This window comes from Tachyglossus aculeatus, chromosome 2 (genome assembly GCF_015852505.1).
Source record: "Tachyglossus aculeatus isolate mTacAcu1 chromosome 2, mTacAcu1.pri, whole genome shotgun sequence".
NCBI classification, from domain to species: Eukaryota; Metazoa; Chordata; class Mammalia; order Monotremata; family Tachyglossidae; genus Tachyglossus; species Tachyglossus aculeatus.
In genome coordinates, this window is record NC_052067.1 from 22461846 (window position 1) to 22606024 (window position 144179).

Here is a 144179-nt window from a genome sequence, read left to right on the forward strand (position 1 = left end):
CAGTAAATGGGTTGGGAAAGCATGGAAAGGCAACCACTGCCATAGTACCCAGTTCATTATTATGTAATTATTACTACTACTACTAATAATAATCATAACTGTGGTATTTGTTAAGCACTTACTATGTGCCAAGCACTGTACTAAGCGCTGGAATAGATGCAAGATAATCAGGTCCTAAATGGGACTCACATTCTAAGTAAGAAGCATTGAATTCCATTTTGCCGTTGAGGGAACTGAGGCACGAAGAAGTTAATCGACTTGCCCAAGGTCTCAGAGCAGACGAGTGGAGGTGCCGGAATGGGAACGCCTCACCCAGGAGCAGATTTGAAGGGAGAGGCCAAGATGAGGAGGCCAGGAATTCTCATTCACTGCATCAGTGGCAACCCCTGAGTTTGTTTGAAGCTTTTCATGACCTTCCCTTCTGGATTAGCTCCAAGCTGTCAGTGTAGACCAAACTACTTTTTGCCATCCTGGAGCACCAGCTGTGTTTCCAGGAAAGGCTGGGCTCCCAACAGTGTATTCTCTCCCAGGGCTTAGTACAGTGCTCTGCAGCCATGAAGCACTTAAATACGATTACTACTATTACTATTCCTCGGGGCTCTTGAGTTTTGCACGGAGGAAGATAAGGCCAGATTTAGGAAACTTTGGGATTGCCTCCCACCTGAATAAATTATACCTTTATCCCATTTAAGATTGGTGATTCAGCTTGCTCTCAAACGCAGCCAGTCCCTGCCTGCCGGGATTTAACCATCCCCATCTCAAGCTCTCATTTCATCATTCACCAGGCTTTTCCCTTTTCTGGGAGCAAATCACCAAAGGATCTTTGCCAGGACTTGTGGCCACTGAGGACAGAAGGAAGGAGCCTATAGGAGGAGAAATCCAGGTTTAGGGTCACTGCCTTAAACATTTTTGGGTAGGACTAAAGCAGCCAGCAGTGGCAGAAGCAGCAGTCTCAGCAGGGGTAGGGAGAGTATGGTAGCAGGGGTTGGGAATGGGAGGAAGAAGCCTCACATCCACCCAGTGTCCTGGATTCCAGTGACATGCCCAAGCAGCTCATTTGTGTAAAGACACTGGCCGTCTCCAAGGGAAATTTATTACAGGAGAAAATTGCTTGAGACTTTGCTTTATTGATAGAATTCTACCCTTTGGGCTCACGGGGGAAACTAGAAATCGACACAAGTTAATATCTAGAAGCATCCTGAGAATCTCTTTGCTGCAGTTACCCGGCAACAGTATATTGTCCCAGTCCCTTGGAGAGTGCTTATCATTTTGACTTTATGTAATGTTCAGGATGCTGCATTTCCAGATGGGCTGGCCCTGAACGTAGCTTCAGATGATAATTTCAAGAAATCTTAGTTTTCCTTACTTTTCTGGATTCTGATGTACAAATATGAAATGAATCAAATTTACCCAGTGGATGCCACCCTTGGTTTCCCTTCTCTCCTTCCAGCTGATCTACACGTCCTTAAGCTGTCCTGTCACCGACCTACAGTTGCCACAGCCTTGATGATTGGAGACAGAGAATGGTAACAATATTTCTTTCCTCTTCTCCCTGATGGCCTTTGGTGGCACCAGCTGGGTGGGATATGAATGCTTCATCACTGTATTTTACTCTCCCAGGTGCTTATTACAGTGAATAATAGTAAAAACTGTGGTATTTGTTAAGCACTAACTTTGTTCCAGGCACTGTACTAAGCTCCGGGGTGGATACAAGCAAATTGGGTTGGACACAGTCCCTGTCCCACATGGGGCTCACAGTCTTAGTCCGTATTTTACAGATGATGGAACTGAGGCACAGAGAAGTGAAGTGAATTGCCTATGGTCACACAGAGACAAATGGCAGAGCCAGGATTGGAACCCAGGTCCTTCTTACTCCCAGGCCTGTGCTCTATCCACTAGACCACGCTACTTCCCACGCTGCTATGGCTGGGGTGGGTGAGAGGGACTACAATCCATGAAAGAGGGAAGGATGGAGTGATATCAACTTAAAAAATGAATACTGTGCTGTACAAAAACTATGGTGGGTCGAAGGGAGACCAGGGAGGAGATGGATGGAAAAGTTCCGGGTCTAGGGATGGAGGGATAGGAAAGCCACTGGGAAGAGGAAGGGTAGGATGAAGAAAAGCACGAGTATGAAAGGAGCAGGGAGGGATTTGCAGTGCAATCTCCATTTACCAATAGTGCTTGGTTGTTGCTTTGGGGTTATCTCTCAAACAGCTACTAATTTATAACATGTAAATATAGGGGAAATGTACCTGGCAATATAATCATTTTTTCAAGGAACTCAAACTATTGCATTATGGACTTGCCCATCCAAGTTTTTCTTTCAAACACTAGACTCTAAAGAGATCAAATTCACCCTTCCTAGGCACAGAGGGCAGGTACTTCCCTAGAACAGATCATTGTCATTGCCCTAACCACAAAACTTCCCTAACCTGGTTAAAAAACAGAACAAGAAAACTGTCCAAGGGGAAGAAGGTACTTGGTGATTTCTGCTCTACTTAGAATTACCGGTGGCACATGGTTCATCATCATCATCATCAATCGTATTTATTGAGCGCTTACTGTGTGCAGAGCACTGTACTAAGCGCTTACATGGTTCTTGGGCACATCCATTCTGTGGCAGAATGGAGGTATTCTCTTCAACAAGCTCTGTCCTCTCCCTCAAAACAGAACCCAGGCAGAGGTTTCAGACACCTCTGCAGAGAAACAAGAGAAAATACCCAGGATCTCTAGGTGTGAAGTAGACTGACTGAGGCAAGAGAGACTTCTCTTAGGAAATAGACAGTCCTAAGACTGTGATAGTTTTTTTCAACCTCCTACTAGGGCCGGGCTTTCTAGCTTTTCATGGGCCTTGAGACAGAAAGAAAGGGGCCAGGCTTGAGTTTGGGAGGCTCCCACTTATGGCCTTGCAATCTCTGCATGTGTATCAATTGATTAATCAATTATTGAGATCTTACTGTGTACTAAGAGCTTGGGAGAGTATTATACAATAGAATTGGGAGGCATGATTCCTGCCCACAAAGGAGCTTGCAGTCTAAACAGAGGACCTTGCAGTGCAGAGGGCCCACGTGCATTCTACAAGAATAATTACACAAGCATTTCCTAAGTGATTTGGCCATGTCTAGGACTAGACCCACTCCAGTTCTGTGAGCAGCACTGTTGTCCTCCCTATTGTACTTTCCCAAGCACTTGGATCTGTGCTCTGCACACAATGAGCACCCAATAAATGCCATTGATTGATTGATCCTTGACACCACATTGTCTTTCAACTCTCACATTGTGAGAAGTAGCATGGCCTAGTGAATAGAGCACGGACTTAGAAGTTAGAAGGACCTGGGCTCTAATCCCGACTCAACCACTTGCCTGCTGTGTGACCTTGGGCAAGCCATTTAACTTCTCTGGGCCTCAGTTACCTCATCTGTAAAATGGGGATTAAGACTGTGAGCCCCGCGTGGGACAACATGATTACCTTGTATCTAGTCCAGCGTTTAGAATAGTGCTTGGCACATAGTAAGCGCACAACAAATATAAGAATTATTATTAAATGAATAGTGTTATTAGTTCTCCCCTCAACCTTCCATTCTCCAGGCTAAATAAACACTTTTTTCACTTATTTTAGATTTTCTTCTCAGATCTCATTTCTCGAACCTTTCATCACTTTTTATAACCATTTATTATATTTTAGTTCAACTACATATGTATTGAAATCCTAATTAACTATGACGCACAAAACCAATTCTCTTTCTTTGGCGTGTATTTAGGATCTGTTTGCCTACAGACCTCAAACCCTTTTACAGACATTTCACTCCAGATATTAATTAAGATCTATGTATTTTTATCACTAATATAAAACGCTATTTCAGTCTCTGTCTTTTTATCTATTTTGCTCAAATCCCAGTTTCTCAGTCTTTGTGATATCACTCATTCTCTTGGTAGCAGAAATTGAATGACGGGGTCCTGGTATGCTGAATTGGGTGGCTAGTGTTTTTTACATTTTGAATTATCAATTTCAACTACAACATAGTCTTTTAACTATATTTCCTACCAATTTATGTTTCCTTTTCTTCCTCAATGAACTGAACACTCCTTGGGAGTAGCAGATTGCAACTTACATTTACATTTACATGGTGATCTGGAGACATCTTGAGACCCTGAACAACAATTTACATTGAAGGTACTATTTAACGTTAGCTGTTTTAGATGCAATATTTGAAATAATGTTTAAAGATGGTGAGACACCACAAAAACAAGACAGCCCTCAAACAATTGGAAAATATGAAGTATAAGATTAAATGGATAGCCAAACAAAAGAGAGCTGCCAAGTAAATTTTGAAGATTTTTGAAGAAGCGCCTTTTAGCATGCATTTATTTCAAACAAAACGTAAACTAATAAAAATTTGAATAAATCACTGCAATTCACAACAGACAGGCATTTAAGATAGGAAATTTAAAATGAGGCAACTGAGTCAATTAACAAAGAGACTAGATAGTTGGTCCAAAAAAAATCATAAATCTGTGTCAGAGCCACTCATTTCTTTTTAGATGATTAAATTACACTGCTTCTTCCACTCATTTGGTAAGAGTAGTAGTCACGCATTTTCAATTTTTATTTTGATTACAAAGAAAAGCAATTGACAAACACCTTATCCAAAAGAGCTAATACATGAGAACTCTCTGAATCAAAAAGGTCATCTGGTGTGAATCTCTGTGAGTAGGGGCTGAGTTTTCTATTTTTATAGTCTGTTCTCAAGCATTCTATATAGTGCTCTGCTCATAGCAGGTGCTCAATAATTACTGATGATGATGAAAAGAATGTTAGGTGATGATCATTAACTGTCTAGTCTGTCCTCCCATTTCCTCCTCCTTACTCTCCCCCTCAAAATCCGCTCAAAAACCTGCCACATTGTGGTCCCTTAAAATTGGTTTCAAATTGAACTGACAGCTTCTGTGTCACTTGATTATCAGTGGAACGAAAACTAGAAATGGCAACAGGATAAATATTACTCCAGCAGGATCGTGTTCTCAGAGCAGCAGCGTGGTCTAGTGCAAAGAGCATAGGCCTGGGAATCAAAGGACTCAGCTCTAATCCAGATCCACCATTTACCAGCTGTGTGATGTTGGGCAAGTGATAACTTCTCTGTGCCTCAGTTTCCTCATCTCCTGATCCTCCTTGACTGCCTTTGCTGCCGAGAAGCAGCGTGGCTCAGTGGAAAGAGCCCGGGCTTTGGAGTCAGAGGTCACGGGTTCGAATCCCAGCTCTACCACGTGTCTGCTGTGTGGCCTTGGGCAAGTCACTTAACTTCTCGGAGCCTCAGTGACCTCATCTGTAAAATGGGGATGATGACTGTGAGCCCCACGTGGGACAACCTGATCGCCTTGTATCCCCCCCAGCGCTTAGAACAGTGCTTTGCACATAGTAAGCACTTAACAAATGCCATCATCATTATTATTATTATTATTTGACACTGTGGACCATGTCTTCTTCTCGAAACATTATCTAAGTTTGGCTTCAATCAATCAATCAATCATATTTATTGAGTCTGTTACTTCATCTGTAAAATGGGGATTAAGACAGTGAGCCCTGTTTGGGATTGGGACTGTGTCCAACCTGACTAACTTGTATCTATCCCAGCACTTAGTGCAGTGCCTGGCACATAGTAAGTGCTTAACAAATACCATGGAAAAAAATTGAGCACTTACTGTGTGTAGAGCACTGTACTGAGCACTTAGGAGAGTTCAATATAACAAAGTTGGTCAACATCTTCCCTGCCCCCAAGGAATTTGCAGTCTAGGGGGTGAGACAGACGTTAAAATAAATTATGGATATCGATAACTCCTTTGCCAGGAGTCCTGTGCTCGTTTTCCAGTGTATGTACCATCATGTCATTTGCCTGGACTGTTTCCACTTGTACTGCGTGACAGGACTGAATGATCGCCAGTTTCTCCATGACCCTGTGCTCGGCTATTCTCTTCCCTGCGTGGGTAAGTCCCCTGACCAATTTGAATTATTCTCTCAGGAACTTGAGGCAAAGAAGCACTGATTTAGAATCAAGGCTGTGTGGTCACATGCTCATTGGGAGGAAGGCTGAGGAAGACAAAATTGTTATCCACAAGTTCTCAGATAAATAGCAATGTTGCGACTGAAGGAAAATTACTCGCCTGACTCTTCTTACATAATCACTCTGAAGCCTGTATATATGTTTGTACATATTTATTATTCTATTTATTTATCTATCTATCTATTTATTTATTTATTTATTTTACTTGTACATATCTATTCTATTTATTTTATTTTGTTAGTATGTTTGGTTTTGTTCTCTGTCTCCCCCTTTTAGACTGTGAGCCCACTGTTGGGTAGGGACTGTCTCTATATGTTGCCAATTGGTACTTCCCAAGCGCTTAGTACAGTGCTCTGCACATAGTAAGCGCTCAATAAGTACGATTGATGATGATGATGATGATAAGTGCTGTGAGGCTGAGGGGGAGGGGTGAATACCAAGTGTTTAAAGAGGACAAATCCAAGTGCAAGAGTGATGTAGAAGGGAAACGGAGTAGAGGAATGGAGTCTTAGTTGGGGAAGGCCTCTTGGGTTGTGCTTTTGATAAGGCTTCAGAAGGTGGAGTGAGTGGTGAGAGCCCGTCTCCAGACTGTGAGCCCATTGTTGGGTAGGGACCGTCTCCATATGTTGCAGACTTGTACTTCCCAAGCGCTTAGTACAGAGCTCTGCACACAGTAAGCGCTCAATAAATACGATTGAATGAATGAATGAATCTGTTGGATTATAAAGGGGGAGGGAGCTCCAGGCCAGGGGCAGGATGAGGGCAAAGGGTCGGTAGTGAGATAGATGAGATTGAGGTACAATGAGTAGGCTGACATTAGAGGAACAAAGGGAGCATGCTGACACTGTCAATGATTCTATTTATTTTATTTTGTTAGTATGTTTGGTTTTGTTCTCTGTCTCCCCCTTTTAGACTGTGAGCCCACTGTTGGGTAGGGACTGTCTCTATCTGTTGCCAATTTGTACTTCCCAAGCACTTAGTACAGTGCTCTGCACATAGTAAGCGCTCAGTAAATACAATTGATGATGATGATGATGATGACAATGTCCTCTCCTCATTCTCCTATCTCTCTGGCCGCTTCTTCTCAGTCTCTTTCACTGGTTCCTCTGCCTCCCACTCTCTGTGAGGCTCCTTCAAGGCTCAGTTCTCGGTCCCCTTCTATTCTCCATCTACACCCACTCCCTTGGAAAACTCCTTCGCTGCTATGGCTTCAACTACCATCTCTACAGAGATGATTCCCAAATCTACCTCTCCAACCCAGACCTCTCTCCTTCTCCTAGTCTCCCGTTTCCTCCTGCCTTCAGGATATTTCTGCTTCGTTGTTCTGCTGACACCTGAAGCTTAACATGTCCAAAACAGAACTCATCTTCCCACGCAAACCCTGTCCTCCCTTTGACTTTCCTGTCACAGAAGACACCACCATCCTCCCTGTCTCACAAGTCCATAACCTCAGCATTATCCTCGACATATCTGCCTCATTCAACTCACACATTCAGTCCGTCATGAAATTTTGTCATTTCTACCTTCACAATATCTCTAGAATCTGCCCTTTACTCTCCAAACTGCTACCATGCCGATCCAAACATGCATCATTTTCCACCTTGATTACAGCATCAACCTCCTTGCTTGACCTCCAAGCCTCCTGTCTCTCCCCTCTTACAGTCAGTATTTCACTCTGCTGCCCGATCATTTTTCTAAAGGAACATTTAGGGTCACAACTCGTACCTCCCAAGCGCTTAGCACAGTGCTCCGCAATCCCATCTCGACCCGCAACTCGGTTTCTTGCTGTGGCTGGGATTTGAGACGGTGGGCCTTTGAGAAAAGCAGCGTGGCTCAGTGGAAACTGTGAGCCCACTGTTGGGTAGGGACCGTCTCTATATGTTGCCAACTTGTACTTCCCAAGCGCTTAGTACAGTGCTCTGCACACAGTAAGCGCTCAATAAATATGATTGATTGATTGGTTGGAAAGAGCCCGGGTCTCCCCCTTCTAGGCTGTGAGCCCGCTGTTGGGTAGGGACTGTCTCCATATGTTGCCAACTTGGACTTTCCAAGCGCTCAGTACAGTGCTCTGCACACAGTAAGCGCTCAATAAATACGATTGATTGATTGATTGATTGATTGATTGGAAAGAGCCCGGGCCTCCCCCTTTTAGACTGTGAGCCCACTGTTGGGTAGGGACTGTCTCTATATGTTTCCAACTTGGACTTCCCAAGCGCTTAGTACAGTGCTCTGTACACAGTCAGCGCTCAATAAATACGATTGATTGATTGACTGGAAAGAGCCTGGGTCTCCCCCTTTTAGACTGTGAGCCCATTGTTGGGCAGGGACTGTCTCTCTATGTTGCCAACTTGGACTTCCCAAGCCCTTAGTACAGTGCTCTGCTCACAGTAAGCGCTCAATAAATACGATCGATTGATTGATTGATTGATATCTCCCCGCTCCTGAAAAATTTTCGATGATCACCAATCCACCTCTGCATCAAACAGAAACTACTCGCCATTGGCTTTAAGGCAGTTCATCAGCTCTCTCCCTCCCTCCTACCTTACCTTGCTGATCTCCTACTACGACCCAACCCTCACATCTCTATACGTGGCACAGTGCTTTGCACACAGTAAGCACTCAATAAATACAATTGAATGAATGAATGAATGAATTCCAGTCTTCTAATGCCAAGCTACTCTGTGTATGTCAATCTTGTCTGTCTCCCTACTGATCTCTTGTCCAGATCCTGCCTCTGTCCTGGAACTCTGTCTGTCTGAGCACCACTCAGTGTGGCTCACGAAGCAGCGTGTCTCAGTGGAAAGAGCCCGGGCTTTGGAGTCAGAGGTCATGGGTTTGAATCCCGACTCCGCCTCATGTCTGCTGTGTGACCTTGGGCAAGTCACTTCACTTCTCTGAGCCTCAGTTACCTCTTCTGTAAAATGGGGATTAATACTGTGAGCCCCACCTGGGACAACTTGATCACCTTGTATTCCCCCCCAGCGCTTAGAACAGTGCTCTGCATGTAGTAAGCGCTTAACAAGTGCCATTATTATTATTATTATTATTCCTTCAAAGCCATCCTAAAATCATATCTTCTCCAAAAGGCTTTCCTCTACCGACCACCCACTCTGCATCACCTATGTACTAGGATCTGAAACCTTTCAGCCGCACAGGAGTTTTGTACTATCGTTTCTACTCTCCCATTTCTCCTATCTATAATTTATCTTAATGTCTACTCTCCTTCTAACTACAAGCTCCTTTTGGGTAGAGATCATGTCTGCCAACTCTATTGCATTGTACACTCCTAAGCACTTAGTACTGTGCTCTGCAAACAGTAAGCACTAGGTAAATACCACTGATTAAGATGGAGATTTAATACTTTGTCTCCCTCCTACTTAGACTACAAGCCTCATGTGGGACAGGGACTATGTCTGACCTGATTATAATAAAAATAATAATAATAATAATGGTGCTATTTGTTGAGGGCTCACTACATGCCAACACTGTGCTAAGCACTAGGGTAGATACAAGCTAATCAGGACATATAAAGTCCCTATCCCACATAGGGTTCAAAGTCTAGGTATGAAGCAGGACAGGTATTTTATCCCCATTTTACAGATGAGAAAATTCAAGCACAGACAAGTTAAATGACTTGCTCAAGATCACACAGCAGGCAAGTGGTGGAGCCGTAATTAGAACCTCTGACTCCCTTGTATCTTGTATCTACCTCAGCGCTTAGTACAGTGCCTGGCACATAGTAAGGAATAAGCTAATATCACAATTATTATTATTCAAGTACTAAGCAACTGGTTTAGCCCGCAGTAGCTTCTGTCGAATCATCCAGAAAAGTTTGAGGACATGTGGGTGGGTGTTCCTTCACCAGTCAAAACAGGCAGAAACATAAAATAAAATACAAAGTAGATCCAGTCTTCGGTGTTTCAGTAGAGGCAGTGTGCGATTATTTTTAAAATACTCGAAAGTTTAAACAAGCGTTAATCTTCAGAGTATTTATGGGTATACCCAAGTTTAATTTGTAAGGCCTAGGGAAGCTGAAGCAATAGCATATCAATCAATATTGAAAGCCTTTTATGCGAATGAAAAAAACCAAAAAACTCCACTCAAAAAAAAAATCTGGAAATATTCTTTCCTTTCATATTCTTTGTTTTCCTTGATCAGTGGTTAGTCAGAAGGGTCCAGTCCCAGGGACAATAGATAGAGAATTCTATGAAAGGCAATTAGCATCTGAGTGTGACATGAGAAGGAGGCTGTCACTCCACTCGTCCAAAACATTACCTCATTCAGCCTTAGGGTAGCCAAAAATTCCATGTGAATGAGCTGAGAAAACCATCTGAACAAGTACTCACACTCACTAATGACACATATAAGCCGTGGACCTGTACTAACAGCATCTACTCACTTTGAACAACCAAAAGAGGTGGGGACAGCTGGTAATTGCTAAGATCTTTGTTTGTCGTAAATTCCTTTTTAAAAAATTGCTGAGGTGGAGAGAGGCCGGGGACGAAATATGGGCGTTGCTTGCTTGTCAGCAACGACATGCATTAGCAGAGCCGGGGAAAAAGGCACACGGCATTTTCCCGGATTTGGCTGTCTCTAGCCAGTGCAGCCAATAATATTAATCCTTCATTTTTCCTCACTATCAAATCCAGGCTATGATTTCAATAGTGATAATACTGCTTTTCGAAAGGATTTAGTTCCTGACTTCAATCAATCAATCAATTGTATTTATTAAGCGCTTACTTCAGGGTTTCAAACCTTGCTTTCGGGCAATTTGCCTCTTCATTAAAAAGAAAAAAATATAATTAATAATAATAATAATAATAATGGTATTTGTTAAGCACTTACTATGTGCCAAGCACTGTTCTGAGCGCTGAGGTAATAATAATAATGATGGCATTTGTTGAGCGCTTACTATGTGCCAAGCACTGTTCTAAGCTCTAGGGTAATAATAATAATAATGGTATTTGTTATACTATGTGCCAAGCACTGTTCTAAGCGGTGGGGTAATAATAATGATGGCATTTGTTAAGTGCTTACTATGTGTCAAACACTGTTCTAAGCGCTGGGGTAATAATAATAATGATGGCATTTGTTGAGCGCTTACTATGTGCCAAGCACTGTTCTAAGCTCTAGGGTAATAATAATAATAATAATAATAATAATAATAATGGCATTTGTTATACTATGTGCCAAGCACTGTTCTAAGCGCTGAATCAGTCACCTTCATTTTAATTGTTAGAGTTGAAATCTAGTCAGATGTATATGCATTATATATCTATATTCATTCATTCATTCAATCGTATTTATTGAGCGCTTACTGTGTGCAGAGCACTGTACTAAGCGCTTGGAAAGTGCAAGTTGGCAACATATAGAGACGGTCCCTACCCAACAGTGGGCTCGCAGTCTAGAAGGGGGAGACAGAAAACAAAACAAAACATATTAACAAAATAAAATAAATAGAACAAATACGTACAAATAAAATGTATATAAAATACAAATGCCTAGTCACTAAAAGGAAAGAAGTGTTGGTTGAAGCAGTTGAAGAAAGGAATTTTTTAAAATTCTGCATTAAAAAAGCTTTGAAGTGATTGATGTACTATTTTGCTTTAGGGAAATACCTACTGGTTTACAAAGGACAATAATATCGAATAATAAATAATATCAACATTAAATGCTTCCAGTGTACCAAAGCATTCTGCTAAACACTGGAGAAGCATAGTGGCCTTGGGGAAAGAGCATGGGCCTGGGACTCACAGGAGACGGTTTCTGCCAGCTCTGTCACTTGTCTGCTGTTTGACCTTGGGGAAGTCACTTAACTTGTTTGGGCCTCAGTTCCCTCATCTGCAGAATGGGGGTTCAGTGCCTGTTCTTTCTCCTAAAAACTCACTTTTTTTAATGGCATTTATTAAGCGCTTACTGTGTGCAAAGCACTGTTCTAAGCGCTGGGGAGATTACAAGGTGAACAGGTTGTCCCACGTGGGGCTCACAGTCTTAATCCCCATTTTACAGGTGAGGTAACTGAGGCACAGAGAAGTGAAGTGACTTGCCCAAAGTCATACAGCTGACAAGTGGCGGAGCCGGGATTTGAACCCATGACCTCTGACTCCAAAGCCCGGGCTCTTTCCACTGAGCCACGCTGCTTCTCACACTTACCTTCTTTGTGCCTCAGTTACCTCATCTGTAAAATGGGAATTAAGACTGTGAGCCCCATGTGGGACAGGGACTGTGTCCAACCTGATTAGGTTTTATCTACCCCATTGTTTAGAATAGTGCTTGATACATAGTGAGTAACAATTTCATTCATTCAGTCAGTCATATTTATTGAGCATTTACTCGGTGCAGAGCACTGTAATTAAGCACTTGGAAAGTACAATTCAGCAATAAATAGAGACAATCCCTACCCAACAACGGGCTCACAGTCTAGAAAGGGGAGACAGACATCAAAACAACTAAACAGGCATCAATAGCCCCAATATAAGTCAATCAATCAATCAATCAATCATATTTATTGAGCGCTTACTGTGTGCAGAGCACTGTACTAAGCACTTGGGAAGTACAAGTTGGCAACGTATAGAGACAGTTCCTACCCAACGGTGGGCTCACAGTCTAGGAGGGGGAGACAGAGAACAAAACAAAACATATTAACAAAATAAAATAAGGGGAAGAGATGTAGATTTGGGTGTCATCAGCGTAGAGATGATAGTTGAAGCCGTGGGAGCGAATGTGTTCACCAAGGGAGTGAGTGTAGATGCAGTAATCCAGTCAGGATATGATGGGAGACTCTATTAACAAGGTAGCGGTTTGGATGGAGAGGAAAGGATGGATCAAATACTATCATCATCATCATCCTACTTAGATTGTGAACCCCATGTTGGATCTGATTATCTTATTTCTACCCCCATGCTTAGTACAGTGCGTGGCACATAGTAAGTGCTTAAAATACCACAATTCTTATTAGTATTGATAGTAAAAATAATTAAAAAGCACTGGGGTAAGTACAAAATAATCAGATTGGACACAATCTGCCCTTTAGTCTAAGAAATAGAAACAGATAAACTAATCAGATCAGTAATCAGTAATCAGGACAGTAATCCCTGTCCTACATTGGGCTTTCAATCTGAGAAGTGGGGAGAGTAGGTTTGCTACACCCATTTTATAGATGAGGACACTAGGCTAAATCAATCAATCTGTAGTACTTACTGTGGGTCTACCTTATGTAGAGCACTAGGGAGAGTAAAATAAGTAAATAGAAAAATAAACGTGATTCCTCACTGCTAGGGAGTTTACAGTCTAGGTTGGGGGTGGTGGTGGGGAGAAAATGGCAAGCAGCATGGCCTCGTGGAAGCGTGGATGCGTGACGCTAGGAGTCAGAGGATGTAGTTTTAATCCCGGAGCCACCACATGTCTGCTGTGTGACCTTGGGCAAGTCATGTAACTGTAACTGTGCCTCAGTTACCTCATCTGTAAAATGGGGATTAAGATGGTGAGCCTCATGTGGGACAGGGACTGTGCCTGACCTGATTATCTTGTACCTGATTTTTTTTGGTTTTGCACCTCAGATTATTCGTACAGGCCGGTGGCTATTTCTTTAGAACTAGTTCTGTATCGTTTTGAGTTGCTGCTGGAATTCTCGCTCTTGGTTATCTCTGTGCTTCATTTAAAGCCATTTTTAAAGGGCAGTTCACCTTTTGCTGCTCATCGGTGATCTGAGAAGCTACTGAAACTGAAAATTCCAAATGCTCTCAAATTATTTTTAAGACGTCTGTCCCTATGATTCAGCTAAACTCTTTATCACTGCAGAAGCCATTGAATTAAGGTGGTTTTTATTCTTTTCCAGTTATATGCACGATTGCTTTGGTTACGTGATACTGGCATATATGTTTGGCCCTTCTAAACTGTGAGCCCGTTGTTGGGTAGGGACCGTCTTTGTATGTTGCCGATTTGTACTTCCCAAGCGCTTAGTACAGTGCCCTGCACACAGTAAGCGCTTAATAAATACGATTGAATGAATGAATGAATGAATCTACCCCAGTGCTTAGAACAGTGCCTGGCAAATAGTAAGCGCTTTAGTGAATACCACAATTTTATTATTATTATTATCATTAAAATAATTGACCAATCTAATCAAAATCAAAAGTAATTTTTTTATGGTATTTTGTCAGGTGCTTACCATGTACCAGGTACTGTTAGTACAGTGCTCTGCACATAGTAAGCGCTCGATAAATACGATTGATTGATTGATTGTTCTGAGCTTGGGGGGGATACAATACAACAGAGTTGGTAGATACATCCCTGCCTTCAAGGAGCTTACAGTTTATAGGGGGAGGCAGACGTTAAAATAAATTATGGATATGTAAATAAATGTTGTGGAGCTGAAGAAAGTTACAGAAGAACGCCCGCCCTCCTCAAAACAATAAAGTGATCCCTACTAAATAAAATAGTTTACATCAGACACGGAAAGTTCTACATTTATATTTCTAGAATCCGCCCTTTTCCCCCCAACCAAACTGTTACCACGCCAATCTAAGCACTTTATCACTTTCCATCTTGACTGCTGCCCCAGCCTCCTTGCTGTCCTCCCTGCCACCTGTCTCTTCCCTCTCCAGTCCTACGGCACTCTGTTGCCTGGATCATTTTTCTAAAAAAAAAAAAAATGTAGTCCATCTCTCCCTACTCCTCAAAACCCTCTAATGGTTGCCCATCATCATCATCATCATCAATCCACCTCCGCAGCAAACAGAAACTCCTTACCATTAACTTTGAGGCACTCCATTAGCTCTCTCCCTCCTACCTTACCTCGCTGATCTGCAACTACAACTCAACCAGCCCATTTCACTCCTCTAACGCCAACCTACCCTATGTACTTCGATCTCATCTATCCCGCCACCGACCCCTCGCCCATATAATCCCTCAGGCCTGGAACTCCCTACTCCTTCATATCCAGCAGCTCCACTACTCTCCTCCCAACCTTCAAATCCCCTTAAAATCACATCTTGTCCAAGAGGCCATCCCTGATTAAGCCCTCATTTCCCCGTCCGCCCTATCCTCTATATCACCAAATATTTGGCTTTGTAAAATCCTTGTGGGGAGGGATCACATCATATTTATTACTCTATTTATCTATTTATTTTACTTGTACATTTCTATCCTATTTATTTTATTTTGTTGGTATGTTTGGTTCTGTTCTCTGTCTCCCCTTTTAGACTGTGAGCCCACTGTTGGGTAGGGACTGTCTCTATGTGTTGCCAATTTGTACTTCCCAAGCGCTTAGTACAGTGCTCTGCACATAGTAAGCACTCAATAAATACGATTGATTGATTGATTGATTGATTGTTGTATTGCACTTTCCCGAGGGCTTAACACAGTGCTTAGCGCAGAGTAAGTGCTCAGTTAAAAACGACTGATGGATAACTTTCCTCCAACTTGTACTTCCCAAGCGCTTAGTACAGTGCTCTGCACACAGTAAGTGCTCAATAAATATGATTGATTGATTGATTGAAAGAGCCAGCAACTTAATGAAGGCCACATAAGAGGTTGGAGGCAGAATCATGATCAGAAGCTTTAGCAAAAATCAACATTGTCATTATTTTACTACACGAGAGTCAAGTTGCTTCATTTTGATGCCAGAGACTCTTGCACATGAGGCTTGGTTACTAACATGGCACCCTGATGAGAAGCAGCGTGGCTCAGGGGAACGAGCACGGGCTTTGGAGTCAGAGTTCATGGGTTCAAATCCCGGCTCCGCCAATTGTCAGCTGTGTGACTTTGGGCAAGTCACTTAACTTCTCTGTGCCTCAGTTACCTCATCTCTCATCTGTGAAATCGGGATAAAGACTGTGAGCCCCCCATGGGACAACCTGATCACCTTGTAACCTCCCCAGTGCTTTGCACATAGTAAGCACTTAATAAATGCCATCATTATTAATATTATTAACTAAATTAGTCACTATACACTTTTTAGATCAATCTGCTCGATCCGTCCCCTTGTGCCTGGTTAAAGTGCTACAGGCCACAATCAGAAAGAAAAAAATCCTCATCCCTACTCCTTATTTTTTTTTAATGGTGTTTGTTAAGTGCTTACTATGTGCCAGGCACTGGTGCTGGGGTAATAATAATGATGCTATTTGTGAAGCGCTTACTATGTACCAAGCACTGTTCTAGATACGCAATAATCAGGTTGGCAACAGTCCGTGCCCCACATAAGGTTCACGGTCTTAATCCTCATTTTCTGCATGAGTTTTCTCTAGAAAGCTGGTTAGTGGATTCTTGGGTCCAGTCTTCATTTCATTACTAATAAATTAATTCATTCAATCATATTTATTGAGCGCTTTCTATGTGCAGAGCACTGTACTAAGCGCTTGGGAAGTACAAGTCAGCAACATATAGAGACGGTCCCTACCCAATAGTGGGCTCACAGTCTAGAAGTGGGAGACAGACAACAAAACAAAACATGTAGACAGGTGTCAAAATCGTCAGAACAAAAGAATTATAGCTATATGCACATCATTTACAAAATAAATAGAATAGTATCTACTATTTTATCAAGGAATCCTTGCTCTAGGTCAGACCCAGCGCTTAGAACAGTGCTTTGCACATAGTAAGCGCTTAATAAATGCCATCATTATTATTATTATTATTATTTGGCAGAGGTCAGGGGTTCAAATGCCAGCTCTGCCAATTGTCAGCTGTGTGACTTTGGGCAAGTCACTTAACTTCTCTGTGCCTCAGTTACCTCATCTGTAAAATGGGGATGAAGACTGTGAGCCTCCCGTGGGACAACCTGATCACCTTGTAACCTCCCCAGCTCTTAGAACAGTGCTTTGCACATAGTAAGGCTTAATAAATGTCATTATTATTATTATTATTATTATTATTATTGTTATTTGGCTCCTTCAAGTGCCATTATCTAATAAATACAATTGAATGAATTTTGCTTTCTATAATCAGTGATTTCAATATGCCCTTGTTCTAAAGAATATAAGGAACCAGCAGGTGGAAAGGTGATAATGATTCAGCAGCAATTCTGGGAAGTGTTGTAATAGTAACCTTCGCTTGGATTTTCTTAGGGGTCACATTTAGGTTTTTTTTTTTTTTTTTACCAGCTAGGAGGGCCAATTAATCAATCAAATGGTGGTATTTATTGAACACCTAATGAGTAAAGTATACTAAGACCTTGGGAGAGTGAAACATTAGTAAAATCCATATTCCCTATCTTCATAGATCATACAATCTAATGGGGGAGACAGACAAAGGTAATTTACAAATAGTGGGAACAGGAGGAAGACCCAACATAAAATAGGAAGTACTGCAAATATGTCCAGATATCAGAGTAATTGAATAATTTACATAATTACATTGAATAATATACATTTGAATATATAGACACATAAGCTGAAATGGGTACAAACACATAAGTGCTCAATACATAAATGTCGCAAGAGTAATTCCATGTGATTTTCATGTAATTTGGATATGCCGTATAGATTTCAGCCTCAGGCAATTTTCAAATCAGACATATGAAATACTGAGGGTTACCAATTCACATTTTAATTTATCTATTCCTTCTCCCCCGGTCACTTGATGCCGTGTATTCATTAATGATATTTACCGAGCACTTACTATGTGCAGAGCACTGTACTAAGCACCTGGGAGAGTACAATGCAACACATTTGGTAAACACAAATGAGCTTACAGTCCAGAAGAGGATGCAGAGGCTATTTTCCAAATGACTAACTGGATTTTTTAATTTTGTTTTCTATTTATTTTCCCATTAGCGTCATATTTGCAGGTACTGCCCAAGTCGTCTTCAGCTCTCTGTGGCCAAGGAAATTATTTGATGCGTGAAAGGTTTTCCTGGTGAGATGGGGTACATTACCTGGCTTTTGAGCCCAGAGTAAAAGAAAAATAAAATTAAAATTGAGAATAGTACTTAAACTTGGATTGGTCAGTAAAAGCTTTTTCCTCCAATCACTTTGCATGTTGTACAGTGTACTGTTTTTATATAATGAATATATACTACAGACCAAGAGTGCCCAAGTCACTGGCAACCACACTGGATTTCTTGCCAGAATCCAGAAATACACTTCTGTCCTTTTTTGTTTTCTTCATTTGATCTGTGTGTGGGTTTGGAAGAGGAGGTTCCCATGGCAATAAGAGTAAGACTGGCAGTGCAGATGATGATGAGGATGAGGATGATGATGAAGTCCCCTGACAGGAATGACAAACATGCCTTGGTCCTGAGACTTCAGGACTGAAAATCTGAGGGGAGGCATTGATTAGAGTAATGGTGGCTTGCACAGCACCAATCACACTCTCTCATCCCTACTGCTCATGCTTCTGCTGGGGCCTAGAGTGCAATTAGTGCAGGCTGAGGTGCAGAAAACTGTGAAATGTGCAAGATTTTTTTGCATATGCAGGACCCACTTATGTTTGAAGTGATTATTGAAGAGTTACACTGATCTCCAAGGAATCATCAGACACTCTCAAGTCATTAGCTGGTTCTGTTATAAACTATGAAATAAAAGCAGAGTTGCCCTAATAACACACTCTATCTACAAGATCTATAGTATACCCAAAATATATTATATGTTAACTCAATTTTCTGCACTGTTAGCTTTCAGTTTTCCCTGCATTTTCTTCCTCTGTCTACAAAGAAAGTGTATTTAGGAAAGTGAGGTCAGATCCACAACTCTCCCTAAAGTTTAGAAGAGAAAATAATTTTCCTTCTGGGCAAGTGTACCCTAAAAATAAAATTCACCCTGCTGGGTTGGCTATAAAAATGGAAACTTTGCTCGGTATTATTTATCTGGCCACCTCCATAGCAGCTGTTCTGCAACTTTAAATATCAAAGGAATTATGCAACCAATTCTTGATGGTTCATTCTTTAACAAAGCGAAAGAGTAAGAAACCCGTTTTTCACTCAGATAACCCCATTTTCCAAGGTCAGAAAATCATCTAGTATTTTCTAGCCTCCTAAAAATATAATAGTTACAGAACCTGTTTTGCTGTGACAGTACTTTTTCGATTTCAGTTCAAATCAATTATTCAGTATGTAGCAGAGAATGACAGCCCCAGAAATATTTCTCTGGTAGTCTTTAGGGTAAACAAATTTTTCAAAAGTCTGACTGGGGGAGAGATGCAAGATCCACCTCCAATTTTCCCTAACCTTATCTTCTTGGTATCATCACACAGGGCATCTGCAATCAATTAATGAATCATATTTATTGAGTGTTTACTGTGTGCAGAGCACTTGGGCAAATAGAATATAACAGAGTTGGTACCCATGCTCCCTGCCCACAAGGAGCTAACAGTCCCTGACACCTTGGGAGCTCCATCAAGTGTCTTGGAATCATAGGAATTTGCATTGCAAGGGGCAGGTATTCTATCCTTGAAAAATGTTTTGGTGATTAGATGGTTTTATTATCATAGTTGTCATTACTCAAGTTCCTAAACTTATTATTTGGTAGAAAGCCTCTTGGCTGCTAATGTGACTCACCAAGTACTTGCAAGGAAATACACTGAGCAGTATCCTTAGAGCATGACTCAGGGGCAGGACTTCATGTGCCAGTATTATAACAGGAAGACTGACTACAAATAACCAAAGTTGTGAATGAACATATATTAGTAAAAGCATATTAAGAATCTTTAATCCTGGAGCTAACACATTCAGTACTGTGGGAGCTGCAATTTTGTAGGAGTTGCAAAGTGATGAGTGAAGTGGGTATTTGTCATAGGATCAAAATTGGTTCAGCCCAGATGACCTAGATTGAAAAATGTATAAGATAATTTGCTGGGTAACTGTTCCCCTTTCAGTTTCATCTTAACTGTGTGACTGTGTCTTTAAAGAATATGCTCATTATAGAAACATTGTAGTGTTATTGTTAAATCATTATTAATAATACATTCTTATTACTGTTTACAGACATTAGCTATTGAATCTGTGGAATATGCTGACCAAGAAGAGAAATACTATGTCCAGTTTAGAGGTGGGAGACTGAGATAATGAAAGAGATTATGTGATTGCTAAAGCTGAGTTAGCATGGGGGCAAGCATATTTTTTAAGATAATATATTTGATAATGAGAGCCAGTTTGAGACACCATCTTCATGGGGCAAACAATAACATAAGTCTAACATAAGCGGAATGTGGGTTATGAAAACAAGATCGACTTTTTGGAGTTTTGTGCCTCCAAGCCCTCCCTCGGATCCCTGGTTGACCAGTACCATTTTCAGGCTTTGCCATTTAGTATTGGCATCAAAAACATTCATTAATACTTTCATTCATTCAATCGCATTTATTGAGCGCTTACTGTGTGCACAGCACTGTACTAAGCACTTGGGAAGTACAAGTTGGCAACAATTAATTCTGTGAGTATTAACCATGATTATTTTGTATTAATAATGTGAGCCATGTGAGCACTGAGGTGGTTGATGAGATAGCATAATTTGGAAAGTGGAGGGATTCATGTGGAAGACTTCCTGGAGGACGTGACTTTTCTGATGATGGCGTCTCCCACCAGAGTCGACTGATGATGGTCCTGAGACATCAGGGCCACTTGCACCGTCTCCCTCATCCCTGCCGGTCATGTTCCCACTAGGAGCACAGAATGCAACAAGTGATAGGCGGGCTGGGATGCAGCGCGTTGGAAAGTGCATGTGCAGTTTTGTCATCCATGTAACACTCGACTAAAAGCGGGACTCAAGTTACTTCAGCTCAAGAGGCTCTGAAGGAGTGGAGTGTTATGGTTTGGCCAAACTGAGAAGAGAGAGTCTTACAGGCAGGGGGAAAAGCATGAACAGTGACTCGGAGGTGGGAGAGTCAAGAGTGAGGAGCATGCTTGTCCCTTTCAGCTCTCCAGAGGAGTTTGACCCATACCTGCCTCCTCCATCCCAGTGGAAAGAGCCTGGGCTTTGGAGTCAGAGGTCATGGGTTCAAATCCCAGCTCTGCCAACTGTCAGCTGTGTGACTTTGGGCGAGTCACTTAACTTCTCTGGGCCTCAGTTACCTCGTCTGGAAAATGGGGATTAAAATTATGGGCCCCCTGTGGGACAACCTGATCACCTTGTAACCTCCCCAGCGCTTAGAACAGTGCTTTGCACTTAGTAAGCGCTTAACAAATACCAACATTGTTATTATTATTATCTCCCCAGAGATCCCCCTCTGGCTTTGCGATTTCACAAGTCTTAAAGTCATTCATTTGTGGGCAACAGAACTCCGGAGTGGTGTTAGTGGCCTTAAGATCTGAGCACCCTCAATATTGGACAGGGCCATAAGCAACGCTGAAAGTAGAAAAAAAATTATAACTAGAAGCCCAGAGGCCCTTGCCACTTTCCTGGAGTCCGATGGGCTGGCCAGTGGCGGACTGGGGGGACTGGACTGGAAATCACTGAAGAAGATGCCAGGCACGCAGTCCAAGGCCCGGGCGGAGTAAAATGGGAGAGGTGGGGCTGCTAACAACTAAAGAACAAAAGATACCGGAGTGGGGAGACACATCCACCACCCCAGAACGCCCATTCTGGGACTTTTCTTATACCGGAGCTGTTTTGGTTTACTCCTAGCACTGTATATCTTCTAAATAAAATTAATTTTTTCCTTGCATGAATGGGCCTAAATCAGATGAAGAGGCCCTTCTCTGTCCGTGGAGACTGGGGACATCTTATTGGATGGAGACCCTTTCTAGTTGATTAGGATCAAGCTAAATTCATTCATTCAGTTGTATTTATTGAGCGCTTACTGTGTGCAGAGCACTGTACTAAGCGCTTGGAAAGTACAGTTCGTCAACAGAGACAGTCCCTACCCAACAACGGGCTCACATGGCCTGACTCCTTCAATATTGGAGCAGTGATTTTCATCAGCAGGAAAAAACTCATATATATATTTTCACTTTTCCTTCATCATTTTAGGGTCTGTTCCCCCAACAGACTCCTGGAGGGGAGAGATCATAGCTATTAACTCTACTGTACTCTCCCAAGTGTTTAGTACAGTGCTCTACACATAGTAGATGCTCAATAAGTTACTGATTGATCAAGTGTGAGAGTTTAGGGCTGTCAAGCACTACATTTACCAGGTAGCAATTAGACAAACTAAGGAGGCAGGCATGAGGAGGTTTCTAATTATCTTGTATGTTACTCCAGGGCAGGAGACTATGTACTTTACTTTTATTGCATGTTCTCATGTGCACAATGCTGTGAATCAATAGATCATATTTATTAATAATTATAATCATAATGGTATTTGTTAAGTGTTACTATCCCCATCCCTCCACCTTACCTCCTTCCCCTCCCCACAACACCTGTGTATATGTTTGTACATATTTATTACTCTATTTATTTATCTTACTTGTACATAGTTATTCTTTTTCTTTTATTTTGTTAATATGTTTTGTTGTCTGTCTCCCCCTTCTAGACTGTGAGCCCGCTGTTGAGTGGGGACTGTCTCTACATGTTGCCAACTTGTACTTCCCAAGCGCTTAGTACAGTGCTCTGCACACAGTAAGTGCTCAATAAATATGATCGAATGAATGAATGAATGAATGTGCCACGTACTGTTCTAAGTGCTGGGGTAGATACAGGGTAATCAGATTGTCCCACGTGGTGCTCACAGTTTTAATCCCCATTTTACAGATGAGGTATCTGAGGAATAGAGAAATTAAGTGACTTGCCCAAAGTCACACAGCTGATAAGTGGTGGAGCCAGGATTAGAACCCACGACCTCTGACCCCCAAGCCCCTGCTCTTTCCACTAAGCCATGCTGCTTTTCTATTTATTGAGTGCAATAAGCATGCACTGTACTAAGTGCTTGGGAGAACACAATATAACCGAATCAGTAGACGCATTCCTTGCCCACAAAGAGGTTACAGTCTTGAAGAGGAGATAGATATTAATATAAATAAATTATGGAAATGTACATAAGTGCTTTGAGGTTGAGGGTGGGATGAACAGCCAAGTGTGACACACAAGGGAGTGGGAGAAGAGGAAATGAGGGCTTTGAATTAGTGCTGATAATCATGAAAATTTCTCACAAACTATTTTCACCAACTTAATATTTGAAAAATCTCTATTAAATTGTGACCAAAAAGCCCCGCTGGTGTCAAACCTCCTTAATTTGTTGGGTTTTTTTGATAGCACTTATTAAGCGCTTACTATGTGCAAAGCACTGTTCTAAGCACTGGAGCACTGTTCTAAGTTAGCTGAGTCAGCTATCAATGGCATCTTTAAGACAAGTGGATTTTATAAAGTATTTTCAAATTTCTATTTATTTCGCCTGTGCAGAGAGGATAAGAACTTAAAAAAGTCTGTCTCTTGAATCCAGGCTCTTATCAATAAGCTCTAATCTTACTAGTTAGATACTAGTAACAATATTTTGGATAATTTACTGGGTTTCTTATTAACTATAGATAGGTACATTTTTGCAATCAATAAATGTATTGATTAAAATTAAAATACTCAGTACTGTACAGTATGGTTCCTAATCAGATAATAATAGAATAATTATATCTATATAATATAATAGAATAATAAAGCTTTTGTGAATTATTTCTCGAATGTATTGGTTTTTCATTTTATTCTTGGTTTTGATAAAGAAACTAAAAAACCATATTTCGCTCTAGAAGGTAGAATAAATTGCTGTGAGTGTGACTTCATCCTCAGTGGCAAATAGGAGAATATTTCTAAATAAGTGGGGATGGGGGAGGTGCTTGTGAAAACGATGAGGTCTCAATGATTTTGCACAGTAAATAGTGCTAGTCTTAAGGAAAAATAAAAAATTAATTTATAGGTAAGATTTTTTTTAGCAGATTATGAATATGTAAAAACCTACATCAGTTATCTTTTCCCCAAGTAGCAAGGTGGGATGGCTGAATGTGACAGAAATAGTAATTTGAGAATTTAAGTGGTTGAGTATAATAATCAGTAATGAAATACTTTAGTGAGAACTGGAACTCTCCTGTATTTGGTTACAAGGAAATATGGGCTTGCAAGAGATAAGGAGAAAATAATACCTAATCCACGCTGTTTTTTTCTCCCCTACAATAACAGTTAGCCCAATGCTACCGACTTAATACACTTAGATTCTACAGTAACTCAAAATAATTTCAAAGAAAGTTCTTTCTGGTGTTTTCTGTACATGGCAATTAGATTTTAATAGCAGGGAAAGAAGGTCTTGCATTCCCAGACTTGCCTCGACCTTCTAATCAATCCATCAATGGTATTTATTGAGCACTTACTGATGCTGAAAACTGTAGTAAGCACTTGAGAGAGTCCAATACACACAGTGTTCCCTGTCCACAAGGAGTTTAGAGGAACAATTCAGTGCTATGCTCCATCAATACTTGGTGAAGACGATTGGTAAAAGTGCAACTGATTAAATTCCTGAACAGTAGGATGGATGGACATTTTAAGATGACCAGAAGCCTGATAAATTTCAAAAGTCTACGCAAGCACAAAAAATGGGAGAAATCCTTGAAGGCATACTAACAACATTAAATCCCCGTGCTTGACTAGATCCTTATTGATTACCTGTGAGATCAGCAAAATTATGTTAACTGTAATGATAAATGTAACTCATCCAATGCTTTAGTGTAATGCTACACGCTTTTAACATCCACTGCTTCAAAGTGCTAAATGGTGCTGTAGGGGTGAAAATGTCAGTGTGCCTTTCAAAGGGGGGAGAGAGACAGAGAGAGGGAGAGACTGACAGAGACAGAGGGACCTTGAGGTCAGAGATTGTCTCCCTTTTAGTGTACTCTTTTAAGCACTTACAATGTCTCTGCATATAGGTGTATAATAATAATATACAATAATATACAATATTATTATTATATAATAATAATAATGGCATTTATTAAGCGCTTACTATGTGCAAAGCACTGTTCTAAGCGCTGGGGAGGTTACCAGGTGATCATGTTGCCCCACGGGGGGCTCACAGTCTTAATCCCCATTTTACAGATGAGGTAACTGAGGCACAGAGAAGTTATGTGACTCGCCCAAAGTCACACAGCTGACAATTGGCGGAGTCGGGGTTTGAACCCATGACCTCTGACTCCAAAGCCCGTAGTGACTGATCAGAGTATGTTGTGTCCTTCGGTTACTGGAAACTTTAGGAATCTCCTTCTAAGACATAGCAAAAGGACATATTCTTTAAAAAGTTTTTTTAAATGTTCTTTGCATTGATACCTTTCCTAGCCCATTTCCTGACCTCACTCCTAAAATCTGTCTACACGAGATTGCCCATATCAATTGTTTTTTTTAAAAGTGTGCGACTATTTGCCCTAATAACTTTCACTTTATTTTCCTCAACTAGGCACCTTTTGTGTTCTTTTGACATAAGTGGATGTGTTAACGTGCTCACATCTTTCTGGTGCCGAGTACACCAGGGAAATTCCCCAATCCCCAACTCTCATTTTGCCCCTTTTCCCGTTTGCGAGGTCTATTTTCTATTTTCTTTTGTGAAATGAACCGATGATTCCAGTGAATTCTCCGGAGGGGGGAAGTATCTGCGACAATAAGCCTGTGAATTCGGGGCTATTTTTCTATCAATATTAAATCGACTCCTTCAAACGCCCTCTCAACACGGCAGGGAACGCATCTGTAGTCTTCAAGTGTATTTATGAGGCGCACCCTCGGCGCCTTACATTTCCCTGCCTAGTTTGGGTTAAAATATACCTGCATATATGTATATATGTTTGTACATATTTATTACTCTATTTATTTATTTATTTATTTTACTTGTACATATCTATTCTATTTATTTTATTTTGTTAATATGTTTGGTTTTGTTCTCTCTCTCCCCCTTCTAGACCGTGAGCCCACTGTTGGGTCGGGACTGTCTCTATATGTCGCCAACTTGTACTTCCCAAGCGCTTAGTACAGTGCTCTGCACACACGAAGCGCTCAATAAATACAATTGATTGATTGATAGAATGATGTGTGGGGATACGGTCCTGGAAATCAGGGGTAAGGGAACAAAACAGACGAGAGGGAGTGGCTGGCAGCACCAAGGAGGTACCGCCAGGTCGGAAAAACACCATTTTAGGGGCCCGAACGCGGGAAGTATTTAAGGAGTAGAAGCAGAGGGTGTGGTACATATTTTTTACTCTATTTATTTTACTTGTACATATTTATTCTATTTATTTTGTTAATATGTTTGGTTTTGTTCTCTGTCTCCCCCTTCTAGACTGTGAGCCCACTGTTGGGTAGGGACTATATGTTGCCAACTTGTACTTCCCAAGCGCTTAGTACGGTGCTCTGCACACAGTAAGTGCTCAATAAATACGATTGATTGATTGACTGTACTTCCCAAGCGCTTAGTACAGTGCTCTATACACAGTAAGTGCTCAATACGATTGATTGATTGATTGATTGATAGAATGATGTGCAGGGATACGGTCCTGGAAATCGGGGATAAGGGAACAAAACAGACGAGAGGGAGTGGCCGGCAAGCACCAAGAAGGTGCCGGCGAGTCGGAAAAGCACCATTTTAGGGGCCCGAACGCGGGAAGTATTTAAGGAGTAGAAGCAGAGGGTGTGGTACCTATTTTTTACTCTATTTATTTTATTTTGTTAATACGTTTGGTTTTGTTCTCCATCTCCCCCTTCTAGACTGTGAGCCCACTGTAGGGACTGTATATGTTGCCAACTTGTACTTCGTGGTACATATTTATTCTATTTTGTTAATCTGTCTGGTTTTGTTCTCTGTCTCCCCCTTCTAGACTGTGAGCCCACTGTTGGGTGGAGACTATATGTTGCCAACTTGTACTTCCTAAGCGCTTAGTACGGTGCTCTGCCCACAGTAAGCGCTCAATAAATACAATTGATTGATTGATTGGACTTCCCAAGCGCTTACTACGGTGCTCTGCACAAAGTAAGCGCTCAATAAGTACGACTGATTGATTGATTGATTGATTGATAGAATGATGTGCGGGGATACGGTCCTGGAAATCGGGGAGAAGGGAACAAAACAGGCGAGAGGGAGTGGCCGGCAAGCACCAAGGAGGTGCCGGCGGGTCGGAAAAACACCATTTTAGGGGCCCGAACGCGGGAAGTATTGAAGGAGTAGAAGCAGAGGGTGTGGTACATATTTTTTACTCTATTTATTTTACTTGTACATATTTATTCTATTTTGTTAATATGTTTGGTTTTGTTCTCTGTCTCCCCCTTCTAGACTGTGAGCCCACTGTTGGGTAGGGACTATATGTTGCCAACTTGTACTTCCCAAGCTCTTAGTACGGTGCTCCGCACACAGTAAGCGCTCAATAAATACGATTGGTTGTACTTTCCAAGCGCTTAGTACAGTGCTCTGCACACAGTAAGCGCTCAATAAATACGATTGATTGATTGATAGAATGATGTGCGGGGATACGGTCCTGGAAATCGGGGATAAGGGAACAAAACAGACGAGAGGGAGTGGCTGGCAGCACCAAGGAGGTGCCGGCGGGTCGGAAAAACACCATTTTAGGGGCCCGGACGCGGGAAGTATTTAGGGAGTAGAAGCAGAGGGTGTGGTACATATTTTTTACTCTATTTATTTTACTTGTACATATTTATTCTATTTATTTTATTTTGTTGATATGTTTGGTTTTGTTCTCTGTCTCCCCCTTCTAGACTGTGAGCCTACTGTTGGGTAGGGACTATATGTCGCCAACTTGTACTTCCCAAGCGCTTAGTATGGTGCTCTGCACACAGTAAGCGCTCAATAAATACGATTGGTTGTACTTTCCAAGCGCTTAGTACAGTGCTCTGCACACAGTAAGCGCTCAATAAATACGATTGATTGATTGATAGAATGATGTGCGGGGATACGGTCCTGGAAATCGGGGATAAGGGAACAAAACAGACGAGAGGGAGTGGCTGGCAGCACCAAGGAGGTGCCGGCGGGTCGGAAAAACACCATTTTAGGGGCCCGGACGCGGGAAGTATTTAGGGAGTAGAAGCAGAGGGTGTGGTACATATTTTTTACTCTATTTATTTTACTTGTACATATTTATTCTATTTATTTTATTTTGTTGATATGTTTGGTTTTGTTCTCTGTCTCCCCCTTCTAGACTGTGAGCCTACTGTTGGGTAGGGACTATATGTCGCCAACTTGTACTTCCCAAGCGCTTAGTATGGTGCTCTGCACACAGTAAGCGCTCAATAAATACGATTGATTAATTGATTGATAGAATGATGTGTGGGGATACGGTCCTGGAAATCGGGGATAAGGGAACAAAACAGACGAGAGGGAGTGGCCGGCAAGCACCAAGGAGGTGCCGGCGGGTCGGGAAAACACCATTTTAGAGGCCGAACGCGGGAAGTATTTAAGGAGTAGAAGCAGAGGGTGTGGTACCTATTTTTTACTCTATTTTATTTTGTTAATATGTTCGGTTTGGTTCTCCATCTCCTCCTTCTAGACTGTGAGCCCACTGTAGGGACTGTCTCCATATGTTGCCAACTTGTACTTCGTGGTACATATTTATTCTATTTTGTTAATCTGTCTGGTTTTGTTCTCTGTCTCCCCCTTCTAGACTGTGAGCCCACTGTTGGGTGGAGACTATATGTTGCCAACTTGTACTTCCTAAGCGCTTAGTATGGTGCTCTGCCCACAGTAAGCGCTCAATAAATACAATTGATTGATTGATTGGACTTCCCAAGCGCTTACTACGGTGCTCTGCACAAAGTAAGCGCTCAATAAGTACGACTGATTGATTGATTGATTGATTGATAGAATGATGTGCGGGGATACGGTCCTGGAAATCGGGGAGAAGGGAACAAAACAGGCGAGAGGGAGTGGCTGGCAGCACCAAGGAGGTGCTGGCGGGTCGGAAAAACACCATTTTAGGGGCCCGAACGCGGGAAGTATTTAAGGAGTAGAAGCAGAGGGTGTGGTACATATTTTTTACTCTATTTATTTTACTTGTACATATTTATTCTATTTTGTTAATATGTTTGGTTTTGTTCTCTGTCTCCCCCTTCTAGACTGTGAGCCCACTGTTGGGTAGGGACTATATGTTGCCAACTTGTACTTCCCAAGCTCTTAGTACGGTGCTCCGCACACAGTAAGCGCTCAATAAATACGATTGGTTGTACTTTCCAAGCGCTTAGTACAGTGCTCTGCACACAGTAAGCGCTCAATAAATACGATTGATTGATTGATAGAATGATGTGCGGGGATACGGTCCTGGAAATCGGGGAGAAGGGAACAAAACAGGCGAGAGGGAGTGGCTGGCAGCACCAAGGAGGTGCTGGCGGGTCGGAAAAACACCATTTTAGGGGCCCGAACGCGGGAAGTATTTAAGGAGTAGAAGCAGAGGGTGTGGTACATATTTTTTACTCTATTTATTTTACTTGTACATATTTATTCTATTTTGTTAATATGTTTGGTTTTGTTCTCTGTCTCCCCCTTCTAGACTGTGAGCCCACTGTTGGGTAGGGACTATATGTTGCCAACTTGTACTTCCCAAGCTCTTAGTACGGTGCTCCGCACACAGTAAGCGCTCAATAAATACGATTGGTTGTACTTTCCAAGCGCTTAGTACACTGCTCTGCACACAGTAAGCGCCCAATAAATACGATTGATTGATTGATAGAATGATGTGCGGGGATACGGTCCTGGAAATCGGGGATAAGGGAACAAAACAGACGAGAGGGAGTGGCTGGCAGCACCAAGGAGGTGCCGGCGGGTCGGAAAAACACCATTTTAGGGGCCCGGACGCGGGAAGTATTTAGGGAGTAGAAGCAGAGGGTGTGGTACATATTTTTTACTCTATTTATTTTACTTGTACATATTTATTCTATTTATTTTATTTTGTTGATATGTTTGGTTTTGTTCTCTGTCTCCCCCTTCTAGACTGTGAGCCTACTGTTGGGTAGGGACTATACGTCGCCAACTTGTACTTCCCAAGCGCTTAGTATGGTGCTCTGCACACAGTAAGCGCTCAATAAATACGATTGATTAATTGATTGATAGAATGATGTGTGGGGATACGGTCCTGGAAATCGGGGATAAGGGAACAAAACAGACGAGAGGGAGTGGCCGGCAAGCACCAAGGAGGTGCCGGCGGGTCGGAAAAACACCATTTTAGAGGCCGAACGCGGGAAGTATTTAAGGAGTAGAAGCAGAGGGTGTGGTACCTATTTTTTACTCTATTTTATTTTGTTGATATGTTCGGTTTGGTTCTCCATCTCCTCCTTCTAGACTGTGAGCCCACTGTAGGGACTGTCTCCATATGTTGCCAACTTGTACTTCGTGGTACATATTTATTCTATTTTGTTAATCTGTCTGGTTTTGTTCTCTGTCTCCCCCTTCTAGACTGTGAGCCCACTGTTGGGTAGGGACTATATGTTGCCAACTTGTACTTCCCAAGCTCTTAGTAGGTGCTCCGCACACAGTAAGCGCTCAATAAATACGATTGATTGATTGATTGGACTTCCCAAGCGCTTAGTACGGTGCTCTGCACACAGTAAGCGCTCAATAAGTACGACTGATTGATTGATTGATTGATAGAATGATGTGCGGGGATACGGTCCTGGAAATCGGGGATAAGGGAACAAAACAGACGAGAGGGAGTGGCCGGCAAGCACCAAGGAGGTGCCGGCGGGTCGGAAAAACACCATTTTAGAGGCCGAACGCGGGAAGTATTTAAGGAGTAGAAGCAGAGGGTGTGGTACCTATTTTTTACTCTATTTTATTTTGTTAATATGTTCGGTTTGGTTCTCCATCTCCTCCTTCTAGACTGTGAGCCCACTGTAGGGACTGTCTCCATATGTTGCCAACTTGTACTTCGTGGTACATATTTATTCTATTTTGTTAATCTGTCTGGTTTTGTTCTCTGTCTCCCCCTTCTAGACTGTGAGCCCACTGTTGGGTAGGGACTATAGGTTGCCAACTTGTCCTTCCCAAGCGCTTAGTACGGTGCCCTGCCCACAGTAAGCGCTCAATAAATACGATTGATTGATTGATTGGACTTCCCAAGCGCTTAATACGGTGCTCTGCCCACGGTAAGCGCTCAATAAATCCGACTGACCGGTCCAGCTTTGGACGGGGGAATTACCAAGGGTGGGGGGGAGGGGGGGAGAAAATGTCGGTCAGGGCGGGACTTTAAGAGACCGACAGTGTGGCGGATATCATCCTCATCATCATCAAGCGTATTTACTGAGCGCTTACTATGTGCAGAGCACTGTACTAGGCGCTTGGGAGGTACAAATTGGCAACCCATAGAGACAGTCCCTACCCAACAGTGGGCTCCCAGTCTAGAAGGGGGAGACAGACAACAAAACATATTAACAAAATAAAATAAATGGATATGTACAAGTACAATAGATAGAGTAGTAAATAAGTACAAACATATATACAGGTGCTGTGGGGAGGGGAAGGAGGGGGCTCAGTCTGGGAAGGCCTCCTGGAGGATAGACGTGCTTGGCACATAGTAAGCGCTTAATAAATGCCATTATTATTATTATTATTATTATTGTCTTTCCGTTAGAAAAGAAGAACAAACGAGGCGCTGCGGCGGAGGGCTGAGGGGCCTGAGGGGGCGGGGGCTGGGGGAAGCGCCCTTCAGCGGCCCACGTGACCCCACCCGGCGCATGCGCGGCGGGGGGAACGTTCGAGGAGCCGGGCCCCCCCCCCCCCCGCCCCCTTCCTTCCGCCCGGCCGGCGAACGCCCTACATCCGGGTCCCCGCCGCCACCGCCCCGCTCGCCGAGCCGACGGGAGCAGAGGGAGCCGAACCAAGATGGCGGCGGCGGCGGCGGCGGGGCGAGGCGTCCCCTTCGGCTCCTCTCCGCCCGCACTCACCGCCACCTTCGCGGGCGGAGCCTCCGCCAACGGCTTCTCCAACGGCAACGGCGGCGGGGGCGACGGCAAGGCGGACGAGGAGGACGGGCAGAACCTCTGGTAACCGCCCCACACCCCCCCCCCCCCCCCACACACCCATCCTCCATTACCGGGCCGCTCGAACCGGCCCTCGCCCCCGCTTCCTCACGCACCACCCGCCCGCCCGCCGTCCCTCCCCATCCCCGGGGAGGGAGGCCCGAGCCCCCCGCCCTCCCCAACCCCGTGTGTCGCTCTCCGTTAGGTCCTGCATCCTCAGCGAGGTGTCCACCCGCTCCCGCTCCAAGCTCCCCGCGGGGAAGAGCGTCCTGCTGCTCGGTAAGTGGCCCTTCCCTTCATCATCAGTCGTATGTATTGAGCGCTTACTGTGTGCAGAGCACTGTGCTAAGCGCTCCCCTCCCCTCCGGTTGCCCCCGTGAGGCGGCGTCGGCCCTCCCGGCCGCCGCCTCATCACGTTGGACTGCAATGACTCTGCTCCCATTGCAGCCGCTTTTCATCATCATCATCAATCGTATTTATTGAGCGCTTACTGTGTGCAGAGCACTGTACTAAGCGCTTGGGAAGCACAAATTGGCAACATATAGAGACAGTCCCTACCCAACAGTCTAAAGGGCTTTTCATTGTGTTTTGCTTCCCAACCCCACCCCTCTGCTCTCCCCCTCCCTTTCCTCCTCCTCCTCCTCTTCCCAGACGCCCATCCCTTCCTCGTCCCCCTCTCCATCCCCCCCATCTTACCTCCTTCCCTTCCCCACAGCACCTGTATATATGGATATATGTTTGTACATATTTATTACTCTATTTATTTTACTTGTACGTATCTATTCTATTTATTTTATTTTGCTGTTCATTCATTCAATCGTATTTATTGAGCGCTCCCCGTGTACAGAGCACTGTACTAAGCGCTTGTGGGAAGTACAAGTTGGCAACATATAGAGACAGTCCCTACCCAACAGTGGGCTCGGGGGTTGCCCCCTTCCTCGGTTATAGCCCCTCCGGGGGTTGACGTATGTCTGTACATATTTCTTTCCTTCTTTCTTTCTTTCTTTCTTTCTTTCTTTCTTTCTTTCTGTATGTATGTATTTATTTATTCATTAATTAATTAATTTATTTATTATCTTGTACATATCTATTCTATTTATTTTATTTTGTTAGTATGTTTGGTTTTGTTCTCCATCTCCCCCTTCTAGACTGTGAGCCCGCTGTTGGGTAGGGACCGTTTCTATATGTTGCCGACTTGTCCTTCCCAAGCGCTTAGTACAGTGCTCTGCACACAGTAAGCGCTCAGTAAATACGATTGAATGAATGAATGGCCGCAGGCGAGCTTCCCCAGTCAATCAATCGTATTGAGCGCACCCTCTGTGCAGAGCACTGTACTAAGCGCTTGGGAAGTACAAGTTGGCAACATATACAGACAGTCCCTACCCAACAGTGGGCTCGGGGGTTGCCCCCTTCCTCGGTTATAGCCCCTCTGGGGGTTGACGTATGTCTGTATATATTTATTACTCTATCTGTCTATCTATCTATCTATCTATCTATCTATCTGTATCCATCTATTTATTATTTATTTATTTATTATTTATTATTCATTTATTATTTATTTATTTATCTATCTTGTACTTATCTGTTCTATTTTATTCTGTTGGTATGTTTGGTTTTGTTCTCTGTGTCCCCCTTCTAGACCGCGAGCCCACTGTTGGGTAGGGACCATCTCCATATGTTGCCAACTTGTACTTTCAAGCGCTTAGTACAGTGCTCTGCACACAGTAAGCGCTCAATAAATACGATTGATCAGGTTATCCCACGGGGGGCTCACAGTCTTAACCCCCATTTTACAGATGAAGGAACTGAGGCATAGAGAAGTTAAGTGACTTTTCCAAGGTCACACAGCAGGCAATTGGCGGAGCCGGGATTTGAACCCGTGACCTCAGACTCCAAAGCCCAGGCTCTTTCCACTGAGCCACGCTGCTTCTCTAATAATAATAACAATAATGATGGCATTTATTAAGCACTTACTATGTGCAAAGCCCTGTTCTAGGCACTGGGGAGGTTACAAGGTGATCAGATTATCCCACGGGGGGCTCACAGTCTTAACCCCCATTTTACAGATGAAGGAACTGAGGCATAGAGAAGTTAAGTGACATGCCCAAGGTCACACAGCAGGCAATTGGCGGAGGTGGGATTTGAACCCGTGACCTCTGACTCCAAAGCCCGGGCTCTTTCCGCTGAGCCACGCTGCTTCTCTAAAGCGCCTAGTACAGTGCTCTGCATATACCAAGCGCTCCCTAAATACCCCTGATTTGGTGAGAGAAGAGATGCGTTTTGTGATACATGTGATGATGGGAGTCGTTGGAGAAAGGGATGCAAAGATACTGGGGAAATGGCGTAAGTCATTAATTTTTAATATATCACATGTGTGGTTGGTGAGGTATTGTGCCTTTGGCTGCCTGTTCATTGTCTGCTTGGTTTTATTCCCTCTACTCCTGGGTATACTTGCAGATTGGGGTGTAGTTAGCATTTTTAAAGAGTCATTCAAGCCACAAGGATTTAAGTAGGGGTAGTAAATGACCACAGTCATTGTGGGAGTTGTCATGCCGCTGGGATTTTTCTGTTTTCCTCCTTTCTGGTTGCAAATATGAATGAATATGTTTGTTCTGGGGTCTGTCGTAATCGAAAAGAAACAGTACGGGGTTTCAGTATGTCAGTTCAGGACTTCATCCGGTGTTGCGGATTTCTCTTGGGGCCATTTAGAAGAGTTTCTGTGAGGTATCACTCAGTATTTGTTAAGTTGAAATGTGATGTATTTAAACTAGAATACCCAATATTGGAAATTGTGAAGTTCAAATTCAGTGCATTTATTTTGCCTTGATAGATTTGAATCCAAAATACTTAACGACGGGAACAAGAAAGACGTGAGAATTAACCCCAATCCCAGAAATAAGATAAATGCCCCATATCGTGTTGAATCATTCAAAACCTACTGAATCCATGTAACAGTCTTCAGAATAGATGTCAGTTTATTCTGTGATTTCACAGTCGTCCGAGAACTAGTCACGTCCCAAATGTACGTCTAGCCCATCTCGATTTAATAGCTAAGTAATTATTTTAGGAGTGGTTGTCAGAAAATAATACAATCTGATTCTCTGTCAGAGTGCGTGTGTGTGTGTGTGTGTGTGTGTGTGTGTGTACACACACATATAGTCTTTAACCGGCACATAAAATGTATATATGCAAGTTAGACTATTGCTTACCTTCTCACTCTCCTTTCGATGAGAAATTCTTCTAAATAAGGACTGAGTTGTCTGCACACAGTAAACACTCAGGAAATACTATTGATTGCATCTTTACCTGGACCAGTGTATCCAAGTGAAACAGTCATCTGCACTTTGGCCGTGTTGAGGTTGCGGAAGGCTTTTAGGCATTTTTCTTCAACCCAGTGATAACATTTATGCAGAGGCTATGTTTAAGCAAAAGGTTTCATCTGCTCTAGCTTGGACGCTGGACAGTTTCATTCATTCAATCGTATTTATTGAGCGCTTACTGTGTGCAGAGTACTGTTGGAAGCCCTTGGCCCTTTTGCTAATATTAGGAAGATATTTCATTTCTGAATTTATGATCTAAAAATCGCCAGTATCAAATGGAAGAGAAGTATTTTATATTTTTCCTTAACCATTCACTGTGAATCTTTGCAAAACCACCTACACTTTTCATTAGGGAAGTTACTATAAAAAGTTCTGTATTGTAGTGGGATCATTAAAGGGGGGAAAAAACGCTCATTTTTAGAAAAAAGATGCATAAGGGCAAACAAATGCAAGGGATTCCTGGAGGTAGTCGATGCAATCTATAAAGTTTACTAGTATGCGGGGGGAAGTGTTCTAGCAGGTCTTTCTATAAAGATTTAGCAATGAATTTATTTAGACAGTGTTATTTTTAGTAAAAATCCAGATTTATTTTTAGTTGGTATTGTATCATGTAGTATGAGTAGAAATGATGGGGAGGCTTTAGTCTTTTTCCCCTTATTGTTTATTGTAAGTTATTTAAACTTGGATTTGCAACCAAAAAAAACCCTTCCTGGAGTTAACTCTTGATTTCCCAAACTGATTTTATAAGTTAGTTATATTGCAGTTATCTAATCTAAAAATGTCTTACCATCATCAATCGTATTTATTGAGCGCTTACTGTGTGCAGAGCACTGTACTAAGCGTTTGGGAAGTACAAGTTGGCGACATATAGAGACAGTCCCTACCCAACAGTGGGCTCACAGTCTAAAAGGGAGAGATAGAGAACAAAACCATACTAACAAAATAAAATAAATAGAATAGATATGTAAAAATAAAATAGAGTAACAAATATGTACAAACATTCAGAGAATGCATTTGTTTATGGTAGAAATATCATCATGGTAAACAATTTCCATAGCCACCCCTGATTAATTCTTTTGACCGTGGTCTGCTTTGTTTTTAGAAGAATGCGGGCATGGTTCCCCTTTAGGGCTTGACCTTTGTTGTTTGTTCCAGAAGCTGGCATGCTGGGCTCTGACTACAGCTTGGGCATCAGTGCCTACTTCAAAGAGGGAACCACTATTGTGGGATTGTGTACTGTCCTCTGGAGGCCTCCTCTTACTGTCCTGTGTTTGCTGTTCTCCCATCTCCCACCTCCTCCTTATTTCCCTAATGGAATAACTTAGCAATAAGGACTTTTCTTACAGTTTTGTTTAGTTCCCTTTAGTAGTTTTTCCATTAGAGGGCTTCTGAAATTGTTCAAGTAACTACGGTTAGAGGTGAAATAATGCAGAAAATGGTGTAATCCCTGATCTCTTGGTGCCTCTGGATTACCATTTATTTTTGAGGTACAGCACCTCTTTGATCCATTAACATGCCCAGTGTGGAAAGTTTGGTATATTTTCAGAGGTAAATACTATCAATCGGTGGTATTGGAGTGCTTACTATATATGGAGTACTAAACAAGTGCTAGGGAGAGTTGTAGAATGATCCCTGCCCACAAAGAATTTACTAGGTAGTTAGGAATCAGAAATCAAGTCAGTAATCTCTTATTGTTTAGAATTTTTTTTATAAATAAACCAAAACATGATTCTTGCCGTTTGTTAGCCAGTCAGTTGAATAAAAGTACCAGGTGAGTGATTACTTGGTATAGCCCACCATTACAAAGGCTGATGTATACTCAGTTTTGCCTTTATGCATGTTATCGCTTTGCATTTTGGCTAGAGCATTGTCAGGGAATTGAGAAACATTCATCTGGTAGTGCGAGGTAGAAGAAATGGCTTGTGTGCACGTGTTCGGCAGCAAAATAGGTGACTTTGTATGGGTTTTCTTCATTGTGGAGTTTTAAGAGAGTGCAACCACTGCATCGTAGGACAACTTGGTATATTTGTTTTTTCGGTGATCTCAGGGACCTGAACAATATGATAAACTATCTGCTTCTGTAGTTTTGTAGAAATATGTGATTGTTTTAGAACATGTTTTGTTAGGTACAATTTTATGAGGCATGGAATTCTCATAAACTAGGCTTATTGGATAAGTGAACAGATTCTCTGTAGATTGAAAGATCTCATTTTTCTGAGGGAAATCTCAAATTACTTGTGACTTTTGGACTAGAGAAGATGCTTGAAGATCGTATTTTTTGAGGATTTCTCTTGGATTTTTTTTTACTAGATCAAACTTTGATTTGACTAATATCATAATCATTAGTTCAAAACAAGTTGTAACTCAGTGTGGGAGGGTTCCTTGTTTCAAGATGGACAATTTTTCAGTATTTTCCAGATTTTTCTGAAAGTTATTATGGGACTTGTTATCTAGTATGTATATAACCTAGCACTTTTACTTTGCCCTCACTGATGTCTACTTGACAATCTCACTTCTCATTTGGACTTCCACTAGAAGGAAGGCAGAGTTTAAAAAAAAAAAAAGAGTTGGAATGCAAATCAGTTAACTTCCAAGCAGCTATTTTAAAAGGTTTGGTTGGAGAGGGTGTTGTAACTATTGTCTTAAAATACGGTTTTTTGTTCTGGATTTCAGTTATCTTTATTCCATTTCCTCTGATACTGAGGCTGGTTATAGTTTATTCCTTGGTAGGTTTTCTTTGCAAGAACTTTTTTTTTCTTTTTAGGGAGAGATTAATGTGGATTTTTGCTACCTCAACTAGTTTCATAGTTTCTCATTATTGCAGTGGCCTGGGTCCTTTGACTACTAATTTATCTAATAAGAATTATAGCTTAAATGTATATATGCTTAACTTCTCGGAGCCTCAGTGACCTCATCTGTAAAATGGGGATGAAGACTGTGAGCCCCACATGGGACAACCTGATCAACTTGTATCCCCCCAGGGCTTAGAACAGTGCTTTGCACATAGTAAGCGCTTAACAAATGCCATCATTAATATTATTATTGTATAACACCTTACAAAGTAGTCTCAATATTTTATCTTCCTGTAAGATGGGAAAAGGTAGGCAGTTTGCCCAAGGTCAAGCAGAATTAATTGGTTGAGATGCCAGTCCTAAGACTCCCTACCAGAGTGTTCTTGAAGATTGTCAGCCGTGTTTCCTTATTTTTAGGAGGCTAGTTTACCACATAGGGAAGATGGAGTTTTGGAAGTGGTGATGTGGGCTGGGCCAGGACAGTAGGTGTTTATAAGTGGAGGAACAGGAGAAAGGGCATATAGAGTGATTGAGTAGGAAAGAGATGATGTCAACCCCAGGGGAGTAAGCTTCGATCTTGTCACCATCTCTGGCTCTCATGGGCATTACCAGAACTTGGTACCAAAGGTGGCACCAGAGACATTAGGAATTCTTAATGTGATTTTTTTAAAAAATTTCATCTTAATTTTAGTTGTCTCATATGTAGGATTTGGAATTAATGCCATGTATTTTTATACCATCTGAAATTTTGGGTTTTTTACAGTTTAATTACAATTCTGCAGCATTATGTTGTTCAGTTTGTTTTGTAATTCACTAAGGTTTTACTAAGTAAAAAAAAACAAATGCAAAATGCAGCTATTTCTCTTGGTTGTTTTTCCTTAGGAAAAAATAGACTAAGTACCAACTGCCAAAGGTCAGAATATTCATGTGTGTTTGTGTTTATTCACTCCAAAAAGGTAGCAGAAGGGAAATCAAGGAACCTCCTCTTTTAGTTCATGCTTGGAGATGGTGGGAGCGGGAACTAATTTCAAGTATTGTTTCAACATGTTAGCCAGAGATGACGTTGTGTTTGGTCACTTTGGAAAGCTTGCTGTTATTTTAATAAATACACAGATAGTTTTTTTCTTATGTTTATGTTCTACCCCATTGTGTAAAGACCTGCATATCTGCAGAAGCCAAATACATTTTGCAGGGAAAGGATCATAGAGCTAGAAGGGATCTCAGACTTTGGTCCAGTTCTGTCCCTTCAGGCAAGCGAACAAACTATCCAGGACAAATGGTAGGTCTTTTCTGAAACATCTTAAGGAATAAGATATTCCTTTTCTACTCTCCTGGTAGAAAATTCTTCTATACTCAATAGTGGTGTCTAGACTGGATGGAGACACAACAGTGTCCGTTGCTTAGGAGGGAGTGCATAGATCATCTGTTCAGCTGCACCCTCTTTCCACTCAACATGCGGTTTTGTCCATTCAGTTATATTTATTGAGCGCTTACTGTGTGCAGAGCACTGTACTAAGCACTTGGAAAGTACAATATGGCAACATATAGAGACAGTCCCTACCCAAAAATGGGCAATCAGTCTGGAAATGGGCTAAAATAGACTGATGATAAATTGATATGATGAAAAGTTAGTGAGGGAAAATAGTACCTTAATTCTGAATTCCTTTTTAGGTAATGAAAATTTAAAAAATATTTATTGTAGAAAGTTGTCCAGTTTTTTTGTTTGTTTTGGGGGAGGTTAGAGCAACTATAATCCTTAAAGAAGGATATAAACTAAGGCGGTAGTGAATCATTTTTCAGCAGACTCCTTGGTTTCTATTTGGAAAAATATTCTACGTAGACTAAAGATTTTGGATTGTTCCATTTATCACAGCTTCTACTAGTGTAGAATAGTTTTTTTTAAAAAAAGGTCTTTATCAAAATTCCTAAACTGGAGTAAAATTCTGATATAGGAAAATATTTCTGAAGACATTTAGCAGCTATAATACAGATGTTTTCACCAGGGGATAGCTTCTGGATTAGATAGTGGATGAGGTAGGTCTCTCTCAGGCCTAATGTCTGGATTATTTTCAGCCTTTCTGCTGGCAGGAGCCAGTGAAACAATTTTCCCTGTCCAAGTCAATGGCTCTATCTCCTACAGTTTGGGTCTCCTTTAGGCTTCTGCCAGTAGATTCCACTTCACTAATACAAGAAAGATCTTGGACTCTATCCTTCTCCTTTCTGACTAAGGCTAAGAGTCTCTTAAACTTTGTCTTTGCAATTTTTTCATGGTTGTGGAAGCATCCTGTAATACATTAGGACCAAAAAGTGAGCACACACTATTTTATTGATTTTAATCAGTTATTTTAGAAAATTCCTGTAGTTTGATATTCACTTTGAAAACATAGTGAAGCGTAAAAACGGGCCCTATGTGTATGCCTTCATAGGTGTCTGGGTTCAATAAGAAGGCAGGGTGATGCTTTAAAACCATCCCACATTGCCTCTGCTCTTTCCCCAAAACTGATAGGGAAGAAGAATAAGTGGCAGGTACAAAAGAATGAGAAAATCAGAAGAGGGGTGGAGGTGCCATTTTCCCTTCGCTGTTAGGCCTAGATACCTTCTGACAATGTGCAAGCATCTGAGACATGGAGCTACTTCAGAGTGCTTTCCAGTGAGTTGAACCTTAGCCCAAAATTGGTCTCCTGGCTCAGATGAGGATGGAAACGTGTAGAACAAGAGATTATATTTATGGTCACGTATCATTCATTTAACACCTCTGTAGGTATTCTTTTTGAAGTGGGAATTGGCTGCTAATAAATTCTGGGATTAGTAGCAGTAGTTCACCTCTACAAAATATGTTGCTGTCTTATTTTACTTATTCATTTCACTTTGTGTCACTTTGGTAATGAGGTAAATTTGAGATTTCTCATAAATATATTATCTAAATGTCTGTTTTATTTTTACTATGTTTTAGTAATACACTCTTTGGCTTGTTGATTCAGAAGCATGCTTTGTGTGTCAAAGCCTGTTGGACCTCCTCCCACTCCCTTAGCATTTTTTTGAACATTATCTTTATACTTGATTGTTTCCTCTACCTGTACTTTATTTTTATATTTGTGTCCCCTGCTGGACTGTAAGATCCTTGAAGGTAAGGTTTGTATGCTTACTCTATTGTACTCCCCTGATGGCGTAGTACACTGTTTGGCACAAGCAGTGTGGCCTAGAGAAAGAGCATGCACCTGCTCTTAGACCTAGGTTCTAGTCCCAGCTTTGCCAATTGCTTGGTGTGTGACCTTAGGCAAGCATTTTCCTTTCCTGTGTGCCTCAGTTTCCTCAACTGTAGAATGGGGATTAAATACCTGTTTTCCTCTTGCTTAGACTCTCGCTCTTGCTTAGGGCCCCATTTCAGTCAATCATATTTGAGTACTTAGTGTGTGCAGAGCCCTGCACTAAGCACTTGGGAGAGCACAGTGTAACAGACACATTTCCCATTCAAAATGAGTATACAGTGTAAAGGCGTGGGGACCGTGTGACCTAATTAACTTGGGCCTACCCCAGTGCTTAGAACTGTGTTTGACACATAGCAAGCACTTAACAAATACCATTAAACATACCACTGATTTTTATAAAGGGGCACACCAGCCTATTTTGAAATTGAAAAGTGGTAAAACGTGAAACGCTGTCATCCATTACCTCTTTGGGGACAGAACATTCTGAAAGATGGGATCCTTCTTTAAGCTTCAGTGAAAGCTCTGGATACACACTACCAGAATGATTGCAGATGGAGGAGGAGCGACTCAATGGCATAAGACAAGATGCAGCAAAAGGGTAGAATGTTGGATTTTGGAATTGGCCAGATGACAGGTGCAGATCTTAGGGGAAGCTTGTTTTCTAGGACTGTGGTCTTCAAATGTTTGCAATCTGAGGATCAATTTGGACTACCTCTGGGAATCTTTTCCCTCTCTGCTTCTGAAATTTTCACTTGTGAGCTAGCGCATTGTGGTCAGGGAGTATGTTGTGTACTCTCTCAAGCGCTTAGTGCAGTGCTTTGTACACACTAAGCACTGAGTAAATACGATTGAAAAAATGAATGAAGCATAGTAGCCCCCCACTCCCAGCCACTTGCTTAGGCAAGTTGTTTTTAGAATCGTAGCTGGTGAAATAGTCTCTGTTCTAAAAATGGGCTCAAAAGTGCCTTGAGAATGTTCTCAGGGAAGGACCAAGAGCAATGAATGGTAGTACCTCGCAGAAGTGAAAGTCTTCTGGCTTTGGTAGCAAAAGCTCTGTGGTTTCTAGCTGACTTATTAGTATGTGAAGGGTTTTTTTTTTGTTTTGTTTTTATGGGGAGGATGCTGATACCAGGGCACAGTAAGAACGAGAGGAAATTAATTTTCTCATGTGTCCTAAATGGTTTACTCACCTGCCAGAAGTCTGAACCAGATAACCTTTCAAGGTCCCTTCGAGTTTCAGTATTCCGCTGATTTAAAAAATAGCAACAAAAACGTGGCTACCTAGACTGTAAGGTTGTCATGGGCAGTGAACAGGTCTATCAGTTCTGTTGTATTGTACTCTCCCAAGCAGCTTAGTACAGCGCTGTACACACAGTAAGTGCTCAATAAATATGATTGTCTTTTTAAGGAATCCTGTTACACTACTCAGGAGACTAGCAGATTGTTAATGAGTCTGAATCCTATAATGAATGACTTTGTTTTTCCCTATGGAAGCACTTCACCAAGACTTAAGATTTAAGGGGGAAGCATTTGGCTGGTTGTCGGAGAAAGGCGGGTCAGGTGGGCAGTGGACTTCACTGGGCTGATCCTTTCAGTTCCTTCAGTTTTTATCCTTCAGTCTCAAGTTTTGGAGAAAGATCTAGCTATTAATTACTAATAAATGCTTAAGTTAAATAGCTCAGTTTGCTATAAGTGGTATGAAGTGTGAGCCAGAGGATGTGGGTTCAAATTTCACTCCTGTGAACTAAAGCAGTTAATCAACACCTTAAGTGTGTATGTTTGTCATAACCTAGCTTATGTCATCTATGAGCAATGGTTACCTTTTTAGTTTTGCTCAGTAAAATTTACCTGGTCTAGGTGTTCCTAAAAGACATACAGGGAGACCTTGTTGTGAATGGTAGAAAGACAAAACTTAAATTTTTTTAACATTTCAAAGCAAGTTGGAAAGCAGCGTGTTAACGTTTTAAGTTTGGGGTCAAAGACAAAAATATTCTTCCCAGTCCTTGAACATACAACATTAAAACATCATGAGAAAGTCACCTAATTTCCTGATGAATTTCCAAAAGTAGTCTGAGACATACTCTGGATGCAAAAGAAGCTGGGTCAAAACTTGGCTATACTGGTTCCCATAGAGACATAATGCCTTCCTCTCCCCATTTGTCTGTCCCACCCCCAAATCTACGGGGCTATAACTCTTCCTGTCTTCAAGGCCCTCTGCAAATATTGCCTTCACCGATTAATTTTTAGCATCCCACGTACATCCCAATTCCATTCCTATCTGCACTATACACCTACAAATATTTTTGTCTATGTATTTGTAAAGGCAGCTATTCAGCTGCTATACTACATTTGTATTCTTTGTGCTACGGTCCTCCCATTGTGATTATCTTGTCTCTCCATCCAAATAGAGGGCAGTGATCAATATGTCTTGTTTTTATACTCTCCCAAACACTTAGATGGTGCTTCCTGCTGAAGCACTAGTTAAATACCATTGTTGCTGAGGACAGCCATCATACAAACATGTAAGTGTTGGGTCAGAAACTAAAGCAGGTCGGCAGGGCAGTTTGAGAGACAGATCAAATATTTCCAGGCTTGAAACTAATCTAAAACCTGCTCTTGGTGCTAAATAAGGCAGAATAGTGCTCGTAGAAAAGATAAACTAGATAGTGACAAAAGCATATAAATATAAGTTGTTGATTAACTGCTTCATCTCACGGGAGTGTCAAAGTTGGGTTGCGCTGGCTTGTATGGGGACTGAATGCATAAAATGACAACATTCTGACATAAGATTCTTATGGTGGCATAAATGCAGAGAAATCATGTCTTTTTCCTTACATGCAAATTCAACAACCAAAAACTATTTTAAAGAATATATAGAGGGAAATATTTACAAATAGTGGAATTTAAAAAAATTTAGACCTCTGTGATTGCTACTGTTTTTGTCTCGCGCCTCTTAGCCATGATGTCTCTCAAGGCTCTATTTTGGGTCCCCTACTCTTTTCACTTTACACATTCCCTTGGGGAGTTTACTTGCTTTCGTGACTTGAGGTACAATTTCTTTGTGGGTAACTCCCAAATCCAACTTGCCAGACTGACTTCCTTTGCAATGCTGCATCTTTGCCTTCTACTCTGTAAATGTTGTTCCATTGACATCTTAAACTTACTGTCTAAAACTGAACTCCTCATCTCTCCTAAGTCCATGCTTCCACCTAACTTTCTCTTCACAGTTGACACCACCACCAAAAATCCACAGCTTTTTCCCAGAAACTCCCCATTTTCACAATATCTTTTCATTCATTCAGTCAGTCAGTCATATTAATTGAGCGCTTTCTGTGTCCAGAGCACTCTACTAAGCACTTGGGAAGTACAAGTTGGCAAAGTATAGAGACGGTCCCTACCCAACAACGGGCTCACAGTCTAGAAGGGGGAGACAGATAACAAAACAAAACATGTGGACAGGTGTCAAGTCATCAGAATAAATAGAAATAAAGCTAGATGCACATCATTAAGAAAATAAATAGAATAGTAAATATGTACAAGTAAAATAGAGTAATAAATATGTGCAAACATATATACAGGTGCTGTGGGGAGGGGAAGGAGGTAGGGCTTGACTCTCACATCCCATTCACATCCCTTTACTCTCACATCACATCCTTGACTCTCACACTCAGTCCATCACTAATTCCTGCTGATTTTTCTCCCACATTTCCCATATCATCTCATCTCTCTCCATCCAAATGGGATCACCTTGATCCAGGCGCTGGTCATCTCAGTTTGATTTCATGGAACAAACCTCTTCACTGACTTCCTGCCACCAGCTTCTCCAGTCCATACTTCATTATGCTGCCTGGTTCACTTTTCCCAAATGTTTCTCGACTCCTCAAAATCCTCTAACGGCAGGGTGGTGGAGAGGACATGAGTCCGAGTAGGGTGTGCCACACACCCTCAGGGGAGCACAGTCATGGGGTGCCTCAATTTTCTTTCTTTGAGTTTCCCATCCTTTTGTCATCATCATCATCATCATCAATCGTATTTATTGAGCGCTTACTGTGTGCAGAGCACTGTCCCAACCCTCGCCGATGCTTCCTCCAACAACTCCACAACAGAGACTGCTCGCAGCAAGGGAGTGAGCAGGTGCGCCGAGAAGCAGCGTGGCTTAGTGGCAAGAGCATGGTCTTGGGAGTCAGAGGACGTGGGTTCTGTCTGCTGTGGGACCTTGGGCAAGCCACTTAACTTTGCGCCTGTTACCTCATCTGTAAAATGGTGATTAAGACTGTGAGCCCCACGTGGGATATGACACCCTGATTACCTTGTATCTACCCCAGTGTGTAGAACAGCGCTTGGCACATGGTAAGCACTTAACAAATACCATAATAATAATACTTAGGGTCAGTATGTTCTGGCTCAGTTCCAGGAAACTGCTTCAGTTGTGATGCTGTAGCAGCCTAATGTGAGTCTTCCTGAGCACATTGGTTCAATATGCATGCTCTATTATTACTGCTATTTTCATTGATATTGTTGACGGGGGAGGCAGTACGGCATAATGGAAATTGCACAGGGTTAGGAACAGGAGGCCTGGGTTAGAGTTCAGCTTCACCAGTGTCCTACTGTATGAACGTAGGCAAATTTGCTTAATCTCCCTGGGCCTAAGTGTCCTCATCTGGGGGATCAAAGTTTGTCCTTTAAGCAGAGTTGTCAGGGACCTAATGGCTTACCCACTTTATCCCCCAGAGCCTTTAAAGCTCCCCTATTGCCCTCTCCGTCCTGAGACACAGGAAGGGAATGAAGAAACAGAGACTGCTTAGGAACTCTTGATTGTCTCAGGACAACCCCTGACTGATCCTCCACCTTACCTTACAGAAAGAAAGAAACCTATGGCATTTTCACCAGTATCTGGTCATACCAGAAGCCATAGAAATCCTACAATTCAGGCCCCTCTTAAGCAGATGCCGGGAGGAGAAGGATAGGCCACTGTCCATGCTCCATGGACCCCTGGTGACTTTTGTAATCTGGTTAAAGAGTTCCTCCCTAATATATGGGACGCGCCACAAAAGTGTGAGAAGCAGCATGGTGTAATCAGTAGAGCTTGGGCCTGGGAGCCAGAAGATCATGGGTTCTAATCCCGGCTCTGCCACTTGTCTGCTGTGTGACCTTGGGCAAGTCACTTAGCTTCTCTGTCTGTTACCTCATCTGTGAAATTGGGATTGAGACTGGGAGGAGACTTTTTAAAAGGCGCCAGACGTCTTGTTGCAACAGAGAAGTGCAAAAGACTATAAAGTCCAACCTGATTTGTTTGTATCCACCCCAGTGCTTAGTTCAGTGCTTGGCACGTAGTAAGCACTTAACAAACAGATGCCTGTCTGTTTTGTTTTGTTGTCTGTCTCCCCCATTCTAGACTGGGAGCCCATTGTTGGGTAGGGATTGTCTCTATCTGTTGCCAAATTGTACTTTCCAAGCGCATGGTACAGTGTTCTGCACACAGGAAGTGCTCAATAAATATGATTGAATGAATGAAATACCGTAATTATTATTACTATTATTAAGGAGGAATTAGAAACAGTAATAAATTGTTATAATCTTACCTGGGCCACATGACTCAATGATTATGGGCTATTCTGCCTTCCGAAGTACGGGGATGCCTACACAGGGAGGCCGAATGGCCAGAGGAGGACCCAGGTTTCCTTGGACCTCTGGAAGGTCAGGCCAGGAGGAAACTAGTAGACTCCATTGACATAATGTGCCCAAGAAAACCCGATTGGGGAAAGATCAGCAGCTGCAAACAAGTTAAGGAGAGTTCCCCGCTGATTATTTAGATGTCCTCAAGGGAGTATTTGAAAGACACTCAGGCATTAAGGACCCAGCCGAGCAAGCACATTTGTGCAAGGGCTCCTCTCCAAGCTGCAGGAGCAATTAGGGATGATTTGTGTAGGGTGGCAAACAAAACCACTTCAAGAACTTGTGGCTGTAGCTAACTATTGTTTTAGCTTGTCAGGAGAAAAGGAAAGACGGGCTTGACGCCAGACAATTGGCCCTCCAAATACAAACCTACCAAACAACTCAAGGGCGAGGGAAGGAATTTTAGCAAAAATAGACAGAAACGGACATTGGAATCATGAATGTTCCTTCCGCCCTCCACCCAGGCAGCCTTTGGGATCTTTGTCACCTCCACCCCTGCCTCCCTCAGCCCGTAATCATTAGGACAGCCTGAGGGACTGTGATTTCATCATGCCATCACTCATGCCCATTGATCCACAAGGACCTCTATGCCCAGGGGTCTATTAATGGGGTCCCTGCTACTTGTCTCATTAATACCGGAGCTAGTCGATCAGCCTTAGGTTCCTGTGATTTTCCAAACCTTCCGCTTTCTGAATTTACCATCAGTACCATAGGAATTTTGAATTCAGTCATTCCCTACCATGTCTCAGAACCCTTGGCAGTTTCTACAGATAGGTCCACTATCAGAGGAGCATGCTTTCCTTTCAAGCCCATCCTCACCTTTGTAAACTGGGTTGCACTACTTATTATACCCCGGAAGGCGTCTTTTTTAGAAGTCCCTTTCAGAAATGAAGATGGGACTCCAGCAGCCTTATTATGTCCAGTACTGGACCCACCCACTTCTTCTCCCTTACACTGGGAAACATTCATTCATTCATTCATTCATATTTATTGAGCACTTATTGTGTGCAGAGCACTGTAGTAAGCACTTGGAAAGTACAATTCAGCAGTAAAGAGACAATTCCTGCCCACAGTGGGCATACAGTCTAGAAGGGGAGAGACAGACATCAAAACAAGTAAACAGGCATCAATAGCATCAATATAAATAAATAGAATTATAGATATGTATATATACCCAGATGCTGTGGGGTGGGTGGAGAAAAGGGAGCGAGTCGGGGCGATGGAGACAGGGAGCTGAGGGAAAGGGGGCTTAGTCTGGGAAGGCCTCTTGGAGGAGGTGAGCTTTCACTAGAGCTTTGAAGGGGGGAAGTGTGATTGGCGGATTTGAGGGGGGAGGGCATTCCAGGCCAGAGGTAGGATGTGAGCAAGGGGTTGAAGGTGGGACAGGTGAGAACGAGGCACAGTGAGAAGGCTAGCACCATCATCATCATCATCATGTCATATTGAGTGCTTACTCTGAGCAGAGCACTGTACTAAGTGCTTGGGAAGTACAAATTGGCAACATATAGAGACAGTCCCTACCCAGCAGTGGGTTCACAGTCTAAAAGGGGGAGACAAAACCAAACATACCAACAAAACAAAATAAATAGAATAGATATGTACAAGTAAAATAAATAGAGTAATAAATACGTACAAACATATATACATGTATACAGGTGCTGTGGGGAAGGGAAGGAGGTAAGATGGGGGGGATGGAGAGGGGGATGAGGGGGAGAGGAAGGAGGGGGCTCAGTCTGGGAAGGCCTCCTGGAGGAGGTGCGCTCTCAGTAGGGCCTTGAAGGGAGGAAGAGAGCTAGCTTGGCGGATGTGTGAATGAGAGAACGGATTCAAGGTTTACACCAAGGTTGCGGGCTTGTGTAATGGGAAGGATGATGGGGCCGTCCACAGTGATGGGAAAGTCATGGAGATGACAGGTTTTGGGAGGGAAGATAAGGAGCTCTGTCTTGGACATGTTGAGTAGGTTCCCCCATGTCTGTGGTCACAGCATGCTAATGAGGTTGGCCAAATTCAGACGGCCGCCCCTGTGAGAATTTGTCTCAACCCAGTGATGTTGTTTTCTAGAATCCTTCAATACCCCTTATGCCCAGAAGTAGAAGAGGGAATCCACCCAGTATTTATTTCCTTATTACAACGGGATCAATCACTGTCCGACTACCAGCCCACGCAACACCCCTATCATTCCCTTCAAGAAATCTGGGAAGGACACCTGAAGGTTCATTGATGACATGCTGGCTGTTAATTCACGTTCCTGATAATACGTAATCCGGCCACTATCCTTTCATGCGTTCCACCGCATGGCATAGTGGATAGAGCACAGGCCTGAGAGTCAGAAGGTCATAGGTTGTAATCCTGGCTCTGCCACTTACCTGCTGTGTGACCTTGGGTAAGTCACTTAGCTTTTCTGTGCCTCAGTTACCTCATCTGTAAAATGGGGAGTGAGACTGTGAGCCCCACGTAGGACAGGGACTGTATCCAACCCAATTGTTATTATCAATCAATCAATCAATCAATCGTATTGAGCGCTTACTGTGTGCAGAGCACTGTACTAAGTGCTTGGGAAGTACAAGTTGGCAACATATAGAGACATTCCCTACCCAACAGTGGGCTCACAGTCTAAAAGGGGGAGACAGAGAACAAAACCAAACATTCTAACAAAATAAAATAAATAGAATAGATATGTACAAGTAAAATAAATAAATAGAGTAATAAATATGTACAAACATATATACAGGTGCTGTGGGGAAGGGAAGGAGGTAAGATGGGGGGATGGAGAGGGGGACGATGGGGAGAGGAAGGAAAGTTCATGTTACTGATGTAGAATTGTTCTGCCTTTTCCATTCCTGTGCTTCTGGACAGTCGGTTCCTTTTCATTTTCACTTTCTGAGGATTGCAATATACTTGGACTAGATTACCCCAAGCCTACATGTTGCCCATCTTGATGTATTTATCCTGTATTTTTCTTTGATTAAATTAGATGTTGTACTGTATAAGTGAAGCTCTGGTTTACTCAGAACTGAGCTGGCCTTGACCAGCAGGAGAATCTCTTCCGCTCAACCACCTCTTCCTACTAGTGCTAGAAGATGTGCTAGTAGTAAATAAACTTGTCTCTAACATAATCTGCTCAAACACAACTCAGTCTGTGACATTTTTCTTCCACAGTACCTAACTAAAAATGTTATTGTCATAGTGACAGCAGTACTTTTAAGCATTTTGTCCCAGACTCTCATTCTGGTAAAAATTGGTTTTTAACTTCACCCCTGATTAATTATGGCTTAATTGGGATTGTTTCAGTGAAGGACAGTAGCAGACATATTTTTATAATTATAATGTAAGTTAACTTTAGTGATTGAGTTTTTGATTTACCCTACAAAATAACACTTGAAGAGTAACAGTTTGTGTTTTAAAAAGATTGTATTGCAGTTGAGGAAGATTGCGTTTTCATCTTTGAATGCAAAACTCTTGCTGCTGCTGCTAGTAATATTTATTAAGCACTTACTGTGTGCCAAGCATTGCACCAAGTGCTGGGATAGATACAGAGTAGTCAGGTCAGACACATGGGGCTTGCAGTCTAAGTAGGAGGAGGAACAGGTATTGAATACCGATTTTACAGATGAGGTAACTGAGGAACAGAGAAGTTATGTGACTTGCCCAAGATCACACAGTAGGTAAGTATCACAGCCGGATTACAACCCAGGTCTTCTGATTTCCAGGCCTGTGCTTCTTGCAGTAAGCCATGTAATTTGTGAAAATAATAGAACTTACATTATAAAATCCTAATAATAATTTATGCTTGGACCATTGGGATCAAAGACCACTCAAAACAAGATAAAAATTACATGAATCTGCATGTATGTTTTTAACAATGATAAGTATTAAGCACTTTTGTGTCAATTACTGTGCTAAACTCTAAGGTAGGTATCAGATAATCAGATGGGATGGGGACGTGTAGTTTAAAACGTAGGAAGAACCGGTATTTTATCCTCATTTTTCAGATGAGGAAAGTGAGGCACAGAGAAATGACTTGCCTAAGATCACATAGCAAGTAAGTGGTGGAGCTACAATTAGAATTGAGGTCTCCTGATTCCCAGGCCCATACTGTTTCCACCAGGCCATGTTCCTTGTCTAATGATGGTCAGTAGAAATTACTAAATTTATAAAATGATCTCACTCTTTTGCAGGTTTGAGTGAACCTGAGAAAAATAAACATACTGGAAAAGTTAAGCCCAAATTCTTCAAGGACCTAGTAAGCCCAAGTTCTACCATGACCCAATAAGTTATTCTATCAAAATGTAAAGAAAACTGGGAGATAATTTGGAAAAAAAATAGCATTAAGTAAAAACAAAAAAAGCAGTGAGTGAATTATTTTAGGAAATAACTCAGAAATATTTTAGGAAGATTGTGTACAATATTATGGAGGTGAAATAAGCTAAAGGACATGTAGTATGGCTTTTAAATAATAAAATTTTGAAACAACAAAAACCTTGAGAAATGGATCAACTAAAACTATTCCTAAATTGAGTAGCCTTTTATTTCTATAACTTTCAAGTAGAAGTGATTTTCCTGTTCTTAATTTGTGTGTTCAGGGGAAGATGGAGCTGGGAAAACAAGCCTAATAGGAAAAATGCAAGGAATTGATGAATACAAGAAAGGAAGAGGAATGGAGTATTTGTACTTAAACGTGCATGATGAAGACAGAGATGGTGAGTATCAATGGATTGTCTTCATCAATGAAAGGTTTCTGAAGCTTCCTTTTTTGATTATTTAATGGATTTTATTCTACCTTTGGCTGAATGGGAATCAGCATTAGTCGACTCCTTCAAGAAAGATCTGAGTGTTCAAGAATAAAGTTGACGTTGTTTCATTTTTACCATTTGAGATTTCATGAACCCAGATAGTTTAGTCTTTTCGAGGGTTGGTGGGGGTGGGGGGCAGGGTACTGATGATGATGATGGCATTTATTAAGCACTTACTATGTGCAAAGCACTGTTCTAAGCGCTGGGGAGGTTACAAGGTGATCAGGTTGTCCCACGGGGGGCTCACAGTCTTAATTTTACAGATGAGGGAACTGAGGCACAGAGAAGTTAAGTGACTTGCCCAAAGTCACACAGCTGACAATTGGCAGAGCCAGGAATCGAACCCATGACCTCTGACTCCAAAGCCCGGGCTCTTTCCACTGAGCCACGCTACTGATCCTTGATTTGAAGAAATACATCTCATTTTGGGGCTTTGTTGTCCTCCAAAGGGACTTGACAAGAATGCTAATGTCAGGGTTTCTAGGTCATTAAGGAAGTAATTATATTTAATAGGTGGCTTTAAAGAGGAGTAACTTGTGCAACACTAAAATTTCTGTTCCACTCTTACAGATCAAACAAGATGTAATGTATGGATCCTAGATGGTGACTTGTATCACAAAGGTCTCCTTAAATTTGCGATGGATGCCAACTCTCTGAAGGACACTTTAGTTATGCTGGTTGTAGACATGTCAAAGCCTTGGACTGCCTTGGATTCTTTACAGAAATGGGCAAGTGTTGTAAGAGAACATATTGACAAGCTCAAAATTCCTCCTGAGGAAATGAAAGAAATGGAACAAAAGTGTGAGTGTTCTAGAAATACTAGCATGGATTTTAAATATGTAGATTTGTCATAACTTGAAAGTTGTATTCAAACTGATTAAGCGTACTATAAATCCATAAATAAGATTATATCCTATTATTTTGTTAATTCATTTAAATTATTTTTATGAAAGCTCTTCAGGCTCTTTATACCAAGAGGAATTAAATTAGTGAACCATAATTCTAGGCTTTAACTTGAAAAAACCATTTGCTCCGATTTCAGTTTTGACTCGTCATGTACAGGAGTTAACATTTGTTTGTCATGAGCTTCAAAACTTCCAGTCAGTCGGTCATTGGTGTTTGTTGAGCGCTTACTGTGTGCAGAGCACCGTTCTAAGTACTGAAAATGGTCAGCCATTCAACATATAGTATAGCTAGGGTTTCTTCTCCATACCCACAGGTGCTGCCGGGGTCTGTATCTCCTTGCCACTAGCATGGTCACAGACCAATGAAGGAGGTCCAGACTTTGGTACTTGTGAGAATGTCCTGAGACATTCTGTTCAGAACTAGTGAGGGAGCATGGAGCTTACAAACATGGGGTCTGATCCTACTATAATGCGGAGTTGGATTTCTTGTCGTGTATGTTTTGGATTGGTCTCTGAACATTAAACAGAAACCAAAGAAGTAAAAAGCTACTGTGGGGTTGCAGGGGTGGGGGTTGGGGGAGGTGAATAGAAAGAGGAGTAGGAGGAAGAAGAACCCATGCCGATTTCTCCCTTAACAGACATTCTGTCCCCCCTTTAGTCCCCTTGCGGAATTAGAGAGAGACTCACGGCTTACTTTCTCCTTGGTTCCTTGCCTGTCCTCTCATTAGCTTCCCCCAACCAGTCTCCCCACAGTGTTAAACTGGATGGTATCAGTTTTTGCTAAACTCCTTATGCGCGCTCAGGAGTTTCTAATAACTAGCTGTAGTTCAGCCTGCAATATAATAGTAAAGATGAAGGCAGTGGACACTTTGTGAGATTGTATACAGAAACTGAATACAGTTTAAAATGAGAATATTTGATCAGGAGTACTTGTGGGCGTACTGTGTGCAGAGTACTTTGGGAGCACCGCTTGGCAGAGGGACTATAGAGTCGGTAGATGTGGTCCCTCCCCACAGTGTTCTGTCGGGAGAGACAGGAGACAGTAATTTACTGATAGGAGGAAGAATGAAAAATGTATGTGTACACGATTGAGGTCACTCATCTAAAAAAATGTGCAGTCCATGTCTCCCTACTACTCAAGAACCTCCAGTGTTTGCCCATCTACTGCTGAGCACTTACTATGTGCAGGGCGCTGTACTAAGCACTTGGGAGAGTACAGAACAGAGTTGATAGATACTTTTCCTGCCCACAGGGAGCTTACAATCGAAAGAGTTACAGAAACACCTTAAGTACTCAATCAGCTCTCCCCCTCCTTCCTATCCTTGCTGATTTCCTGCTGTAGCCCAGTCCACATGATTAACTCAGTAAATACGATTGAATAAACTCGCCTAATAACAACCTGCTCACTGTACCATAGTGTCATCTACCTTGCTGCCCACCCCTTGTCCATGCCCTTCCTCTGATCTGGGAACTCCCCTTTCATATGTGACAGACTCCTCACCTTCAGAGCTCTACTAAAAATCATGTCTCCTCCTCCCCTACTAAACCCTCATTTCTCCTACTCCGTCTCCCTCTGTGTCTCCTGTGCGTTTGGATCTATACCTGTTAAGCACTTGATATTCACTCCACCTTCAGTCCCACAGCACTTACATACATATTTGTAATTTATTTTACTGTCCGTCTCCCCTGCTAGATGGTAAACTCCTTTAGGACAGGCACTGTGTCTGCTAACTCTTGTTATGTTGTACTCGCCCATGCACTTATTACAGTGCTCCTCCCACAGTAAGTGCTCAGTAAATACATTTTCTTGCCTGATTGAAACGTACTCATAAACCAAACTATTAGTTATTTGACTTAATGTGAGCAGTCTTATCAGCAGAGGTGAGAAAAATACTTATTCCAAATTACCTTTCAGGACAAGCAAAATAGGTGTGTGTGTCTCTATTGACAGTAATCCTTTCTTACTATTTAACATGACTTTTTTTTTCCCCACTCCATCAATTTAGCTCCCGACTTAAGAATTTTTCAGCTCCCAACAAAGGTGAAATCTTATTTATCAAGCATCTCTTCTAGGGCAAGGGCATAGGCCTGAAGAGGCATTGTTTCTCATTAATCTAGAACCATCTGCCTAGCCTAGTAATATAAAAAGAATATCTTTTATTTGTGTATATGCTTTGTGTGCTACTTTCCATATAAAATTAAACTACTGGAAAAATAGGGTTGCCACTGTAAATCTAAATTTTGGTGTAAAGAACAGGTGTAGAACACTAACAGCACTCTAGACTTTTAGTAATGATAAGCATTAAAGGCTTTTACTTACTAATTTGTGTTTTACTTAATACGAACTATAGACCTAAACTCAATATATCTGTGATTGCTGACTCATCTTCAAAAATGGAAATCTTGTTTGGGAATAAGGTAATTTTTAGCATACATTTAATCTCGTCTGAATTAACTTCATCACATGCCAATATTTAATTTGATTGATTGTTTGGGCCAGACCTAGATAAGAAATCTATTTTTGAACGTAGTTGCTCTCTCCCTAAAAACATTTTTTCCATCTACAATTACAAATTTTATCTTGGTTGTCTGAGTGGTCCTAAACTAAAGGGATTTGGGGGGAGGAGTTACCTTAATTTTTAACTAGGTGTAGTTTGCATTTTTTGTTGGTTTTGGCTCATTTTTTTATTCAGGTTTTGTTTTCGTAATGGATGTAGGGCATAATTTATATGGAGTTGAAAGGGGCTGATTTTTTGTTTTAATAAAAGATTTTTACAAATTTGCCATACAGCTGGAATCAGCAGTCACCACACTGGATGCCAGAAGGTGATATGCCATCTCAGCCTGTGGCTACAGGTTGAAAGCTGCCATCTGACTCGCTGTATCAGCCTTCCCCTCACGTGCTGCACTGCTGCTTGTTCAGATCTATGCCATTATCCTAGGTCCTCACCCTGCTCTCCCTCCGTCTACCTCTGCTCCCGTTTTGTGTGGCTGGGGTGTCATGAGGAGGCATAGGGCGGTAGAATGGTGGCATAGGAAGAAAGAATCCATGCAGTATGGATGGCCTAGAGGTAGCACAGCACCACGAAGTAGATATAGGGTCCTAACATTTCCCCCATTCATTCAATTCATTCAATCGTATTTATTGAGCACTTACTGTGTGCAGAGCACTGTACTAAGCGCTTGGGAAGTACAAGTTGGCAACATATAGAGACGGTCCCTACCCAACAGCGGACTCACAGTCCATGCCATCTCTCAGAATGGTTTGGGCATTTTATAATAGAAAACTTTGGAGCTTTTTCCACTTTTTCAGTATTTAGTTGCATAAGGCCAAAAATACTGAAGTATACACACTACACGAATTTTTTTAGACACATTTTCAAGTTATGACCCTTGTGCACGTTTGCACAGAATTCTACTCCCACTTCGTTTCTCCCTCTGCTTTATCCTGAAGTTCTCTTTTGGGCTTCGACCCGATTTCATCCGCTTAATCTATTTTCTAGGTATTTCCCCTTTCCACTCCTTCACTTCACACTCCCAACACCCTTCTCCCCCATCTCATTGCAAATTGCCTCCTTCTTTCTGTCTCTTTGTTGTTACCCCCTTTTATATTAGGCCTTCCATTGATACCTGTGTACTCCCTGGGAACTGATGGCAGAATCAATTATGAATTTAATGTTTGAGGAAGTCATTTTTAACACATTTCTGTGTGGTTTTCAAAATATTCATGATCGTACTTAAGTGCTTACTATGTGCCTTGCACTGTACTAAGCATAAGGTAGATGCAAGATAATCAGGTTGGAAACCTGACAGCTAGATTTTATGGTAATGGAGAAAGGGGAAGAGTATGCCAGGCTACCAAAAAATACTGGGGCAGGGATAAGGCTTCTGGCCACTGTCCTCACTGCTGTCTTCAGGTTCAGAAAGAATCTGGTGGCACCAGCATGTATTATAATGTTGTGAATGAGGTCAAGAGCTCTTCTGAAATCTTCCCATCAGAGCCTTTACTTCTGCAAAGCCACTGGTGCCACCCGATCTCCTCGGAAAGTAGTAGGGCTTTCCATCCCATGGATTTCTTCCCCTTCTTCCCCCTTAATCTTCAGGATCACGTAGTTGGGAGTTCATAATCACGCAACTTAAGTAAATGCCATTACATTATCATGAACTTTTTAATTATTCTCTCCTTATTTCCCACTCCCCTGAATCTATTTTGATGGTGCTTTTTCCTAATCCATTATAGTCATTCAGAATAATCAGTGTGGAGCTGTGTAGGAGTGCGTGTAAATCGAGTGCCTTTTTTCCGAAATTCTGCCCTTAATGATCTCACAAGGGTGTTGTGAAGAAAGAAGTGATATAAGTGGGGGGTGGTATTATGTTCATCTTGGAAATGGAGAAGCTGAGTCACAGACAGTTTATTATATTCCTAAGGTCATTTGGATGGAGGAATAATTGGGATCAGAGCCCAGATCTCCCAGTCCCATGGTCTACCCGCCTCGAGCCCAGGTCTCCCAATCCCATGATCTACCCTGCCTCTCCCAATAATTGATGCGGGGCTTAACTTCATTAACACAGCTTTCCACAAACTACACTGCATACATTTTTTCTCTCTCTAGTGTACTGTAGCAGATAGATTATGGTATTCAAAAAAGCCATTTGCTGAAATAATGAAGTACTTTTCAAATGTGAATTTGATTCCTTTTCAGTGATAAGAGACTTTCAAGAGTACATAGAGCCGGGAGAGGATTTCCCAGCTTCTCCCCAGAGAAGAAATACTACATCACAGGAGGATAAAGATGACAGTGTGATTTTACCACTGGGTGCAGATACACTTACTTATAACTTGGGCATTCCAGTACTAGTAGTTTGCACAAAGGTTTGTTACACATTTACCTTGCATTACTGTATTTATTTGGACATTATCTCTCCTTGATCATTGTTATAATCTTAATGGAAACACCACAATGTACTAATAGCTATTATTTTTTTTGCTCTGTGGTGGAAATAACCATGTTTTTCCAAGTATGGTATGCTCTAAAATAAGACAAGCTCCCTGATTTTTGATCCTCAGTTTTGTGGGGAAAAGAAGTCAAGTTTTGATAAGTCATCTGATCTTGTTTTTGGCCGAGGGTGAATTCAAGGGGATTCGCCGAAGCCACGGTCAGCGTCAGGACCCAGATGAATTCTGGCTCCTCTGCAACTCTGAACTCCAAGTGGGAGAGCACAATTAGCACAAGATATAACTAATTTGCTTCCTAGGCTGAGTTTGAGATGGCAGAGTGAGCTAAGGAATGCCTGAGATCAGTTTCTGAGCTTGGACTAAACTCCCATTTCCTGGAGAATTTCAATTTAAACTGCCTTTTAACCAGAGTTAGATGTTTAAGGGGCACTAAACATCTAAGCACTAAGGGAATACCTAAGCCCCATTTGCAGTCCTGGAATGGGAATTTCAGGGATCCTCTCCCACCCTTCAAAACCTTGAGCCCACCCTGGGGTCCTGAAACATTGGTCTCTGACTACCACACACAGTTTGAGTAGTGTATATTGTGCCAATTTGAGAGACACTATGAGAATTAAAAACAAAAATGAATGGAAACATGCCTGTGGTATTCAAATGAGTACAACAGTGTGTGATTGCTAAAGCCCTGATGCCACTAAATATTTGTCAGGCCAGTGTGGTCTTGATGAAAATTGATGAGCTTTGAAGAAAATACAAATTCAAATTCAAGATGATAGGTGGGACTAGGTGTCGAACTATATCATACAGTTGAGTTGTGTGCTTTTGTAGTACCTTTATCCTATAGAAACCCACTGAATTTATCGCATACCCTTCAAAGTAAAGAGAAAATTGAGATCACTGATGAATGTATTTTGTTTTGGAAAAAGAATTATTTTCCAATGAAAAGGAGAAATTTTGAAGTTTCAAACATATGTTTGGGTATTTTTTTTAATTAACTGAACTATATATATTTTTCTGATTTGTTCTTCATGTTAAATCGAAAATGTTCCTTGCCGAAGTTTTTACATATTAAATCCTCTAAGCAGTTCTTCTGATCTTTTCCTCAATTACAACTAAAAATAGAAAACTATTGAGTGCCTCTTCATAAAGACCCTCATTTGTAAACTGTTCAGTGTACTTCAAAGAAGCAGTTGCACTTTTGTTTTTCCTCTAATTGTTGTTTGCCGTGTTCAATTCCATTTTTCTATTCTTCGGTGCTGAAGGAAGAAGGGAGGGGGTTTAGTGTAATTTGGACCAGAATTAGCAAACTAAAGGAATAGGGTGCAGTTGTCCAAATTGATGAACACTCGATTCTGCCGTAACACATTTTGGCTGCAATGCTGTTAGGGAATTAGGAAAAGTTCTTCCAACGGCATGACCCTCTTTGAATACAGCACAGCATGGTGTCAAAAGGCCCAGAACCAGTTGAACATTTATGCATTGTCAGACATGGATGAGTACAATTCAAATTTTCCTTCTCGAGGGTTGCCAGGTTTTGCAAGAATGCAACCCTTGCATTATCGGAGAACTCAATGTGCCCTACTGCCTTTGCAGCTGATGTATTGAAGGCAACAAATGGGACGATCATTCAGTAGCTCCTCCCCATTTAATTTCTTCACGCAGCAAGTATTTCATAAATGTATGGTGTTGAGCTCTATTATTTTATCACTAAATTATTTAAGGACTTGATTGGGGAGAAATTTTTTGTACCACAAAGGAATTTTGAGTAGAAGTGAGAATTGATTTTGTAAAGTTGGATCTCTCACTTCTAGTTCTGCAGTCTAATCCCACTGAACTTTCTTTTTCTTTCATTTTTATTGCATTTATAAATTCTGAAAAAAATCCTGTACATAATGGTACTCTGGGAATATCCAGGTGCAATGTTCAAGGTGTTCTAGGTCTAGGCAAGGCACCTGGCATTAATGATTGTCTCAAATTGCAAATAAACCTTGTTAAGCCTAAATATATCATGTACAGAAATATTTAAGGTATAATTTTGCCCACAGAAATACTTAAAGCATATTTTTGCCCAGTTGAATCTTTTTGATGGTTTAATTGTCTCTCTGATTTACTTTCAACTGTTATTCAAAGTAAGAGTGGCCGAGTACCCTATTCAGAATCTTATAAATTTTTTTTTAACCTAACAGTGTGATGCCATTAGTGTGTTGGAAAAAGAGCACGACTACAGAGATGAACATTTTGACTTTATCCAGTCGCACATCCGGAAGTTTTGTTTACAGTGTATCCTTTTAAAACTTAGAATTATATAATGGTCATGTGTATATACTCAACTATTATGAGGAAAAGTTTAGCATTTAGAGTCCAAATATATAACATTATGTTCAGCATTCCACAGAACACAAAATTATCTTATTGCAGTCCATTGAGTTAAACTTAACCGTGTAAATAATTTTTCTTTAACAAACGTATTCAGATGGTGCCGCACTCATTTACACTTCAGTAAAGGAAAACAAAAATATAGATTTAGTATACAAATACATTGTTCAAAAATTATATGGATTTCCTTTCAAAATACCTGCTGTCGTTGTGGAAAAAGATGCAGTATTTATGTAAGTATTTTACATTGAGCAAATAGTTTGTGAGCATCTACCAATATAATTATTTGAGAAGTGTATATAAATACTTAAATGCATAATACAGTGGTGGTGATTTGGGGAGGACACTTTTAACCCCAGTACCTTTTCAAATATGAATTTACAAACAGCTTGTGTGTGTGTGTGTGTTAGGATAATTTTCAAATTGGAAGCATTTTATTTGCTCAGTTATGGCTCTACTAAGGTTACACCTTAATTGCAAACAAAGGCATTCAAGTGCTTCTATTTGAGGCTTAAAACTGAAGCAGTTGTACAGTGAATCTTTTAACTGGAACCTTATAATAGGTGTCTAGTAAAAGCAAGTGTTTCTGACATCATTGAAAACTGGAGTATGGTTTTGATTAGGCTTAGTAAAATTGTGATTGGTATTTTAGCTCAATTTGTATTAAGCTTTGTGAAAGAGGATACCTGTTTAGGATTGGAAGGCCTAGTAATTCTAGTGTTTAATTTTTAGCCCAGCAGGTTGGGATAATGACAAGAAGATAGGAATTTTACATGAAAATTTTCAGACATTGAAAGCAGAAGACAGCTTTGAAGACATCATAACAAAACCACCAGTCAGGAAGGTAAATTGAATTTATATTGATTCCAGAGGAAACAAAGAATTATTTCTATGTAATTTCTTCCCAAATGAGTGTCTGTTGAAAGAAATTTAATTTGATAAGGAAGATTGGATTATTTAGAGCAACAAATGTATTTTACAGTCATTGTTAGTAATTTTCTTCCTCTATAATTGCTAATCTTATAAATGGCTACTAGTTTTAAGACTGAAGGGTTTCCTTTACAACTGGGTTGAAGATTTCTTCTTCAAGGATGGTTTGTGATTTGTTTCAACTGTATTGACTACAGTTTTACAGAAATGCTTGAGGTTTTCAGAATTGATTTAGTTTAATTACATCATCCAAATGTTTCTAAACATGGGTGAGCGTGAACGTTAGAATCACTTCATGCTTCTTGCTCAGACTCAAATTTTTGACAGGTCAATCAGCAAGTCCAAATTAAAATTTAAGGCCGGAGGCAGCTTAAGTGTAGCTGCCCGTGGTCATTTGTCATGGCGTTATTAAGAACCTTAAGATTCACATGACTGCTACAGTCAGCCCTTACTGCTTAGGTGTCATTTAACCTCCATGTCTACACCAATTGGCTCAGTCAGGTTTATTCTACACATTTCCAATAGAGGGGAGGCTATGCTGATTTAGTCATTTATTTTTGTGGGGTAAAGGAGTCTAATCTCAGTGCAGCACGAATAGCAGGGAGCTACTCTGTTTACCCTCACCCCTCTCCCTCCTACATCAGGAACAGCGCATAGGGAGAGGGTGAATTTACCGTACCATAGTATAAAAGCTTCTTCCTCATCCCCCAGACCTAACCACATTAAGCAGATTTTGGTTTTTTGAGTCATTTAGGTTTCTTGTGTTAATAGTGGCTGCAAGGAGGGTAAAGAAAGGAATGGGGTTTCTGGTTCAGTACAAAGATTTTCTGGGCCAGGGATAGGCAAAGGGCAGTGCCAGAAAAGGGACTAAGGAATGCTTTTTTAACATTGATCGGACTTTGTCCCCTAATGAGCACCTTCTCAGTATACTGGCCATTTTGTCTACTTTCACCTCGCACTCCCTTGACCTTGTGTATTTGGCCCCTTATAGTGCCTGCCAACACAAGAGGAAAGTGTAAGACAAGGCAGCTTTTTCTCTGCTCCCTTTTGCTCCTTTCCGCTTCCCCTTATACTGGCTGTAATGATCATGTACCTACTGTCACCAATCTTCCTCTTTTCATCTTAACAAATATTGCCCACTTCTCTTAGAATTAAAGAATGGCTCTCTAACCAAGTTTCTGCCGTCAAAATTGCAGTCCCCTTTGAAATGCAATATTCTGATCTTTATAGATAATTTATGTTCATAAATGTTGCTCTGACACCCAGCATATAACTCAATTTTAAAGTACTAAATTACCTGGAGGTTTATTTGTGCCTGTTATGAAAGAAAATATCCATGGTTCTGGGGTTTACATTATTGGTGGTTTGTAACAATTCTGCAGTTTGATGTGAGTCCATTGTTCTGGGATGGTTTAGCATATCTTGTTCATCCACACAGAGAAAAGCCTTCCTGCTTTGCAGGGAGAACAGACACCCTCTGCACTGAGGTAGGGATGGACAGGGCAGCACATCTCATTGCTTGTGCTCCTCTTACTCTTTTCTCAGTAGTATGATGGGGGAAAAGAAAAGGGGGAGAGGAGGAAGGAGGGGTCTGGTCCATAAGATCCTTTCCAACACTTTGATTCCATCATCTATCTCATGAAGAAAGCTAGTCAGTGTTTGACTGGCCTACTGCGTTTTTTTTTTTCTTTTTGCCGCAACATAATGTGTTACATGGGAATGAAACAGTGCTTTTTTTTTTAGGAGCAGCATAGTCTAGTGGAAAGAGCACAGTCCTGGGAGTCAGAGGACCTTGGTTCCAATTCTGGCTCCTCCACTAGCCAGCTGTGTGATCGTGGGCAAGTCATATCACTTTTCTGTGCCTCAGTGTACTCATCTACAAAATGGAGAATTAATACCAGTTGTCCTCATAGAGTCTGTGAGCCCCACATGGGACAAAGGGCTGTGTCCAACCAGATTAGCTTGTATCCATCCCAGGGCTTAGTGCAGTGTCTGGAACAAAGTAAGCACTTAACGAATACCATAATAATAATAATTATTATTATTATTACTTGAAGATTGTAAGCCCCATGTGGGACAGAGATTCCGTCCCACCTGATTGTAAAAATAATAATAATAATTATGGTACTTGTTAAGGGCTTACTATGTGCCAGGCACTATACTAAGTGCTGGAGTGGATACAAGTAAATCGGGTTGGACACAGTCCTTGTCCCATGTGGGACTCACAGTCTCAATTCCCATTTTATAGATGAGGGAACTGAGGCACAGAGAAGTGAAGTGACTTGCCCAGGGTCACCCAGCAAATGACAAATGGCCATGACCTTCTGACTCCTGGGCCTGTGCTCTATGCTATCTTCTTTCTACCCCAGTGCTTAGTAAGTGCTTAAAAAAATACCGCAATTATTATTGTTATTAGGCTAGATAAGGGTGAGTAAATGGGTGGAGAAAGCTAGAGCAGTCATGAAATAGGCTAACAGGCTCTCAAATCACCACAAACATGGGCTCAAGCCAAACCCCAGGAAAGACAGCCTATATTTGCTCTGAAGCCATAGGTAGATCCTAGGTGCCTGACCTTGCTTTTGGCTGGGATTAGGCTATGAATGCATTGCATGCATGTAGTTGACTGGAGAAAGCTAGTCAGTGTTTGACTAGCCTACTGCATTTTTTTTTCTTTTTGCCTCGACATAATGCATTACATGGGAATGAAACTGCTTTTTTTTAGGAGCAGCGTAGTCTAGTGGAAAGAGCACAGTCCTGGGAGTCAGAGGACCTTCTTTCCAATTCTGGCTCCTCCACTAGCCAGCTGTGTGACCGTGGGCAAGTCATATCACTTCTCCGTGCCTCAGTGTACTCATCTACAAAATGGAGAATTAATACCAGTTGTCCTGATAGAGTCTGTGAGCCCAACAGTTGCGTGTGCAGTGCCTCGGCTATTGTCTTTCCAGATGAGCTGCCGCCCCTGACTGGAGGAAGCCCAAAATGGGGTGCCAACTGGAACCAACCCTGTTTATTCTTTAGATTATGTGGGATTCTAATGGGTGCTGATTCCATGGAAACAAGTAGCATCCCTGTGGTCCTTAGGTTGCAAGGGTGTGCCATTTTGATCCTTTGGCACCATCGGCCCCTTCCTCTCTCCTGCCTGGAACTCCCTCCCCCTTCATTTCTGACAGACCACCCCTTTCCCCATCGTCAAAGCCCTATTTAAAATGATTTTTCTTCCAGGAAGCCTTCCCTGACTAAACTCAACTCCCCACTCTATCTCCCTGTGGTCACTTGTGCATTTGGGTCTATACCACCAGAGCACTTTGGCACCCAGTTCTCACCCTTACAGCACAGCTGTACTTTATTTTGTGTGTCTGTTTCCCCCACTGGATTGTAAATTCATTGTGGGCAGGGATCATGTCTGCCACCTCTACTATACTCACCCAAATGCTTGTACAGTGCATACATTAAATGGTCAATAAATACCATTGATTGATCCATCTAAACGACTTTTAATGTTAATTATTAACTCTGGTACTTTAGCAAAAGAGCCTGTTACTAAAGTAAAATAGTATGGGGAATTCACTAGGACCAAACTATATGTAGTAGTATAGCCTTAGGGTATTGGTCTATGTTCCATATTATATCTGTTTACTCTGTGAAAATTAAAATTTTGCACCTGTTTCTGAATGTTTTTTATGTATGGCTAACATAAGGCATGTTGATTGAACTATTTGTTGTTTCTTATTCTAGTTTGTTCATGAGAAAGAAATTGTAGCAGAAGATGACCAAGTGTTTCTTATGAAGCAGCAGGTACACTGACTTTGATTTGGAAGTGGGTAAATAATTACTTCTTATAATTAAGTAGTAATTATAAGAAGTAATAATAATTAATAAGTAAATCATTATTGTCTTGAATTTTCTTAAACACTAGTTGTGTTCTTGAAGAACTTCTTGTATTGGAAAAGTGTAACCATTAATGGTTTTATGATATTACTGTGACTGGCATTTTTTTTTTGCAAATTCTGTAGTAGTGTTATTGTGTTATATGACTGAGGCCATGTGCATGATGTAGCAAAAATATTTAAATGCTAAAAATGTCTAAAGCAGATTTTCTTTTTCAGTCCCAGTTAGCAAAGCAGCCACCAACTGCAGCTGGAAGGCCCGTGGTTAGTATATTTAACAAAACTACTTACATAATGCAGGAGAATAAAGTTTAATGTGCCTCATGGGCCACAAGACATCTTTGTCTTTAAACTGAATTTCACTTAAAAATAATTGTGTTTCTAGGTTTGTTTTAAAAAATATATTTATGCTCTTTAAGTACCATTCTTCCAAAGACCTCCAGAGACTTATTCATTTATTCATTCAGTCGTATTTATTGAGCATTTACTGTGTGCAGAGCACTGTACTAAGCGCTTGGGAAGTGCAAGTCGGCAACATATAGAGACGGTCCTTATCCAGCAACGGGCTCACAGTCTAGGAGGGGGAGAAAGACAACAGAACAAAACATGTAGACGGGGGTCAGTCGTCAAAATGGTTTTTTTAACGTCCCTCCATTTTAATTTTAATCTTACCACTGCCATTCTTCCCACTGCTCCCATTCACAGAAGCATCATATTTAAATCCAGATATTCTCAAATCTGGTTTCCCCTTACTGTCCTCTTGTAGCTATTCTGAGACCAGGATTTTTTGTGTGTGGAGAGAGTGCAGTGAGTTCTAGTTGCCAGTAGAACTCCAAATATTTTGTGCAGATGATGAATTCCCGTGAAATAGCGTGTTGAGAAGGTTTTGGCTGTTTGTAAACTCCATCTCTTCTGTTTCAATTTAGGATGCCTCACCTAGGGTTCCCGGAGGCTCCCCTCGAACCCCAAACCGATCAGTTTCATCCAATGTTGCCAGTGTGTCTCCTATCCCCGCTGGGTCAAAAAAAATTGATCCAAATATGAAAGGTATCTTTTTCTGGGAAAAAAACAAACACTATCTGGTGAATCTTCTATGATCCCTTTCATTTCTTTTAGCATTTATAGTATTTGTTCTTCTTAATTACTCACAACCATTCTAATAGGGGAGCTTAATATTTGAATAACCTGAGTCATAAAGAACGTACTCTAACCAAGATCTCAAAGTCAGGCTCTTCTTGAAGAAATTGTAGTGCATTTCTATTTCATAATCAATTTTCATTTCTGATCCACTTTAATTTAGCTGGAGCTACAAGTGAAGGAGTCCTCGCTAATTTCTTCAATAGTTTGCTGAGTAAAAAAACAGGCTCTCCAGGTACTCCTGGAGTTGGTGGTGGCAGCCCTGGAGGTGGAGGTGGAGGTGGTAGCAGCAGTTTACCACCCTCTGCAAAAAAATCAGGTATGATTGACCACATACAGTGAATAATTTGAATTTAAGCTATTGAGAGCAGATGATGGAGTTTTCATATTATAGAATCAATTTCAAGACGCGTTTAAAGAAATAGTTCAAGTTGATTTGCAAGAGTGTTCTTGTAGAAGAAGCAGTTTAGACACAAAGGGGTATGTTGGTGCTGTTGCAGGGCTTACCTGTGGTTCCCAATACTATTGTTAAACAACGCGACTACCTCTATTTAAACTGAACACCTGGGCAGCCTCTTCTTTGACCTGAAACGTTAAACAAGTTGTTGATTTAAAAACTAGTTCTTATTGGGAGCATTTTCAGAAAGAAAACTCAATTGAGTGATCTGTTTTCTTTTTTTTTCCCCCATAGGCCAGAAGCCTGTCTTAACAGATGTTCAAGCGGAATTGGACAGAATTTCCCGAAAACCGGATATGGTCTCTCCTACCACACCTACATCCCCTTCAGAAGGAGAAGCATCTTGAAGATACCAAATAAAGCCATTTATTCAGTTTTCTGGGATAATGTAAACTTGCCTCTGCCTTTTCCTTCAAAAGTGGAATTAGGGAGCAGAAATGCTATTTCAGAAGGACAAAATTTAATATGTCATTTTTTGTTGCCCAACTTTACAAAAAGGGATATGTACAGAAGGAAAATTATGCTACACTACGTAGGACTACTGTCTGCATTGCCACTTTGCATAAAGAAGTAATTCTGGGGTTTTGTCAAACTCAAAGTAATTTGTAAAACGGCAACATATCCATTTGATATGATAAGTTATTTGAAAAGGCTGTTAACAGGAGGGTGTGGGGAAGGGAGGCGAGAGGATATGCAGGGCACTTGACTGACTTTGAATCCCCATCCCTTTTAGTTATGGTTATTAAATTAAAGTTGTAAACATTAACCTGCTAGTTTTGCTGGAAGAAAGAAGATAATCAGTTAACTATTTTGTGCACCAAAATAAATTAATTCAAATAAATTACTGCCACAAATGGAATATGCTGAGAAAGCTATCAGATTTCCTATGCGATGATAGATTGTGGTCCAGTAAATGCTGATTGCGATATTACTTACAGAAATATTGACAAGTTGACTTTCATCAACTGCAGGCGGGGCATACCTACTAAATATTTAAAAAGCAATGCAGAGGTTATCAAAATGTAAAGAGTAACAATTTACAGACTTGTCTCTATATGGCTCAGCCTTAACACACCCCTTTGTTTTCCACATTCAGTGATCGTTTCAAATATTAGTCTTTAAAACTGTAATCAGTTAATAAAGTATTTATTCTCAGCATATAGATTAATTAATTCATTGCATTCTTATATTTAAATTTGTATTTATTAGCCAATGAAAGATTTTCTAGTATTTTCTTAGTATTCGGCTCAGAAAGATTTATTAAACTCTCGTGTTTCCCATCTTTTCATTATAAATTTATCTCTGGCACAACTAGTTGGTAAAGAAGGTTGACATTTGTGTAATGTCTCGATATTAGAGAAGTACTAAGACCTGATGGTCTAGTTTTTGTTCACTTTATCCTTCTTCCCCCTCACCCCCCCAGGATATTTCTTACCCACACAATCTTGTCCGCATTCTTAGGAAGTAAATTGCATTCCAACAGACTTCTGGAACTCATTAAGTTGTAGCAGATACTGTTTTTCAAACCTTAATTGATGCACTAAAGTCCGATCATCACTTTATTAATTCACACTAGGATAGGGCTTGACGACAGAGACCATTTAAGAGTTTAAGTAAGGTCAGTTAAGAAGAATATCCGCTTTGGATTTAAAGCCAGTTTTGTTTCATTGTTTAAAAGGCTTTTCTGTTGGTGTGTTCTTATTTAACAGTGTAGCATTCTAAAAGATGCTATTCAGTGGGATTTTCTAAAACGTTAAAGTACAACAATCCCTCAAGGTAAGGAAATTCACTCGTTTGTAAATCTGTTTCTCCTATCGAACACTAGTTAAATTTCTTAAATGTAGTTGAGAACTTTGGTATACTAGAAGTGTGATATGATTTAAAACTTACTTTATAGCTTGGTATGTAAGGAGCACTTTGCAAAATGAAGGGTGCATATTAACTGAAGAAGAAATTTAAGAAAGTCTATTTTCTTAGGCAAAATGGTTGAGCTAAGAAATGGTTCTACAGTTGTAGGAAGCTATTCTGAGGTAATCTGTTAATTGAAGCGGAACGACTTCATAGTATAAAGAGGGTAGATACAAGAAGGATAGAATTGGTGCATGGTGTACATTTCTCCATTCCTTAAATATCTGCTGCTGGGCTTGACTGACTGAAGAAGAGAATGGTGTTATACATATGGGGCCCTGGAGATAGATTGGAGAGAGAATATTGTATATGGCCAATCTAAAATCATTGGCATGGCTTGTTTTAGCTGATTCAATTGTAACTGCTTTAACCTTTTTTAATTTTACAAATATTTTTGTACCGATTATTTTTTAAAGTGATTTTTCCATTCCATCCATTACAAAACCCTTTGTGAAACTGAACACATGCCTCAACTATTCAGTAAATGCCCATGATATGATTTATTTATTTTTTGAACTTTCAGATGTGTTTTGATTTTCACTGTGAAAATGCCAGAATTGCATGTTTAATGAATTCCTACATGCAGCAAACTTAACATTACTCATTCTTTTATTTCATAAAAAAAATTCATCTTGAACTGATTTAGCCATATATGCCCAATGATATTTAGGCTGTATGCCAAAAAAGTGGTAGCCTGAATACAGTTTTTTTTCTGCAGTAAAATTTTTGGGATCCCATTAAAATTAGGATGGTTTTCTAAAGTACCCCAGTTCTGAACTTGAAAGGTACATGGGTGCAACTTCATCTCAGAGCTGATCATTTTTCAGAGATCCTGAAAGGTTTCACTTTAGGATTATATTTTGTGAACTCCCATGAATTAGCATTATTTCTTCTTGTATCTTATCCAGAGACCAGGAATTTGTTGTTCCTGTTCTGCTGTTTGATAGAAGTTATTAGCCCCTTCACCCTTAAGAAGTCTCCCAAATTTTTTTAAGCTCTGTAAATTGCGAAGCAAATTTGCACCTATGCATTTTCATAAATTAATCTTAGTTCCCAACCTGAATTTTTACATGCAGTCCTTACAGTCCATGCCAGACATCTGATTTTTTTTTGTTAAATTGTGGAGGAGGAGGGGGGTTGTTCATTATGACACCCCAAGTCACTCTTTGAAAGTGTGACCAAATATGCTAATACAGAAAGATCCTTTAGATTTTTGGAGTTGGGTAGAAACATTGATCTTTGAGGTGATGGTCGGGCTTCAAAGTTTTCATAGCCCCTGTTCTGGGCCTTTTCTGGTCCAGCATTACCTTTTTTTGCACCTTCCAATTCACCATTATTATGGTGATGAAGTTTTAAGCCTTGTGAATGCAATTGTGATCCAATTATAAGGAAAATAAAGGCTTAGCCCTGACATTCTTTTCTCCCCTCTTTCTCCACTGAGGTGTGCCAGAAGCTTGAGGATTCTTTTTCAATGCAGTGTGGTTACAATTGCACTATAAAGTCATTTTTTTCAAAATTTTGTGATTAACATTGGATTAGGTCCAAGGAGGCTGGAACTGGAAACAATAAGGGGTTTGGTTAATAAATTAGAGAAATTTCAGATCCTGTCCTTTTCTTAGTGTGCAAATAACCCAATGAGTAGCAAAAGTAAAATTAACAAAAGATTCTGCTATTCTTAATAATCGGCATTAGAATAGAAATGTTGGAAGTATTTTAAATTCAGGCACCATTTTCTTTGGAGACAATTGGAAATGAGTGAATTCAGAAAACATGTTTTGAATTTAGGTACTAACTTGCCAGACCATGCAAGGGAACAAGAGTGGAGCTTCTACTTACCTATAAGTAAGCTCAAAAAAGAAACTGCAGGGCCTCTCAAAGCAAAATGTTTGGTACTGTCAAATCAATAGTATTGGGCGCTTACTATGTGCAGAGCACTGCACTAAGCACTTGGGAGAGTACAATGCAACAATACTTTCCTGAATTCTAATGATATCCAATGTATCTTTCAGTAAACAGAAGATAACGGTGGTAAACACCTGACTTGAAGTCTATTGGTATGTCTGAGGAGCTGAGGAACTTCAACTTCTATCTTGGTTTTGAGCGAATTAGTGCAATAAAATGGAAGTAAAAAAAAATTTGTGAGCTGTTTGAGGTGGGTAATGCTAGTCTACCTAAGTATCTTCAGGGGTGAGACACAAAGCAGTTGCTGCCATTACACTTATGTCAACCTGGTCCTGAAAGTAGAGGATGGATTTTACTTAGCCTAATTTCTACTCTCTGCATCATTTTTTAAACAGTTCTGTAAAGTCAATTTAGGCAGTGAAAACTTTAAGAAAACCTATCAGCAGTTCTGAGACCATCCTAATTCTGCCATGGTCAGCCTAAATTGGTTTAGCACATTCGGGTATAAATTGTTAACGTTTCTACTGCAGCAAGGGAAGTGACGTTATTATGGCAATGTGATTTCTGGAAGGCTTTTTATTTTTTTCTGGAATATTTTCCCTTCTCCAGACTCTTTTCAGAATGAGTTTTTCTAAGTAACTAGTACCCATGCTCAGTTTTTGTTTACCTCATTTGCACATGACACCCTTTCACTCCAATATACAAACCTCACCTCAAAACCAAGATAAATTTGGGATTGATTGAAGATTGCCTTAACACTGCTATATCCCAACCAGTGGATGTGCTTTTGAGCATTCATTTAATCATTAGTGTCACCTGCAAATGCCAGAAAGGAGAATAGGACTGAATAAACACTTTCCATGTAGATGTGGCTGTGTATGTGAATCCTAAAAATAAAAAGTAAAACATTACCCAAGTTTTTGGAATTCAAACTTGAATTTTTATCTGAACCTTCTTTAAACATATCTAATCATTACTCATCTCCTGAAGTATTAGGCACTATTAGACCATTGGCTCTGCTTGAACATGAGGGCCTGTAGGACAATCCAGAAAGCAAAAACTTCTTTCAAAATATCAATTTAAAATCTAAATTTGGAGCCCATCTAAATAAAGGGAATGAAGTTAGGTAGTAATGTGGTTTTTTTTATATGCTACCCCCTTACCAGATCCCCTTCCATGTGATAAAAAGGTAATATGCTTAAAATCTATTGACTACATAATGACTTCCTTTTGATGTCTTTGATTTTAGGGAATTATTTACAGTGAAGTCAAAAATAGATAAGGAAGATGTCAAGTTTTATCACAAATAACTTAAGAACTAGTGCTGCCACTTTCTTGGTCTGTAAAGCACAGTATCACATAAATATTTTAAAACCACACCAAACTCTTGTTCCTATAACCACAGGTAAGGTAAATACACTGACAATTCAGAAATCTCATGTTAGCTAGTAGTTTCATAGCTTTTTACAGGAGCTGTCAAGAAATCAAAAATTTGGCTAGTGTAAACATTCCTCCCTTCCCTTCTGTTTAAAGTATTCTAGTGAAATGGTCAAAAGACGGGTGGAGAGAATAGAGAAGGTAAACAGCAAAGAACCCGAATAATCCACTAAAGGGATAATCAGTCTTTGGATTTTTGAGAACTGGATATTCTAGAGGTTTGTGAGATTTTAGTCGTAGATTAGGTGCAAGTTTTGCTAACAATGTGACACAAATCTTAAGTTTAAAGTTGTGGGAAGATTATTCCTGGAAAGTGGGCTATGTAAATATAGTTGTGTTCCTAAAATATGGGTCCGTCACCTCTCAAGCTTTGTACTGGCTCGTAATTGAATTTGGAGTTTTTACTATTTCCGCCAAGTGTATACCATATGCCCTGGACCACTGATTTATTAATAATGAGGTCAGTGATGCTGAGGGAAAATAGAATTAAAATAGGAAGATGTCATTTTTTCTTCAACTTAAAAATAACGGCTACTGAGGTTAATTAAAGAGGAAATTGGTGAACACTGCTGAACACTGTTCAAGGTGCACTGTACAGCCTACACCTTTTGAATAAACTTCCAGACTCTTAGTGTTTGGGTAGTTTTCCACTTTTTAGATGAAGTGACTGCTGAAACACTACTCTGCGGCATATGCAATGTAATCTTAAAACAAGTAATCTTAACAGAATAGAGAATGCTAAGTTGATCTTTTCAGTTGTCTAAATATGCAAACCAAAGTACCATCTTTGCCTTTTTTTCTTTGGATTTCTGGCCTTTTAGTGTGCACCGTGGCATGACTAAATATCTTCAAACCTAGGCACATTAACCACAATCTGGTTAATGTAATGGCTAAGGAAGAAAGGGACTGAGTCATTTTCTGTTAGAGGAAACAGTTTTTTTGGTTTTGGTTTTTTCTTTTTCTGGTCAAAAGGCCCCTCAACTGAATCTTACTTAAACATTTGTTGGTTGCAGTTTTTCCTCTTGTTATTCAAAATGTTCGTTATGGGCAAGTTTCATTACGGGGTTAGCAACTTAAGTTGGGATAATGTGGAGAAAGACCCTGTGCATAAAGCTGTCTTTACCATAATAAATGGATGTTAGATATCAGAAATAGCATTTTGATAATGCTCCAGGTACACTAGTAACCAACATTTAGTTAGCTTTTCCCCCAAACTTAAAAACTAACGATACTAAGCGTATACTTTCACTTGTGCTAGTAGCATGGACAATTTGTTTTTGTAAGCTTTTAGAGAGGCCCATTCCTTTACCACTCTGTCTTATTAAATGCTGTAAATGAGCTCTCTCTCTCTCATAGGAGAAACTGTCAGTTGACTTTCCAATCTGGTATAAAAGAGAGATCAGAATAGAGCTCTCTGAATGCATGAAAAAGCAAAAAAGCTCTTCATATGTATCACTTCTATTTTTGAGAAGATAATTTAAGTAATTTAAAAATCCAAAGACAGCCAGTTGCCTCTGTCAATTCAGGTTGATAACTTTACTCAAGTTCCTCTTTTCTTGGAAAATATAAACTGTATATGCCAGTCTCTTGCAAAATGGCTACTTATACTTAACTTTTTATGTATGCTTTACCTAAATTAAAATGATTTCTTGCTAACTGAATCTAGGTTACAACCTGATTCCCTTTGGCTTCCTATTGAGATGTTAAATTCAGTCTCTTTGTGTATTCTGTATGCAATACTGTGTCTGTCAGAAAGTTAGTTGTTTCTGGAATAAAATTTTACAGCCATCATCATCATCATCATCATCATGTCCTCACTGAGTGTCCATAAGGTGCAGAACACTGTTCAAGGTGCACTGTACAGCCTACACCTTTTGAATAAACTTCCAGACTCTTAGTTTCGGATAGTCTTCCACCTGAGAAGGAACCCCAAGAAACCTTGCCCTACTACTGGGTAAAATAAGTGTAATCCCTAAAAAGTGGACTTGCTGTTTTTAATATGGAAAAGCAAAGGTTGAAACGCATGTGTGCTGGTAATTCTGGGGTTTATTAAAAAAAAAAAATTCCCACCACCATTGGCCTAGGATTCCACCAGAGAAAAACGATTAAAACACTGTATTTCAGTCAAACAGATGTCAAGCTTAGAGTTTGTGTAATTGAAAATAATCTGGAAAAAAAAATGTACCATTATGAAGGAAGCCCAGAAGAGCTGAATGTTTCAAAATGAAACAATTTTAAAGACACGGGAATGGTTGAAACGAGGTTGCTTTTATAGAATCCCCCAAGGAACTCAAAATGAGGAATGCTGTAAAAAGTGGAAGGTAATGCCAGGATCCAAGACAGTAATAGTAATAATTGTGGTATTTGTTGAGCTCTTACTATGTGCCCAGCACTACGCTAAGCGGTGGGGTGGATACAAGCAAATCAGGTGGGTCACAGTCCCTGTCCCTTGTGAGACTCTCGGTCTCAATCCCCATTTTACAGATGAGCTGAGGCCCAGAAAGGTGAAGCCGCTCCCCCAAAGTGATGTAGCATTCAAGTGGCAGGGCTGCGATTATAATAATGATATGATAATGATGGCGTTTATTAAGCGCTTACTATGTGCAAAGCACTGTTCTAAGCGCTGGGGAGTTTACAAGGTGATCAGGTTGTCCCACAGGGGGCTCACAGTCTTCATCCCCATTTTCCAAATGAGGGAAGTGAGGCACAGAGAAGTGAGATGACTCGCCCAAAGTCACACAGCTGACAGTTGGCAGGGCTGGGATTTGAACCCATGACCTCTGACTCCAAAGCCCGGGCTCTTTTCCACTACACCACGCTGCTTCACCAGATCTGAGTCGGGCCCTGCTCAAGGAGGGAGTGGCGGGTGGGCTCTCGTCACTGACTGTTCTGTGTCCCCCTCTGGGGCTGGGGGTGCCCAAATGTTGTTTCCACTTAATAATCAAATGTATTTATCATTCTGAAAAATTGCTATGATCCAGGGGAGAAAACCAGGGCTCCCAGAGGCTTTTCCACATGCCTGGGCACACACTTTCATTCAATCGTATTTATTGAGCGCTTACTGTGTGCAGAGCACTGTACTAAGCGCTTGGGTAGTACAAGTTGGCAACATATAGAGACAATCCCTACCCAACAGTGGGAATTATGCAGCAGCCAGCTTTAAACCCTGTCACTCCTCCACCTCTATAATAATAATAATAATAATAATGATGGCATTATTAAGTGCTTACTATGTGCAAAGCACTGTTCTAAGCGCTGGGGAGGTTACAATAATAATAATAGCATTTATTAAGCGCTTACTATGTGCAAGGCACTGTTCTAAGCGCTGGTGAGGTTACAATAATAATAATGATAGCATTTATTAAGCGCTTACTATGTGCAAGGCACTGTTCTAAGCGCTGGGGAGGTTACAATAATAATAATAATAATAATGATAGCATTTATTGAGCGCTTACTATGTGCAAGGCACTGTTGTAAGTGCTGGGGAGGTTACAAGGTGATCAGGTTGTCCCACATGAGGCTCACAGTCTTAATCCCCATTTTGCAGATGAGGTAACTGAGGCCCAGAGAAGTTAAGTGACTTGCCCAAAGTCACACAGTTGGCATTTGGCGGAGCCAGGGTTTGAACCCATGACCTCTGACTCCAAACCCCGTGCTGTTTCCATTGAGCCATGCTGCTTCTCTAAATTAAATCCTCCGAGCCGGAATCGAACCAGCGACCTAAGGATAACCGTGAGACGACCACTACATCAGGTTGTCCCACGGGGTGTTCACAGTCTTAATCCCCATTTTACAGATGAGGTAACTGAGGCACAGAGAAGTGAAGTGACTTGCCCGAAGTCCCACAGCTGACAAGGGGCGGAGTCAGGATTTGAACCCATGACCTCTGACTCCAAAGCGCATGCTCTTTCCACTGAGCCACGCTAGTGGATCTATTGTAAAATTACGGAAAGGGTCGAGTGCCCACTTGGCTTGGGAGGAACCCACCCTCACTGCCCTCTCCCCTGCACGTTCTGAGCCGGGTGGTGTATGTGGTTTTTCAGCCTAAAGAGTTGCTGTGTTATTTCAATCAATCAATCAATCAATCAATCGTATTTATTGAGCGCTTACTGTGTGCAGAGCACTGTACTAAGCGCTTGGGAAGTACAAATTGGCAACATATAGAGACAGTCCCTACCCAACAGTGGGCTCACAGTCTAAAAGTTTCATGGAGGGAACCCAGGGGGACCATTGGATTCCCTATATTCCTGGCCTCTGGTGTTGGACAAAAAATAGTAATAATGATGATGGCATTTGTTAAGCGCTTACTATGTGCAAAGCACTATAGTAGCCCCCTCTTGCCAGAGTCAAGGGTTTCATAGCAGGGGAGACCAAAAGAGGGCTTCCCTGAATACCACAATCTGAAGTAGAACTAAAGCAACCCTTCCCTCTCCTGCAGCCCAGTTGAGAGAGGTAGTTGAGGTAGCTGAGTCGGGAAATAATTATTTACATTTTGTTCCTTGAAATGTTTGAAACCTTTTCACTTCACTTTGATTAATAATAATAATAATAATAATAATGGCATTTGTTAAGCGCTTACTATGTGCAAAGCACTGTACAAGCTGATCAGGTTGCCCCAGGTGGAGCTCACAGTCTTAATCCCCATTTTACAGATGAGGTAACTGAGGCACCGAGAAGTTACATGACTTGCCTAAAGTCACACAGCTAAAAAGGGGTAGACCCGGGATTAGAACCCATGACCTCGGACTCCCGAGCCTGTCTTCCTTCCACTGAGCCATGCTGCTTCTCGAATTAGTCAAGTTGGACCCAGTCCCTGTCCCACATGAAATGTGTACTGTAATAATTTCATTATTAATATTCCGATGTCCCATTGACTGTTAGCCTGGATTTTTGAACCAATGGAAAGGGGGTTGGTTTTGTAGCTTTTTATCGTAATTCAGTTTTATTTGCCTAGCATTTGTTAGCTGGGCTCCTAGAGTTAAGGTTGCAAGGCCATGATGTTTCATACATATTTATTACTCTATTTATTTTACTTGTACGTATCTATTCTATTTATTTTATTTTGTTAGTATGTTTGGTTTTGTTCTCTGTCTCCCCCTTTTAGACTGTGAGCCCACTGTTGGGTAGGACCTGTCTCTATATGTTGTCAATTTGTACTTCCCAAGCGCTTAGTACAGTGCTCTGCACACAGTAAGCGCTCAATAAATACGATTGATGATGATGATGATGATACAGGTATCCCAATTGGCCACAGAATCCACTCCGGTCTGAGAGTTGCTCCGTTCTTTCCTACAAATCCTGCTGCCAGCCTGTGTTTCCAGAGGTTTTCCTGTAGCCGCCTAGATTGATATGGTAGGGGGATAGGAGTGGATGACTAAAAAAAATCTTAAAGATTCTCTGTTCAAATATACCTCCTCCTTGCATTTACAGGGCACAATTCTGATCAGTCAGGCCCTAAGCATTAAGCTTGTCCCAAACAGAATCCAGAATAAAGTGGAATTTTTCTCCTAAAAAAAAATATGGAAATAATAATTTCCTGGCACCGGTACAACCGTTCTGAATTCTGCCACCGCAGGTTTTTATTTAGTTTGAAACTGAAAGTCAGCTCACATTGGGAAATGCATGTTAAACATGAGTGTTTAAATCCATTTTTTTTTACATAAACTAAGAAGAGCCTTTTAAAAAGTGGTGGGACATTTTAGGGAGTAGATGGAATATGGCATTTCTGAGGCTCTTTTCCAGTTGTGCAAATGACTTACCATAGACTGGCAGATGGGTTGCTGTGCTGAAAAGGAAGAAAAAGGATCAAATGGATTAATAGGAATGAGATCTTATGTGAGTCAAGAACTCAGAAAGGGGGACGAGACTTGAAAGGGAATTGGGAGCCCTTACAATGACTTCTAGGTGGGAACCACCTGAGAGCCAGATCATTTAGGATTTAGTAAAGAGAAGTTGTTTGTCACCTCGCTCCTCATCATCATCAATCGTATTTATAGTATTTATTGAGCACTTACTGTGTGCAGAGCACTGTACTAAGCGCTTGGGAAGTGCAAGTTGGCAACATATAGAGACGGTCCCTACCCAACAGTGGGCTCACGGTCCAGAAGGGGGAGACAGACAACAAAACAAAATATATTAACAAAATAAAATAGAATAAATATGTACAAATAAAAGAGTAATAAATACGTACAAACATATATACATATTCATTCATTTATTCAATCGTATTTATTGAGCGCTTACTGTGTGCAGAGCACTGTGCTAAGCACTTGAGAAGTACAAGTTGGCAATGTATAGAGACGGTCCCTTCATGCACCTTAGTTCTAACTTGAAAGTGGTTTCTTCTGTCCAACAGAAGAGCAGAGAGGCCCACCTCTCTGCCCAAACTTCAAGTTTCCACTGGAGACAGAAGTAGCTCTCAAAGTCATCATCAAATCTATTTATCATCCTAAAAAGTTGGTTCAGGGGAGAAAACCAGGGCTCCCAGGGGTTTTTCCACATGCCTGGACACACTTCAAATTATGCAACGGCCAGTTTTAAACCCTGTGAATCCACCACCTCTATGAAAGCTAATGGATCTACTCTACCGAAAGGGTAGAGTGCCCACTTGGCTTTTTATCCCCTGGCTTTACCCCCCAAAATCAGATGGTACCTCTTCCTTTTTGGAGAAAACACTTTTAACTTGGTTTAAGGGCTTCTCCCCCACCTCTATTTTGCCACCCAAATGGAGGAGGCCTCAGACTGCATCCAATTCTCCCTATCAGCCGACTCGTAGTAAGTGCTGCTGGACTCAGGGGAACTGTGTGAGTGGTTTGACTAACTCGGGGCATGTTCTCCGAGTGGGAAGGACATACCTTTTTCCCTCTTGGCTACTGGGGCCTGACAAGTGCTCAACAAATGGCAAGGGGCTAGAAAAGACATTGCTGTATTTTCATGAATAATGGGTACAAGTGTGTAGGTGGAAAGAGCATAGTGTTAGGAGTCAGAGGACCTGAGTTCCAATTCTGCCACTTGCCTGCTGTGTGACCTTGGGCAAGTCCCTTAACTTCTCCGTGATTCAGTTTTCTCAACTGAAAAATGAGGATTCCTACTTAGATTGGGAGTCCCATGTGGGACAGGGACTGTGCCTGACCGGAGCAACTTGTATCTAACCCAGCGCTTAGAACACTGCTTGACACAAAGTATTTAACAAATACCATTATTATTATTATCAAATGTAAGTTTCTCAAAGATACTCCCGAATGCCAGTATCAGCAGCATCTTCAGAAGGAAGATGCACAAGGTGCTCTGCACATAGTAAGCGCTCAATAAATACGATTGAATGAATGAAATGAGTGAATGAAGGACGCCTCTACCACCAGAGGGCAGGGAAGAGCTGTTTAAAGTCTTTCAATAATAATAATAATAATAATAATAATAATAATAATAATGGCATTTATTAAGCGCTTACTATGTGCAAAGCACTGTTCTAAGCGCCGGGGAGGTTACAAGGTGATCAGGTTGTCCCACAGGGAGCTCACAGTCTTCATTCCCATTTTACAGATGAGGGAACCGAGGCCCAGAGAAGTGAAGTGACTTGCCCAAAGTCACACAGCTGACAATTGGCAGAGTGGGGATTTGAACCCATGACCTGTGGCTGAACAGAGCGGGCTTTAATAAATACCATTATTATTATTATTAAATGAGCGTTTCTCAAAGGTACTCCAGAATGTCAGTATCAGCAGTGTGGCTCACTGGAAAGAGCACGGGCTTTGGAGTCAGAGGTCGTGGGTTCGAATCCCGGCTCCACCACAAGTCTGCTGTGTGACCTTGGGCAAGTCACTTCTCTGAGCCTCAGTTCCATCATCTGTAAAAACGGGGATTAAGACTGTGAGCCCCATGTGGGACAACTTGATCACATTGTATCCCCCCCCAGCGCTTAGAACAGTGCTTTGCACATAGTAAGCGCTTAACAAATGCCATTATTATTATTATTATTATTATCAGCAGCATCTTCAGAGTGAAGGACGCCTCTACCACCACCGGCCTGTTTACTTGCTTTCTGCCTTACTACCACCAGAAGGCAGGGAAGAGCTGTTTAAAGCCTTTTAATAATTATAATAATAATGGCATGTATTAAGCGCTTACTATGTGCAAAGCTCCGTTCTAAGCGCCGGGGAGGTTACAAGGTGATCAGGTTGTCCCACAGGGGGCTCAAAGTCTTCATCCCCATTTTACAGATGAGGGAACTGAGGCCCAGAGAAGTGAAGTGACTTGCCCAAAGTCACACAGCTGACAATTAGTGGAGTGGGGATTTGAACCCATAATAATAATAATAATAATAATAATAATGGTATTTGTTAAGCGCTTACTGTGTGCAAAGCACTTTTCTAAGCACTGGGGAGATTACAAGGTGATCAGGTTGTCCCGGGGGGGTTCACAGCTTTAATCCCCATTTTACAGATGAGGTAACTGAGGCCCAGAGAAGTGAAGTGACTTGCCCAAAGTCACACCCCTGATAGTTGGCGGAGTCAGGATTTGAACCCATGACCTCTGACTCCAGAGCCCGGGCTCTTTCCGCTGAGCCCCGCTGCTTCTCTAAGCAGTGGGGAGGTTACAAGGTGATCAGGTTGTCCCCGGGGGGGGGGGGGGGGGGGGGGGGGGGGGCGGGTCAGTGAAAAGAGCCCGGGCTTTGGAGTCAGAGGTCATGGATTCAAATCCAGGCTCTGCCACTTGTCAGCTATGTGACTCTGGGCAAGTCACTTCACTGGGCCTCAGTTACCTCATCTGTAAAATGGGGGTGAAGACTGTGAGCCCCCCATGGGACAACCTGATCACCTTGTAACCTCCCCAGTGCTTAGAACAGTGCTTTGCACAATAGTAAGCACTTAATAAATGCCATCATTATTATTATTCACAGTTTCAATCCCCATTTTCCAGATGAGGTAACTGAGGCCCAGAGAAGTGAAGCGACGTCACACAGCTGACAGTTGACAGAGCGGGGATTTGAACCCATGACGTGTGACTCCAAAGCCCCTGCTCTTTCCACTGAGCCCCGCTGCTTCTCTAAGCACTGGGGAGGTTACAAGGTGATCAGGTTGTCCCCGGTGGGGGGTTCACAGTTTTAATCCCCATTTTCCAGATGAGGGAACCGAGGCCCAGAGAAGTGCAGTGACTTGCCCAAAGTCACACAGCTGACAGTTGGCAGAGCGGGGATTTGAACCCATGACATGTGACTCCAAAGTCCGGTCTCTTTCCACAGAGCCCCACTGCTTCTCTAACCACTGGGGAGGTTACAAGTTGATCAGGTTGTCCCCAGGGGTGGTCAGTGAAAAGACCACGGGCTTTGGAGTCAGAGGTCATGGGTTCAAATCCCCGCTCCGCCAACTGTCAGCTGTGTGACTTTGGGCAAGTTACTTCACTTCTCTGGGCCTCAGTTACCTCATCTGTAAAATGGGGATGAAGACTGTGAGCCCCCCCCGTGGGACAACCTGATCACCTTGTAACCTCCCCAGCGCTTAGAACAGTGCTTTGCACATAGTAACTGCTTAATAAATGCCATTATTATTATTATTCACAGTTTGAATCCCCATTTTCCAGATGAGGTAACCGAGGCCCAGAGAAGTGCAGCGACTTGCCCAAAGTCACACAGCTGACAGTTGGCAGAGTGGGGATTTGAACCCATAACGTGTGACTCCAAAGCCCGGGCTCTTTCCACTGAGCCCCGCTGCTTCTCTAAGCACTGGGGAGGTTAAAAGGTGATCAGGTTGTCCCCGGGGGCGTTCACAGTTTTAATCCCCATTTTCCAGATGAGGTAACCGAGGCCCAGAGAAGTGAAGCGACTCGCCCACAGTCACACAGCTGACAGTTGGAGGAGGCGGGATTCGAACCCATGACGTGTGACTCCAAAGCCCCGGCTCTTTCCAATCAATCAATCAATCAATCCTATTTATTGAGCGCTTCCTGTGTGCAGAGCACTGTACTAAGCGCTTGGGAAGTACAAGTTGGCAACATATAGAGACGGTCCCTACCCAACAGTGGGCACTGAGCCACGCTGCTTCTCTAAGCACTGGGGACGTTACAATCAATCAATCAATCAATCAGTCGTATTTATTGAGCGCTCCCTGTGTGCAGAGCACTGTACTAAGCGCTTGGGAAGTACAAGTTGGCAACATCTAGAGACAGTCCCTACCCAACAGCGGGCACTGAGCCCCGCTGCTTCTCTAAGCACTGGGGACGTTCCAATCAATCAATCAATCAATCAATCAATCAATCGTATTTATTGAGCGCTTACTATGTGCAGAGCACTGTACTAAGCGCTTGGGAAGTACAAGTTGGCAACATCTAGAGCCAGTCCCTACCCAACAGCGGGCACTGAGCCCCTCTGCTTCTCTAAGCCCTGGGGACGTTACTAGGTGATCAGGTTGTCCCCGGGGGGGGGGGGGTGTTCACAGTTTTAATCCCCATTTTCCAGATGAGGTAACCGAGGCCCAAGTAGGCGGAGGCGGGATTCGAACCCATGACGTGCGACTCCAAAGTCCGGGCTCTTTCCAATCAATCAATCAATCGTATTTATTGAGCGCTTACTGTGTGCAGAGCACTGTACTAAGCGCTTGGGAAGTACAAGTTGGCAACATATAGAGACGGTCCCTACCCAACAGTGGGCACTGAGCCACGCTGCTTCTCTAAGCACTGGGGACGTTACAATCAATCAATCAATCAATCAATCAATCAATCAATCGTATTTATTGAGCGCTTACTATGTGCAGAGCACTGTACTAAGCGCTTGGCAAGTACAAGTTGGCAAGATCTAGAGACAGTCCCTACCCAACAGTGGGCACTGAGCCACGCTGCTTCTCTAAGCCCTGGGGATGTTACAATCAATCAACCAATCAATCAATCATATTTATTGAGCGCTTACTGTGTGCAGAGCACTGTACTAAGCGCTTGGGAAGTACAAGTTGGCAACATCTAGAGACGGTCCCTACCCAACAGCGGGCACTGAGCCACGCTGCTTCTCTAAGCACTGGGGACGTTACAATCAATCAATCAATCATATTTATTGAGCGCTTACTGTGTGCAGAGCACTGTACTAAGCGCTTGGCAAGTACAAGTTGGCAACATCTAGAGCCAGTCCCTCCCCAACAGCGGGCACTGAGCCCCGCTGCTTCTCTAAGCCCTGGGGAGGTTACAAAGTGATCAGATTGTCCCCGGCCTGTTCACAGTTTTAATCCCCATTTTCCAGATGAGGGAACCGAGGCCCCAGTAGGCGGAGGCGGGATTCGAACCCATGACGTTCGAATGGGAAGCAGCGTGGCTCAATGGAAAGAGCCCGGGCTTTGGAGGCAGAGGTCATGGGTTCAAATCCCCACTCCGCCACTTGTCAGCTGTGTGACTTTGGGCAAGTCACTTCACTTCTCTGGGCCTCAGTTCCCTCATCTGTAAAATGGGGATGAAGACTGTGAGCCCCCCCGTGGGACAATCTTATCACCTTGTATCTACCCCAGCGCTTAGAACAGTGCTCTGCACATAGTAAGCGATTAATAAATGCCATTATTATGACGTGCGACTCCAAAGCCCCGGCTCTTTCCAATCAGTCAATCAATCAATCAATCAATCGTATTTATTGAGCGCTTCCTGTGTGCAGAGCACTGTACTAAGCGCTTGGGAAGTACAAGTTGGCAACATATAGAGACGGTCCCTACCCAACAGCGGGCACTGAGCCCCGCTGCTTCTCTAAGCCCTGGGGACGTTACAATCAATCAATCAATCAATCAATCAATCGTATTTATTGAGCGCTTACTATGTGCAGAGCACTGTATAAGCGCTTGGCAAGTACAAGTTGGCAACATATAGCGACAGTCCCTAGTCAACAGCGGGCACTGAGCCCCGCTGCTTCTCTAAGCACTGGGGACGTTCCAATCAATCAATCAATCAATCAATCAATCGTATTTATTGAGCGCTTACTATGTGCAGAGCACTGTACTAAGCGCTTGGCAAGTACAAGTTGGCAACCTATAGAGCCAGTCCCTCCCCAACAGCGGGCACTGAGCCCCGCTGCTTCTCTAAGCCCTGGGGACGTTACAAAATGATCAGATTGTCCCCGGCCTGTTCACAGTTTTAATCCCCATTTTCCAGATGAGGGAACCGAGGCCCCAGTAGGCGGGGGCGGGATTCGAACCCATGACTTGCGACTCTTTGCAGCGCTCCAGGCGGGCGGAGAGGGGAGGCGGAGCCGAGGCCGGAGGTGACGCCGCTGAGCGGAGGCGGGCCGGGCTCCTGCCTTCCCTCCGAGCTGCGTTCATTCAGTCGTCTGTATCGGGCACTGTACTGAGCGCTCGGGAGGTAGAAGTTGGCACTGTATAGAGCGCCGCGGTGCCTCTCCAAGAGGGGGACTGGGCCATGGAGAACGGCGGCGACCCCGCGGTCTACCGGGCCACCACGGAGGCGGCCCCCGGTCGCCCCCCGGGCCCCGGCAGGTGCGGCTGCGGCTCGCCGGCCTTCACCCTCAGCAGGCCCAACAGAAAACGCGGCCCGCTCAAACTCCTGCAGCTGGTGAGTCCATTCAATCCTTCGGTGGTATTTACTGAGCGCCTACTGTGTGCGGAGCGCTGTACTAAGCGCTTGGGAACTACAAGTCGGCACCATCTAGAGCCGGGCCCTACCCAACAGCGGGCTCGCAGTCTAGAAGGGGGAGAAGGACAACGAAGCAAAACGTATTAACAAAATAAAATACATTCATTCAATCGTATTTCAATCAATCAATCAATCAGTCGTATGTATTGAGCGCTTACTGTGTGCGGAGCGCTGTACCAAGCGCTTGGGAAGTCCAAGTCGGCAACATAATAGAGGCGGGCCCTACCCAACAGCGGGCTCGCAGTCTAGAAGGGGGAGGCGGACAACGAAGCCAAACGTATTAATAAAATAAATTCAATCAATCAATCGTATTTGTTGAGCGCTTACTGTGTGCGGAGCGCTGTACTAAGCGCTTGGGAAGTACAGGTCGGCAACATCTAGAGGCAGGCCCTACCCAACAGTGGGCTCGCAGTCTAGAAGGGGGAGGCGGACAACGAAGCAAAACGTATTAACAAAATAAAATACATTCATTCAATCGTATTTAAATCAATCAGTCGTATTTACTGAGCGCTTACTGTGTGCGGAGCGCTGTGCTAAGCGCTTGGGAACTACAAGTCGGCAACATCTAGAGGCAGGCCCTACCCAACAGTGGGCTCGCAGTCTAGAAGGGGGAGGCGGACAACGAAGCAAAACGTATTAACAAAATAAAATACATTCATTCAATTGTATTTCAATCAGTCAATCAATCAATCGTATTTATTGGGCGCTTACTGTGTGCGGAGCGCTGTACTAAGCGCTTGGGAACTACAAGTCGGCAACATCTAGAGGCAGGCCCTACCCAACAGCGGGCTCGCAGTCTAGAAGGGGGAGGCGGACAACGAAGCAAAACGTATTAATAAAATAAATTCAATCAATCAATCGTATTTATTGAGCGCTTACTGTGTGCGGACCACTGTACTAAGCGCTTGGCAACTACAAGTCGGCAACATAATAGAGGCGGGCCCTACCCAACAGCGGGCTCGCAGTCTAGAAGGGGGAGACGGACAACGAAGCAAAACGTATTAACAAAATAGAATACATTCATTCAATCGTATTTCAATCAATCAATAGTATTTATTGAGCGCTTACTGTGTGCGGAGCGCTGTGCTAAGCGCTTGGGAAGTACAAGTCGGCAACATAATAGAGGCGGGCCCTACCCAACAGCGGGCTCGCAGTCTAGAAGGGGGAGACGGACAACGAAGCAAAGCGTATTAACAGAATAAAATACATTCATTCAATCGTATTTCAATCAATCAATCGTATTTATTGAGCGCTTACTGTGTGCGGAGCGCTGTGCTAAGCGCTTGGGAACTACAAGTCTGCGCCATCTAGAGACGGTCCCTACCCAACAGCGGGCTCGCAGTCTAGAAGGGGGAGACAGACAACAAAGCAAAACATATTAACAAAATGAAATAAATTCATTCAATCGTATTTCAGTCAATCCATCAATCGTATTTATTGAGCGCTTACTGTGTGCGGAGCACTGTACTAAGCGCTTGGGAAGTACAAGTCGGCAGCATCTAGAGGCGGGCCCTACCCAACAGTGGGCTCGCAGTCTAGAAGGGGGAGACAGACAACAAAGCAAAACGTATTAACAAAGTAAAATAAATTCATTCAATCGTATTTATTCAGCACTTACTGTGTGCGCAGCACTGTACTAAGCGCTTGGGAAGTACAAGTCGGCAACATCTAGAGATGGTCCCTACCCAACGGCGGGCTCACAGTCTAGAAGGGGGAGACAGACAACAAAGTAAAACATATTAACAAAATAAAATAAATTCATTCATTCATTCAATCGCATTTATTGAGCACTTACTGTGTGCAGAGCACTGTGCTAAGCGAGTCGCCCTCCACACCTCGCCTGTGCTCCTGCCCCCGCGCCACTTCCCTCTGCCTTCCTCCCCACCCACCCCTCTCCCCTTTCTTCCTCCCTCGTTCCCCTTAATAATAGCATTTTATTAAGCGTTTACTATGTGCAAAGCACCATTCTAAGCACTGGGGAGCTCACAGTCTTCATCCCCATTTTACAGATGAGGGAACCGAGGCTCAGAGAAGTGAAGTGACTTGCCCAAAGTCACACAGCTGACAAGTGGCGGAGCTGGGATTACAGTAATAATAATAATGATGGTATTTATTAAGCGCTTACTATGTGCAAAGCACCGTTCTAAGCGCTGGGGAGGTTACAGGCTTGTCCCATGGGGGGCTCACAGTCTTCATCCCCATTTTACAGATGAGGGAACCAAGGCTCAGGGAAGTGAAGTGACTTGCCCAAAGTCACGCAGCTGACAAGTGGTGGAGCCGGGATAATAATAATAATGATGGCATTTATTAAGCGCTTACAGTGTGCAAAGCACTAAGCACTGGGGAAATTACAAGGTGATCAGGTTGTCCCATGGGGGGCTCACAGTCTTCACCCCCATTTTACAGATGAGGTAACTGAGGCCCAGAGAAGTGAAGTGACTTGCCCAGAGGCACACAGCCGACAAGTGGCGGAGACATGATTTGAATCCATGACCTCTGACTCCAAAACCCGGGCTCTTTCAACTGAGCTACGCTGCTTCCGTACCCCCTCTCGCTCCCTCCGCCCCGTCTTCTGGAGGAATTTCCTTTTCCCAGACGGGAAGTCGGGGTTTGCCCCTCGTCCATTTCCCTTCCCATTTGCTTGTTGGAGAGAGAGAGAGAGAGGGTGAAGCCCTGCTGTCAGAACACCACCTGGCCCTGGCCCCGTCCCCGGGGGGCGTTCACAGTTTTAATCCCCATTTTCCAGATGAGGTAACCGGGGCCCAGAGAAGTGAAGTGACTTCCCCAAAGTCACACAGCTGACAGTTGGCGGAACCGGGATTTGAACCCATGATGTGTGACTCCAAAGCCCATGCTCTTTCCACTGAGCCACGCTGCTTCTCTAAGCACTGGGGAGGTTACAGGGTGATCAGGTTGTCCCCCGGGTGGGAGTTCACAGTTTTAATCCCCATTTTACAGATGAGGTAATTGAGGCCCGGTGAAGTGACTTGCCCAAAGTCACTGACAGCCCTGCTGTCAGAACACCACCCGGCCCTGGAAAGGGGGTGGGGGGGGGGGGGGGTCACCTGCCACTCATTCAGTCGTATTTATTGAGCTAGCTGTGTGACTTTGGGCAAGTCACTTCACTTCTCTGGGCCTCAGTTACCTCATCTGCAAAATGGGGATGAAGACTGTGAGCCCCCCCGTGGGACAACCTGATCACCTTGTATCCTCCCCAGCACTTAGAACAGTGCTTTGCACATAGTAAGCGCTTGACAAATGCCATCATTATTATTATTATTGAGCGCTTACTGTGTGCAGAGCAGTGTACTAAGCGCTTGCCACTCTTCCCCCTAAAAAAAAGAGTATTTTTTCTCTTCCCAGGAAGCCTCGGGATAAGTGGGCCCCGGCAGGGTGGGGCCGGGAAGGATTTCGGAGAAAGAAAACGAAAGTCCAGGAACCGGCTTGGACCTGTTGCGGGACCCTTCCTAGGAGATGGGGGGTCACTCACTGGTCAAGCAATCAGTGGGATGTGTTGAGCGCTTACTATGTCCCGAGCACTGCACTGAGCGCTTGGGAGAGGACGCTACGACAGAATTAGCAGACACACTCCCTGTCCCCAGTAATCTTCGAGTACAAGAGAAGCAGCGTGGCCCAGTGGAAAGAGCATGGGCTTGGAAGTCAGTGGTCGTGGGTTCAAATCCAGGCCCCGCCAGTTGTCAGCCGTGTGACTTTGGGCAAGTCACTTCACTTCTCTGTGCCTCAGTTACCTCATCTGTAAAATAGGGATTGAGTGTGAGCCCCCCCGTGGGACAACCTGATCACTTTGTAGCCTCCCCAGCGCTTAGAACAGTGCTTTGTACATAATGAGTGCTTAATAGACTTTTAGACTTAAAAGACTTAATAGTCTTTTAGACTGTGAGCCCACTGTTGGGTAGGGACTGTCTCTGTGTGTTACCAATTTGTACTTCCCAAGCGCTTAGTACAGTGCTCTGCACATAGTAAGCGCTCAATAAATACGATTGATTGATTGATTGATTAATAAATGCCACTACTATTATTACAACCTGTGGCCCCCGTTGGAAACTGCTGATTAGCCCTAATGACCTCTGAATTGTTTGTCCCTTAATCCTCGAGTTCCTTAAATTGGGTTACTAGTACCGTACCCAAACTCGGATTTTTCTAGTGGCTTTTTGTATTTGGAAAAAGCTTCTAATTTGCCCGAAACTGTGCATCATAACATTGAGATCTCGTGAAAGAAGTGTGTGCGGTAGTAGAAATCACTTTTTATTGGGAAAGGGAAGCTGCTCCCAACTGGACCTTCCGACAAGGGCAGCGTGGCTCAATCAATCAATCAATCAATCGTATTTATTGAGCGCTTACTGTGTGCAGAGCACTGTACTAAGCGCTTGGGAAGTACAAGTTGGCAACATATAGAGACAGTCCCTAGTGGAAAGAGCCCGGGCTTGGGAGCCAGAGGTCATTCCCCCTTTTCCCGGACTGAGCCCCCCTTTTTTTCCTCTCCTCCCCATCCCCCCGCCCTACCTCCTTCTCCTCCCCACAGCACCTGTATATGTGTTTGTACAGATTTATTACTCTATTTATTTTACTTGTACATATTTACTATTCTATTTATTTTGTTAATGATGTGCATCTAGCTTTATTTCTATTTGTTCTGACGACTTGACACCTGTCCACATGTTTTGCTTTGTTGTCTTTCTCCCCATTCTAGACTGTGAGCCCGTTATTGGGTAGGGACTGTCTCTATAGGTTGCCAACTTGTACTTCCCAAGCGCTTAGTACAGTGCTCTGCCCACAGTAAGCACTCAATAAATACGATTGAATGAATGGGTTCAAATCCCGGCCCCGCCACTTGTCAGCTGTGTGACTTTGGGCAAGTCACATAACTTTTCTGTGCTTCAGTTCCCTCATCTGTAAAATTAGAGAATCAGCTTGGCTCAGTGGAAAGAGCCCGGGCTTTGGAGTCAGAGGTCACGGGTTCAAATCCTTGCTCTGCCACTTGTCAGCTGTGTGACTCTGGGCAAGTCACTTCACTTCTCTGGGCCTCAGTTACCTCATCTGGAAAAGGGGGTTAAGACTGCGAGCCCCACGTGGGACAACCTGATCACCTTCTAAACTCCCCGGCGCTTAGAACGGTGCTTTGCACATAGTAAGTGCTTAATAAATGCCATCATCATCATCAGTTGTATTTATTGAGCGCTTACTGTGTGCAGAGCACTGTACTAAGCGCTTGGGAAGTACAAATTGGCAACATATAGAGACAGTCCCTACCCAACAGTGGGCTCACAGTCTAAAAGAGTGGGCTCACATCATTATTATTATTATAGTAAGTGCTTAACAAATACCAACATTATTATTATTATTACGAGAGGAGGTTGGAGGGTGGAGAAAGGCTCAAGAATAGTTAAAGGAAGCAGTCATACTGATCCCATGTGGGGGTGGGGGCATTCCGCCTTCTGCATTCTCCCCTCCCTGCCTTCCACGCTCGATAATGTGCTCACTCAGCACCTAGCATATCGTGGGCAAACAACAGCAAGTGCCATGGGAGAGTGGGTGGAGAGAGCACCCCAAACAAGATGCTATGACAGCCTAAATGCCAAATATCTAGTTTGGCCTGTTCAGAAATAAGCAGTAAAAAAAAAAAAAAATGTGAGCAAGTGTAATTCCATTTTTTTTAATGATTTTCAACACAGCCTTCCATCCTCTTCCTGCTGTTCGGCTCTTTTCTCGTCCAATTGCCCAAACTCCTTGTGGGCAGTGAATGTGCCTACCAACTCTGTTATTTTGTACCCTCCAAAGCGCTTAGTACAGTGCTCGGCGCACCACTGTGGTCCTGCTTCCCAGCCTCGATGGAAGGAGCACGGGAGGGCGACAGACAGACCAAACACTCAGTCACACAATCATGTTGGTTGAGCGCTAACTATATGTAGAGCACTGTACTGAGCGCTTGTGGGAGTGCAGTGTTAATCAATCAATCAATCAATCGTATTTATTGAGCGCTTACTATGTGCAGAGCACTGTACTAAGCTCTTGGGAAGTACAGATTGGCAACACATAGAGACAGTCCCTACCCAACAGTGGGCTCACAGTCTAAAAGGGGGAGACAGAGAACAAAACCAAACATACCAACAAAATAAAATAAATAGGATAGAAATGTACAAGTAAAATAAATAAATAAATAAATAGAGTAATAAATATGTGCAACCATATATACATATATACAGAGTTGAAGAGTTAAAGAGTTAAAGATATTAAAGAGTTGGTAGACAGGTTTCCTGCCCATGAGATTACATTGTAGAGGAGTTTAGCATGGACTTGAGTTCTAATCCCAGCTCCACCTCTTGTCTGTTGTGTGACTTTGGACAAGTCACTTCACTTCTCTGTGCCTCCGTTACCTATCTGTAAAATGGGGGTTAAGGCTTTGATTGTGATGTCTTCTAGACTGTGAGCCCACTGTTGGGTAGGGACCGTCTCTATATGTTGCCAACTTGTACTTCCCAAGCGCTTAGTACAGTGCTCTGCACACAGTAAGCGCTCAATAAATACGATTGATTAGATTGTGCTTAGTACAGTGCTTAGTACCATGCCTGGCACTAGCGCCTAACAAATACCGTTAAAAAAAACGGGGATTTACTGAGCCCCATGTGGGACATCGACTGTGTCCAACCTGCTTAGCTTTACCTACCCCAGCACTTAGAACAGTGCCTGGCACATAGTAAGATCTTAACAAATACCTTTAAAAAGCTCTCAAATACGATTGATTGTAAGATATTGTGGTTTTTTTGTGTGCTTCTTGTGTAGTATGGTAGTATGAGGTGAAATTTCATTGGTGGTTGTTTTTTGTTTGCAGTAATTGTTGCTCACAAAAATTAACCAAATCAAACACATCTGGGAAGGTATTAGGAAAGGAAACATCACCACAGTGCTCTGCACACAGTAACACAGTAAGCGCTCAATAAATACAAGTGAATGAATTTTATATTTGTTGTGTATGAGAATCAGTGTGGTTTAGTAGAATACCACAATTACCACACAGACATCGGGCTGGTTTTTCAAATGAATGTTTAGCAGGGACTTGGATAGCAACTCTTGTAATAGTAATAATTAATAATAAGTAATAATTAAGTAATTAATTAATAATTAAATAATTAATAAGTAATTAGTAATAAGTAATAATTATGGTATTTGTTAACCATATGTCAAGCACTGTGCTAAGCACTGGGGCAGATACAAGCTAATCAAGTTGAGTATGGTCCCTGTTCCACGTGGGGCTCACAGTCTTAATCCCCATTTTACAGATGAGGGAGTTAAGGCCCAGAGAGGTGAAGTAGTTCACCGAAGGTCACACAGCAGACCCTGGGTCCAGGATTCCGCTCCCGCAAATGATCCCTTGAGTCTGAAGACCCTGGTTCTTGCCATTCTCTTTGATCCTGTACAAGTCATTCGTCTTTTCACTGGCTCAGTTTTCTCTCATCTGTTCTCATCTCACGTCTGAAAGAAACTCAGTCTTCTGGCCAGCAGTGGCAGAATTTGTATCAGAATTGTCCCTCATTCTGAATTGTGGCTTTTTACCTTAGATGAATATGTCAGCGTGCCCAGCCAAAGACCTTAGTGATTTAAAAAGCAGAATTATCAAATCTTTTTCTGCTCTCCACCATTTCGTCTCCCTTCTTCCTCCATGTCAGCTGAAGATGCATTTTCTTGGGAGCAACAGGAAGGAAAGAATGTAAGATAGGAATAGGGAGAAGCAGATTGCCTAATTAAGCTATATTTCTCCTGAACATATTAATTTGAATAATCTTTTCCTCACATCATCAAAAGTGCCAAATCTGAGATCCTTAGGATTTGGAAGATTGAAATTCTATTCCTTGCCAATTTGGAAATTTGAGCTACGTCTCTTCATAAGCTTCTCAGCAATATGATGTTTTTTGAAAATTTACATTTTAGTTTTGACTCTTAGTTTTTTTGCCCTAAATGTATTTCTTCTTCTGACCTCTGAAGGCAAGAAGGGATCACCTAAAATGGTACCTTTTGTGTTGGGTATGGGGGGAAAAAGGCTGAGAAATTGCCCTTGGCTGCGTACCAGGAAAATGACTGCAGAACAATTTGTAGGAACCATTGAAGCGCTAGTTTTTGTAACCGTGCAGAGCCATTGGTCTAGAAGGGGACACTTATGTCTCTACCCTGGTACCCGTGTTCAAAATCTTCAAGTGTTTTAGGGAAGCCCAAGGAACATTTGCTGTGTTGGGTCCTCTGAGCTGGCTGTTCATTTTGGAGGCTGGAAAAGAGGTTGGTTTTTTTTTTAGTATGCAGAAACCAAAATGGCATTATTTGCTAAGTGCTGAATAGCAAATCATTGAAGTCAGTGCGGAAAAGGGACTAGCCTGTAAACTCCCTGAGGGTAAGCATTGTGTGTACTGACCATATTTACTCTCCCAAGTGCTTAATATGGTGCTCTGCACAGAGGAAACCCTTAGTAAATACTACCGATTAATTGTTAGGTGCTCACATCCGTAGATGATTGTCCAGTGACATGAGGCCTGGCTTCAGACTTTCCACTATCCTAGGGCAGAAAAAAATTGGTGCCCAATTGGTGGAAAAACTAGTCTTTCTGAATCAATCATATTTTTTGAATGCTTACTGTGTGCAGAGCACTGTACTTAGTGCTTGGGAAGAGTACAGCGTAACAGGTGGTGGACACATTCCCTGGAGTGGAAAAAATAAGAATAATAATTATGGCATTTAAGCACTTTCTATGGGTAGAGCACTGTTCTAGAGACTAAACCCCCCCTTCCTCTGCTCCTCCTCCCTGTCCCGTAGCATTTGTGTATATATGTACCTATTTATTATTCTATTTATTTTATTAGTGGTGTGTCTAAATCTGTAATCCTATTTATATTGATGCCGTTGATGCCTGTTGACTTTTGTTTTGTTGTCTGTCTCCCCGCTTCTAGACTGTGAGCCCGTTGTTGAGTAGGGATTGTCTCTGTTGCTGAGTTGTACTTTCCAAGCGCTTAGTACAGTACTCTGCATACATTAAGCGCTCAATAAATATGATTGAATGAATGAGTGGATACATGTTAATCAAAAACTGGAGAAAACATGCCCATGACCTATAAATTGGTATTCATGGGTCAGTGGACCCACAGACGACTAGGCCTGACTATATGTGCTTGTTCTTTTCCTTTGGACTTTCTACAGGAGAATGATGATTTATTGAGTTGGGAAATATTGTTGGTCTCTATCCATTAAAAGAGAGTCGTTTTATTGGTGTATCGGAGCCACAAGTGTTCACAGGGTAGTGAGGGGAATATTGTGTTTAGAATGTTGCATATTCAAGGACGTCATGTGGCAGTCATTTAAAACTTAATTGCATTGCTCCTTGATAATGTTTTTGAGTCCTTCCTCTTTTTGTTTCGTCACATCATCTTCTCTCACTTCCTCCCTTTCTCAGTTGCCTTTCCTCTTTGTGCGTTTATCAAAATGGCAAACAATTAAAAAATGAAATTATCATAAATATATTTACTCCTTTAAAATGGAAGATGGCTAGCAATTCCAGTACATTGTTTTTCTATGATTCTTACTGGTCAGTAGCTGATGTGTACTAGAAGCACTTCTAGTAGGGTAACGGTGATGTAATACTTGTAAGTGTTTCACTTTCATTTTTCATTTGTCTCATAACTTTTTGGCTCTCTGTCCTTTTTGATTTACTTTTAGAAAATATCTTCTGACTATTATTAGAGCAGTGAACAGTTATGGTATTTGTTAAGCACTTTGTGTCAGGCACTGTACTAAGCACGGGGGTAGATACAAGGAAATCAGGTTGGATACAGTCTCTGTCCTACCTGGGGCTCACAGTCTCAGTCCCCATTTTACAGATTAGGTAACTGAGGCACAGGGAAGTGAGGTGACTTGCCCAAGGCCATGCAGCAGACAAGTGGCAGAGCCAGGATTAGAGCCCATGACCGTCTAATTCCTAGACCCGTGTTCTATCCACTATGCCATGCTGCTTCCCTAAGATACATGTTAGAGAGTAAACCTATTATCTTTGCTTAGAACCCAGTGGAGACTCTAGACAAACTTAAACACATCTATACATACAGGAATTACGAGAAAGAAATGATCATCAGCAGCTAGACTCGACTGTAAGCTCGTTGTGGGCAGGGAATGTGTCTGCCAATTATGTTGTATTGTACTTTCCCAACTAAGTGCAGTGCTCTTCACTTAGCGAGTCCTCAATAATCAATTGTAGTTTTTGAGCACTTACTGTGTGCAGTGCATTCTATTAAGCACTTGGAATAGTACAGTATAACAGATTTCTTAGACACCTTGCCTGCACACAATGAGCTTACAGTCTAAAAGACCAGTAGATGCCCTTGGTGATGATCGTCATGATGATGCAGATTGCTGTACTGGGTACTTGGAACATGCAATTGAAGTTAAAAACTACAGCTGCTGTCCCTTTACAATCTTCTGGGGGAAACAAGTGAACGTAAACTTCCAAATATGACATAAGGTGAAAATCAGAGCACAGATAAAAATAAGAACAATGACAATATTAAAAGTCATCAGCCAAACCAACAAATATTCCTGTAAGTAAAGTGGCTGAGGGGAGTGGGGTGACCAGAAAGGAGGGTGAATTAGTCTGGGACTCACTCCCCAGCGAGGTGACTTATTTTGGAGAGTCTTCCGTGGAGAGAGATATAGTTTGGTAGATTTATGGCTGGAGGGAGTTCTATGCAGCATAAAGGACTGAACAGTGGGTTGGAAATGGGAGTGGAGTGAGATACAGTTGTTAGTTTAGGAGGACGGCAGACTCCAAATAGGGGTGAAAAAGAGGGCTGGTAGATAAGAGGGTGAAAGCTCGTGGAGAAACTTGAAGTCTTTATCCTTAGAAGAAGAAAATTTCCCATCTGTTAGTTTTTTTAAGGAGGGGGTGGTTTGTTTTAAAAAGGTACCTAGTACCCAGGCCCAGTAGTAAAGAAGCTATTACTGTAAATCTGTCAGAAAGTGATAAGAGCTTGAACCAAAATGGGCGTTACAAGGAGGATGACTGGAAGCAATGAGTCACACTTGTGCTGCCAAATTAAAGCATAGGAGAGTTAAACGTGGAGGAGGAGATGGGCCTTGAGGTGTAACTTCAAAGAGGGAAAGGACAGGAGGAGGGTGTTGGCCAGTGAGGAGATTAGACAGTGGGGTTCCCCCCCAAAGATTTTGCATATATGTACTTGCCAAACAGACATAACCTTAGCTTTCAAAGAGCTTATCTAGATACTCAAATGCCAACCTGAAATTTAGTGGTCTCAAAAAAAGGTATTGCTAGCCTTGCAGTTGGGACTTCATTGTTCTCTCTCAGGCATGTTTTGTAAGCAAATAATTGGTTCCCGAATCCTTGGGTTTTAAAATATCAGCTGTGGAACTTGGTGCACACACTTTTAATTGCTGATGAATGAGCTTGTGCAATGAGCTGAAGCTGCGGGGTCCCAGGACTTCAACAGACTTCACATTGTAATTAGGGCGCCTGTTGAATACCCAGCTGTCTACACAGTGCAGTTGTTGTCATTGGCTTGGTAAGATGTTTGTGTAAGGATTCACCCAGAATATCAGTTGATTAAATGATAATGCTCCCATTCTTGGCTGAGCAACAGATCAGCCTGGAGTCCAGGATTCTTTGGGGTGGAGGAAGGGGGCGGCCCTCTGGGTGGTGGGGTTCTAGCAATGGAGGAAATGAGCAATGGAACCCAAGCAATTAAAATAGATTAGGGACTTTTTAAAAGACTTGACATTATGCTTAAAACTTCAGCCTCCCATCAGCATGGGCCGAGCTGCTTTCTTGTACTTAATTGCCGTGACCTTTATCATCTGTCCACATTCAGTGTTCCTTCACCGTAATGGGCCAACCTGACTGTAGGTTGTCTTTGGTCTTGGGCCTGGTAATTTAGGGGATTCCACTCATCCAAAGTTCACCCTGCCCCAGTGGGCCTGTGGGAACACACACTGAGACCAGCAGTGGGGGCTGCTTGTAATTGCATTAAAAAAAATGGTATTGGTTAAGTGTTTCCTGTGTGCCAAGCACTGTTCTAAACACTGGAGCAGATACAAGGTAATCAGGTTGTCCCATGTAGGGCTCATTGTCTTAATCCCCATTTTACAGATGAGGTAACTGAGGCAAAGAGAAATAGCTTGCCCAAGGTCACACAGCAGACAAATGACGGAGACGAAGTTAGAACCCACGTCCTTTGACTCCCAAGCCTGTGCTCTTTCCACCAAACCACGCTGCCCCCTCTCCCTTTTCTTTCACTGCCCCCTCCACTTTTCTTTATGGTTTTCTTAAGTGCTTACTCTGTGCCATGCACTGTACTAAGCAGTGGGGTAATCAGGTTGGGACATAGTCCGTGTCCCAGAGGGGATCCCAGTATTAATCCCCCTTTTCCAGATGAGGTACCTGAGGCACAGAGAAGTGAAGTGACGTGTCCAGGGTCACACAGCAGACAAGTGGTGAAGCCGGGCTTAGAACCCAGGCCTTTCTGGAGATGCAGCGTGGCTCAGTGGAAGGAACCCGGGCTTTGGAGTCAGAGGTCATGGATTTGAATCCCGGCTCCACCAGTTGTCAGCTGTGTGACTTTGGGCAAGTCACTTAACTTCTCTGCATCTCAGTTACCTCATATGTAAAATGGGGATTAAGACTGTGAGCCCCTCGTGGGACAACCTGATCCCCTTGTAACCTCCCCAGTGCTTAGAACAGTGTTTTGCACATAGCACTTAATAAAAATGCTGCTATTATTATTATTGTTTCTGATTCCTGGTCTGCTGTGTGACCTTGTGAGAGTCACTTCACTTCGCTGTGCCTCAGTTACCTCATCTGTAAAATGGGGACTAAGATGACTGTGAGCCCCATGTGGGACAAGAACTGTGTCCTTCCTGATTTGCTTCTGTCCACCCCAGTTCAGTGTCTGGTATGTAGTAAGCTCTTAGCAAATACCACAGTTAATATTATTATTATCTGCTAGTCCATGCTGTTTCCTTTGTTCTTTGTTGCTGTTTCCTAGTTGCCTCTAGCCCCATTCTAAAAACAGCTTGGAGTGTGGATATGAAACGTTTTTGGTCATATCCAGCAGACCATTTCTCTCCCCATTTTCAAAGCCCTGCTAAAATCCCATCTCTTCAAAAAAGGCCTTCCTCGACTAAGACCACACTTCACTGTCTACACCCTCTCTTCTGCATCACCTGTGCACTGGGGTCAGCTCCCTTAAGGACTTTGATGTATAGAGATATAGCCATCTGAAATTTATTTTAATGCGCCTTCCCCTCAAGTCCTTGTGAGCATGGATCGTCGATAAGTACTCTTGAATCGTACTCTCCCAAGCATTTAGTTCAGTGCGCTGCACACAGTAAGCACTCAGTAAATACCATTGATTGCTACTGCTTTTACTGCCACTTGCGTCTCCACCTGTAGCTTATTGGTGGCTACAAAGTAAGTTTGGGGTGCCTGTCAGTAGTAGACCTTGGGCAACTACTCATTTTGTGTAATGGATAAAGTGGTTCTGCTCACAACCAGAGAGATTTGGGAGGCTGTTGCTTCCCTTGGTTCCTTTTTATTATTTATTTTTATGGTATTTAAGCATTTACTAAGTGCCAAACACTATTCTAAGCACTGGGGTAGATACGACATAATCGGGTGAGACACAGCGTTATGTCCCACATAGGGTTCACAGTCTAAATCAGAGGGAGGAAGATTTAATGTCCATTTTACAGGTGAGGTAACAGAGGCACAGAGAAATGAAGTGACTTGCCCAAGGTCACAGCAGATGCTGTGGAGCCAGGATTAAAGCCTGGGTCCTTGGACTCTCAGGCCCATGGTCTTTCCAGTAGGCCACACTGCCTCTCTAAAATGTTCTTGAAAAATGAGTGCCACCCATCTCAGAAGGTGAAATGGAGTACGGTTGAAGGGCATTGATAAAGCTCCACAGTTTTGCTAAGTAAAAGTAGCACAGTCATAAACTAATGTTTCCATGTTCATTTGAAATAATCTATACAGTGGCTCTAGATGCCTGTCATGTTAATATAAAATTGGTTTAAAATACTTGTTCAGTTATATTGCAGGAAGAGACGTGCTACAAAAAGGTATTTAACTGAAAATGGGATTGTATTGATGTGAAATGCTTCATATTTTGCTGTGAAGACACTATGTAAACAGTGGAAGTCAATAAAATCCGTGGCCAAATTTAATTTTATTACAATAGTGGGCAGTGATTATTTGAGGAGCTATTGTGTAAGTTTTTTGCATGAAGTCGGTTCATAGTAAAAGGTTAAAATTGGCTTAAGTGCATTCTGGTCCATTGTTTTAAAGTAGTTTTGATGTCAGAAATAATCATTATTAAAATTACTTTGGTTTGAGAAAAGGTAGTGATACTGAAATGAAAAAGGATACTCAGTCATAAATGAGGTTGACTTGGGTGTTCCCAGCAGCTGTGGTTTAAGACCTGGAATTTCTCATCATGAAAGCTTAAGCAGCCAACCATTTATGTCACTAATGAGACATGACCAATCCTATTACACAAATGAAAATTAGACATTTCACAATAAGGAACTTGTCACTGGAAAAAGCACTGTTTAGGGTTTTGATAAAATTGAGGCCTTTTTTTAATGATATTTAAATGCTTAACTATGTGTCAAGCACTGTTTTAAGTGCTGGGGTAGGTAGAAATCAATCAGGTTGGACACAGTCCCTGTCCCACAGGCTGGTGCTCTGAAACACTGTCCAGGTTTGTTTTTTGTTGGTTTTTTTTACTCAAGATAGCCAGCTGGAAGCCTTTACTAAGCTCTGCCCTTCCAGCATTACCAGAGAAGCTACTGCCTCAGAATCCTAGAGCATAAATGAGCAATTCCAATTTTATCAGGGTCTGGGATATTCTGTCTGCCTCCCACCCCACCAAATCAATCAGACATATCTTAAATGGGTCACATTACTGTCTGTCATTGAATGGCTTATACTTTCTTGCTAGATGCTGGCAAATTTGAAGTGAAGCTAAAACTATGAAGTGTGATTCAGTCGACAGTAATGAAAGATGATTTATATTTCAAAATCATAAATCAGAGCCTTTATTTTGAAGATTCTTTCAGTGAGTACTTCTTGCTGAGTGGGGAGTTATGTCTTAGTTAACAATTGCAGCAACTGTAGTTTCTCATTTTAAAATGCCAAACCTAAATGACCTCAAATACGTAAGAGAGTTACTGATTACTTGTCCCTCCCCTCCTTCGTTTTTTCCTTTCTTCTACAGAGGGACTTGAGAGGAGATGAAAATAGACGAAGTTGTTTTTCTGGAAACTTTTTTATTCATCCAAAGACCATCTGGATCTGAAGCTGGCTTTGGAAATTTAATGTAGTAGAAACCTGTTAGAATAATTCAAAAATAGAGTTGTGTGATAGGGAAATTCTAACGTGGATTTTGTGTATACATGAAATAAAACTCAGTGCCGGAATCCATATGTAATTTCACTGTGTGATTTTAATTTGAAAGTGGAGCGGGGATTTGTCAGCAGGGGATGTTTTAAACTTCATCTCTATACATTCAAGACATTTAATTAAGTAAAGACTTTTTGTATGGCAACATTTTCTGTTGAAAAAGGGTGCAGCTTTTTACTTGTAATCAGGAATTAGTTACCAAGTTAATCAGATTTTTATAATGTTTTCCACTGTAGCAAGAAAAGCTGAAATTATTGCTCCCCTAGCATCAGTTATGGATTTAAATTGCTTACTACGTGCTAAGCATTGGGTTTGTTATAAGTATTCTCTGTCCCACACGAGGCCCCCAGTTTAAAAGGTAGGGAAAGTAGGTATTTTATTTCCATTTTACGGGGGAGGAAACTGAAACTTAGACCAGTGACTTGCTCATGGTCACTGTTAGAGCCAGTTGCTCAGCTGGATCAGGGTGCTTTAAAATACTTTCACAATGGCTGGTTGGAGGATTGCGTGAAAGGGAGCAGCGCCTATAAATCTCTTGGTGTAAAACGGTTAGTTTCACCTACACTTCCCCAAAGCTACTGGGCTATTTTGGGAGGAGACTGACTCCTCTGTTGATAATGGGAAAGCCCCATCCCCATTAAGAGCAGGGTCAAATTCTCAGAAAGAACCAGGAGCAGTGATTCAGTTTGTGTCTTTCTATGTTGTGATGTGTCTGCCTGCTGACACCCAGTCAGTAGTTCCCTGTGGTAAATTATTTCTCTCTCAAACTTTACTTGGGTTAAAAGGACAGTTTAGGGCATATTAATTGGGTGATTATTTTAGGCTAAGCCCATATTCCAGCCACTTTTCCAAGCAAAGACATCAGGCAGCCTCATGGCCAAAACACTTGTGTCTTATTTCTGTTAATGAAATGACCAGACTTGGTCTTTTCAGTTTTGAACCTCAGGGGCTTTAAATATTACCTCACAGACCTCAACTTTGGTATTTCCGATAGTTATCCTTTACAGTTTGGGATACTAATTTAGTTCCAACTTTGGACGTTGTCTTGCTTGGGAATCTGCTTCAGCCATGGTTGCGGGAACTGTACTTTCAACTGGGTTTTGGCTGGAGCTTTTAATGTCACATTTTCCTGAGAACACCCTAAATTTTGATCCTACTTTGGGGCTTACAGCTAAGTGACCTCAATTTCAAACTCATGAGGCAAGAGCATGTGAGTCTTTGACACACAGCCCAGTGTGTGGATGTCTCTTTAATAGTCCAGGACCATCTACTAAGATTTTTATTAGTATTAATGGGGTTATTCCTCCACAGTCCTCAAGCTCTGCATTTGACAGAATAAAGGCAATAAAGACTAATTATTTCTCCTTCATACAAACAGATCCTTATCTCCAAGCTGAAATAAATTATTTATTCTTGAAAAGCACTTTTGAGTTAGAAAGCAGTTTAGGAAACATGTCTCCCAGTTAGGCTTTCTGCAGATGGATGATTTAGTATGATTTTTTTCCTTAGGGGAACTGCAACAAACTGATGCTGTACTCTCACACAAGGGAAGCAGTGTGGCCTAGTGGATAGATAGGGACTTGGGTTCTAATTCTGGCTCTGCCACTTGTCTGCTCTGTGACCTTAGGCAAGTCATTTCACTTCTCTCTTCCTCAGTTATCTGTAAAATGGGGATTAAGACTGTGAGCACCATGTGGGACAGGGACTGTGTCCAACCCTATTAGCATGTAACTATTCCAGCACTTAGAACAGTGCTTGACATATAATAAGCACTTAACAAATGCTGTCATCATCATCATCACATTTTTCAAATGTAAGATTTTTTAGAGAAACAATATGACCTAGTGAAAAGAGCATGGGATTGTGAGTTAGAGGACCTGGGTTTTAGTCATGGCTCTGCCACTTTGGGTAAGTCACTTAACTTCTCTGGGCTTCAGTCCCCTCATCTGCAAAATGGGGATTCAATACCTATTCTCCCCTCTACTTAGACTGTGAGCCCCTTTTATGGCATTGATTATCTTGTGTCTTTTCCAGCACTTGGAACATAGTAAGTACTGAACAAAAAACATAATAGTTATGATATTTGCTCAGCATGCAGTAATTCAAAAATTTTATTATATTTTCTTGCATGCTTTAGAGAACAAGTCCCTTAATTATATTCATATTGCTTTTACTAGCTATCATGTTCTTTCTATTTGTTCTTTTGTTCTTGTTTGTTTTTTCTTTTTATTGTAAGTTCTCAAAATACGTATCTGATTGTTACTTGTTCAACTTAAATGAAATAAGCAGTTTTAATTCATTCAATCGTATTTGTTGAGCGCTTACTGTGTGCAGAGCACTGTACTAAGCGCTTGGGAAGTACAAGTTGGCAACATATAGAAACGGTCCCTACCCAACAACGGGCTCAGTCTAGAAGGGGGAGACAGACAACAAAACAAAACATGTGGACAGGTGTCAAATCTTCAGAGCAAACAGAATTAAAGCTAAATGCACATCATTAACAAAATAAATAGAATAGTAAATATGTACAAGTAAAATAGAGTAATAAATCTGTACAAACATATATATATAGAGAGAGAGAGAGAGAAGCAGTGTGGCTTTGGAGTCAGGTCATGGGTTCAAATTCCATCTCTGCCAATTGTCAGCTGTGTGACTTTGGGAAAGTCACTTAATTTCTCTGGGCCTCAGTTCCCTCATTTGTAAAATGGGGATGAAGCCTCATGTGGGACAACCTGATCACCTTGTATTCCCCTGGTGCTTAGAACAGTGCTTTGTACATAGTAAGCGCTTAACAAATGCTATTGTTATTATTATTATTATTATATACAGGTACTGTGGGAAGGGGAAGGAGGTAGGTTGGGGGCAATGGGGAGGAGGAGAGGAAAAAGGGGGCTCAGTCTGGGAAGGCCTCCTGGAGGAGGTGAGCTCTCAGTAGGGCTTTGAAGGGAGGAAGAGAGCTAGCTTGGCGGATGTGTGGAGGGAGGACATTCCAGGCCAGGGGGAGGATGTGGGCCGGGGGTTGTCGGCGGGACAGGCGAGAACGAGGTTAGCGGCAGAGGAGCGGAGGGTGTGGGCTGGACTGTAGAAGGAGAGAAGGGAGGTGAGGTAGGAGGGGGCGTGGTGATGGACAGCCTTGAAGCCGAGAGTGAGGAATTTTTGCTTGATTTTAAGGTTGACAGGCAGCCACTAGAGATTTTTGAGGAGAGGAGTAACATGCCCAGAGCATTTCTGCATAAAGATGATCCGGGCAGCAGCGTGAAGTATAGACTGAAGTGGGGAGAGACAGGAGGATGGGAGATCAGAGAGGAGGCTGATGCAGCAATCCAGTCAGGATAGGATGAGAGATTGTACCAGCAAGGTAGCAATTTGAATGGAGAGGATAGGGCAGATCTTGGCGATGTTGCGGAGGTGAGACCGGCAGGTTTTGATGACGGATTGGATGTGTGGGGTGAACGAGAGAGCGGAGTCGAGGATGACACCAAGGTTGCGGGCTTGTGAGACGGGAAGGATGGTAGTGCTGTCTACAGCGATGGGAAAGTCAGGGAGAGGGCAGGGTTTGGGAGGGAAGATAAAGAGTTCAGTCTTGGACATACTGAGTTTTAGATGGTGGGCAGACATCCAGATGGAGATGTCCTGAAGGCAGGAGGAGACATGAGCCTGGAGGGAGGGAGAGAGAGCAGGGGCAGAGATGTAGATTTGAGTGTCATCAGCGTAGAGATGATAGTTGAGGCCATGGGAGCAAATGAGTTCACCAAGGGAGTGAGTGTAGGTAGAGAACAGAAGGAGACCAAGAACTGATCCTTGAAGAACCCCTACAGTAAGGCGATGGGAGGGGGAGGAGGATCCCACAAAGGAGACTGAGAATGAACGTCCGGAGAGATAAGAGGAGAAACCAGGAGAGGATTGAGTCAGCGAAGCCAAGGTTGGATAGCGTGTTGAGGAGAAGGGGGCGGTCCACAGTGTCAAAGGTAGCTGAGAGGTCGAGGAGGATTAGGATAGAGTAGGAGCCGTTGGATTTGGCAAGAAGGAGGTCATTGGTGACCTTTGAGAGGGCAGTTTCGGTGGAGTGTAGGGGACGGAGGAAGCCAGATTGGAGGGGGTCAAGGAGAGGGCTGGCATTGAGGAATTCAAGGCAGCGGGTGTAGATGACTCGTTCTAGGTGTTTGGAAAGGAAGGGAAGGAGGGAGGTAGGGTGATAACTAGAAGGGGAGGTGGGTTCTAGGGAGGGTTTTTTTTAGAATGGGGCAGACGTAGGCATGTTTGAAGGCAGAGGGGAAGGAACCAGTGGAGAGTGAGCTGTTGAAGGTGGAAGTTAAGGAGGGGAGGAGGGAAGGGGCAAGAGACTTGATAAGATGAGAGGGAATGGGGTCTGAAGCACAGGTGGATGGAGTAGTGCTTGAGAGGAGGGAGGAGATCTCATCTGAAGATACCGCTAGGAAGGATGGGAGAGTAGTGGAGAGGGTTGAGAGCCAGGGGGTTGGAGAAGGGGGAGGAGTGACTTTGGGGAGCTCAGACTTGATGGAGTTAATTTTACTAATGAAGTAGGAGGCCAGATCGTTGGGGGTGAGGGATGGAGGAGGAGGAGGAACAGGGGGCCTAAGAAGGGAGTTAAATGTACAGAAGAGCTGACGGGGATGATGGGCATGGGTGTCAGTAAGGGAGGAGAAATAGTTTTGCAGGGCAGAGGAGGGGGTGGAGTTCAGGCAGGAAAGGATAAACTTGAAGTGAACAAGGTTGGCTTGGTATTTAGACTTTTGCCAGCAGCATTCAGCAGCTCGAGCATAAGAGCAATGGAGGCAGACAGTGGCAGTGATCCAAGGCTGCCGCTCCCAGTAGGGGATAGAAATTGGAGTTGGACAGAGAGCGGTGATTCCGCTGGGCCAGTTGGAGCAGAGACATGGGATCTTGTGTCTGACCGCTGGGAGGGACACTCATGTGAGAGCATCTGGGGAGGTGGGGTGCGTGTGTGGATTGGAGGTATACGTGTTTGGAAAAATTCCTAGGAAGAGTGGAGGGGAAGGGCTGAGAGGCAGCAGGGAGGGATCTAGAGTGTACTTATTAATTATCTGGGTATCAGGTTGGTCTCTTAGGAGTAGGAAAACAAATTATATTTGTCTGGAAAAAACAAATCTCATAACGTGCCTAGGTATTAAATACTAAGCTCAGAGTGCGCCTGCACAATCGAGAATGGGATGTCTGCATACACTTAAGGATTGGGTGTGGAGAATGCATCTCACCCTCCTTACAATTCTGTCTTCAGTCCAGTTGCCGCCAATCCACTCCCACTCCTAACATTGTCTCTAACACATCTAACAAAAACTCAGTAGGAGTAATTGAGGAAACAGCTGGGACTCTCCACTTGATGTAGATGATATCTGGGTGGGAAAGATAAGCCTGATCTGAACATAAGTGAATAGGGAATTTTTATCTTATTCCCCATTTTTTTAATAGATGGAAATGAAGTAGGACTTTGGACAGATTCTCCCTGTCAGGAAAGGAGTTAGGGTAGTAACCCCACCGGATCATCTAGTGTTTGTTTCCCCTAGACTAGGCTGTGGACTCTTAAGCTCCTTGTGAGCAGGGATTGCGTCCACTAACTCTGTTTTACTGTACTTTCCCAAGCACTTAGTGCAGTGCTCTACACACAGTAAGTGCTCAGTAAATACCATTAATTGATTGGATTGTTAGGCTTCAACCCTTGAGGTAGCCTTTCTCTCTCCCAGTCCTAGGCCACTGATTTTTCTCTTGGTTTACCTCGGAAGTGTAGTTTTATTCCTGTAGACGTTCCACGTTTCCCTAGCTTGAGGCTAAAGATCAGTTTAGGAGGTGTTGATCGTGGGGGTTTGGAGTTGAATGAATATCTTCCTGTTACCAGATCTCCTTAGAGTGAGGTTCATTGGTATATTAAGTATTGGAGTTGTTTTGTGAGGTACCTAATTTATTATTGGCCACATTATATCTTAACAATGCCAGTGTAAATGATGGGAAGTCAGGAAGCCATTGTGAGAACTTTTTATCTGAAGCAGAAACTGTAGGCTCTTCCCAAACTACACAAAGGAAAAGTTTGCACTTGCTCTGCTCTCACTGTCAAAGAGCATTGAGCAGTCCAGTTACTGGGGACTACATGATCTATTTACTGTGAACTATTAATGGGCCCCGTAGCTTTGGAACAAGTAGAGAAAATGGGACAAATGGGGAAATTTGCATCAAAACCCCAGTAAACCATTTAGCTCTTGGGGTGTCAATGTGGTCAGCCTCATCACTGAGCGGCAAATGTATAATGTGTTTTTATTTGTGGTGAATGCAGCTTGAAGTGGAAACTTTGGTTTTGGTAAAGTTCAAGGACTCTAAACATGAATGAAGACAAACAAGTCACATGATGATGGCATTTGTTAGCACTTACTATGTGCCAAGCACTGTTCTAAGCGCTGAAAAGTCAACCACCCCAGGTAGGACTCGAACCATCTTCATCGTAGTTCAGATGCGGACAATTACATGGGAGGGGAAGCTGCTCTATGTCTCCAGAGAAAGTGGAGGAGAGGAAATGCTCCCAGCATTTGAGTGAATCTTTATATTTGTGTCCATGTGAAATGTTGGAAATCCTAGAATTTTAATTGTGCTTTATAATTCTGAGTTATAAATAATTGTAGTCATAGAAGAGAAAGGAAATGCATTGATGAAATCATCTTTGAGTAATGTCAGTGTGTTTCTTTTAGGGATCCTGTGTCTTCTGTTGTTTTTTAAATGGTATTATGTATTTATTATGTGCTAAGCTCTGGAATAGATTATATTGGAAAACTGATTCCTAAATACTGTTTTCCAGCATTTTGTGGTATTAGGTTAAATTTGGCTGCTGTACTTTTTATGTATGGTGAGTCTTGGCTATAGTTATATTGGAGGAAACAATAGCTGAAGGCTCAATTTATTTTCCCTGAATAATTATTGAGAAAAATGAAGACACTATATTGCCAACAAGAAAGTCTGTCTGCTTAGATTTGATCCTAATGTAAATGTTCCTGAAATTATCTTACAAGGTTTGTAATGTGTAGTGCTTATATCTTGCCATGTTAGACTGCTAATTGTAGCAATAGTGTTTCCACTGATGACTCCCTTAGTTTTATTACTGATGTGATTATCGATCAATCAGTGGTATTTATTGAGCTTAGCTGTCGGAGCATTATAAGTGCTTGGGAGATCACAATACAACAGAGTAGGCAGACTGGATCCCCACTCACAAAGAATTAGAGGGGGAGACAGACATTAAAATACTTGGAACTGAGCTAACGGGTTGATCTAAGGAAAGGTATTTTAGCTTAAGGTATTCAGCTTTTGAATAAGAGGCTACATTTTACTTCCATTGTCTTCAAGGTTCAGCTGTTTGGAATTTTTTGCTTTGGGATTTTTTTTTCTTTTCTCGATGCAGAATTATGCTATACATCTAAAAAACTTTTGTTTTATAGGTGCTCTCGTTACTGGCATTTATTTGTGAAGAAGTTGTTTCACAATGTACTGCCTGTGGAGGACTCTACTTCTTTGAATTCGTAAGCTGCAGTGCCTTCCTCCTGAGTCTTCTTGTTTTGATCGTATATTGCACTTCTGTGTATGATAAAGTCGATGCCAAAAAAGTTAAGAAATCGGTAAGAAACTTTGTTTCATAGTATGACCTACATTAAATATAAGATTGTGTAGAATGAATAAAAATAAACTTTGTCATCTTGTAGGGTAGTATCTTTGACACTTTGAATGATGAAAAATAAAGTACATAGGAATCACTTTGGCTGAGTGGACTAGAATGAGAGAACATGGAAGAAAATGTCACTCATCCCAAACTGCTGCACATTAGTATCAAACTATGAATAAGAATACATTAATGATGAAGGTTTAACTTTTGCACCATTGAACATTTCAATGAGGAAAAATCCCAAATAAATCAGTGTGGAACTCCAGCTACAGTCTGTGCTGACCCTGTTGTAGGATAATTGCAGTACCCTGGAATAAGGGTAGTTCTTTGTCCCTTTCTCTCCCTTAATTGACAGTAAAAGAGTTTCACCTGAATGAAGTGGAGAGATGAAGATTTTGCCTTAAGTCAGTTTTACATTTAATTGGTGTTTTTAGCTCTAAAGAGTGAGGGAAGGGAAGACCTATTTACATTGATGAGTTTATGGACCATAAAACTGGAATTATAAAGCTCCCAGGACTCTACTTCCATAGCCAGTCAAAATCTCTGCTGCTTCAATTTTGGCCCATTTTTTTTTGTTGTTTTGGTCAAGAAAGGAAGCTTGAAAGCTGTCATTGTCACCTCCTAATCATCTATTTCCTTGGTCAAGCAACCCCAATTCCTTTTCTCTTTCTTCTTGGAACCTGTTTTCGTACCCTAGTCCTGTTTAATAATAATGATGGTATTTGTTAGCACTTACTGTTCTAAGTGCTGGGTTAAATACAGGGTAATCAGGTTGTCTCACATGGGGCTCACAGTCGTAATACCATTTTACAGATGAGATAACTGAGGCACAGAGAAGTTAAGTGACTTGCCCAAGTTCACACATCAGATAAGCGGTGGAGCTGGGATTAGAATCCAAGTCCTGTGATTCCCACGCCCATGCTCTTGTCACTAGGCCACACTGCTTCTGTTTGGTCACTTTTTTTTGGTACTGCTACAGTTTCTTTGGATTTGTTTAAAATGTGTTGAATAAAACCCAGTTTGATAGTAAGAATCTGAATGCAGATTCAGCATAGCAGAATTATTTTTGGCTCTTAAATGTCATGGTCCTTTAATATCTTTTAGTGCCATGTTCACTATTTGCACTACATAGCTGAATATGAGTCAGCAAAAACCCCAAATATTTTTCCAGTTATACTTGTGCCTGGCCTGTCTTCCCTATCTAGTATTTGAATTGCATATTTTTCTTTTCTGAGTGCACTCTTGTGCGCTTCTCCCTCTTGAATTTCATCCTTTTTGTTGGACCATTTTCCCCCATTTTCCCGGGCTATTTTGAATGCAGCTCCATTTTTCCACATTAGCGATGCCCTCATTCCCTCGATTCCATCTTTCAGATAATCAGTGAGAATATTGAATAGAACTTGTTTCAGGACTGATTCTTGTGGGGCACTTTTTATGGAATTTAAGTGTTTACTAGGCTCTGCACTAAGCGCTGGGGTAGATGCAAGCTAATCATGGTGGGTACAATCCATGTCGTACGTGGGGCTCACAGTCATAATCCCTGTTTTACAGATGAGGGAACTGAAGCACAGAAAAGTCAAGTGATTTGCCCAAGGTCACACAGCAGACAAGTGGCAGAGCCAGGATTAGAACCCAGGTCCTTCTGACTCCCAGGTTTAACACTAGGCCATCTGCTTCTCATGCCTTGATATATTTTTCCAAATTGACACCAAGCCATTGATGGCACCTTTTGGGTGCAACTCTCAAGAATTGTTAGAATTGCCCTGCCTTCCCCCGCACCGCTCCTCCTGTCTTTCTCTGTGTTCTCTCTGCAACAGTTCTCCAAAGGATTTGTACTTCTGCTGCTCTTCCTGTGTGAGTGATAGTTTGTTTTTCTGCCCCATGTTTATATTTCTTCCCCATTGGTTTGCATCTCTTTGCATCTATTTGTCTTATCTACAGCCTATTCATAAAAATATTTAAAATGCCATACACTACTGATTGGGTTAGTGAGTGAAGTTCACTAATCTAGTATTGCTCAAGGTGGATGAACCATATTATATAATCTTTATGGGAGTAATAGTTTTGTTCTTTTAAATCTCCTGCTTTAACTGTCTTATGTTGGTAGTGACAGATTTGAGTTTTTGTGCTGGGTGCTTTTTTTAAAAATATATATATATGTTGAGTCCCTCATAGTGAAATAAGAAGTAAAAGGGGAACAGTGTCCTGCTCTGGCAGAATGTGGGGCTGTACAGGGAAAAAGACAGACAGAGGGTTTGTATGAGAGAGCCTAGTGGAAAGTAATAGTCTTGAGAAGAGGAACTGTTCTTGTGACTACGTTTTTTTCAGGCAGTTACTATAAAAGGGGGATTTTCATGAGGGAAGCATATATTTGAATATAGCAAAAAATATTAGTGACAGAAATCTGAATCTATATTGAGAACAATTTACATAGGTACCTGTCTCATGTGAAGGATTGCCTCTTTGGCCATAGCGTGTAGGGGTGGGACCATTATTCCAGCACCACGGTAGTCTTGGTGGCATTGTACACTCCTTCCTTTCCACATGCAGAGACCTCAGAACTTCATAAACTCCTTTCTCGTTCTTTTTTTTTAGACTAGCGGTACCCACTGGGCACCATCATTTTAAAAGTTAGCTCCTGGAAGGGGAGGATATTTTTCTGAAGCATGAAATCTGCACTTTTCCCACTGACAATGAGCACTTCCTTCAGCCTAATAAATTCCATTGATTGGTGCTGGAAATTAAGACATTACCCATGTTAGCAGTTTTGAAATACTGTCCAAGAATGCCGTCTAAATGTAAGATGCAATAGTGAGTGATAGGGATGACTAGATTATTAGGAGCATGTGACTGAATTTGCGTACTTGAAATCTTCCCTCTCCCCACGCCCCCACAAGTAAACTGCAAGTATTAAAGTTCTCTAAAGCAAGCATCTTGTACTTTGTCCCCAAGTTCAAATATAGCCTTTGTGAAATTGCTGTTAATTAGAAATTCCGATTTCCTCCGTAATTAAAGCTCGTCATTTTTTCAGCATTTATTGAAGACTTAGGGTATTAAACTGATATTAAATAAAAAGGTAAGGTAGATAATTTTAGAATATTTGCATAAGGCGAATTAGGATTTCAAGAAGGTATATCAAAAGAGCCTAAACCAGTGTCTTTTGAAAATTGGTGGTTATCCGTAATCCATGTATTTGCAGTAAAAATACTATGTTAACATAAATGAAAATGAAGGAAGAATATTCTCTTCTGTCTTGAATTCTGTAGAATTCAAGGAAGCCTCAAATCTGACTAAGAAAAGGTTTTGGTAAGTGCAGTAACAAAGAAATGGCAAAAAAAAATACTTTTTGGCAAAGAACCTTAAGGGAAGGCACGTAAAGGCTAGAGAATATGAGTATCTTTAAAGTGGGGGGAACTATTTTTCATAGGTTTTTTTTTAAAAATTATGGTTTCCACATATCTAATCATAACCAATTTTGTGTTTTTGATGTTCAGGATTTTTTTATTACTTTGGTAACTGGAGGTGTATTTTTATTGGCATCAATCATTTTTGCTGCCACCAATGACCAAACCTCAGCTGAAATTGCTGCCACTGTAAGTATCTTTCACTTTCTCTCTGGCTTGTGTTCTTTATCGCTCTTCACTATAATCCTAATTTATGACCTAAACTTAATTGTTGCCAACCATTTTGAAAACATATCATAAGGAGTTCCTGTTAATTTAACTGCTCTGCAAATACTGTCTAATATGAAAGAAAACCAAGTCTTTAAACTTAAATGAAAATGCTGTATAATAAAGCCCAAGGCCAAGTGGAGTTTTGCAACCCAGATCTTCTTTTTAGAATACTGTGTTTTGTTAGCTTTCAAGTGGCCCTACTACTTAAGTTCTGTCATTTTGGGCTCATCCTCAGTAAATCTGGCATGGTACAACTCGAGACCTATTTGGCACATCATGTCAGTGGTATAGCAGAATGTTTTCATCATAATCCCATTATAATCTGAAAACTTCAAAAATGAAAATTTCCCACTGATCCTAAAAGACCACAGTGAAATTGAATGCATTTTTTAAAATTTTCCTCTGAAAATTAAATATAACAAAAATGCCACCTTAATTTCATTATAAAAGGTTTTTATTGTAATAATTGTCTCAATGTGTTTTCGAATATTCTTTCAATGAAGACATGAGAGTGGTTTTTGTTTTATTTTTAAGAAGGGCACAGAGTTGACAGTTCTGAAAATGTGGATCTTCTCCATCATCTGGCAGCACAAACTATTTCTGTTGCCTTCATGCTATCATCATATACTTTCTTTTTCTGTGGATATAGTGTTTGATAGGAAAATGTTTCTGGGGTAGTACAAACACAATGGAGTTACAGCTTTCAGCTGTAATGCACATAGAAGCACCCCTAAAAATTTTACATTAAACAAATATACTTTTAAATTATTCTGGCTGGATTCTCCATCCAGAACTTCATTCTTTATGGTTTTAATTCTTCAGTCTAACAGTATTCAACAAGGATGAGGTTTGATGGTTTTTGATATACTGTTCATTGAAAATGGTGCATTTTTCTTTGTTGTTTCACCTTTCTTTTGCCCTTCCCTTTGTCCCTCAAGTGAAACGGGAGGTAAGGGAGGAACCAAAATATTGTGATTTGGTGAATAAGCAGTCCTGGCAGAATATGGGAATGTCCTTGAGAAAGTCAAATGGAAAGTCACTAGAGGAATGAGAGAGAGTCTCACACAGGAAATAATGACCTTGAAAAGAGAAATAAAGAAATTAGGTCATGTCAGTATTCACAGATTATTACAGGACATTTTAAAGAATGTAGTCATATTTCAGCCATGTACTGAACTGGGTTTTTGTGGTTGGTTGTTATTTTTCCAAAATTAACTAGAAGCAAGCAGTTTGTCACAGATGGAATGTTCCTTCCTTCTTAAAAGTTGACTGATCTGGGGCCCTACGGAAATTGCTCTGATTTTAGTATTTCCAAATGTCTATCCTGTGCAGCCTTCTGGTCCTTGTTGCCTCAATCCTACTGCTTCCACTTTGTTATATTTAAAGGGTCTTTATTTTTCACATAACTGACTTATAGTTCATAGATTGTTGTGTTGTTCTTTACTGAGCAAATAGAGGAATGCATTATTCATTTCTTACACTAGATAAGTACACAAAGTGCTAGTCATTGAGTAAAAAGCAAAGAAAGCAAGGTTCAGCTAGTATTGAGAGCATCCAGAAAACTAAAGCCAATGAGATTATGCAAATTGGAATTACAAATTAGATCAGTCAGTAAAGAGCTTTGTATGACTTGTACTCATTTGAAATACCATTTTTTTTATTTTTTAGGTGTTTGGGTTCCTTGCAAGTTTCCTGTTCATAATTGATTTTTGTGTAATGGTTTTTGAGAAACTGCAGAACTCTAAAAGGAGAAAAACTGAAAACATGAATGTTGCAGCAGTCAGCGAGCCACTCACTCAACAGAGTTGAACCTATAAAGATATCGAGGACGAGGAGATTTTTTTTTTTTGGCAATTGACTTCCAGGTGGCAAAGGGAGCAAAAGTTGGAGGCACTGCTGAAATTTTGATTATCCTTCATGCCTCACATATAATCTATTTGGGTCATTTGGGAGGAGGGAAAAGGGAAGGAGCTGGGTGGTTAGATTTGATCAGGGTACTACAACCATTCTCTCTAAGTACTTAATCCAATAACTGCTTTTCAGTTTGGAATTTTCAACATTTGTTTGGTTTACTGTTGTTACATTGCTGTTAATGATGTTTGCCTCAATCTAATCTCTCAAACCGAGCCTCTTCTGCACTTTTTTTTGTAAAAAATTCATCGACTTGTAGTTCTTCAACCAGTTTAAAGGCAATATATGAGGCCCAGCTTCCACATAACACTTTGATGATACTGTAAGTTGTGCAGTGTGACATTTTATTCACTCTCCCTTTTATCCATTCTACCTTTTTATTGATTGATTTAATCAGTAAATCTTGCTTTTCACTAGAGAACCTAGAGAAGTCACACCGTGGATAATGCCTCTGTAATTATGTTTATAACTTATTAAAAAGGGAAAACCATTTATTGCTTGCTAGCTACAAGAGCTGCTTTTTCTCTTTTCATATCCGTATGTCTCAAACTGTTTGTCCCTTATAAATAAGATTCTACTGAGAATATTGTTAAATTGAAATAGTCCTGCCCTCCATATTGCAGTTGGCTGTCTTATTAGAAAACAGTTCTTGCAATTAGAGTTGGACAAATTGAGCAGGCTGAGTTCCACATCCTAAAGATCAGAGGCAGAGAAGAGATTCCTCAGTGGCCCAAAATAATAAGGAAACCTTCTAAAAAGTTAGTAGGGGCTACTTTACTTCCTCAAATCCAGGTATCAGAAAAACTAATCTTGGAGACTTCTTGGAAATCTTGGAGCAAAGGGGACAATGTAGTAGAGTGACTAGAACAGAGTGAATTATAGCAATCATTGATGGTTTTGGCACCTAAACACAATTTGCAGCTTATTCATTCTGGTTCTGGGGGTGGGGAGGGGCTAAGGGACAGGGCATCAGATTCTGTGGCTCTTCTATCTTAAATGTACAATGTTTTGAACATTAGTTAGGGGTAAGGGTATGCCAACAGAATTGTCTGGTAATGTAAAGCCTGAGCACAAGTCTATGAAAGTGCTGGGATTTGGCTTAAAAGATGTGCTGAAATTGCTCATCTTTGTGCCTTGCAGACTGGGAAGAAATACAAGTGGTTGGTTGTATGTTTTTGGGGGTTTTTTTTCCCACACATGTGCAAACCGTAAACTTCAAAGAAGCGGTGTGAATTAGTGGGAGGTTGAAAATGCCTGCCAGCTACTATAGTTTAGAGTTTTGTGAGCTTCCCAGATTGTAAAACAATCATGTTTGTAAATTTAATCAAATTACTAGGTTACCTCTGGTATTCTCCCCCCCCCCCACCCTTTATAACATTTGATTTTACGGTTTTACCTTCCACTCAATAGATACCAAAATAATGGTTGTGATAGTTTAAGACCTAAGTGTATTTCCATCTCCCAAGTAGTTTAGCTTACCTTCTTCACATAAGTTAAAGCATACCAGTTTAAAACACCAAAGTATAAAAAATAACATTTTCCTTGAACTTGATTTTTGAACCACTACATGAAGGAAATCAGAGGCTGAAGAGATGTTGGGCAATTTATTAGAATTTAATAGATATTTCCTATTGTGGGTCTTAAGAATAACAGGTGTATTTGTTTTTGTTCCTGCATTATGTTAAAGCACATAGGCTGTTGATTTAATTATCAGAAATTCAGGTGCATGGATTAAGAATTTTTCCAACACCGGAAGAATCAGGGGGCAATCCAGAGAAAGAGGTTGGGCTGGGAAAGGGGGACAGGGGGTGTGTGACTGTGAAGAGGAGTTGATGAGGAAGATGCAGGCAAGATTTCAAGATCCTTGATGCGTGCTTTCTCCAGGCACCTGCCTCTCTTACCATCTTGGCCATGTCATTGGTAGACCTTTTATTTAAAACTTTTCCTTTCTGGGGAAAGGAGCTGCTAAAAGCTTTAGTGTACTTTGTAGATCCTGGGTTTTTTTTTTTTTTCTTTATCTAAACTACTGCTTTTATAACATCTACGCTAATGTTACAGCTTTTTAATAGAGCAAGTTGTGCTGCATGTCAGCTGATGTGACATCTTCATTTGAGGCCAGTGTGTTTGGCTGTCACATGGGGAGTGTTCTGTTAGGGACAAACTCAGTTGTACCCAGGCTTGTGGTATGTAGGGGTCCATTTAGTTGGGAAATGTACATACATGGCCTCCTCGAGTGGGCTTTTTTGTTTTTGTTTTTGTTTTAAGCTTACCAGACCCATTTAATAATGTGCTGAAGAGGTGTCGGCAAGGGCATATTCATTCATTCATTCAGTCATATTTATTGAGCACTTACTGTGTGCAGGACACTGTACTAAGCCCTTGGAAAGTACAGTGCAGCAATAAAGAGAGACAGTTCCTGCCCACAAGGAGCTCACAATCTGGGGGTGGGGATAAACACAGATTGTGCTCATCAGACTTTGCTTTTCCCTTCTCCAACTTCACCTGTTCATTCCCTTATTTCCTCTGTTTCCCTGTCCCATTCCCCCAGCTAATAATGCCAGTGAGTGGTGGGAAGGAGACAGGAAATACCTCATCAGGCCCCAGCTCCCCTAACTCTCTGCACTGTTGCTCGTGAAGATTTTTCCACTGCCACAGAACAATCTGGAATATTACCTGTACAATTACATTGAATTATTATATTTTGAATTCTACTGTTACTACTACTAATAATAATTCATAATAACTGAGTTAATTGTTAAGCACTTTTGCCCCAAGCATTCTACTAAGTCCTCGGGTAGATATAAGATAAGCAGGTTACACGCAGTCCCTGTTCCGCATGGGACTCACATTCTCAATAGGAAGGAGAACTGGTTTCAAAGTGAGGAAACTGAGGCCCAGAGAAATGAAGCGACTTGCCCAAGGTCACCAACAGTAAGCATGTGGAAGAGCTGGGGTTAGAACCCGGGACCTCAGACTCCCTCCGGCCTGTGCACTAAACTATGTTTCTGGTCGTCTTTCCAGTGATTTTACCCGAAAGAGGACTGTTTTGAAACTAGCAAAGTTATTTTCTGCTCCCATGGCCACTGAATTAGAACTGGCAAGCAGAAACAACCCACGTGGAAATTTCACTTTGAATGTAATCATTCTGGTAACTGCACCAGACTGAGGACAAGAAGTTAAGAATTTTTAGTTTAAAGGATTCCTCTGACAAGCAAGTAATGGTTCATTTCATATTCACTATTGAGGTCAGTTTTCCCAGTTATGTTGGATTATTTGAGTGATTATGTACTAAATACATTGAAATGGTTTTACAGCTCATTTCAAAGGAATGGGAATTTATTTCAGTAACATGTACCTGTTCCTTCCTAATATTCAGGTGCTGTAAGAGCTGGGTCCCCTGAGTTGCAGTGTTTGCTATGCATTTGAGGGGGCAGAAGCCATTTCCCTACTTCCCTTGGCTTATTGTTTGCATTCGCCCTTCTCTTCCCTTTTATTGTCTGATATTGTTTGCAGTTGAATGTAGAGGGCTGATATGAAAGGTTGAGAATCCTGGGCTACTGTGGTTTTCTTTGGTTCATAACTAAGTGAAGGTCTTTTGCAACCAGAAACAATGATCTTGAACTCTATCAGAGTAGCCTTTCAAAGTGCCTAATGGGTTTCCTTGATGAAATTAGGTGAATTTCTCATGTGCTGAATTCTGAGTTGCACAGACAATTCTTCTCTGGCGTTACGGAACATCTACATTGTCGTACCTGCACCTTGAATGGTGCAATGCTCATGTCTCACGAGTAGTCTTCTGAAACAATATTGCATTCTGTTCAGTCTGAAGCATGCTGTTAGAAGAATAAATCCTAATTTCCCACAGTGCTGTGTCCAAAACATGGATTGTGGGAGACCTGGCTGTGAGCATCTAGTTGTCTTGCTTTTTACTAGCTTTTTGTTGCCTAGATTTTGAAAGCCGCTAAACAAAACCCACATCTGGTGACTTTCAGGAATGTGATGTTCGTTTCCCCTTCTGCTACTGCACAAGTCGTTAATAAGCACAGAAAGAGACTCTGCCTTAAGTCAGATCATTTGAGTTAATCAGTCAGTGGTAGGCTTGCTGTGTGCGAAGCACTGTACTAAGCACTTAGGAGAATGCAATAGAATAGAGTTGATATGTTTCCTGTCCAGAAGGTGCTCTGAGCCTAAAGGGGGAGACAGTTATTAAAATAAACTATGGCTATGTACATAATTGCTTTGGGGCTAAATATCAAATGCTTAAGAATGAAGACAAAACTTAAATGTACTTTGAAGACACAATCTGCTAGGTATAAAATCTATTTTTTTCTATTGCTACTAGATTTGAGCTTTTGTAAATGTAATTCATGTTATGCCTTATGAGCAATTTAAATTAATTTTCAAGGTTCAAGGGAATGCTGTCTGAATTAAATTGTGTGTGACCTTTGACATGTAAATCACTTTTGTATATTTGACTTTTCTAAACCTGTTGTCTTAAGGATTTTAAACACACTTAATGTCAGATTTTGTAACCTTTTCAAATAAATTCATTTCACTAAAAGTATACGTTTTCTTTTTTAATGACAGTGTAGCTTAATTCAAGTATTGAGACTGCTTATTTGAAGGTTCTTCCTGCATCCTTTATTAGGGGGAGATGATGGGTATTTGAGAGTTGTTTGTTTTGAATTAGACCTGTGCTCTAGGTGTGCTGTGTGGCCAGCTTTCAACCCTAGAAATGAAATCGAAACATTTTGGGAGGTTTCCAGTATTTGGGAAAGTATCGGGATTTGGGTGGTTCTGGCAGAGCAGCCAGTGTTATTCAAGCAATTCACTAAATTCCTGCCTCCAGCCACTGTGGGGGACAACAGAGTCTGTGGTTTCCAAGAATCCAGTTGAATTCCTACATTCTTTTTTTTTTCCATGTCTTGTGTTTTCTGTTTTGATTAAAGAACATTGAGGAATGCAAACCAAAATAATTCCAGAAAAACTAGAATTCAGTTGCATAACAAATTATTGCTGTCTGCTTCTCTACCTCATTGAAAACTAAATGGGGGAAAATAGAAATAGGTGCCAAATTTGTTTGTTTTTTTAAACAATGTGGAAAAGTGTTGCTTTTGCACTTAGATTAATTTAGAATTTCTTTTCCCCTGGACAAACTTTCAGCACAAATGCTGTAGTCAGTTAAATCTTGCAGCCTACTGGGAAGAGCACAGGAATGGGAGTCAAGAGACCTGAGTTCAAATTCTGGTTCCACCACATAATAATAATAGTATTAAGCACTTATGTGCCAAGCACGGAACTTAGACACTGGGTCAGATCCAAGATAATCAGGTCAAACCCAATGCCTGTCCCATAGGAGGGAGAACTGGTATTAAATCCCCATTTTACAGTTGAGGAAAGTGAAGCCCAGAGAAGTTAAGTGACTCGTAATGGTTCCAAGACCAGCAAGTAGCGGAGCCAAAATTAGAACAGATACTCTGACTTCAGGCCCATGTTCTTTCTTGTGGCCACACTGAAAACATTTTTATGGTATTTGTTAAGCATTTACTATGTGCCAGGCACTGTGCAAAGCACTGGGGTAGGTACAAGCTAGTCAAGCTAGAACACAGTCCCTGTCCCACATAGGGCTCACAGTCTTAATCCCCATTTTACAGATAAGGTAACTGTGGCACAGAGAAATTAGATGACTTGCCCATGTTCATACAGCAGAGAAGTGGTGGAGCCAGGATTAGAACCCACGTCCTCTGACTCCCAAGCCCTGCTCTTTCCACTAGGGCACACTGCTTCTTCATCACTTGCCTTCTGTGTGATCTTGGAAAAATCACTTAACTTCTCTATGCCTCAGTATTCTCACCTGTGAAATAGGAATTAAATGTTTATCTACCTTCTTTTTAGATTTTGAGCCCCATGTGTTACAGTGTGTCTGATCTATTTCTACCCTAGGGCTTAGATACAAGAAACTACCTATCAAAAAAAGCATGTATATGTATATATACAATTAGTCGCCGAGAAAATTGATTTAGATCATTTCTCTCTCACACGCGCGTGCGCACACACACACACACACACCCCACATACACCTGAGTAATGATCTAGATCAGGTCTTCCACAGTGATTAATTTCCAGAATCCACAGAGCAGATCACTCACCTTTTATTAAAAGGAATATTAGAGCTTCAAATATACAAACAATATTTTAGTCCCCAAATCTGTCTTAAGGTTATGCCTTTCATATGTGTTTTAAATTAGAAAATATAGATCGCCAGTAACATGTGAAGCAAGGAATTAGGTTTATAAGTTTGAAGGAAGGAAATGCTGCATCGTTAGCATTTTGGTTTTATAAGGACTTAAACATCCAATGTGGCCACAAACTGAAGATATTGGCTGGTTTTAAAGTGAAATATGTGGTTTTGCAAAAGTATGACGGATGTAGATAACGACTCGAAAATGGAGGAATGAACATCCTCTTGGAAAATGGACAATTTTTTTTAATGGTTTTTGTTAAGCGCTTACTACGTGTCAAGTACTGTTCTAAGCACTGGGGTAGTTACTGGTTAATCATGTCCGTCACGGTCCATGAAGCTCACAGACTAAATAGGAGAGAGAACAGTGATACAAGTGTAGGAAACAAATTTATCAGAATTGTTTTCCCAAAGCAGTTCCTATCGTTATTAATAAAGTCTGAGGTTGTTGAACCAGAATTACCAGTAAAAATAATTCATCACATTTTCCAAAATCAACTAGTATGAACTTGTTCAATTAGTGTTACTTGAATTTCAGCCAAATTAAAGTGATGTGAATATTATAATGGCTGCTTCAGTCTTCTAATCCTTAATCATTAGATGATCCCTTCCCTGTTATGTATGTATTCACTGCAGACCACACCACCATCTTCCCTGTCTCCCAAGCCTGTAACTTTTGTTCTCCTCAACTCATCTCATTCAACCCACATATTTAATCACCCCACCAAATCCTGTCAGTTCTACCTTCACAATATCTCTAGAATCTACCCCTTCCTTTTCATCCAAACTGCTCTCCTACTCATCCAAGCACTTATACCCCTCCTTGACGTCAGCCTCCTTGCTGACTTCCCTGCCTCCTCTCTCTCTGCCCACTCCAATCCTTACTTCACCTGTACTTGGATTATTTTTCTCAAAAACATTATCCACACCTCCCCACTCCTTGAGACCCTCTAGACTGTAAACAGGGAACATGCTGCTAATTTTGTTGTATTGTACTCTCCCCAAGCACTTAATACAGTGCTCTGCACATAGGAAGTGTTCAATGAATGTGACTTATTGGTTGCCCTTCCCCAGCAAATTCCTTACCACTGCCTTTAAGGCACTCGGCTCTCCCCATTCCTACCTCACGGATCTACTATAACCAATCTTGAACATTTCCCTTATCTACTCTCTGTACCTCAATTTTGTCTATTCTGCCATTGACCTCTTTTCCACATCCTCCCTCTGGCCTGAAACTCCTTCCCCCTTCATATATGATAGACCACCACTCTCCCCAACTTCAGACCCTTCCTAAAATCACATCTTAGGCCTTCCCCGACTAAGCCCTTATTTCCTCTACCTGCCCTCCCTTCAGTGTTGCCTATGCACTCATATGGACCCCTTAAAGTACTTGATATTCACCCCACCCTCAACTCCACAACATTTCCGTACATATCTTTACACTCTACCATTTCCCTGATCCATAATTTATTTTAATGGCTGTCTCCCCCTCAAGACTGTGAGCTCCTTGTGGGCAGAGATCCCGTCTACCAATCTTATTGTACTTTCCCAAGCACTTAGTATACTGCTGTGTGCACAGGAAGCACTCAATAAATACCACTGATTGACTGTGTTTGTTTCAGAAATTTCCTTTCTAGATAGTGCCACTGGAATCCAACATCTTCTCTGGATCTACAGGATGTGAAGTAATAGAAGGCACAAATGAGGTAAGTGGTTTGTGTCACTGTCTGCCAGACTTGTGATTGCTAATTTTTTTGCCATAATAGTGCTGAGATGATGACTTTTTCCAAATTGGGTGAATTGAGATTTTAATGGTAACTGTTGTTGGCTTTTGCCATTTTGACTGATTTAACTTTTACCAGGTCTCAGCAGGCAGCTTTTTAAAAGCAAAAGGTTCTGTTGAAGAGGATGAGAATGGCAGATGCTAGCAGCTTGTGAACAGTGTTTTAGCAGAAAAGAGAGGCTGTCTAGTTATACCTTGCAGCTAGCCCCCTGCCTCTGGAAAAGCAGAAACCCTATGCATTTGTGTTTGGTGTTAACACTATGATGACAAAGGACAAGACATGAGACCGAATAAAATAATAATAATGAAGGTATTTAAATGCTTAACCTGTGCCGAGCACTGGGGTAGATACAAAATAATCACGTCGGACACAGTCCCTGATCACGTGGGGCTCCTCTGTGGATGGAAGAGGGTTCAGGTATTTTGAACCATTTTATAGTTGAGACAGGCACAGAGAAGTTAAGTGACTAGCCCAAGGTTACAAAGCAGGCAATGTGCGGGGAGTTGGGATTAGAACCCAAATCTCCTGATTCCCAGACCTGTGCTCTTTCCACTTGGCACCACTGCCTGATCAGTAGCATGTTTTGAACACCTACTGAAAAGCAGCATGGCCTTGTGAAAGAATACAGGCTTGGGGCTCAGAGGACCTGGGTTCTAATTCTGATTCCACCACTTCTCTGCTATGTGATCTTGGGAAAGTCCTCTGCCGCCCGCCTTCTATCTCTCCTTGATGCTGCCAATCTCTTGCTCCACCTCACCTCGCCCACTCACCAACTTGGTAACACCCTCGACCTCATCATCTGCTACTGCTGCACTGTCTCCACCCTCACCAAGTCTGAAATCCCTCTCTCTGATCATAATCTTCTCACCTGCCTCCATACTCACACTCCTTTCCCCTGTAAATCCATATTACTCCCTCACAGAGATCTCCGCTCTCTTGACCCCATCCATCTTTCTGAGCACCTCACACCCCACCTCGCCTCCCTTTCCTCTCTACCCAATCTTGATGATCAGATTACTGCTCTCAACTCTACCCTTTCTACTTAGCTAGACTCGCTCGCAACCCTGTCCCTTCGCCGCTCTCGTACCACTAGCCCACAGCCCTGGATCACTGCCACTGTCCACCTCCTTTGCTCTTATGCTCGAGCTGCCGAACGCTGCTGGCAAAAGTCTAAACACCATGTCAACCTCGTTCACTTCAAGTTTATCCTTTCCTGCCTTAACTCAGCCCTCTCCTCTGCCAGACAAAACTATTTCTCCTCCCTTATTGACACCCATGCCCATCATCCCCGTCAGCTCTTCCATACATTTAACTGCCTTCTCAGGCCCCCGGTTCCTCCCCCTCCTCCTTCCCTCACCCCCAACAATCTGGCGTCCTACTTCATTAATAAAATTAAATCCATCAGGTCTGGCCTCCCCAAAGTCACTCACCCCCCTTCTCCAACCCCCCGGCTCTCAACACTCTCCGCTACTCTCCCATCCTTCCCAGCAGTATCCTCAGAGGAGCTCTCCTCCCTCCTCTCAAGTGCTACTCTGGCCACCTGTGCTTCTGACCCCATTCCCTCTCATCTCATGAAATCTCTCGCTCCGTCCCTTCTCCCCTCCTTAATTTCCATCTTCAACCGCTCACTCTCCACTGGTTCCTTCCCCTCTGCCTTCAAATATGCCCATGTCTCTCCCATCCTAAAAAAAACCCCTTTCTTGACCCCACCTCACCTCCTAGTTATCGCCCTATCTCCCGCCTACCATTCCTTTCCAAACTCCTTGAGCGAGTCGACTACACCCTCTGCCTCGAATTCCTGAACACCAACTCTCTCCTCGACCCCCTCCAATCTGGCTTCCATCCCCTACATTCCACAGAAACTGCTCTCTCAAAGGTCACCGATGACTTTCTGCTTGCCAACTCGAACGGCTCCTACTCTATCCTAATCCTCCTCGACCTCTCAGCTGCCTTCGACACTGTGGACCACCCCCTTCTCCTCAACACACTATCCAACCTTGGCTTCACAGACTCCGTCCTCTCCTGGTTCTCCTCTTATCTCTCCGGTCATTCATTCTCGGTCTCTTTTGCAGGCTTCTCCTCCCCCTCCCATCCCCTTACTGTAGGGGTTCCTCGAAGTTCAGTTCTTGGTCCCTTTCTGTTCTCGATTTACACTCACTCCCTTGGTGACCTCATTCACTCCCACGGCTTCAATTATCATCTCTACACTGATGACACCCAAATCTACATCTCTGCCCCTGCTCTCTCTCCCTCCCTCCAGGCTCACATCTCCTCCTGCCTTTAGGACATCTCCATCTGGATGTCTACCCGTCACCTAAAACTCAACATGTCCAAGACTGAACTCCTTGTCTTCCCTCCCAGACCCTGCCCTCTCCCTGACTTTCCCATCACTGTTGACGGCACTACCATCCTTCCCGTCTCACAAGCCCGCAACCTTGGTGTCATCTTCGACTCCGCTCTCTCGTTCACCCCCGTGTCCAAGCCGTCACCAAAACCTGCCGGTCTCACCTCCGCAACATTGCCAAGATCCGCCCTTTCCTCTCCATCCAAACCACTACCCTGCTCATTCAAGCTCTCATCCTATCCCATCTGGATTACTGTATCAGCCTCCTCTCCGAACTCCCATCCTCCTGTCTCTCCCAACTTCAATCCATACTTCACGCCGTTGCCCGGATTGTCTTTGTCCAGGAACGCTCTGGGCATGGTACCCCCCTCCTCAATATTCTCCAGTGGCTACCAATCAACCTACGCATCAGGCAGAAATCCTCACCCTCGGCTTCAAGGCTGTCCATCACCTCGCCCCCTCCTACCTCACCTCCCTTCTTTCCTTCTACAGCCCAGCCCGCACCCTAAGCTCCTCTGCTGCTAATCTCCTCACTGTGCCTCGTTCTCTCCTGTCCCGCCGTCGACCCCCGGTCCACTTCATCCCCCTGGCCCGGAATGCCCTTCCTCCCCACATTCGCCAAGCTAGCTCTCTTCCTCCCTTCAAGGCCCTACTGAGAGCTCACCTCCTCCAGGAGGCCTTCCCAGACTGAGCCCCCTCCTTCCTCTCCCCCTCGCCCCCCTCTCCATCCCCCCCATCTTACCTCCTTCCCTTCCCCACAGCACCTGTATATATGTATATATGATGGTACATATTTATTACTCCATTTATTTTACTTGTACATATGTATTCTATTTTATTTTGTTAATATGTTTTGTTTTGTTCTCTGTCTCCCCCTTCTAGACTGTGAGCCCACTGTTGGGTAGGGACTGTCTCTATATGTTGCCAACTTGTACTTCCCAAGCGCTTAGTACAGTGCTGTGACACAGTAAGTGCTCAATAAATACGATTGAATGAATGAAAGTCACTTAACTTACCTGAGCCTCCGTTACCTCATCTGAAAAATGGAGATTAAATCCTACTCTTTCTTACCTAGACTAAGCCCCATATGGGACAGGGACTGTGTCCAAATTGATCATCTTGTATCTACTCCAGTGCTTGGCACGTAATAAGCACTTAAGAATAATAAAATGAAGATTATTATTACTGTCTACAGATCTATATTGAGTGAACAGGTCTGAAGCCTCTCTTGGGAGGAACCTGACAAGCAAAGAGCTACAGTGCTGACAAAGCTTGTTTGTCATTCCATTAAGGAGTCTTTGTCTTGCATATCTGATTCAATCCTAGTAATTATGTAGCCTCTTGGATTTTTTCCTGGGCAGAATCTGTGTGAGAATTACAAGAGATGGGATGACTTTCCCATATATCTTTTTCTCAAGCACTTTCTTCCACCTCCAGCTACCCCCCACCTAATAATACATTTTCCCTCACTCATCTCTGACTCCTTTCCTCCTCTTTTTTTCTCTCCTCCCTCTCTCCCCTTTCTCTCTCTCATCTTCTCCCCTCTCTACCCGCCTTCCTCTCTTTGTTTCTCTCTGTCTCTCATTTGGTGCATGTTCCCTCTGGGGTAGGCTTGAGCCTGGATAATGCAACCTAATGGATCCAAATTTTCCCTTAGTTAGTTCTGACCAAAGTAGTCTTTGGAAGGCAAAATGACTAGACTCAGATTAGCACATTTTGACGCATAATCAGGAGGACTAATTCTCTGGAAGACACTAATGCTAGGAAACATCCAGGGAAAACGTGGAAGAGGCAGACCAGCAGCTAGGTGGATACTTCCCAAGCGCTTAGTACAGTGCTCTGCACACAGTAAGCACTCAATAAATACGATTGAATGAATGAATGAATTTATTTTATTTTGTTAATATGTTTTGCATTCTTGTCTGTCTCCCCCTTCTAGACTGTGAGCCCACTGTTGGGTAGGGACCATCTCTGTATGTTGCCAACTTGTACTTCCCAAGCGCTTAGTACAGAGCTCTGCACACAGTAAGCGCTCAATAAATACGATTGAATGAATGAATGAATTTATTTTATTTTGTTAATATGTTTTGTTGTCTGTCTCCCCCTTCTAGACTGTGAACCCGCTGTTGGGTAGGGACCGTCTCTCTATGTTGCCAACTTGTACTTCCCAAGTGCTTAGTACAGTGCTCTGCACACAGTAAGCGCTCAATAAATACGATTGAATGAATGAATGGGTAGAGACCATAACAACGATAATGGAAGAACCATTAGAAAGGTTGCGGATTATGGCAGAGGACAGGGCGTTCAGGAGAAAGTATATCCATGAAGTCACAATGAATCAGAAATGATTTGATGGCACGTAATAAAGTTCTGACAAGCCGTGTGAGAGTTTGTATCCCTTTCCCTCCTTCCCCCTTTCCTTCTTTCCCTACCCACCCATTTGGGCTGAACCTACAGTCCCCCATGAATCCCTGAAGTATGAACAGTAGTATTTATTAAACACTTAGTATGTACAGAGTGCTGTACTAAATGCCAGGAAAGACTACACAGGTGGGAATTATGTGGTCCCTGTCCCTCAGGGCGCTCACAGTCTAAGACCATTCTAATTCCTCATCTGCTTTGTAGAATGTTTTCTGAGTTGGGTGATTACCACTCTGGAGAAGAATTATTACAAATGAGCATTGGCTAGAGACTTTGGCCTAGTGGAAAGTGCTTGGGCCTGGGATTCAAAAAGGACCTGAATTCTAGTTCCACCTTTATCACTTGTCTACTGTGTTACCTTGGGCAAGTCACTCCACTTCTCTGTGCCTGTTACCTCATCTGCAAAATGGAGATTAAGACTGTGAGCCCCATGTGGGACAGGGACAACAAGAAAACAATTTGTGATAAATAGCAACTTAAATGAAAGAATGACTCTCATTCATTCATTCAATCGTATTTATTGAGCGCTTACTGTGTGCAGAGCACTGTACTAAGTGCTTGGGAAGTACAAGTTAGCAACATATAGAGACAGTCCCTACCCAACAGCGGGCTCACAGTCTAGAAGAGGGAGACAGACAACAAAACAAAACATACTAACAAAATAAAATAAATAGAATAAATATGTACAAGTAAAATAAATAGAGTAATAAATATGTATAAGGCCTTGTTACTGTATGCTTGGGTTTCTGCTGCTTCTGCTTCCATCCTTTTTACTCTTGTTCTTCTTCCCCAGGAATAAATAGTAACAGCATTTATTGAATGCCCGCTGGGAGTAATACACTGTATTAAGTGCTTGGGAAATGCAAAACAAGCAAAACAAAACAAGTCCCTGCCAACAAAGGACTTACATTCCAATAGGGGAAGATAGATATAGAACTCGCAGGCAGGGAATGTGTCTGCTTAATGTTATATTGTACTTTCCCAAGTGCTTATTATAGTGCTCTGCACACAGTAAGCACTCAATATGATTGAATGAAGAGAGAATTAAAATGAAAAGATGCCATTTTCCATTCTTTACCTTTTACCTGGAATGGCCTTTCATTTCTCTTCCTCCAAACCCTCTCCCCTGGATAACTTGCTTTTGGTCCAGTGCTCTGCACTCTGACTCTTTTTCCTATCTATTCGAAGTCTTCCCGGAACCTGACCCAAAGGTTTATCTATCACCCGGGGTACTCTACCACCCCGTAGAAGGTAGGGATGGTAGAGAGAATGGGTCAGGTAAGAGGATCTCTGGGAACCCAGCAAGAATGCAGAGCAGGTGAGTAGAAGTCTGCAGTTTAGCCTTGGAGTCAGAAAGACTTGGATTCTAATCCTGGTTCCGGCACATGTCTGCTGTGTGACCTTGGGCAGATCAATTCTCCGAGCCTCAGTTACCTCATCTGAAAAATGGGGATTAATACTGGGAGCCCCTGTGGGACATCAATCAATCAATCGTATTTATGGAGCGCTTACTGTGTGCAGAGCACTTTACTAAGCGCTTGGGAAGTACAAGTTGGCAACATATAGAGACAGTCCCTACCCAACAGTGGGCTCACAGTCTAAAAGGGGAGTATATCCAACCTGATTAACTTGTACTTACCCCAGTGCTTAAAACAGTGCTTGCCACAGCGATAGCTCTTAACAAGAACCATAATTAATACTCAGTGCTTAATACAGTGCCTAGTACATAGTAAGCACTTCATAAATATCATAGTTTTTATTACTATTATTACGGCCTTACTCAGTTTTCTGGAGCTTTGAAGTATCTTCTGCTGCTTCTCTGCTTTTTTAAATGCTTGCTATGTGCTAGGTACTGTACTAAGTGCTGGGTTAGATGGAAGATAGATTGGACACAATGCTCTTGGCTCTGTGAGAATCTATCAATGGCATTTATTGAATGCTTACTACGTGCAGAGCACTGTGCTAAGCGCTTGGGAAAGAATAATACAACAGAATTGGTAGACACACTCCCTGCCAATGGAGGAGAGAAGTCTAGAAGCCTCCCCAAATCTAGAGGGGGAGAACGATGTACATAATGATGGTATTTGTTAAGTGCTTAATATGTACCAAACACTGTTCTAAGCACTGAATAATCTCGAGTCATAAAGGAAGGAGACTTGGATGTGAAGTGAAAGAGATACTTTAGTCGAACCCTTGAGACTACCAGGTTACAGGTTCTAAAATACTGAAATCTTCAGGCCCTAAACTAAACCCGTCAAACTTGTTTGTATTGGTAGTTTGCTTATGTGGTTATATGTTAATTCATGGGGTGTGCTTCTGGAATAATGCAAATTTGTTTAAACATTCTTTGTAAAATGATCAGTGATCTAGAACGTTGGAGGGAATAAAAGGAACATATTACCCCCACCCCACAATACAACTTCCATGGGGATACAACCTTCATACAACCCCCATCTTACCTCCTTCCCTTCCCCACAGCACCTGTATATATGTATATATGTTTGTACATATTTATTACTCTATTTTACTTGTACATATCTATTCTATTTATTTTATTTTGTTAGTATGTTTGGTTTTGTTCTCTGTCTCCCCCTTTTAGACTGTGAGCCCACTGTTGGGTAGGGACTGTCTCTATATGTTGCCAATTTGTACTTCCCAAGCGCTTAGTACAGTGCTCTGCACATAGTAAGCGCTCAATAAATACGATTGATGGTGATGATGATGATTGTTTGATGTCTTGCCCTGGGTAACAATCCCTCCCCACCACAATACAACCTGTGTGGCTAGATGACTTACTCCAGACATACACCCTACGGGCCCAACTAATAATAATAATAATAGCATTTATTAAGTGCTTACTATGTGCAAAGCACTGTTCTGAGCGCTGGGGAGGTTACAAGCTGATAGTAAATATGTACAAGTAAAATAAGCAGAGTAATAAATCTGTACAAATATATATACAAACGTATATATATATATATATGTATATATATATATGTACAAATGTTCTAGCCATGGTATTATAGGTAAGTAAATCCTTTCCACCCCTTCCCTACCTCCTCCCCAACACCTGGGCTGTGATTAAGCAAGCAACAATGGCTGGATCTTGGAAGAAACTCTGCCCACAATTTGGATCAGGTTTTCAAGGCATTAGAGAACCCTGAATAGATAACCAAAGAAGTTACTGACCAGGGAACTTAATTTAGAATCAGATGACACAGACGACCCCGAATCAACTGCATCTCACTCAGAAGAATTGCCTAACAAGGTTCTTTGGGATCACACTGAAACGATGAACTGGATTGTCAAAGTTCAAAGATGCCAAAGCAGAAGTTACCATTTCTCCACCATCAGCTGAAACGATTTTGCACCACTTCTCAAGAAAGTGGGTGAGTTTATAAATCAATCAATCCATAAATATGATTGAAGACTGTCCTAATAAGGGATTCAGAGGAGTTCACCTGCTATAAGGTACAGTACTTTATCGATCAATCAATAACGATTATTGGGCACTTACTGTGTGTTCCATAGAGGGAAGGCCTACAGCTGTATCTCCCTCCTGTGGCTTCCCTGCTGGACCAACTGGCTTGGGCCCTACATTGACACCCAGAGAGTTGGCTGTATAATAACGATAGCATTTATTAAGCGCTTAATATGTGCAAAGCACTGTTCTAAGCGCTGGGGAGGTTACAAGGTGGATGTTGGATGTGTCTCAGATAACCAGCTCCCAAGCACAGAAGCCTTGTCCTCCAACTCTGCCATCACCCTCAGTGCCTGCCCAACTCAGTGATCACAAGGCCAGGATCACCACAGCCAAGAGAAGCAGCATGGCCTAGTGGATAGAATATGGGGGTGGGAGTCAGAGGGACCTGGGTTCTAATCCTGCCTCTGCCACTTGTTGTGTGACCTTGGGCAAGTCACTTAGCTTCTCTGTGCCTCAGTTCCCTCATAAAATAAGAATTAAGACTGTGAGGCCCATGTAGCACAGGGACTGTGTCCAAATTGATTAACTCGAATCTACTCCATCATCATCATCATCATCATCATCAATCGTATTTATTGAGCACTTACTATGTGCAGAGCACTGTACTAAGCGCTTGGGAAGTACAAATTGGCAACATATAGAGACGGTCCCTACCCACCAGTGGGCTCACAGTCTAAAAGGGGGAGACAGAGAACAAAACCAAACATACTAGCAAAATAAAATAAACAGAATAGATATGTACAAGTAAAATAAATAAATAAATAGAGTAATAAATACGTACAAACATATATACATATATACAGGTGCTGTGGGGAAGGGAAGGAGGTAAGATGGGGGGATGGAGAGGGGGACGAGGGGGAGAGGAAGGAAGGGGCTCAGTCTGGGGCAGATGTCTAAGACAGGAAGGATGTAGGGGGTGTGTGAGGGGTGATGGATTTAGTACAGTGCCCGGCACATAGTAAGCACTTAGCAAATACCATAAAAAAGTGTGAGATGAGCTGGAGCGGGAAGCAGTTTGTGATTGTGAGGTTTAACACAGAAAGTCGTTGTGAGGCTGCTCTGTTAATCAATCAATCGTATTTGAGTGCTTACTGTGTGCAGAGCACTGTACTAAGCACTTGGGAAGTACAAGTCGGCAACACATAGAGACAGTCCCTACCCAACAGCGGGCTCACGGTCTAGAAGGGGGAGACAGAGAACAAAACCAAACATACTAACAAAATAAAATAAATAGAATAGATATGTACAAGTAAGATAAATAAATAGAGTAATAAATATGTACAAACATATATACATATATACAGGTGCTGTGGGGATGGAGGGGGGGGGTTCTCCTGGAGAGTATGTGTAGACAAATTGAGCCATGTGTAAGATAGAAAGGTACGGACACATATCTTTCCTGAGGAGAAGGCACTCCTCCAAACAGGTATCCCTGTTCCCCTTAGAGGTGCTCATTTTTTCCTGTGGACTGGAAGGAGGAAAAGCATGGGCCTGGGAATCAGAAGAGCCTGTGTTCTCATCCCGGCTCAGCCTCTTGTCTGCTGTGTGACCTTGGGCAAATCACTTCTCTGTGCCTGTTACCTCAGGAGGCCTTCCCAGACTGAGCCCGCTCCTTCTTCTCCCCCTCTTTCCCCTCCCCACAGCACCTGTATATATGTATATATATTTGTACGTATTTATTACTCTATTTTATTTGTACGTATTTATTCTATTTTATTTTGTTAATATGTTTTGTTGTCTGTCTCCCCCTTCTAGACTGTGAGCCCACTGTTGGGTAGGGACTGTCTCTATACGTTGCCAACTTGTACTTCCCAAGCGCTTAATACAGTGCTCTGCACATAGGAAGCGCTCAATAAATACGATTGAATGAATGAATGAATATGTATATATGTTTGTACGTATTTATTACTCTATTTTATTTGTACATATTTACTCTATTTTATTTTGTTAATATGTTTTGTTGTCTGTCTCCCCTTCCTAGACTGTGAGCCCGCTGTTGGGTAGGGACCGTCTCTATACGTTGCCAGCTTGTACTTCCCAAGTGCTTAATACAGTGCTCTGCACACAGTAAGCGCTCAATAAATACGATTGAATGAATGAATGAATTAATATATATATATGTACGTATTTATTACTCTTTTATTTGTACACATTTATTCTATTTTATTTTGTTAATAGGTTTTGTTTTGTTGTCTGTCTCCCCCTTCGAGACTGTGAGCCCGCTGTTGGGTAGGGACTGTCTCTATATGTTGCCAACTTGTACTTCCCAAGCGCTTAGTACGGTGCTCTGCACACAGTAAGCGCTCAATAAATACGATTGAATGAATGAATGAATATGCATATATGTTTGTACGTATTTATTTCTCTTTTATTTGTACCTATTTATTCTATTTTATTTTGTTAACATATTTTGTTTTGTTGTCTGTCTCCCCCTCCTGGACTGTGAGCCCACCGTTGGGTAGGAACTGTCTCTATATGTTGCCAACTTGTACTTCCCAAGCGCATAGTACAGTGCTCTGCACACAGTAAGCGCTCGATAAATACGATTGAATGAATGAATGAATATGTATATACGTTTGTACGTATTTATTCTATTTTATTTTGTTAATTTGTTTTGTTGTCTGTCTCCCCCTTCTAGACTGTGAGCCCGCTGTTGGGTAGGGACCGTCTCTATACGTTGCCAACTTGTACTTCCCAAGTGCTTAGTACAGTGCTCTGCACACAGCAAGCGCTCAATAAATGATTGAATGAATGCATGAATATGTATATATGTACGTATTTATTACTCTTATTTGTACATATTTACTCTATTTTATTTTGTTAATATGTTTTGTTTTGTTATCTGTCTTCCCCTTCTAGACTGTGAGCCCGCTGTTGGGTAGGGACCGTCTCTATACATTGCCAACTTGTATTTCCCAAGCGCTTAGTACAGTACTCTGCACGCAGCAAGCGCTCGATAAATACAATTGAATGAATGAATGAATATGTATATATGTTTGTATGTATTTATTACTCTTTTATTTGTACATATTTATTCTATTTTATTTTGTAAATATGTTTTGTTTTGTTGTCTGTCTCCCCCTTCTAGACTGTGAGCCCACTGTTGGGTAGGGACTGTCTCTATACGTTGCCAACTTGTCCTTCCCAAGCGCTTAGTACAGTGCTCTGCACCCAGGAGGCGCTCGATAAATACGATTGAATGAATGAATGAATATGTATATATGTTTGTATGTATTTATTATTATTACTCTATTTTATTTTGTTAATATGTTTTGTTTTGTTGCCTGTCTCCCCCTTCTAGACTGTGAGCCCGCTGTTGGGTAAGGACTGTCTCTATACGTTGCCAACTTGTACTTCCCAAGCGCTTAGTACAGTGCTCTGCACATAGTAAGTGCTCAATAAATACGATTGATGATGGTGATGATGATAAATACGATTGATTGAGTGAATGAATGAATCTGTAAAATGGGGATTAAGACTGTGAGACCCTTGGGGGACAGGGACTGCATCCAACCTGAGAAGCTTGTAAACAGCCCAGTGCTTAGTACAGTGGCTGGCATATAGTAAGTGCTTGGCGAATGCTACTGAAAATAATCTCAACAGAAAAGCTGCCTGCAGTCGGGCTGTATAGTCACAAGAGGGCAAATAGCACCCAGGGTTAGGTGTTAACTTGCACTTTTGTTTCCTCTAATTTTGGGTACTGCCCCCTCTTCCTCTCCTGGGTGGCTGGGATGAGGCCCAGCAGGGTTTTTCTTAGGGTGCAATTTCTGCCCTCTGACCTCTTCTGACCCCTCGTCCTAGGGAGAATGGTGGTGCCAGCCAACTCGGAGGAATCAGTGGTGGGAAAGAAAAAGGCAGACGAGAGAATGCTGGGGTGGATACAAGCAAATTGGGTTGGACACAGTTCCTGTCCCATGGGGGGCTCACAGCCTCAACCCCCATTTTACAGATGAGGTAATTGAGGCACAGAGAAGTGAGGTGACATGCTCAAGGCCACAAGCAGACAAGTGGCAGAACTGGGATTGAAACCCAGGACCTTCTGAATTCTAGGCCCATGCTCTATCCACTACGCCGTACTGCTTCCCCTAACTTATATACTTATGTAACATACTGTTAAGTTAGGCCTGCTGCTTGGGCTGCAGAAAAAATCATCCACTTCAGTCAGTGGTATTTATTAAGCTTTTACTGGGTGCAGGGCACTGTAGTGAGCACTTGGGAGAATACAGTATAACAGAGTGGTAAACACATTCCCTGTCCACAATGAGTCTAGAGGGGGAGACAGACATTAATATAAATCAATAAATTTCCAACAATAAAGTAATGCATCACCAGGTCTAGACAAAAGTACGAACACTGGTTTGTATTCCCACAAAGCACAAATCATCATCAATCATATTTATTGAGCACTTACTATGTGCAGAGCACTGTACTAAGGGCTCACATTTAATGATTTAAATTTCAAATAGCTATTTAATTTTAAAATGGTGGAGGGAGGTTGGCAAAGGGGCCCCAGAAATCCTGCAGTGCCAATAGATAACTACCCTAGACTGAACTGCAGTGAACTTGCCCTCTACCTGAGGGCCCAGACCAGATGTATTTAGTTGTATTTGTCAGCCTCCAGCACTTGGGGGGCCTCTGTAACACTACTTTGGTGCAATGACAAGTGCATTTGTGGTGTTTAAAATCCTAAACCCATTGTTTCTTCAGTGTCTGTCTTCCAACTAGACTGTAGGCTCCTTGAAGGCAGAGATCGTGTCTACTATTTTACATTCTTCCAAGTGCTTAGTACAGTGCCCTGCTCTCTAAGCACCCAATAAATACCATTGATTGATTTGATCACTGGGCCCAGGCTTTCCTCCCCTTTCCCCTCTTTTCTCTCTTCTGGAGTTGGGCTGACTCGTCCTCGGAAAAGTCTTCTGATTGTGGGGGTTCAGCAGATTGAGACTGTGGATTTAGGTGACCTGCTACATCCTGAGGCCTGCCCTGGAAGCATCTAAATCGCCCTTTTGTGCAGGCACACGTGTATATGTTTGTGTGGTTCATTCATTCATTCATTCAGTCGTATTTATTGAGCGCTTACTGTGTGCAGGGCACTGTAGTACAGTGCTTAGTAAGCGCTTGGGAAGTACAAGTTGGCAACATATAGAGACGGTCCCTACCCAACAATGGGCTCACAGTCTAGAAGGGGGAGACAGACAAAAAAACAAAACAAAATATGGTAACAAAATAAAATAAATAGAATAGTAAATATGTACAAGTAAAACAAATAGAGTAATAAATCTGTACAAATCTTACTATGTCTTAAGCACTGAAAAGTTGATACAATCGGATTGGACCATCTCTGACTGGGGCATAAAGTCTAAGAGGAAGGGAGGAAGGACAGATATTTTATCACCATTTTACAGTTGAGGGAACTGAGGCACAAAGAAGTGACTGGCTCAAAGTCACCGAGCAGGAAGGTGGTGGAGCTGGGATTAGAACCCAGGTCTTCTGAATCCCAGTCCCATGTTCTTTCTACTAGACTGTGCTGCTTCTCTTGGTCTTATAAAATGGGGCTTGCTAAGGAAGCTGGACTGGGTGCCCCAAAACCCACCTGGCAGTGCCTCATGGTTGGCGGGGGTAGGGAGGCGGGCAGTCCTTTGGACTGTAAACTCTTCTAGACTGTGAGCCCACTGTTGGGTAGGGACCGTCTCTATATGTTGCCAACTTGTACTTCCCAAGCGCTTAGTACAGTGCTCTGCACACAGTAAGCGCTCAATAAATACAATTGAATGAATGAATGAATGAATAAACTCACTGTGGGCAGGGAATGTGTCCACCCACTCTGTTATATTGTACTCTCCCAAGAGCTTAGTGTGGTACTCTGTACCCAGTAAGTGCTCAATAAGTATGAGAAGCAGCGTGGCTCAGTGGAAAGAGCCCAGGCTTTGGAGTCAGAGGTCATGGGTTTGAATCCTGGCTCCGCCACCTGTCTGCTGTGTGACCTTGGGCAAGTCACTTAGCTTCTCTGAGCCTCAGTTACCTCATCTGGAAAATGGGGATTAAGATTGTGAGCCCCATGTGGGGCAACTTGATCACCTTGCATCCCCCCCAGCGCTTAGAACAGTGCTCTGCACATAGTAAGCGCTTAACAAATGCCATTATTATTATTATTATTGATTGATTGATTAGAGGGGGTAGATAGGCCACCCCTCAGGAAGACACTTGCTGAAGTGGTTTATGACCATTGAAGAAACTTGTGTCCAGCGTGATTTGCTTGTATCTACCCCAGTGCTTAGTACAGTGCCTGGCATATATCAAGTGCTAGACTTCTAGAGTGTGAGCCCACTGTTGGGTAGGGACTGTCTCTATATGTTGTACTTGTACTTCCCAAGTGCTTAGTACAGTGCTCTGCACACAGTAAGCGCTCAAATACGATTGATTGATTGAAGTGCTTAACAAATGCCATAAGTAATATTATTATTATTGGTTTTAGGACCTTCCAAAACCCTCTGTAGGCCTGAGAGAGGGATGTGGGTTTGTCATTGTCCCTGTGTCTTGTCTCCCTCCTGCCTCTCCTTCTCCCCCCGCAAACCCCTTCCCTTGACTTTCCCAGGGAGGCAGGACTGACAGCGGGGGTGAGCTACACTGGAGTGCCAAACACAGGTCCGGAAAGGGAAAAAAGGGGAAAAAAACCCAACCAAAAACAGACCTTCAGGGCAGCCTGTTTCAGCCTCGACACCTCCTCTATTACTGTTTAAGAATAGGTTTCAGTCACCGTGTCGCATTTCCCCGCCATTGCAGGGTTGTGTGTGTTCTTCCTTTCCGGACATTGAAAAGCCGAAGCAAACTGGACCCCACAGGTAGAAAGCAGCATGGTTTATTGGATAGAGCACGGACTTAGGAGTCAAAAGGACCTGGGTTCTAATCCCAGCTCTGCCGCTACTGCTGTGTGACCTCAACTTCTCGGTGCCTCAGTTACCTCATCTGTAAAATGAGGATTAATGCTATGAGCCCCATGTGGATCAGGGACTGTGCCCAACCCGATTTGCTTGTATCCACCCCAGCACTTAGTAGAGTGCCTGGCACATAGTACATACTTAACAAATACCATATTATTGTTACCGTTATTATATTATTAGAAATCCCCATAGAGAGGCTGCCCCTGGCATGCTAGAGGCCCATATACCCCAGAGGCCTGGGATGTAGCCCACTGCAACTCTATTAGCACCCCAATTTCTAAATTTGGAGCTTGGGCCGAGAGGCAGCTTGGCCCAGTGAAAAGAGCATGGGGTTGGGAGTCAAAGAACCTGGGTTCTAATCTTGGCTTTGCCACTTGCCTGCTGTGTGACGTTGGGCAAATTACTTAACTTCTCTGGGCTTCAGCGTCCTCATCTGTAAAATGGAGATTAAATACCCGTTCTCCCGCCTCCTTAAGCTGTGAATCCCAGGTGGAAAAGGGACTGTGCCTGACCTGACTGTCTCGAATCTACCTCAGCAGTTAGTACAGTGCTTGGCATGTAGTAAACAGCCACAATTATGGGCACGTGGTTGGGGTTGAGGAGCAGCTGGGACCTCGAGCCCTGCCCCACCCTGCTCCTTCTGCCAGTGCTCTGCCTGGTGAGGCCTCACAGACCCAGAGTCACGCCATGAGGGAAAGACTGGGACTGGTTCTCGCCTGTCCCGCCATCGACCCCCGGCCCACGTCATCCCCCGGGCCTGGAATGCCCTCCCTCTGCCCCTCCGCCAAGCTAGCTCTCTTCCTCCCTTCAAGGCCCTGCTGAGAGCTCACCTCCTCCAGGAGGCCTTCCCAGACTGAGCCCCTTCCTTCCCCCTCGTCCCCCTCTCCATCCCCCCATCTTACGTCCTTCCCTTCCCCACAGCACCTGTATATATGTATATATGGTTGTACATATTTATTACTCTATTTATTTATTTATTTATTTATTTTACTTGTACATTTCTATCCTATTTATTTTATTTTGTTGGTATGTTTGGTTCTGTTCTCTGTCTCCCCCTTTTAGACTGTGAGCCCGCTGTTGGGTAGGGACTGTCTCTATGTGTTGCCAATTTGTACTTCCCAAGCGCTTAGTACAGTGCTCTGCACATAGTAAGCGCTCAATAAATACGATTGATATTGATTGATTGGTTAGGTATGAGAGCCAAAAGCTGCTGGGAGCTCAGCGTGGACCACCCTCCTGGGCTACAAAGTAGGACATTTGGGTTGCCTGCCCACCCTTCTGGCTGGGGAGTGAGGTGAGTGAGTGATGGAGGCGAAGTTTCTTATCACAGCAAATTCTGGTTGCAGCAACTCTAGGGAGGAACTTCCCGTTAATATTGTTTGCGGTGAGCTGCACCTGCTGTTCTGGTGAGGGCCCCACCCCTCTGTTAGTGAGGCCCGGGGTTTCTCCTTCCTCACCCAGTGAGGCCAGGGCTTCTGCAGCTGGGCAACAAGCTGGCCCAAAGCCCAGCTGGCGTGGGGGAAGGAGGAGGGCAGCGATGTTGACTGGGGAATGAGGTAGCTTGCGGTCTGATTGTTCTGAAGCCCTTGTGCACACTGACCCGCTGTGTCTTTACACTTAAAGGATGAATAATTTGCCTCTGCGTACGCCCGCGTCTGTTGAGCATTTTATTTTGTTCTCGAGTCAGAATCTGGCAGAAGCGGCAAACCGGCCACCAGTGGTCGTTCTGTCCCTTCCGATCTCTTCCACAATGTCCACTGAGCTAGAATCCCTGGGTGCCTCTTTGCCATCCCCCTGCCTCTGAGTGTGTGCTTTTATAGGTCTGAGGCAAGGGATCTGGATGGACTTAAGGAGTTGGCTCAGAAGGGAGTGAGAAGAGGGGGAGAAACAGTGGCAACCAGAATAAAGTTATATAGAAATTGTCCAATATTTAGACTACTACTGGATTTCACATAGGTGTCCTTTGTATGCCAAAGAGTGAGTGTGTGTGTGTGTTTTTGCATATGTGCACAAGTATGGCTGATCGATCAGTGTGCCCCTGAAGATCAATTCCAGTGTGGATGTAAAAAGATAAGGTGCATTCGCCATTGCAAAGCTTGTCAGTTTCAGATCTGCCTTGGGATTCCCAGTTTTCCCAAAGCCGGATCCAGATCATCTCAATGCTGCCGAGACGGCTGTATTCCAAGAGCTTGCTAACGCTCTTCATTATCATCATCCTCGATTCACTAGAAAACATAGGGTGCAAGGGACTGTACTAGGTGCAATTGGGGTTTCTAGTTTTCTGTTTAGGTGAGCGCCCTGCCTTCAAGGAATTTATGGTCCAGTTTGTCTCCTGCAGCTAACCACACTTCCACCAAGTTGCATCTCCCCTTCCCTCTTCCACAGCTTTTCTAAAAGCCCACTCCTGCATGACACTTTCCCAAATTAACCTTCCGCACCTCCTATCCCCACCATTCCAGTTTCCTCAGTGCTCAATGTATGCATTTCTGTTTGTGCTCCTACCCTTTTACCTAGTATATGAACCTGTCCTGGTGTTTGTTTGACTTCCTAATGGTTCACTCATTCAATTGTATTTATTGAGTGCTTACTGTGTGCAGAGCACTGTACTAAGTGCCAGGGAGAGTACAATATAACACTAAACAGACACACTCCCTGCCCACACTGGGCTTATAATCTTGACAACTTCCAGTGGCTCCATGTCGGATTCCTCTTCTGTTGTTCCCTTCACTTCCTAGAACAGTGCTTTGCCCATAGTAGGTACCCACTAATTACAGTTGATGGTGACCAAGATGAGGACTGTACCCTTCGGGAAAACCCACACTGTTGAGCCCATAGTGGGTGGAAAGACAGAGAAAGGCCCGCAGCCTGGGGTCTGTTCCGTGGAAGCCAAATTGGTTGCATATACAGTAATGCAGGTTGGTCTATTAAGTATTGATCTCTCAGCTTCTTTAGGTCATGCATAATTTAGATTGTGTTGCAGTTAGTGTGCTGCGAGAGTATAGAACGTGATGTATTGATTTTCAGGTGATGTATTAGTTTGTATGTGGGAGCGGTATTGGTTTTCATCCTGGATTCTTTTACTCTGTGAGTATATTAGGCTTCTTTGAATGAAATCCTTCCCCTGCTCAGAGTTGGGATCATCAAAGTGCCCTGGACTACCGAGCAGCGTATTTGACTTTTCCCCAAGCTCTGCTTTGTGTGAATTCAGTGCTGAGTTCTCTGTCCCAGGGAGCCACCCAGGAGAGGCTGCAGCATTCCCCGGTCATCCTGGGGGTGAGATGTGGCATTAATGCTACCCCTAAAGGGCCTGCCTGTATCAGTATTCACAATATTTGTGCACAGAACACAGTCCTCGATGCTTGAGGAGCACATAGAAGTATGAGGTGTGATCCCTGCATGTTTGGGATTTTGGTGGGATTTTTCCTCATGGAATCAAGCCAGGGAGCCCTGAACCCTAAAATTTCAGAGTCTGGACTGCCCCTTGGTGTAGCCTAGTGGGTCTGTTGTTCTTCTGTTGTTCCCTTCACTTCCTAGAACAGTGCTTTGCCCATAGTAGGCACCCACTAATTACAGTTGATGGTGACCAAGATGAGGACTGTACCCTTCGGGAAAACCCACATTGTTGAGCTCGTAGTGGGCGGAAATGACAGAGAAAGGCCCGCAGAGTTCTAATCCCAGCTCCACCACTTGTCTGCTGTGTGACCTTGGGCAAGTCACCTAGCATCTCCAAGCCCCCATTTCCTTACCTACAAAATGGGAACTAATTACCTTTTCTCCCCCCTACATAGGCTGTGAGTCCCATGTGGGACAAAGACTGTGTCCAACCTGTTTATCTTGTATCTTCCCCCATGCTTTGCACATAGTGAGTGCTTAACAAATATCTCATTTACGTTAGGTTGTGTACGCGGCCATAGGCACGGTTTTGGGGAAATAGCCAACCAAGTACTTCCAAACTTGGAACATGTCTCCAGAGAGATCCCTCATTGCTGGCCTACTAAATCCAGAATGTTAGTTCCGGAATGTTCCGTGGCCGAGGGTTTCTGGTTGCAAAATAGGGTTACGTGTGGGCTAATTCTGTTGTACTGTACTCTCCCAGGCACTTAGTACAGTGCTCTGCACATAGTAACCACTCAATAAATACCACTGATTGATTATCTGCCAAAGCCATCCAGCACTTGCCTCCAACCTGGAGAGGACAGAGTAGCGGAAAACTCAGTACTGGGGTAAAACTGGACAAATAGTCATATAAAACCAGCATATCAGGACTGTCACCAAGGAAGCCTTAATGGCAGAGAGATCCTTGCACATCTCAAATGAAGGAAAGGGTGATGTCAGGAAGGCAAGAACTCTCATTCAATCACCTTGCCCTCTCCTACCTCACCTTACTACTCTTCTACTACAACCCAGCCCACACACTTCACTCTAATGCTAACCTTCTCTCTGTACCTCGATCTTGTCTATCGCGCTGCCGACCTCTCACCTGTGTCCTGCCTCTGGCCTGGAATGCCTTCCCTCCCTCATATCCTAAAGACAATTACTCTTCCTCACTTCAAAACCTTATTGAAACCACATCTTCTCCCAGAGGTCTTCCCTAACTAAGCCCTCCTTTCTTCTTCACCTTCTCCCTTCTGCACCACCCTGACTTGTTCCCTTTATTCATCCTCCTCCTGGCCTCACAGCACTTACGCACTTATCTATAATTTATTTATATTAATGTCTGTCTCCCCTTCTAGACTGTAAGCTCATTGTGGACAGGGAATGTGTCTGCTGTTGTATTCTCCCAAGTGCTTAGTACAGTGGTCTGCACACAGTAAGCTCTCAATAAGTACGATTGAATGAATTGCTCTAATTGCAGCAACTGCTACTTCCTAGAAGGGACACGGACAGCCAGGTAGTGGGACGGGGCTAGATGGAGCCTGGTTTAGGTGCCCCAGCCCCGTAATGGATTCCTCCCCACTTCCCTCCTCAGCAAGAAGCAGGGAAGTGGAGGGAAGTGGGACCAAAGATGGGCGAAGAGGTTGTGAGGTCAAGCATAAAAAGAGGTGACTGAACTGGAGCACTGGGGAAGGGCCACAGAAGCTCGGCGGGACCAACCCAGGAAAATGGTCCAGGTAGGAAGAGGAGAAATTATTATGGTATTTGTTAAGCGCTTACTATGTTCTAAGCACTGAGGTTATCAGTTTGGACACAGTTCCTGTCCTGCATGGGGTTCACAGTCTAGGTGGGATGGAGTAGGATTTAATCCCCACTTTAAAGACGGGGTAACTGAGGCCCAGAGAAGTGAAGTGACTTGCCCAAGGTCACACAGCAAACAAGTGGCGGAGCGGCTATTAGAACTCAGGTCCTTTGACTCCGAGGCCTGTGTACTCTCCACCAGGCTATGCTTTGGTTCTGGTCCCAGGGGGAAAGCAGGGCAGGAGCTGGGAGAACATCTTATTCATCCTGGCCTTATTCCTTTTCTCTAGTGGGATGCTTAAAAGAAAAAGCTCGAAACTGCGGAGTAATTTCCTGTCATTAAGGAGCCAACGTCCGACAAGTTTCCATTGAGAGATGGGCCGAGCCATTCAGCACTGCACAGGGTGAGGATGCTGAAATCACAAAACTCTCAGTCCAAGCAAGCACAAGGCGGCTGAGTACAGGGCACATGTGCCAGGAGATCATGGGCGGATTGTCTCAAGTTCTGCACTTGGTTCAAGATTTGGATACGGCTCTTGTTGAGCTGGGTGAGTCTACCTTGCCTTCAGGGCCGGGGGAAAAAAATTCACCACTTTCACTCATGACTGGGCATCAGAACTTCTAGCGGGCAAGTTTCTTCACTAAAGTTTCGGGGCGGTGGAACAGAATCTGACGTGCTTGTGTGTGTTTGCTCCACTTTCATTTAGTGAGTTGTGACAAGAGTAGCGGTAGTCTCATGGTGCAACACCTGAGAAATGCATCCGATCTGGACAGGGAAAAGTTGTTTCAAGTTCTGGTCTGATATTTACCAGTGTTATGAAGGGGTTCAGCTAGAAATATTCAACTTTCTGTCATTACCACTAAAACGTCGGAAGTTAACGATCCTGCCAGCTTTCTGTGGTAATGAGGGTGGGGTGTTAGTAACACTTTCCAAAAGCTGGGTTCGTTGTTGGACTGAGAAGTGCCTTTGGTCTGGACCTTTTCCCACCTCTTCCATTGAGTTCCAAAGAACCTGTTGGTACCCTGAAAAACCTCAAACTTCCTTAGTTCTTCTCCTCCAAACATAGAGAAGGGATAGGCGAAAATACTACCTCCACCACTGTCCATATCATTCGGCAAAGGTTTTCCCTCTTGCCTCCTTCCGTTTCTCTCCCCTCCTGCCTGATTTCACCTTAGGTGATCAGTGGAAAGAACACATTACTAAGAGTCACTAGACCTGGGTCTTAATCCCAGCTCCGCCACATGCCTGGGGTTAGACCAGTTTTGTGCCTGTTTCCTCATCTGTAAAATGAAGGTTCAATAGCTTGTCTGCCTCCTACTTTTATTCATTCAATCGTATTTAGTGAGCGCTTACTATAAGATTGTGAGCTCCATGTGGGACAGGGACTTTGAACTGACTACTTTGTATTTACTCCAGTATTTGGTACGTAGCAAAGACTTAACAAGTATCACAGTTATTCATTCATTCAATCATATTTATTGAGCACTTACTGTGTGCAGAGCACTGTACTAAGCGCTTGGGAAGTACAATTACCACCTCACTCTAGGCATTATGCTACATGGTGAGGACAGTGTCATTAGGAAGAACTCATATTTCTCCGACTGTACTGTTAGTCAAGTTGTTGATGTCATTTAGAAAGCATCCATGGCTAACATTCCTGCTGGCAGGTGAGAGGACATTAAGGCTATTTCTGGCCTAAAATCACTTGTCCATGTGACCGACATCCAGTGACAATCTCTTGAAAACCCCTCTTTTGGCCTGTGGCTTCGCCAAGATCGGTCTAACTGCACCATTTCCACCAGCCATTCATTTTTGATTTATTAAAATTTCCTGAACTGGTTTAATTCTTCAACCTCATTTAAAGTATTTCCCACTGGCAAAAGTGATTTTAGGCAGAAAACAGTCTTGACATCCTCTCCATCGGGTGCACAGACTTAAAAGAAAGTCTAGCTTACGGATGATCAAATGTGTATATGCCCACTTCAGGGAGGTTGCTTTTCAGTAAACTCAAAAGAAGATGGATTAGTTGAAGAGGCCTTGGTAACGAGCTGCTAAGTTTTTATAAAAAATAACGGGAGTATTTTGATTGAGTATTCTGTGAGCCTGAGGTTTAAAAGTGGGTTTCACAGATATTTAGTAAATGATCAAAAGGGTTTTCCATGCCTAACTCAGAAGTTGCCCTGCGGATTGAGTTGCAGGGATTGCCAGGTACACTACGTGAAGAGAAAACGTTGGTGGAAAATGAAGAAAAATGCAGAGTAAACAGGTCTGGGAGAGCTGTGTTTTAAATGGTATTTATTAAATGCTTACTGTGTGGAGAGCCCTGTACTAAGACTTGGGATAATACAATACAATAGAGTAGACATGACAAGAGTTATTCAATTCTTAGTTTGCATCCCTGGAACTTACACTTGGATCTGTAATAATGGTAATAACGATGATGATAATTGTGATATTTGCTAGGTGCTTACTGTGCGTCAAGCACTGTACTAAGCGCCGGGGAAGATACAAGATGATCAGATCCCACATGGGGCTCACAGTCTAAGTAGGAGGGAGAACAGGTATTGAATCCCCACTTGCAGATGAGAGGACTTGCCTAAAGTCCCACAGCAGAGCTGGGATTAGAATCCAGGTCCTCTGATGCCCAGGCCCGTGCTCTTTCCCCTAGACCATGCTGCTTCCCTGAATCCCTTAAGCACTTGATATTCACCACATCCCCTTCAATGAATCAATCCTATTTGTTGAGTGCTTGCTGTTTGCTGGGCACTGTATTAAGTGCTTGGCAGAGTACAACACAACAGTATGACAGGCACGTTCCCTGCCCACACAGTCTAGAGGGGGAGACA

At 42.4% G+C, this 144179-nt stretch overlaps 2 protein-coding genes across 2 annotated transcripts; both read left to right on the forward strand.

Annotated features, from left to right (window-relative positions):
- The first annotated feature begins 31702 nt into the window (after positions 1-31702).
- Positions 31703-73256, forward strand: DYNC1LI1 (dynein cytoplasmic 1 light intermediate chain 1). Its single transcript, XM_038769203.1, has 13 exons — positions 31703-31933; positions 32115-32188; positions 51490-51606; positions 52270-52500; positions 57308-57477; positions 59748-59841; positions 60035-60170; positions 60670-60781; positions 64603-64662; positions 64974-65018; positions 65681-65801; positions 66055-66210; positions 66583-73256. The coding sequence occupies exons 1-13, from the start codon at positions 31773-31775 to the stop codon at positions 66693-66695; spliced, it is 1590 nt and encodes a 529-aa protein (XP_038625131.1). The 5' UTR covers positions 31703-31772; the 3' UTR covers positions 66696-73256.
- Positions 73257-83888: 10632 nt separating this feature from the next.
- CMTM6 (CKLF like MARVEL transmembrane domain containing 6) lies at positions 83889-115027 on the forward strand. The gene is made up of 4 exons (XM_038765999.1): positions 83889-84129; positions 107137-107313; positions 110852-110950; positions 112700-115027. The coding sequence occupies exons 1-4, from the start codon at positions 83977-83979 to the stop codon at positions 112838-112840; spliced, it is 570 nt and encodes a 189-aa protein (XP_038621927.1). The 5' UTR covers positions 83889-83976; the 3' UTR covers positions 112841-115027.
- Positions 115028-144179: the final 29152 nt, after the last annotated feature.

Excerpts from the sequence above, each read along its gene's own strand:
- DYNC1LI1 (XM_038769203.1), top strand. The coding sequence starts at position 31,773 with ATGGCGGCGGCGGCGGCGGCGGGGCGAGGCGTCCCCTTCGGCTCCTCT. Across the intron at positions 52,501-57,307 it reads GAAAGAAATGGAACAAAAGT|TGATAAGAGACTTTCAAGAG; the intron begins GTGAGTGTTCTA and ends ATTCCTTTTCAG. Across the intron at positions 66,211-66,582 it reads ACCCTCTGCAAAAAAATCAG|GCCAGAAGCCTGTCTTAACA; the intron begins GTATGATTGACC and ends TTTCCCCCATAG.
- CMTM6 (XM_038765999.1), top strand. The coding sequence starts at position 83,977 with ATGGAGAACGGCGGCGACCCCGCGGTCTACCGGGCCACCACGGAGGCG. Across the intron at positions 84,130-107,136 it reads CGCTCAAACTCCTGCAGCTG|GTGCTCTCGTTACTGGCATT; the intron begins GTGAGTCCATTC and ends TTTGTTTTATAG. Across the intron at positions 107,314-110,851 it reads CCAAAAAAGTTAAGAAATCG|GATTTTTTTATTACTTTGGT; the intron begins GTAAGAAACTTT and ends TTTGATGTTCAG.